A 141,051-nucleotide genomic window follows, 5' to 3' on the forward strand; every position below is an offset into this window, starting at 1 on the left:
GCTTATACTTATATATTTTATTTAATTTTTGACTCTATTTCTAATTTATAATAAGTACCATATATTATTGACTATACTAGAGTGTTAAGTATCATATTTTACCAATATATTACCCAAAAAATAATTGACGTTGAGTTGAGACGTGAATTTAATTTTGTCAATATCGTCCACTAAAATACAAGAATATTTTTTATGCTATACGTGCATAATTTCTTAGGAAAACTTAATGTATTTCTCTTTTGTATAAATTTTCTATTAATGTTAAAATTAAATACATTTTTAATGGATTCTCTGTTCTACCCTGTAGTGCCGGTATCGTAATAAGATTAACATATAACTCATCAGTTACATTCCTCAATGGCCGGCAAGATCATTTATTAAAAATTAAGATGAGACCTGCCTATCTACCTATAATAAATAGTATCCAGTAATCACGCTTAGATTAACTTAAAATTTAGATGTGTGTGTAGACTGAGAAGATGTCGATGGCCAATGGCCATAAGGGCCCAAGGGGCAGGGACAGGGATCTATCGGACCTTATATAACGTCTTGTGACGGCGCCAAGGAGCAGAGTCGTGACTTTTGTGATTAATCTAGCGTGTCAGGTGATTTTGGACAAAGAAACAACCAAAATGACAAGTCATTTACTGGTGAGTGGTTTTGTTTAAATAACTTTTTGAAAAAAAGTTTGATCTAAATTGCTTATGTTTAAAAAAATTGAAAATGGTCATGAGCACTTCGTTTTTATTATATTCTTTAGTAAAAATGTAAGTTTTCTTCTTCAGCGGTGCTATTCGGCGTCGAATAATCTATTTTAATATTTATTTGATACCTACTCACATCTTTAAATTTTTCCAATCTGCAATCATTTTTCTCACTTTTTTAATTGCCCTTTCTTTGTTTTGCCTAATTTATTTTATTCTATGCCCGTATATATTATATCCGTTTTTCCCTTGTAGTCTAAGGCAGGCCGCACATCAAAGAAACATGAAACGTAAATTACGTTTCATGGAAATAAACCACTGCTAAACAAATATATATCCGGCCATTTATGAGATTCTCCGAAAATAAAAATGTGTCATGAGCATGAATCACACTCGTTTCATTGATTGACTTTGAGATTTGTTTAGCAGTGTTTTCTTTTCATGAAACATGTTTTTCGTTTCATGTTTCATGTTTTTCGTTTCATGTTTCTTTGGTGTGCGGCTTGCCTAAGAGCTAGAGCCGAAAAATCATCGTCATAAGTAATATGGAGTTTTTCCTGTGAAATACGTCCTTTGTATATTGACAATTATGACCCCTTTTAGGCTGACACCTCAGTGGATATAGGAAGTAGCAATAAGGGATGAAAGGGGAACGTTAGTGTATTCTTTAAAGGTTTTCACCTCCTAATTTTGTTAAACCTCCATCGATTTGTATGAAAATTGGTGACTAGTTAGAACATACCTCAGGAAATAAAAATGATTTGGTGCCAACTTGCACTTTTACTCTGGGGGTGGATACCACTCCTTCTCGGGGGTGAAAACGATTTTATTAAAAATAACCCCACAAATCGATAGAGGGACAAATTATAAGTAAAATTTGTTATATCATGTTATTATTAAAATAAATCAATACTTTTTGAGTTATTAAAGATCAAAGATTTGTCTGTTTAAGAGCACATGCATTTAAGTTACGGATGATAAAAAGAACATATTAATTAATTGTTTGTTACTAAAATATTATTTTTATATTGTTTCGATATTATAAATTTAGCAAAGGTGTATTCGAATATGTCAAATGTACCCATTATTGGACACCCCCAGTTTCTGGACATATTCAGTTTACAGAAAAAAAAATTCAATTAAATATCGAAATAATATAAAAATAATATTTTACTAACATACAATTAATTAACATGTTCTTTTTATCATCTGTAACTTCACGCATATGCTCTTAAATAGACAAATCTTTGATCTTTAATAACTCAAAAAGTATTGATTTATTTTAACAACGTTCTACACCTTCGGCAAAGAATTAAGGATTTGAATGAAATTTTAGTATAGTTTATTCAAAAAACAAAGACTTGATTTTTTAAAAATTGTTTTACCGTGCCGTTTAATTACTATTAAGGGTCAAAATTAAGTTTTAACATGGGCTCTGATGGGAATTTTTAAAAAGTTAATAACTTTTGACCCAAATTTACGATTTCTAATTATTTGTGCTTAAATTAAAGGTTTTTTTTGTAAGGAATAACATATTAAAAAATGAGGATTGTTTACCGTACCATTTATTTTAAATTTATTTATTATAATTAATTGCGTAATTTATTCCGTAATTTCCGTAATTTATTATAATTTATTTTATAATGTATTCAATACTGAAACATATGATTTGAGTATTCTGCTATAAATGCATTGTTACCAACTTTCGCTTGCATATAAGTTTCCCCCCTTTCCTCTGAGAGGCATACCCCGCAACGAAGGTGTAGAACGTCGTTAATAACATGATATAACAAATTTTACTTATAATTTGTCCCTCTATCAATTTGTGGGGTTATTTTTAATAAAATAGTTTTCACCCGCAGGAAGGGGTGGTATTCACCACCAGGGTAAAAGTGCAAGTGGCACCAAATCAGTTTTGTTTCTTGAGGTATGCTCTAACTAGTCACCAATTTTCATGCAAATCGATGGAGGTTTAACAAAATAGGAGGTGAAAACCTTTAATGACTGCACTAACTTTCCACTTTCATCCCTTATTGCTACTTCCTGGATCAACTGAGGTGTCAGCCTGAATGGGGTCATAATTGTCAATATACAATGGACACATTTCACAGAAAAAACTCCATATTACTTATGACGATGATTTTTCGGCTCTAGCTCTCCGTCTGTTGGTCTGTTTTTTGTATCCTTTTTACTTGTATTATCTTCTAGATTAATTTTTGTTTGGTTCTTCCTCATTAGATATACCTACAAGCCGAACTGTGTGATATCAATTTTTTTCTAGTAGAGATTCTTAAATTATCTTTTGTCTAATTTTCATTATTTCTGTAATTAGTGTCATTTTTTGTTTTCCCTTTTTGTGTCTGTAATATTAATGTTTCACTTGCAGTAAGAGACTGGACAAGTATTGTGTTATAAACTCTAAGTTAACTTATTTTTCTTTCTTTCCAAATTGTTGTACATATTATAAATTAGTTGTTTTCTTTCTTCTTTTTTGCTTTTCCCAAGTCTATTTTTCAGTAGGTTGGAATCATTGGGTTGGACTATCTCTAATTTTCTCTTTGAATTTTATTCTTTTATTCTGTGTTTTGCTTTACTATTTATTATCTTTAGTGTAGGAAACAAAGGTTGAACCTTGCAAAATGGACACAAGTCCGGTTCTATTTTTTTTCTGGTATATCAAGGGGTGCTTATTATAAGACTAACTTTTTCTGAAAAAATTTCGCCCCGGAACCTCCCTTTTCACCCCTTTAAAGGGGGTAATTTGTGGTTTTTGCAGAACGTAGCCCTTCCTATAACTTTTACAAAAAATTTCTTTTACAGAAATATGAAGAGAACTATATTTTCTACGATTTATTTCCAACACCATCTCTCTATCATCCACCGTTTAGCGGGGGTGGCGCCCTAAAGTTGACAAGTTTTTAAAAAAGATGTTTTTAAAAAATATATATTTTTCCCTAACTGTAACGGAAATTAAGAAGAAATCCTGCGGTAAATATTCACAAATAATTAACTGATTTTTTGGTATAGGTCTTACTTAAGGGTAATTGCACTTTTTTTAAGTACAGGGTGTTACATTTTAAAAAACCTCTTTTTATACCATCTGAACCGTTTATGCTAGAGTAAAAGGACTTTCAGCGATTACCCATGTACTGGTGCTATTTACAAATTTGTATAATACACCCCCATTTTTCCCCGGAACCACCAAAAAAAAAAAAGAATTAATAAATAAATTGATTTTCTTGGAATCCTTCACACACAATGCCCTTTATTAATATGCTTCATATATCATTTTGTGGACGTTATTATTACCCATGCATGGACACCAAAAGCAATTTCCTAGTGCAACCCCTGTAGCAAAAGAAAATAAATAAAATGGGGGGTTGAAATTTTTTTTTTGTTTTTTGCTTTTTGATCCATATGGGCATATGCTTCATCAATAGTGCTTTCCACCCCTATCCTTGAAAATATACTGCAGAAACTACCCCTATCCCTTGGCGAGCATGTTTTTACGATTTTCTCATTACCTATGTATTTTTTTTAAACAAAACTTATACAAGGTTAAAGACCACCATTTACTCTAAAAATTATGTCCTATTCATTTTTTCGTATAAGCAACCGTTACGGCACAGTGGCGCCGTAAACCTAATATATGCTTTGGCGGGCTCCAGTTTTTGTTTTTTTTTTCGTTATCTGTTCGTTTTATTGATAATGTACTTATGCAAAATAAAACAACACAGTGTAACCTACAAATTATGACTTATGCACATTTTACATTCTTTGCTCCCCAAAGCCACAGCGGTGGCCCAAAATAAATTTTTGCGTATTTTCGCCACCTATATGCATTTTATTGCATTAATGCTACCTAAACAGCACAATATTTACCCTTAGGTGGTCGCTACGCAGTGGCGGAACCAGGGAGGGGTGATGGGGGTGATCACCTCCCCCCTCCTCTCAAACCAAATGATATTATATTCAAAGATTATAAAAATATTCATTTATTTTTATAGAAATTTAACCAATTGGCACCCCCCCTCTTAACGATGCTGGATCCGCCACTGTCAAAAGTCATTCTTATAAAAATAATATTAATATAAGTATTTCTATAAAAATAAATGAATATTTGTATAATCTTCAAATATAATATCACTTGGTTTGAGAGGGGTGGGGGTGATCGCCCCCATCACCCCTCCCTGGATCCGTCACTGCTTAGCGACCACTTAGGGGTGAATATTGTGCTATTAAGGTAGCATTAACGCAATAAAATGCGTGTAGGTGGCGAAAATATGAAAAAAATTATTTTGGGCCACCACTGTAGCTTTGGGGAGCAAAGAATGTAAAATGTGCATAGGTCATGATTTGTAGGTTACACTGTGTTGTTTTATTTTACATAAGTACTTTATCAATAAAACAAAGAGATGACGAAAAAATAAACAAAAACTGGAGCTCGTCAAAACATATATGAGGTTTACGGCGCCACTGTGCCGTAACGGTTGCGTATACGAAAAAAATGAATAGGACCTAATTTTTAGAGTAAATAGTGGTCTTTAACCTTGTGTAAGTTTTGTTTAAAAAAAAATGAAAAGGTAATGAGAAAATCGTAAAAACATGCTGGATAAGGTATAGGGGTAGTTTCTGCAGTATATTTTCAAGGATAGGAGTGGTTTGCGCAGGGATGTTGCAATAGCCATATATATTTTTGAGAAGCACTATTGATGAAGCATATGCCCATATGGATCAAAAAGCAAAAAACAAAAAAAAATTTCAACCCCGTTTTATTTATTGTTTTTGGCTACAGGGGTTGCACTAGGAAATCGCTTTTAGTGTCCATGCATGGGTAATAATAACTTGCACAAAATGATATATGAAGCATATTAATGAAGGACATTGTGTGTGAAGGATTCCAAGAAAATCACTTTATTTATTAATTGTTCTTTTCTTTTGGGTGGTTTCGGGGAAAAAATGGGGGTGCATTATACAAATTTGTAAATAACACCAGTACATGGGTAATCGCTGAAAGTCTTTTTACTCTAGCATAAACGGTTCAGATGGTATAAAAAGGGGTTTTTTAAAATGTAACACCCTGTAATTAAAAAAAGGGCAATTACCCTTAAGTGAAACCTATACCAAAAAATCAATCATCTATTTGTGAATAATCTCCGCAGCATTTCTTTTTAATTTCCGTTACAGTTAGGGAAAAATATATTTTTTTTAAAAACATCTTTTTTAAAAACTTGTCAACTTTGGGGCGCCACCCTTGCTAAACGGTGAATGATAGAGAGATGCTGTCGTAAATAAATCGTAGAAAATATAGTCCTCTTCATATTTCTATAAAAGAAATTTTTTGTAAAAGGTACAGGAAGGGCTACGTTCTGCAAAAACCATAAATTACCCCCTTTAAAGGGGTGAAAAGGGGGGTTCCGGGGCGAAATTTTTTCAGAAAAAGTTAGTCTTATAATAAGCACCCCTTGATATGCCAGAAAAAAAATAAAACCGGACTTGTGTCCATTTTGCAAGGTTCAACCTCTGTTTCCTACACTACTTGTTTTTCTCTTAGTTTTTTTTCATATTCAACTTTTCCCTCTCTTTACTCCAAATTCTTTAGTTTTCAGCCTCTTTTGTTAAAAGAATTGGGTCGTCTGCATTTATGAATGCGTCTAATCGGTTCCTTTCTATTGCCTATATAATTATCTAGTTTTTTGTAAAAAAATTTTCGTCTTTTATCGATATTCTTTCCATTATTATCATAAATAGCTAGATTGTTGCTCTATACCATTTTGTTTATACCATGTTATCTTGTTGTTAATTTCTTCTTCTTCTTCTTCTTTTTCTTCTTCTTCTTCTTCTTATTGTTATGTAAACATGACTGTCTGTTTTTTTAATATGCCTCCAGTAAGTTGTCGTTCCATCGTTTTTGTGGTTTTCCCACTGACCGTCTTCCTATTGGGGAACCGTCTCTCGCCGTCCTTACTATCCTATTTGTTGTAATTCAGCTTATGTGATCGTTTCATTCTACTCTTTTCTTTCTTACCCAGTTATTAATGTGGCTGATCTTGCATCTTCGTCGTATATCTGCATTTCTAGCTCTGTCCCATGTTGTCTTACCATCGATTTTTCGAAGGGTTATCATCTCTAGCATTTCTAGCATTCTTTTGGTTCTATCTGTATCAGGTCGTGTTTCTGCGGCATATGTCATTGTTGGTCTGATGACTGTTTCGTAAATTCTACCTTTCATTGTTTTTCCGATATTTTAATTTCTCCATATTGTTTCATTCAGGCAACCTGCGGCTCTGTTTGCTCTTGATCACTTGATTCACTTGAGCTTTTCAATACTTCTGTTTCGAGCTTTCCGTAGCTAGATAGTGTGATGCCTAGATATTTAAACTCCATTACTTTTACAATTATACAACCCTCCAGCTCTGATTTACATCTTAGTAGATCTCCTGCTATATCCATGCATTTTGTCATTTTTATTGGGAAATTAACATGTTCAATTTTCTAGCGGGTATATTAAATTGGTGCAGCATCGTCTAATAGCAAATTGCTATTGCTACAATTTTAATACAATTGCTACAATTTTAAATTGTTTTTCCCCCATTTGGCAACCTTTGTTAATTATAGCTTGTTCTTCTTCTATTTTATTTTCTAGTATATGCCCAAGTCTTTATTTCACTATCCTTTATAGTTGTTTCTATGTTGTTTTATACAATATATTGTGATTTTATGTACTAAGTAAGTTATTTAGCTCGTTGATTTGTCGTATTAATATAGTTTTTCTCAGCATTTTTTCTATACTTTGTTTTTTTTTCTGATATTTCTTAGGTTTAACCAAGCCACATATTTATAGCGTTGGAGGTATAGGTTGGTATACCTAATTTGTTGTTTTATGTTGTCTAAGTTATCTCTTGTCTCTTATGTTGTCATTTGTTTTTTTTTGTTTCCTTATTTCTTTGGTGTTTTTTTGTTTACTTCTATTTTATTATATTCGTTTTTGGGTCCTTCTATATATATTTTTATGAACATTTCTTCCATTAATAGTCTATATTCTATTCCTAATTCCACTTCTTCTGGTTTGTTTGTTCAGGATTTTTCACATGATATGGTTCAGGTCGCATAATAGAGATTAGTGTTAATTTTGTCGTACGTACGACCTTCTTTTTGGATTCACTGATTTCTAATATTTGGATATGACATTGATTGTCACTGTCATATCCCCTAGTGAATATGCATATATATCCCTTATCCGTGCACTGTCATATATATATCCATTAGTGAATTCACTAAGCCCCCTACTGTTTAACATAATGTTGGATGCAATAATAGAACAAATGAAGAAAAATAGAGGGTACAAATTGGGCAATAGAGAGATAAAAAAAAATCTGTTACGCTGATGACACCGTGTTAGTAGCGGAGTGCGAAGACGACCTACAAAGATTATTGCACGAGTTCAACATTAACGCAAAAGAAATGAATATGAAACCCCAAATGCCCAAAAAACAAAAAGCTTAGTAAGTGACAAAGAACCAATAAGATGCAAATTGGAGTTATACAATCAAATTATACAACAAGTAATGACTTTCAAATATCTGGAAATTAATCTATCAGTCGACAACAATGTCGAAGAAGAGGTAAAAGACCAAATAATTAAAGCCAGTAGAACGGCCCGATGCCTAAACGACACAATTTGGAAAAACAAACACCTAAGATTGGAAACAAAGGCCCGAATATATAAGTCAGTTATTAGGCCAGTTGACTTACACGGCCGAAACAAGACCAGGTACTAGCAAAACACGAAGACATCTGGAAACCAACGAAATGAAGATCTTAAGAAGGATTGCTGGAAAAGGACTACAGGATACGGTAAGAAGTGAGGAAATCAGACGCATATGTGGGGTAGACAATATAAATACCTGGGTAAAGAACAGAAAAGAAGAGTGGAATGAGCATATAAGCAGAATGTCTGAATCAAGGATAGTAAGAATAGCCAGGGACAAGTCACCCTTAGGCAGGAGAAGTATAGGACGCTCAGGGAAAAGATGGAATGACAACCTAGGGGCAGAATGAAAAGCACCGTTGAAGAAAAACAGGCAGTACTCCCTATATAAAAGAAGAAGAAGAAGAAGAAGAAGAAGAAGAAGAAGAAGAAGAAGAAGAAGAAGAAGAAGAAGAAGAAGAAGAAGAAGAAGATAGTGATTCTTTTCGCTACTTTTGTCGTTTTGTTATCTTGGCTAGTTCCCCCATTTAGTGTATATTTTGTATGTTGTAATATAGTTTTTCATCTATAATTATCGTTTAGTAGTACGTTTTTCTTCTTTTTTGTCTTTCGTGCAGGTATTGCCGCCGTGTTCACACATTCTAAAAACTATTTTAATCCACCTGTTTTGGTCTTGGGTCCATTTTATTTCCAGGAATCGGCACGGAATGCTGCCAGACTATACCTAATCAACCAAAGTTTGACAGCTTTTTGCACTATCGCTTAGGTAACACTTTTTCTTCCGTGCTAGGGGCTGCACTATTTTTTCCAATAGATATCTTAAAAATATGTTATCATACAATAATTGCACATCCTAATTTTCTTACTCTCTAACATGTGTTTCTTCCAAATATATTCAATTGTCTTAATTATAAATATACAGCAGTAATTCAGTTTGCCCACTGTCTTCAGGCCTATCGTGTAGATGGCTTGCCTTGACTTTGCTTGCTTGTTTTTCCTTTAGTGTAATTCTATAATGGTTTTTTTCACCTATGTCTTTAGTTTCGCACTATAATATTTACAATACTTGAATAATACATTTCAGCCAAATTATGGAATATTTAATCTTTATACCAAGTAATGCATAAAACTAAATAACACAATCAATATTCTGAAATTATGTTCTTCTTTTTATATCACGATAATAAAAACATAATATTTACAGGCACTTTTCGTTACCATTATATTTGCCAGCTCCTGCACATCGGCGTTTTTCCTTGGATGGGGAGGAACCAAACAAGAGTAAGTTTGTTAAACGTTTGTAAGTTTTGTTAAAACGTGTTCTAGATACTCTGAAATCGCATTCAATTGTTCAACTGTCTTTAAATTTTTGTTTGGAAATGCTTGTAACAATATTTATTTCGCTCAACATCAGCCCTGATCAAAATTAATTGTCTTTAACAGGAAAAATAATAGACGAAACGGACAAACTAAAAACTAGAACAAACTAAATATGTACTAACAGTATAGCAGCAAAATAGGCCAGGAACCAAAGCTTTTCACCTCGTAATTTTTACAGAATGGATCGATTTGCTTGAAAATTTGGGAATAAGTGGTGGATAGTCCAAGGATCAAAATCTATATGATTCCGAAAGGCGCTTTTACCATGGTGGTGGTTGCCACCCCATCTCGGGGGTGGAAATTTTTTATTATATTTTGACTGCAAAAGTTGATAAAAATATTCATTATGAGCAAAAAATGTTCTATAAATTTTTTTGATAAAATTAATAGTTTTTGATTTATTTGCTATCGAAAGTGTTAGTTTTGTATAGAAAAAATCAATGTTTTTCGATATACTCATTTACGACTCACTCAATTTTTGCCGTAGAAAAAATTTTTTGAAACCAAGTTCTTGAAAATTAAATAACCTACAATTTTATATTAAAACATTTTTTCGTATCTCTGATGCTAATCTTTCTATTCTGAAGAAAAAGCCAAACCACAAAACTACAAACTTTTACCAAAACACTTTTACCAAACTACAAAAATTCGTTATTCGCTTTTAACTCCAGTTTTTTTAAAACTAATCAATCTAAGCCAGTCAAACTTTTACAATCTATTAGTAATATAAAAATAAATAAGAATCAATAAGTTCAATGACTAAAACCACCGCTAACTTACATCATTATGCTTCCAATTGGATTTATCCTTTTTTTTTTTTCAAAAAAATATATTGATTTTTTAACCGTAACTTTTTTACTTTTTATCTTAGAAAGTTTGGTAAAAAATAATTTTGTAGTTTTTTACAAGATCTATAAGCCTATTATTAAATATTCTTTAAATGCTCAATAGCAAAAAGAAGTGACTTTGAAAGGGTTGGTAAAGGTGGTTTAAGCATGTTATTACAAGATTTAATTGTCAATAGCTCACTCAATTTCTGCCGTAGAAAAAATTTTTGCAAATCAGGTTCTTGAGAATTAAATAAGCTAAAATTTAATATTTAAATATTTTTTAACATCTCTGATGCTAAACTTGCTATTCTGAAGAAAATGCCATTTTTTCCAAACTTCAAAAATTCGTTATTCGCTTTTAACTCAATTTTTTTAAAAACTAATTATTTTAAGCCCGTCAAACTTCTAGAACCTATTAATATTACATAAATAAAAAAGACCAAATAAGATCAATGACTAATTTTAATTAGAGTGGTGATTAGGGGGTTGCTTGCGATCACTTTTCCGCTGAAAAAAATAGGGACTGACATTATTTTTATTGCAAGTCACTTAATTTTTGAGCTAGAGACTTTTTTTATTTCTGAAGATAGATATTTTTAAGTATTTTAAATTAGTTTGAACAAGTTGTCTTCGAAAAATGCATAGTTTTCCGCATTTTGACTTTGAAACTACAATATTTAGCATTTGACGAAGAAGAGCCAACATATAATAAAGTATAGCTCGATTATTATTGGTCTTAAAGAAAATTTAAAAAAACGGTTTTGTTTATTTTTTCAACAGGTCCATTTTTGTTAATTAAAGTTGTTTTGATAAAAAGAAAACTTTTGGAGTTATTAGCAGAAAACTTATTAAAACATTGATTTTTTCTATATAAAACTAACACTTTCGATAGCGAATAAATCGATAACTATCAATTTTATAAAAAAAATTTATAGAAGGTTTTTTGCTTAGAATGAATTTTTTACCAACCTTTGTGACTAAAATATAATGAAAAATTTCCACCCCATAGATGGGGTGGCAACCACCCCCATGGTAAGAGCGCCTTTCGGCATGATATAGATTTTGATCCTTGGACTATCCACAACTTATTCTCAAATTTTCAAGCAAATCGGTCCATTCTGTAAAAATTGCGAGGTTTTGTCCTATTTTAAGCTTCATTACTTGGACTAAAACTATGAAAAAGAATTTTAAATGAAAATCAAAACGAGGGAGAGAACAAAATTTCACCAACAAACGGACATACGGAGGAAATATGTAAATGCAGAAGAATTGATAGAAACTTTAATGAATATTAAAATTAAAAAAACCGCTGGTAGGGATAATATAGATACAGAAAGGAAAAATAAACATAGTACTCAAGTTATTTAATAATGCATAGAGAGAACGAAAAAATACCTGTATAATGGGAACAAAATCTCATAAACTCAATACATAAAAAAGTAATAACTATTTATATTAGTAGGAGTAAAGATTATAGAATAAAGATAATAAACCCTTTAATTTTATAAAGTATATAGTACATTACAAACTTAATTAATATATTTATCAACAACTGTTATATAGACTATTTTTCTTAAACAAATATCTTTTGGTCATTTTAGGCACCCAGAAAAAGCCTACTACTACCTTAGAAACAGCGTGCCACATTCGATACAGCATCATTCCCTAGATGCCTCTCGTCGGCCGATGCAAATACCATCTGATCACATTTTCCCCTTATATAACGTCCAAGACATTCAATTGGTACCTTGTCTGTGTCCTGTGAACAAAAACTATCAGTATGAAGACATTCCACAAGAAAATGTTTATGTGCATCCGGTTTCGAAAAGATCTCCGCAAAAAAACTAATTTTAGGTTAATTCTTTCAAGATTTTTTCAGTAATTTTTATGCTGTGTATCTGTATATAAATGGTTTAAGTAAATATACAACCAACATTTGACAGATTTATTTATTTCAGTATACCTATTTGTTTTATTTTCAACAGTTTTTTTACATTACATTTACATTTACATGCGAGCATTTTGAAGAATGTATTTTCCTTTACGGGTAGGCGCAAAATCTTGGTCCAATGCTAGTTAAATGCATTCATCTTTTTTCGAATCCCGAGAAAACTAATAAGTATTTTTTTAAAATTTAAACGCAGGATGAAAGACTACATTATTACCGAGTACCGAAAATCCCTGAACAGTTCTATGTTTATTTTAATAAGGTACAGGGGCGAAAAAAAAAGAGGAAATTTAGTGTGGGTTTTAATTTCAAATATTTCATTGAAAAGAAACTTTTTGTTTATTCTAAGTGACTTTTGGCCCTCGGTTAAGAAACATTTTTTCTAACAATGATATCTTATTATCCTCTGATTATAAAACCCGTTCATATTTTTTTTCTGGGCACATTTCTTATATTTTAATATTTCATAGGAGAAATAACAAACGATAGAGCTTTTTCCCATTTTTAATTACAGATCTTTGGTGAGAATTCTGTCAAATATAAATCCTCTATAACTACACAGGCAACGAAATATTTAAAAATAGAAAAAATTACTGGAAAAATAACATGTAAGCAAAGAAAGATTTTTTTATTCATTTCAATATTGAGAAAAAACTACGCATTGCAAATGAAAGTTTTTTAACAGACGACTTTCTTGAAAATACTCTTAAGTCTTTAAAATGAGTTATTGCAAATTAAACCCGAAAGTCAGCATTTTGTACACACAATATGTAAAACACATTTCTCAATGTGATTTTTTATGTAGTTACTCTATATGCAAAAGATGAGCCCGATCGGCCAAGTAGTTTTTAAACAATTATATTAATTTGTTTATCCAATTTGAGAAATAAGCAATACACACAATCTAACAGGTTGTAAAAAACACATCTTTAAAAAAATTTGTACTACCCATAGAACTGGAGATATATTTTTTTAATTCAGAACATTAAAAGCTTTAATATGGGCAGTATGTCAATGAAGTTTCAGTTTTTCATTTAAAATTTAATCTTTAAAATGAGTATAAAAATCTGAATAATTTCTCTCATTACACCACAAGAAATTTTTCTACACTCAGACGGTATTACTTCTTTGTTGTAAAAATATTTGACATGTTTCGCAAAACTGCGAAAAAAAAATAGGAAAATACATGAACGATTTTGGGGTTTTTCAAATCCGGTAAATCATGATGCTGTTGAGATATCGGCTCATATTTTGTTACAAATGAATCATAAAATTAAGTTTTTTGGTCTATTCGCTGTGTGAAAGTACTTGGAGGGGATACGAGAAACGATCGTGCGCGTATAGCGGACAAATCTTGCAACTTTTCTTAACATAATATATTTCTTAAATAGTTCATATTGTTAATTGAAATTGTCAAATTGACCTATATTTCGTACCTACTGTCATTGAAGAAAATGGGATTTCGCAAATGATGTGTCATGAATTGTTGCTCCACATATGCAAGTATTAAAGTGAATTTAATTAATGGTATTTTGCTTGTAGTACAATGTTTACGTTTTAATAACATAACCTCAATCTTACTTTTTCTTCTTATTCTTTTTTGGGCTATGGCCATGACAATTATCCAGTAACCAGGACTAATATAATTGGCCAATATAATTAAAAGTGCTAAAAATGTTGCCAAGCTATGAAACCAGGTGTCGCTTTTCCGAACTTGCACGGTCCCAATAAGTTGTGAACAAATTCCCGTATATTCAAATGGGAAATAAGCCACAATTCTACCTAAAAATGATTTTATTAACGTTTCGACGCCCAAGTCGGGTGTCGTTGTCAAAATACAAAATAATACTAAATAAACAAAAATGTTGTTGCTTAGTAAAAAATTCTTCTAATATTTTATTTAATCTGACTCATTTATATCGGCAATTCAGACACGTATTATACATTTTAAAGTAGACGACTTTAAAATGATATTGTTAATATTGATGAGTTGCGTTCCTGGGACGACTTTACTAAAAGATAGTTCATTCGATTACATGAAATCAATCCCAACTCAAGAATATCCGCCACAAAAAATCATAGCATGTGATCTGTCTTTAAAAAGACAACTAAATGCAACGGTGACACTGAAATTCTCGCGTTAGAGATTCCATAGTAAATCACGAGGGAAAAACAGAGAGGTTTCAGTGGAGAGATTCAAGTATAGTCCTAAAAGACACAGATAGTAAAAAGAGAGAAATCAAAGAAGCGGCTCTAATTATGCTATATGAAACCAATTGTGTCGCAAATTCCTCGGTAGAATGCAGTAGGATGTGGTTACCCATATTAAAGGAGGAAGTCAATAGAAAGAAAATACCACGATTAGTAAGTAAATAACATATTGAATTAGTACATATTTAGTATTTTAGTATTATTTAAAATTTAAAATATCAAGTCAGAATTTGGTATTAGTTTTGAGAGTAAACTAAATGTAAACCCAAATACTTACGATGTCGGGATAGTATCACGAGGTTTTTCCTGATTTTCCCTCGTGATTTACTATGGAATCTCTAACGCGAGAATTTCAGTGCCACCGTTGCATTTGGTTGTCTTTTTAAAGACAGATCACATGCTATGATTTTTTGTGGCGGATATTCTTGAGTTGGGATTGATTTCTTGTAATCGAATGAACTATCTTTTAGTAAAGTCGTCCCAGGAACGCAACTCATCAATATTGGCAATATCATTTTAAAGTCGTCTACTTTAAAATGTAAAATACGTGTCTGAATTGCCGATATAAATGAGTCAGATTAAATAAATTATTAGAAGAATTTTTTACTAAGCAACAACATTTTTGTTTATTTAGTATTATTTTGTATTTTGACAACGACACCCGACTTGGGCGTCGAAACGTTAATAAAATCATTTTTAGGTAAAATTGTGGCTTATTTCCCATTTGAATATACTTGATTATAATAATGTCACAAGAAAATAGCTTCAGAACAACATTAACAAATTCCAGATAATGAAACTACCGGCAATTACACAAAAAAGTTTATTATAAACTCTAACAATAATATCTTACAAAAAAGCAACACTTAAACAATATGATAAACACTTAGACTATCACAATTGAAATTTCATATTCGAACTCATTCCAGTAAATTTAAATAATAACCAAAAATATCTTTACAAATGATAATGTAAAAGTAGAAGACGGAAAAAAACAAAAAAAAAACATAGAATATCTGAGAGAACCAGAAAAAAATAAAGACAATATAACCACTTGAAGGCTCTTTCACCAAATTTGCAAATGTGTCAATATATTTTCAAAAATAAATGTTTTACAAGATGATTCTGTGGTTTTCTTTTTTTATAGCGTTAAAAACTGCTCCATAATGGAATCTACGAACTTACAAAAAAAATTATTGTGGTAAGTAAATTTTGGAGCCCTTCCCTTAGATTTACTGACAAATTTGTCAAATCTGAAGATGGTCAATAAAGAATCCTTTCAATAATTATATCGTAAAATGTAATAATGAAGACTTGAAATTAATATCAGAAATATCATAAAAAGAAAGGTAGAATGTACCTTTAATAAAAGGATTATATCAAAAAGCGAGAATGGAAAGAGAGTAACAAGAAAATTATCATTTATAAAAAGTCAACAATGAAAACTCTTCAATGTTTTACTTTTAAGGAAAGACATCTTTAGATTAAAATTGATTCGGGGCTACCACCATCGGCTGACCATGGTTTCTGCTTTTTAGCGTCTTCAGAGGCACCTGTGGTGTATCCCGAAGCGTTTTGCTTTTAGTTTGGCGACCTCAGCAGTTTTCCATATTACTTATATATAGAAAATCTATAGGTTTTGAAAAAAAAATCATACTGGAATGTTACCCCATAATTAAAGCTTGCAAAAAATTATCTTATCTAAATTTCAACTGTGAAATTTCTTCAGTGCCAATGGAATGGTTTTCCCCCATGGCTGTGAGGCTCTTCGTGACCTTTTGTATGATGATGGATGGTTTTATAGACGGTATGTGTGTGTTTGACGGTGTGAATGTGTTCTGGGATTTTGAATACTACGTGATGGTGGCCACCATGTCTGAAATAAAGGAAATAAACTTTTACAAACGTAAACTAATGAAATCTGATTTAAATTCATACGAAAAACAAGACAATTATATCATTCAAATCTTAACAGTAAAACAGTTTTTAGCAGTTTTTTTTAACAGTTAAAATCTCAACAGTTTTCAAAGAACAGTAAAAGTTCTGCTGTTTGTAATAGATCTCTCAGTAGCTTTCGATACATTCTGGCAAGAAGGAATGATTTACTTAGGAAATTATTAGAAATAGGCACCCCCAGAAAACTCAAAAATGGTATACCACAAGGATCAGTACTCGCACGATTGGTGGCAAAGTATAGTCTTTACATGGCAGACATGCCAACAACATCAACAAAGTTTGGCTATGCGGATGACTAGGCTTTTCTAATACAAACAAAATCCCTAGGAAAAACTAAAGAGATTCTGATGGAATAACTAGAAGTTATGCAAAAATGGAGACTTTGACTTAATACCTCTAAACATATGACATGTGACATTGAATGATCTCTGGAGTAATCAAAACCAAACCAACCCACTGTCTACCAATGCTGAGCGACATTCCACCACCACACCTTCATCTTGATCTGACCAAAGAATATCTATAAAAATATCCTTAATAACAGGGCACTTCCGATACACATCTATATAATATAAGATGCAACCAGAAGGCAACTGCTCTCCAGAAAATCTCCCATACAAAGCGCAGACACAACCGAAGGCAGAGGGTTCGACATGATCCCCAAATGGACCCATGAATGCTCGAAAGCTCAACCAAATATACTTATACCGCCTTGTCTCGACAATCTGGAAGATGTCATCTGAACTGATACAGCTGAACCATTGAAGAGACACAGGGAAAGGAGATTTGCAGTAAGAAGAAGAAAAAGACTAAAGAATAGTGGATTCCGAGCAGTAAATGAATCCATAATTTCTCGCTCAATATTCCATAAAATCTACTTACTAAATTTAGAATTGATTTTTTTAATGAGTTTGTATCAATGTCAAAAAGAAATAGAAATGAAGTAGTAAATAAGATAAATAAAAAAGAAAATTATACAGAATTGCAAATTAGAAAATATAAAAACCAGCAGACTGGATGATGAGCAATTATATTAAAAGTTTTCCAAAGACAATGTTTATATTATAAAGACAAACCTGTACGTTTTCAGCAGATCTTTTTTTTTAACTATTAACACTTTAGTATTAAAAATGCCATTTTTTCGATTTTTTACTTTATCTTTTAAACCATAAAAAAGGTTTAAAATGGCGATTGCTAAAAGTGGTAAAATTAATTTTTTTACTTCTAAAACAGCAAAAGAAGTCAAAACCGTTAATTCACAAATAATATAGTGTAATTAAACTAGTAATAATATAGAAAATAATCAACCTATTAGAAAGTTGTTTATTGTGGTCCTTGAATACCTTCAGATCTTAAACTTATCAATATGTAGGTTTAAAAAAGTGAAAAAAAAATTTTACTGCGCAAAATCCTTCTGAAAAATTACAAATAGGTACTTTGATTTATAAATCATTTAGAATAACTTACGCTATTGCTCGTAAATAATACCTATTTTTTTTATATTCGAAAAGCTGATAATTTTCATAAAAATTAAAAAAAAATGTAATTAGTTTTATTTTAAAATTAAAGACTTTGAGTTTTTATAATACAATAAAAGATTAATTAAAATATAATAAAAAAATATTTTTTTTCAAATTAATTAATTAATTAATAATAAATAAAAAAGAATGAACTTTTTAACTTTTTAAAGCTTTTTTATGTTTTAAAAGATAAAGCTTTGTAATTTTACCTTATATATTAGGGTTTTTAACAATATGCAAAAAATAGAAAAAATCGCATTTTAACATTAATTTTTTTAAAAAAGACGAAATCTCTGCAGAAAACATATAGGTTTTCTTTATATAGGTCCATAATAACTAAAAAAAATTTCGAATACCTGGATGTGTCACAGTTCCGAAGAAGGTCTATTTTTTACTTATTTCTATGTACTGTATATCCATTATAATATAATATGATATAGTTTTAAAGTACAACATTACTATTTATAAAATATGTATGATAGCACTCACCCTCCGCCATTAACTCCAAAAACTGAAGCCAAAGCTAGGAGACACCAAAGGAACTAAAACAGAAAAAAATAAACTTTTTTTACAAAAAATCACCATGCACGTTTAACCCCATTACCCAAGCTCTTGCAGACATTCTTGAAGTAGTTCTAGACAGAAAGCAAGACTCTTGTAATTGTATCAAATTTGATTACGGCTGCTTTTATAGCGATAGGGGTTTCCCATTCTTGCGTGGTCTAAACGCAACATTAAATCTATCACATATCGACAAAAAATGAACTTTCTCCAAACTAATCAACATTAATTATATAATAAAGAACAAATGAGCACCCGGTGTATTATTAAGGACTGATTTTTGTTTCCTCGGATGTATTATTACTTTGTAATTGATTCAACGCGCTTAAATAAATCGCTCGATTATTCAGTAACAACTAGGAGGATGGCATAACGTCGATTACTCTATAATTACATTAAGGAGTAGCTGCATAGTGACAACTATGTAAGAAATAAGCGATACGTACCTATATAGGTACACTGATATACAAAATATTTACCAGATTAAATAACAATGGCGGACATATAATGTCCGGTCTATAGCGTCCTGCGCCTTTCGTTAGGAGGCGCAGGATGACCTTAAGTCCTTATGAACAAGATCACGTACATCATCAATATGGACTCAGAAGACAAAGCTTATGATCATCAGCAAAGAAGAAGATAACAGAAGGTCAACTCTACGTCAACCAAACCCCTGCAGAAAGAGTTGAGCACTACAACTACCTCGACACCATAATAAATGAAGAATGGACCAACCACCAAGGGATTAAAGCACGTACTGGAAAAGCTAGATCCACCTTCAACCAGATGGCTGCCTTCTTTAAGACCCACAACCTCCCTCTTGGCATAAAAGTAAGAACTACGATGCTGCGTCTTTTCTGTCCTTTTTTATGGTATTGAATTGTGGAACTTGAACGAAGATATGTGAAGAAAATGAGAAACATTTGGAGAACTATATCGCAGAATTCTTAAAATCACATAGATTGACCGGGCCACAAATGAGAAGGCCCTCAGAAGAATGAAGAAGAACCGAAAGGTATTGACCACCGTCAAATCAAAGTTAGAATAATTCTTACACATAATGCGAAATGGATCCAGTTATGTCCTTCTATAAGCCATCCTGCAAGGAAAAATATTTGGAAAGCGAGGTCCAGGAAGAAGAAGAACATCCTGGTTAAAAAACCTCAGAACCTGATTCAACACAACATCTATGCAGCTATTCCGCGCTGCTGTAGATAAGATAAATGATGATCGCCAACATTCGTCACGAATAGGCACATCAAGAAGAAGAAGCGCCGGTTCCCAGTCTCCATTCACGTCCATCAGTCCAGTGTCCAGGTTGTAGATCTCTTTGATATTGCCTGTTGGCCTCCATCAAGCCATGTTGTTTTTGGTGTTTTTCTTGTATTTTGCTCAGATGACTTCCAATCCAATATTAACTTCGGTAGTCCTTGGTCTACCATTATGTATTGTTATGATCTGCTTCTTATTAATTTTATATTAATTATTATTTATTTGATTAATTATTTAATTGTCGCAAATCATACATAAAAAATGAATAAACAAATCTCAGGGTGCCTTTTTATAATATTAAAAAATGTCTAAATTGTCTTACGTTATACTTATCTTCTCTCGTGGTTTCAGTATCTCTTAGTTGATCCTAATCGGGATAAAATAGGAAAAAGAAATAAAGCAAAAATATAAAACAAACATACAGAATTATCTTTTATTTATCAAAATCAATACTCTAAAAATCTATCAAACCTAAAACCTGTGGACACAGATGTCCAAATGAAATTTTTACCACTTAAATTTATTATAGTTAAAAAAAACAATTTATCGGTTTGTTCCCGATGACTTTGGTAAAACAAACTAAACAAAACAAATTTATGTATTCGCAAGATTAGCTATACTTCCTATTTACTTTTAGAAATATTGGAATTTTAATTTATATGCTTTTTACTCAAAATTTTAGTTTCCGAACATAAAAATATCTTTCACATAAGTTGACTGACCTTTTGCTTCACTCACTCTGATGTCTTCTCGTGACCCAAAACAGCTCTCCCTCGTTGACTATGTTAAAGGCTACTCATCAAAGCCCTCTCCGTTCTCCAGCTTCAAAACTATCAGCATACCAGCACCAATTCTCCAACGAGCCAAAGCCTCTTTTGACCAGTACTCGATTCACACAAACTCCAAAAATTCTCTGCTCTCCTTCTCACAATAATACAGAACCAAAGAGGTATTTCGTCTCAATTTGATCTGTCTCTCGTTCCACTTTTCAGCACTATTCTCCGCTATCAAACAACCACTGGTACTTGCTAACTACTTATCCACGGAAACGTCGAACTGCTCCTCAGCGATGCCAAAAACATAATGCCTTCTTTTTCAAATTCACTCAACATTCAAACCACTTTTCCCCTTCCAAATTGCCAAGAATCCTAAACATTTCTCTTTTCCATTCGACAAACAAACAGTCATTTTCAAAATTATTCCGACCCTCCTAATTACTTTCAGGGAACCCTACAACATTTACTCGGGTTGAAACAAAGGTATTAAAATTCCAAACTTTCTTTTAAACCATTTTCCTAGAAAATGATAATTACCTCTACCTATAGATTCTATAGTTCCCGTAATAAACAATCTTTTTCCATTTTAAAACTAAATACATCGTCCTTTTCACTTTAATTATTCACAAAAGTCTTTAATGGTTCATCGGAAAGCTCATTAAAAGAGAAATCTACTTACATCCAAACTAAATTCTAATAAATATTTACAGATCAATATACAGGGTGTATCAAATTTATGTGCCCGCGTTATTTAAAAAAAATTTAATTTAATTTTCATTTTGCCTTTGATTGATAAATTGAAAACACAATACTATATAAATATCCGTTCCAAATAAGGTGTCTTTCCTGTATTTCTTCTATAATGGTGGTTGTTCTGTCCATAATTTGTCTTATTCTTTCATTTTTTACATGTATCATTTTAGACATACCTGATGATGTGCGCAAAAAAATTCAAAAGAAGGAGTTTGTGTTCCCTTGTTTTGGCTAGTTGCCATATTTCACGCCCATAAAGTACAAATCTTTTAAAAACACTGTTATATAGTCTTTTTTCTGTTTTTTTGTTAACCCCTATTTTTTGGGTTTTGGTTTTAAAATTCGTTTAATTCTAATGTACCTAGTGTACGAATGAAGAAGAAGATGGATTATTGTTGAATAATTTGCATTGTTTTTTTTTATTTAAGTTTCTTTCCTTTAATGGTTTCAGAACATCGTCAAGGTTTACACTATCAAAGGCTCGTGAAAGGACAATGAAATACATGAAGGCAACTTTGTTATATGCAATAGCTTTTTTGGTTGGTTTTCTGATAAAAATATTGTATTTATAGTTAACCTATTGCTTCGGAATCTTTGCTGTTTTTTCTTGATGCCTCTCTATGACGCTTTTTCTGCCACAATTTTTGTAAATAGCTTTGAGGCTGTGCTTGATAAGCTGATCCATCTAATTTTGTGGATCCGATTTTTCTCCATTATTAAAGACAGTTTTACTTTGTTTCCACTATTCTGGTACCTTTGTCGTTTTAAATATCTTATATAGAGTCAGTATTTCATTCGTTAATGTGTTCCATTATCAATACTATGCAGCTGATTTTCTATGAGCTACAAAAATGTTTTATATAATTTTTTTAGTTAGATGCATTGTTTTTAAGATATTCGTAAAAAACCGTTTGAAAAGGTGTTATATTTCAATGAAAATGGCCAATTTTCAACCAGGAATAACTCAAAAAGTATTGAGTTTTCGAAAAAAAATTATAGAACAGTTTTTGCTTAGTATTAGGTTCTCTAGCAACTTCCGTAGTTATTTAAGCAAAAAAATTTCCACCCCCGGGAACCGCCCCCCAAGACAAAAGCACACATCGGCATACGGTAGACTTTGTTTCTTGGTCTATTCCCTACTTACTGTGAAAATATCACGTAAATCGATATAGTAGGATGGAATTCGGAGCCACATACCCTCATTGACTGCCCTACCGCTTATCTAGATAAAATTCCAACAGAATTCTCCATTCTTAGTACCTGCTCAAATATGAGTAAAATAAAATAGATGAATGAGAATAGATGAATAGAAATAGATGAATAAAATAGATGAATAAAATAAATGAAGTAGAAACCTGGGTCAGCCAATAGTGGTGGCCCCCCAAATCGAATTAAATCTAAAGCTGTCTTTCCTCATTTCATTTTACTCATATTTCAGTACTAAGGCTGCAGAATTCCGTTGGAATTTTATCTAGATGTATTATATATTGTATATCGTATATTGTAGATTTATTTATTTATTTTATTTATTTATTTATAGTAAATACAAATGACCTGGCCTCTTGAGACTAACCCAGGTCGTTTCCTGATGGGATTACAGTAGTTGATACATATAATTTTTATTTAACCAATTTTCTAATTTAATTTAACTAATTAATAATGGCTCTAATCTATTACTAATTCTGAAAATTATAAATTATAAATAATTCTAATAAATAATTTTAATAAACAATTCTAATAAACAATTCTAAACAATTTTAATAAACAAAATATAATTTTTAATTTAATTTTTTTTAATTTTTTTTTTTTTTTGTGAAAATAATTTTAATAGTGCTTCCAGTTCTCATTCTCAGATGAGAAATGCCAGCACTATTAATCTAAAAATAGTCAGAAATAATTGTAAGTGTAGATCTATTTGACTTGTATAATAATCCCAATGGTATTTCGGTAAGCTTTAGACCCTTAGCCGAAAATATCCATTGAGTTTTAAAATTTCAAGTTTTTAGCTATTTTTATTTTATTAATAATTTTTTATTTTTTATTTATTTTATTTTATTTTATTTTATATTTAATATTAATTTTAAATTTTTTATTATATAAATATTTATTTAGTTAGGTTAAATATTTATTTCAATCCATATTTTTATATATAATTTAATTTTTTATTTTATAATTTTTTATTTAATTTCAAATAGATTGGATATTTATTTGATTTCTTCTTCGTCTGATATTATATAATTCTAATTGATTATTTGATATTATGTCCGCTAAATTATTTAATGTATTTTATAATTCTTTACTTTGTATTATGTTTTCTATATTTATGCCAACAAGGTATCTTCTCCTTATTTGTAATTCATGTGTATTTGTTTGGCTTCCGCAATTAAATAATATAATATGTGTTCTGGTGTGCCTATTTCTCTACATTTACAGTATTCATCATCTTTTAAATTAAATCTATGCAGGTATGTAATGTAGGGTACGGACCGTGCCCTGTAAGGAAATGTATTAATCCTTTTTTGGGTTAAAATAATTTGGTATATTATTTAAATTTGGAATAAAATTATAGAGACGTCTTGCTTTAGGGGAATTATCCCATTCGTTTTGGCATTTTCTATATAATATTTCTTCTAATTCTCTTTTTGTTCATTGTTCTTATTTCCATTCCCATTAATTGTATTATTTTTTTATAATTTTCTTTTCTTTGCCAATATCTACATGCACGTTTTTGTGCTTCCAAGTGCATGGGCATTACACCAGTCAAGACTGTTAAAGCTGTTGTTGCTGTAGTACTGAAGGCTCCTCTGATTCTAACAAGGAAACCTCTTTGTGCTTTATTTAGTTTTTTAATATTTTTATTATTTGTTAGTCTGTGTGCCCATACACTTGCACCGTACCCTACAATTGAGGCAAGTATCCTACTCAGGTATGCGCGCATATGCTGGAACGGAATTCTATACTCCATTTGTGCTTGGCTTGCAATGCAATGCATGACTTTCGCTGCCTTCTCACAGACGCTATTTATATGGTTTGTAAAGAGTCTTGGTTCATCGATTATGATACCAAGATATCTATTTGTTTTTGTTCTTTTTATTGCTTTTCCTCTTATTTGTATACTTGGATTTCTTTCAAGTTTTCCTTTTATAAGGCTATACGTTGTTTTTGTTTCTGATATAGTTAGTTTAACTTTTTTCATCCATTCATTTATATTTTCAAGTACTCTATTTGATTTTATTTCTAGTTCTCTTCTTGATTTAGCATCTATGATAAGCAGCAAATCATCCGCATACGCTATGCTCCCCAGAACTTCAGGATCCACAGCTAACCGTTCCAGCAGTTCTTCTAACATTATGTCCCAAAAAATAGGTCCACATAATGAACCTTGTGGACAACCTTTAGTTATATGTCTCGTTTTTTTATCCATTGGATAACTTAAGCTGGCATATCGGTCTTGACAACAGTTTCTGAACTTCCGTACAAGTCCACCATAAATTGTCAAAAGCTCCAGAAACATCTATTAAGATCATGCATCAATACATACTTTTTTGTGCTCTCTTCAATTATATTAAAAACTTTATTAATAGCATCTTCTGTTGATTTTCCATCCCTAAAGCCACATTGATTTGGATGAAGTCCAGTTACGTGTCTTATTTGAGTTAGTCTTTTATATTGTAGATTCTCGCATTGTCCGCTATTTATCGGCCTGTGTCTTTATAAATTTGTAAAAAGCTCAGAGAATAGATAGTCACCAAGCATTCTGCAGGCCGACCTATAGAGAATTCTCTCTATCTTTACAAGTTTTTTCTTAACATTGTTATAATTTTCGTTAGATCAATTTCATTTTTGATAATTTTGATGCGCACTATATATTTTTGCATTTCATAATCTCAGAGCTCTTTTATTAATTTAATATGCATGAGAATGCCAAACAAGGAACTGGAAGTAGATTAGTGTTTCGCTCGTCTAAATGATCTAACAGAACAGAACAGACGAGTGAATTATATAATTTAGTTTTTTAACCCGATACTTTCGCCTGCTGTTATTATTCGAGAATCACAGAACCGATAAGCTTAAGCTTTATATCTCGAGTTTTTAGTGAATTTAGCACATCAGTTTGAACTGAATATGTCGACAGCCGAGGGGCCCACTCAGTATATGAAGTAGATTATTTTTTATAGGAAGTTAAAAAGCGTGAATTGTAAATTGTGGACAAGAATCCGTGTTATCCGACCAATTAAGCTAGTTTAGAAAATAAAATATTTATAAAAACTTTCAAAAAGAAAAAAATAGCTATCTGCAAATCTCTTTTTCTTCCAGTATCTATCCTCAATGGACATCGGTGATAATTCCAACTGAAATAAATTTAGTCAGTCAAAAGAGGCAGGAACTGAAATTCGAATTGTTATCCTCTGCGCTTTTTAAGATGGAAATACAAAGCAGAACAGAGTGGTGAATGAGTCGACAAGGGGATCTATAATTATTGCATCCACGACGTGTCGTTCACAGTGATAACAATCTTTAGTGAACTAGTTCATTTTATACCCCCAAAAGTGAATACAAATAAAATTAAAGTAAAGATAATTCAGATTTTTTGATTAGAAAACAGAGCCTCTACTATGTGCGTATACGTATTTCAGCTTTAACTTAGCCTCACCGGAGCACCCTGTAGAGGCACTAGAGCTGTAAACAAATAAAGGGCCTAGCCGGTTAAGATGATGAACAATGCCCCCAACTCGATTCGAATTCCATATAGGTCACTATTTAGCACATATAGAGAAACTCACTTTCTGAAATGTTTAGCCCCCTAGGTGGTCACGTGACCCACCTAGAGCCTAATTAGGCTTTTTATATTTTTATTTTTTATCTCAGTTGCATCGAGAGCTATCGAAAAACTTTAAATAAAAAAGTTGTAGGTTTCAAAAAGTTCTATCCGAAATTTTTTTTTTATTTTTGGCGGGAAATATAAATTTTAGAACGATTTTAAAATTTTAAATGAGTGTAAAAACATAACAAAGACATTCGTGCTCACGAAAAAATATATTTTATACAGGATGTTTCAAAAAGATAACACCGTCACTAGGATGGGTAAAAACTGAACAATAATTGGAGTTTGCTAAATAAAAAATTTTTGTAATGCCATCCATTTTCAAGATACAGGGCGTTGAAGAAAACAAAATTTTACACATTTTTTACCATTTTGCCGAAACTACTGGTAACATTTTAATAAAATTTGGCGGGATTTAAGAGGTAGTTATTGTTTATTTTTAGACATACAATTAAGAATTTTATATTATCATTGGCGCGCATACGGGTAATGGTCAGAATTTTTTTAAGAAAGAAACATAGTACGCCACTGGCATATATCAAATTAACAATCATTTTTGAATTCCTCGTCCAATTTATGATAAAAAATATTTTCCCTTTTTTTCATACAACGCGCCGTTTTCACGCAAAAAAATAAAATATCTTAACACTTCCAAAGTATTCGAATTAAGTTTTTATATGGATGTACGAGTATATTTTATACTCGTACATCCCATAGGTAGAGTTGTACCTACATAGATGTATAAAAAATTACACAGAAGTTTGAATACTTTGTAAGGGTTAAGATGTTTTATTTTTGCATAAAAATGGCGCGTCGCATGAAAAAAATGAGAAGATAGACTTTTTGTCACAAATTGAACGAGAAATTCAAAAATGATTGTTAATTTGAAATATGTCAGTGGCGTACTATCTTTTTTCTTTAAAAAGTTCAGACCATTACCCGTAAGCGCGCCAATGATGAATATAGAATTCTTAGTTGTACGTCAAAAAATTGCACAATAACTATCGGAATACAATAATTATACAAAATCGGAAAAAATGTGTAAAGTTGTGTTTTTACTTCAAAGCTCTGTATCTTGAAAATGGATGGAATTACGAAAAATTTTTATTAAACAAACTCCAATTATTTTCAGTTTTTTACCTATCCTAGTGACGGTATTACCTGTTTTGAACACCATGTATAAATTGTATCAAAAAGCGAAAAAAAAAAGTGAAAAAATGCGGTTTTTTATTTTTAAAAGTACGTTTCACCAATTTTAAAAATCTGGAAAAATTCAGGGTGAAATATTATGCAAAAATACATGCTATATATATTTTTTTGTGAGAACGAATATCTTAGTTATTTTTTTATACTCATAAAATTTTGAAATCGTTCTTAAATTTAAATTTCCCGCCAAAAATAAAAAAAAATTAGGATAGAACTTTTTGAAACCTACGACTTTTTTATTTAAAGTTTTTCGATAGCTCTCGATGCGGCTGAAATAAAAAATAAAAACATAAAAAGCCTAATTTAGCTCTAGGTGGGTCACGTGACCACCTATAGGGGCTAAAAATTTCAGAAAGTGAGTTTCTCTATATCTGCTAAACAGTGACCTATATGGAATTCGAATCGAGTTGGGGGCATTTTTATCATCTTACCCGGCTAGGCCCTTTGTTTACAGCTATTTTGAGTAGCTCTACTGATATTTTCACTGTTCTTTTCTTCCTTTTGATTTACCTTGCGTTATAAAGACCCTTAAGCTCGCGGGGTACATGAGCGGAATCCAATCTAACCTAGGTCATATTATTTTAGCACACAAATAATTTTCCACCCCTAAATGGGAGCGATTTCGTTGGCTTAATACTCGAGCTAGCAGAATAAAAAAACTGTTTTTGAAATACCAGTGTTTTTTTTTTTTTTTTGAAAAATGGCTTTGGCAGAGCCAATTAGCCAGACTTGTTTGTGATTGATTGCAGATTCATAGTCATAAATTTCTTATAAACATAAGTACATTCTACAATATTATTTTTATAGATACATTGGTACATTGTGTAGCTTTTTTTATTTTGTTTTTTTTTAATTATTTTACTGTTTTTTTAATATATATTTTAATTTGTGCGAAACACTTCTTTTTTTATGTTTGTTTCTCTTTTTTTTTTCTTTTTTTTATGTTTGTTTCTATTTTTTTTTCTTTTTTTTTATGTTTGTTTCTATTCTTTTTTCTTTTTTTTTATTTATTATTTTTTTGTTATTATTTTATTATGTGTTTTTTTTTATATATTTTTTTTTAATTTTTTCAAACCACATTAACAAATTATGCCTATTATATTACGTTTACAACTTGTATTTACATAATTTAACATGTTTATAAATGAGATGAAGAATTTCCATATCATTTGTAAATATTAAAGTATTAAGGTTTATTGGGAAAAAACATTTTAAATCTTTTAATTCCTTATAAAAGCCGTTTATGTTATTTATGTTTAAATGACATTCTAATATGACATGTGTTAGATCTCCCATTTTGCCACAAGTACAATTGGGAGTATCTGACAAGCCGATTCTATGCATGTAATATGGCGTAAGAGCATGATTGGCTCTCAGCCGATTAATGGTCTTTATAAAATGTCTGTTATATTCTGCGTAAAACCATCTTTTTGAGAATATCCTAGGGTTACAATGAGCAAAATTTGAGCCAGTATTACATTCTCTGTAATGCAATTGCCAATTATTTTTAAGTTTTTGTCTGCTAAAAGTATCAATATCTGAAGCTGGAATTAAATTTTTGTTTATTTTTTCTCCGATTACATAAGCTGATTTAGCAAAATTGTCAACTATTTCATTGCCTTTTATTCCCGAATGACCCTTAATCCAAGCAATTGTTACATTTACTCCTAATTGTGTAATTTCAAACAGAGTTTTAAGTATATTCAATTCAATGTGGTTTATGTGTTTGACTGTTTGAATGTTACTTAATCTGTCCACCACGCTTTTACTGTCAGTAAATATAACATAATTGCTAGTTGGATTCAGTAGTACATACTGAACAGCAAACATTACTGCTATCATTTCTGCTGTGTATATTGAGCATTCAATAGGTAGGCTATATTGATGATGGTAATTTTTATTTTCGTGGAATACTGCACAGCCCGTTCCATTTGCGTCTTTTGACCCATCGGTAAATATGTACTGAAAATTTGACCATTTTTCTCTAATAAGTATATCAAACATATTTGGCGGTAAATGTGAGTTTAAATAACATGTTTTAACCTTGTTAGAAAATAATGTTTTTGTCATGGCACTGTAGTAAGGCGGAATTTGGCTTTTATAGATAACTTCACTGTACTTTACCGTACTTAGATAACTTTCTACCAAAGGTATAGATTTTTTAGTTCTCCAGTACCTATGAGTGAGGTCTAAAACTGATAGCTCATGTAGATCTTGAAGGTATTTACATTTTTTGGACAGAATTCGAGTTGTAAATTTATCACTGAGAAATTGGCGGCGTAAATGCAATGGAGGTTCCACTGCTTCATTTTCCATTATTTGGACTGGAGTGGATTTTAAATAACCTAGGCATAATCTTAAGCATTTATTTTTTTGAATTTCAAGTTTATTTAGAAGTGTATTGGTCGCTGATCCAAATAAATGACAGCTATAGTCGAGAATGGGTCTGATCATGTTACGGTAAAACATCAAAGCAATATTTGGGTCTGCTCCCCAATTTGTTTTACAGAAAGCTCTTAAAATATTTATTGAGTTTTCTGATTTTTTAACAATATGATGAATGTGATCTTTCCAAGACAATTTCCTGTCTAGATAGGTACCAAGATACTTAACACAGCTTTTAATGGGAAAATTAAATTTTCCAACGTTAAGATTACCTTGTGGAACTCTACGCTTTTTTGTAAAGTAACACACCTCAGTTTTTGTGTCAGAAATTGATAATCCTACTTCTTCGTAGCACTGATTTACGATTTCTAATGCGACTTTTAAATTATCCTCACATCTACTTAACAATTTTCCTTCTGTATATAAAACAACATCATCAGCATATTGAAGAATTTTTGTATTGTTGGGTATACTAACTTCAAGATCTATGTTGTACAGTATGTATAAAATCGGGCTTAAAATACTCCCCTGTGGCAATCCAATATTAGTTAGTCGAGGATATGAAAATTCATCATTATTAATTTTTAAATAAGTTAATCTGTTGGAATATAAAGATTTTAAAAAGAGAGCAAATGAATTAGGGATTCCAATATACAACATTTTTTTGTAAAGAATGTCTAAATTAACATTATCAAAAGCAGCGGAAATGTCAAGGAACGCAGCTGCTGTAGACTTATTTCTTGTAAAGTTAAGTTGAATTGACGTAACTAGAGCTGCAGTTGCATCTTGAGTAGACCTAGACTTGCGAAAACCATATTGGGATCTTGGAAGTATACCATCGTGTTCTAACCAATGTTCAAATCTATTTTTAATTATTCTTTCGAATGTTTTTAAAAGACATGAAGACAAGGAGATAGGTCGGTAAGAATTTGGAGCACGGTCTGGTTTGCCAGGTTTTTTAATAGGAATTATCAGGTATTCTTTCCAACTATTTGGTACTGGTATCTTATTTGTCCAAATATTGTTGAAAATGTTTAGTAGTGAAATTTTATGTTCGATCGGTAAGTTGTACAACAGCGAATATGACACATTGTCTATACCTGGAGAAGTATTATTTCTTTGTTCAAGGGCTCGATGCAATTCCCGTAGATGAAAATTTTCGTCAAAATTGTGGTTTTGTCTGGATACTGTTTGAATATCTTCTTGTACGGTGTCGTCATTTGGAACCCATGCCGGAGCAATTTTTCTGTGGAAATCTTGCAACCATGTATCTTCTGGATCAATAGGTACTCTGTTGGCTTGTTTGCGGTTTTTAAAACAATTAACTTTTCGCCAGACATCTTTTAATGGTGTTCTTGAGTTTAGTCTTTCGCAAAAATCAATCCAATTCTTCTTTTTTTTCTGTTTGAAGATTTTCTTTGCAACAGCGTCAAGTCGTTTATACTCTATTAAATTTTGGAGCGTTGGATTCTGTTTATAATTAATGAACGCATGTTTTCTACTTTCAGCTGCTAGTTGACACTGATTATTCCACCATGGTTTTGGAATATGGCTTCTGTTTTTTTCGTTAATGGAGGAATATTTTGGAATAGCGATGTTGGCTGCCTGGTTTCTATGTGTTAACAATTCTTCGTAGATTAATGGAACTTCCATTGCTTCCAAAGTACTGGCATAAGTCATCCAATTGGCTCTGCTAAGGTTCCATATTCTATGTTTTCTACTGGATGTGGCTTCTGTTGCGGAGAAACTTTGTGATGAAATAATGATTGGCACATGGTCAGATCCATGAGGATCTAGTAGGGTATTCCAATGGAAATAAGAAGCAATATCTCGGGAACAAATGGTTAAGTCTACAGCAGAAGGTTTTTTGGAAATAGCGAGAGTGGGAGACCCATCGTTTAAATATTCTAAATTACAATATTCTATAGCATCTAGAAGATCTTTACCTAATCTATCATCAACTTCGCAACCCCACGCCAAATTGTGTGCGTTAAAATCGCCTTCTATTATAAATGGTTTTGATATATTTTCTAAAAAATTTATCCATTGTTGAATTGAAACTTTATTATTGGGTTCATTATATAAAGAAATTATATGTAAAGGTTTTCTGAAAGGTGAAATTTTAATGGAAATACACTTATATGTAAACGAATACGTATTTGGAAAAATTATTTCTTCACATTTTATGTTAGATTTCAAAAGGATGGCACATCCGCCATATCCATCAGGGCGGTCAGCTCGAAAACAATTAAATTCTTTAAAATTATAATATTTTCCCGGTTTGAACCAGGTTTCAGATAATAGAGCTATACTGATGTCGTTCTGATGGAGTAAATATTCTAAATTATGTTTATTAGCAACTGCCGAACGACAGTTCCATTGTAATATGTTTATTTTAGTTAGGCCTGCGATTTGATGTTAGATTTTGGTTAAAATGGTTACTAATTAACTGAATTACATCAGATTTTGAAATATTAAAATTATTATTTTGTTTAATTGAATTAACAATTGTAAGAACTGATTCTAAAATGACATTTATTACAGAAGAATCTAACTCTTCTGACTATGAATCTGCAACGTTTAAGTTTTGTTGATAGAATTGACTTTTAACTATTCCCTCAGAATGTTTTGGAGGGGAAACTACAGATATTATTTCTTTTCTGGCTATATCAGTTGGGTCTGGACTATTTGGCTTTTGCCTTTTATTTGGCCTACTGGTGTTGGTGTGAGGAATAAATATAAATTTAGCAAAGTTATTTCCTTGGGTAGAAGTAGAAGGTTGTGAATTTTGTGAAAAATTTGTATCATTGTTTGTTATATTTGACCTAAGAATACTAGCATATGAATTCTTTGGTATATTTTTATTTGCATCGTAAAAATTAACGTTTGTTAAACCCATCGTCTCTTTTATTAACTTTTGTCGTGTGAATTCTGGACACGCGCTTAAATTCGTAGTCAAGTGATTCCCCTTACAGCTGAAACATACTTGTGTGAACTCAACTTTTGTACAATTTTTAGAATTATGAGATTCTTGGCATCTATTGCATCTTGGCTGACTCCTACACTGACTGCCTAGGTGGCCGTACCTAAGACAGTTGAAACATAACAGAACTTTCTGTTTATACACTTCAATTTCTTTAATAACCTTATTTATGACTACATATTTAGGTAACGTTTGCGATTTAAAGGTCACAATACAAGATTTAGTAGGGACATATTCGACAATTTTTTCCTCATTAACAATTTTCTCTAATTTACGCGTAATTCTTTTAACGTTTGCAATTTCAAATATACAATGACTATCATACTGTTTTATTTTACTTTTTATATACTCTTCAGAGAAATCTATGTCTATGTCTCTAATAACTCCCTGTCTGTGTAAAATAAATTTTGGAATATATAGATCCAAATTATTTGATCTAAAAATTTCCAGAGATTTGTTTTTAATAAGATTATTTGCAGTTTTATAGTCTTTGCATTTGACTCTAATCCTATTTCGGCCGATGGCATCTATACTGGAAATCATATTGTCTGCTTCAGGAAAGTTAGACAAAATAATTTCACCAATTTTCAAAGAATTTAATTTACCTTTAAAATCATTAGCACTGTTTTCGATGTAAATGTGATATGGTCCCAGGTCATTACTATTAAATAAAAATGCTTGCCTTACCTCTTTTAAGTTCTGTTTTGTTTCATTATTAACATTCATATTCGTTGTATTTGGATCATTTGGATACTGGTTGTTGTTGTTTTTGGTTGTCAAATTTATTGGAATGGGAGTACTTACAGAAAGTTCCATTTGTTCGGCATCATTTTGACTATCGAATATAATAGTTTTTCTGGGCGGTGGATCAGGAGGCCTACCTCCGCTATTGACACTCATATTGCAGTTGTAGGCGCTTCAGCAAACGATATTGCAGTCGTAAAAAATTCAAATTAAATTAAGACAATGGGGGTTATCTGTAGTCTCAATGATCGTTGTACCGAAGGTACGACCGATTTCTATGATTACTACTATAAAAATGTAGAAAAAACGTCGAAAACTAATATTTTTTAAAGAGCAATTTAAAAGATCGGTTTTCACTTTTGTACCACAGTGTTCTGCTAGGCTTTTACGAATTTATTACCACCCTAGTAATTTTTCACTCCTCAACTACCCCTCGTGGGAAGTCAATAATTCTGTTAGTTTAAATTTACGGTGGAAAACAATATTTGTTTACAAATTCACTGTACTCTACATAGTAAGAAATAAATAAAGTAAGTAAGTAGTAAGTAATAAATGAAATAAGAAAGTGTTCTGGTAAGTTTTTACTAAACTTTCACCACCCTGAGAATTTTCCCTCCCTAAATCAATATTATTTGGAAACGTTGCGCTAGCTTAATATTTAAGCCAGCAGAATTTTTTCGTGTTAAATTTAAACTAATAGAAATATTGCCCCAGCAGGGGGTAGTTGAAGGGTGAAAAATTATTAGGCTGGTAATAAATTTGTAAAAACGTAGCAGAACTCTGTGATATTTCAAAAATACTTTTTATTTAATTTTGCTGGCTTGAATATTAAGCCAGTGGCAACGTTTCTAAACAAGATTGATTTAGGGGTAGAAATTTATTTTTGTGGTCAAAGATAGTAAAAACTTTCTTATTTAAGTTATAAGGACATTACATTTTAATTATAAAAAAAGATTTTTTCGCGTAAAATTTTAACTTGCAACAATTTTAAATTGACTTCCCATAAGACGAGGTTGAGGGGTGAAACATGACTAGGGCGGAAATAAATTGGTAAAAACCTAGCAGAACACTGTGGTATTGCACAAATAATTTTTTTTTTTTTCACGTGAATATTAAGCTAGCGGGATCGTTCCCATTAAGGATGGTTTAGGGTTGAAAAATTATTACGGTATTATAAATTATTGAAAAATGGGTGGAAAATATGCCGTAGGTTGGATTGGATTGAATTGGATTCTGCTAATGTATCTCCAAAAATCTCCAATTTAAGATTTGGTGATGACACTACACTTATAGCAGCAAATGAGCAAGAAATGTTAGATCTTCTGCGAAGAGTTGAGTACGAAAGCAATAAAGTTGGTCTGAAAATCAATAAAGCTAAGACAAAAATAATGGTGGTCGACAGATTTGACACTATTCAACTGACTAACATATTACAGGAATACCAGATAGTAAACACCTTTGTCTATCTCGGGTCTAGTATAACTAACGATGGTAACTGTGAAACAGAAGTTCGGAGACGTATTGGTATGGCAAAAATGCGATGAGTCGCCTAACTAAAGTTTGGAAAGACAGATCTATCTCTCAAAATATCAAGATGAGACTGGTGAATGCCCTTGTATTCTCAATATATCTATACGGAGCAGAGACTTGGACTCTTCGCGCATGCGAGCGCCAAAAAATTGATGCCTTTGAGATGTGGTGCTGGAGAAGAACGCTGCGCATACCTTGGACAGCTCATAGGACAAACGTTTCCATTCTAAACCAACTCAATATTAAAAAAAGGCTGTCCACAATATGTCTGCAACGAATTCTGCAATTCTTTGGTCACGTGGTTCGAAGAGGTGACGACAGTTTGGAGAGATTAATTGTTTCTGGAAACGTTCCGGGGAGAAGATCAAGAGGACGATCACCGACTAGATGGTCTGACCAAATAAAGCATTCAGCTGGAAACTTATTCTGCGAAGATCTTAGAGCAGCTGAAGATAGAGACCAATGGAGAAACATTGTTAGGAATATTGGAAGAAATCACGATCCTCAGTAATGGGGAAACGACAGGAGAGTGAGAATGTATCCCCGCTAGCTTAAAGTTTCTTGCATCATAACCAGAATAATCTAATAGATACTTATTGTTTCCCACCCCTCCTCTTCCTCTGTGTTTTTTTTATAAATATGTAGTGGTAATATATGTAATTTGTTTGACTGCCTCTGTCCAATTATCTATCTCCTATGCATGTTGTTTTGCTTCGTAGAGTAAGTAACCAGTTATGTTCTTTATTATTGGTCCGACCACCATGCCAGAGATCTTCCTCTAAATCTTTTGCCGTGAGAAAGCCAACGTCGAGTCGGTGCAGCTAAATTCTTCGTATAGGGCTTTTCAACAATTCTAATTTGTTTCGAGCTTCTGTCATATGTCGTATAATCCGTGTATGTTTGCTTGCTTGGTTATTGGCCTTGCTTTATGCAATTTGGCCAGCTCGATCAGGTCCCTAAGAATTACCATATCATAGGAACAACCGGCCCTAAGAATTACCATATCTTCATTATTTTCTGACTAATATTATTGCAAAAAAGGTCTCTGGATAAACAAATTAAATAACTTTTAAACTAAATGATGGATCGATCTGAAATTTTAAGGGACTTATTCGGGACCGCAACACCCAACTTTGGGCCCAGTAACAAATATTTAGGTTGATTTTTTTACAATAGATATAAACAATTTACGATTTTGCCTAATTTTGCAGTTTTCGAAGCAACAAATCAATTTTACAACTTTTAGAAACCATCATATTAAAGCTTGTTTTATGTTTTAAAATATGAATAAAGTTTTGTAATTTTATCTCAAATATGAAGTTTTTAATGGAAAGCAAAAAATCGAAAAAATGGCATTGCTTGCTTGCTTGCTTGGTTATTGGCCTTGCTTTATGCAATTTGGCCAGCTCGATCAGGTTGGCGGTTACGACGTTGACTGGCTCATGACCATGTCGGGCCCACCGAATATGTCTACTTCTTGATTTTTTGAAGTAAATTGGCTATGGTGATAACTTTGATTAAATATTTACTTTTTGTACAAGGTACAATAACAAACACAATCTATTAGTAATAAGCATGAATTAGAAATAAGTTGTAGCTAGTTGAGCATTATAATTTTATTCTGTTTATGCTAATAAACAGAATAATTGCTCTGATTGATTCTTCATTTACGTTATGTAAAATTGAATATATTGTTATCGGGGTTGGAAGTCCTTTATTGGCGAAAAAATTGTAGATATCCCAGTTTGGAATGGAGTTAATAGGGCATTCAAAAAATATGTGAGTGATTAAGATTTTCTCTGGACCCACATTCGCAATAGGGATTGTCTGTCAGGTTCATCCTATGCAAGTTTTCTTTTGTTAGACAGTGCCCTGTACGTAATCTAATAATTGTAGTGATGTGTCTTCGATCTATGAATGGACGAATGGCAAACCATTTATTTTTAGGAAAGGTAGGTTGTACTTTTCGGTATTGATAGTCTTTGATACTGATTAGGTTGTTCCATTTATTTCTGAAATCATCATACACTTTAGATTTAATGTCAGTATATATGTCTTGGACATCGAGGGGCATGGCCATTGGTATGTTCAAATTTCTTCCTATATTAGCTAGAGTGTCAGCTTCTTCGTTACCCGGGATATTTGAATGTTCTGGTATCAATGCTAATCTGATGTCAAAGCCATTTTCAGTTGCATGAACTATAAGTCTTTTTGTTTCAATAGGCCAAAACTCTGATATATTTTTGACTGTACAACTGCTGATTTGTTCAATTGCACTGCTGGAATCCTAAAAAATAATTATTCTGAATAAGTTTTTCCTAAGTGCTAATTTAATTGCCTCATAGATTCCTATAATCTCCGCCTTACATATGAAGAGGTGATTTGGTAACTTTGAGCTATATTTGATGTTGATATCTGGTATACTGATTCCAAACCCTGTTGTAAGATCTTTCTTCGATGCATCAGTGAATATAAAGGTATGGGTTGCTTTATATTTTTCTGTGTTTATAAAAAATTGTTCTTTGATCATGGGATCATTTTTTTTAGATTCAGTGGGACTGTCTTCACTATACTACACAGTGTATTATAAGAGACTTCATAGCAAGGGATGTTGTTTGACTTATAAATGTCCTTGAGATATGGCATGAATTCAGCTAAACCTGCTATCAAATAGGGCGTATTGTCATCTCTCCAAAAGGCTGGTCTATTTATTAATATTCTTCTGGTATTTGAAATTAATTTGGTTAGAGGGTGGTTTCTAACACATATAATTTTCTTCAAGAACCCTATGGTTAATAGTTTCCTTCTTTGTTCTGGTTCTAGTAAGTTTGCCTCTGCTAATAGTGCTGCATGTGGAGTTGACTTCATACAACCAAGAGCTATTTTAACACCTTCAAAAAGATTGAATCCAGTTTATTTAGGATTGATTTATTGGCTGGTTTTATAAAGAGTCCACCGAAGTCTAAGTGGGATCTCACAAGTCCCTGAAATGCCATCAAAAGGGTGCACGGGTCAGCTCCCCACTATACTCTGCTTGTGGCTCTTAGTACATTGAGAGATTTTTTTGCTTTTGTGATATTATTTGTTATGTGTGTATCCCATTTGAGGTGTTGCTGGAATGTTATTCCAAGGTATTTCACTTGTGGTTTATAATTAATTTGATGTCCATTAATTTGGATAACAGGTGGGGTGTTTCTCCTGTGTCCCTTTGTGCACCATATTGCCTCACACTTTTCCAGTAAAAGGGATAACCCATGACCTATTAGGAATTCTTGTATATTATTAAGTGCTATGTTGATGTTTTGTCCCATATATTCTACATTTACGCCTTTTATGAAGACAACTAGGTCATCTCCATATCCCATTATTTTACATCTCCCCAAGGGAGTATTAAACAAATCAGCTATATATATGTTAAATAGAATTGTGCTTAAGAGTGAACCTTGTGGAAGGCCCTTGGTTGCAGTTATTGGTCCAATGAATCCGTGTTTAATATTAATATATACATGACAGAAGCTCGAAACAAATGAGAATCGTTGAAAAGCCCTATTTAAATGGGCCTGTCCAAAGTGCACCAGCGCGCTGACAACTAAATACGAATGATAATTCGCACACCGACTCGGCACTGGCTGTGTCTGACTCGGAAACCAGCATGCACTATGGACACGCCCTTAGGGTACTTTAATGCTTGCATATTCATCTAAGGGTACGTCCAAGATGCACGCTGGTTTTCGGCAGCCAGCGCCAAGTGGTGTGAGAATAACTCTTTACTCTTTGTATTTAGTTAACTAAAGTTAACTAAAGTTCAGATAGCATGTAAACTTGTGGCAAGTTTGATTCTTCTTTGATTTTTCATTGCTGCGTCAAATATGACGAGGCAAGTTTGTGACAAGTTTGCTGCAATATTGTTATGACAAAGATGATTATTCAAGTTTGTAGCAACTTTGCTTCAAGCTTAGCTTTGCACAGCCCGCTTCGATTCGTTTTTCGTTCGGCGCCCCGACTGATGTCCCGCCCAAGACAACGAAAATGTTGCCACCCGGAGGGAAATTTCTGTGTTTGCGAGAATTTTCAACATACAATTGAAAAAGTTATCTCAAAAGGGAATTTTTGCTCCAATCCAAATTGCACAATATTTAAAAAAATCAAAATATTTGAAAATATTTCAACATATTTTCGCAGATTTTGTAAATAGGAGCGAATTTTTTCATAAAAGTGAGAATTTTTAAGGTAAGTTGAGGGAAAAAGCTTACTTGATGGCTGGCAACACGGGAAAAATAATCTGCTAGCGTTCGCGGCGATAGTTTGTTGTTGTGGTTATGTTGATATTTTTCTTCAAGTTTTTTACAACTTAAATTTTCCGTACAATTCTCCGAGACTATTACCTTAATTATTATTACTAAGCCGAAGGCTATTTTCTTCATTGTTAATAGACCAAACTGCATGCTTACTGCATTACAGATTAGTACCTACTCATTTTGCTCTGGTCAACTCTGGTAGCATTGAGGTAGAGGTAAGTCTTTTTATGTTTTTTTTGTAGCTTCTAACTGTAGTCACATACTATTTAAAATAAATTATATATTATAAAATAGATATAATAAATAAATGTTAGGTTTTATTGTAAAATTGTTACTTTCAACATCTTTTTACCTCTTTTAATAACATAGATTAATTCTGTTCACACAGCAAGAGTTTTTAACAATTTCTATTTGTTTCAGAGCTGATAGACAAAGCCAAGCATCGGAATCTGAAGCTAGGGTGTTTAATGTAAGTTCTAATGAATAATTTTATACAATAGATTGTATTTTAGTCGAGTGATTAATAAATAGTTATATAAAATGGTATTGTATTTTTTATTCACATTGTTTTATTCAAATTGTGGCTAGTATCTCAAAAAAAACCTTAAGCAAGTTAGTATCAAGTTTGAAAAAACAAACTTCATGCAACAAAACAAAAACAAACCTTCAGAAAGTTTGTTATATCAAGTTTGTATCAAGTTTGAAAAAACAAACTTCATGCAAGTTTGTCACACACCAACTAGCAAGTTTGATTTAACCTTGCTGCAAATTTGCAAAGTTGACATGGCAAACCTGCAGCAAGCTTTCATGTTTGATGTATCAAACTTGTTGCAAGTTTGAAACAAGTTTATGTTGTTATCTGGCGGCGCGCAGGTGCACTTTGGACAGGCCCGGTTAAATACGAAGGATTAGTGTTGGGCTACACATATCCGCTGGTTTTCGGAGACAACCAGCACCAAGTCGGTGTCAGAATAAGTGTTGGGCGTTGGGCCACACATATCCGCACGGAGTCCGCAGCGCGTCCGAGCCAGCATGGCTGGCCAATAGCAAGCTGTCTCTGCAAGTCTGACCAATGGCCATGATTGCTCGGACGCGGTGAGGACTCGGTCCGGATATGTGTAGCCCAACACTAATCCTTCGTATTTAACCGGGCATGTCCAAAGTGCACCTGCGCGCTGACAACTAAATACAAAGAGTAAAGAGTTATTCTCACACCGACTTGGCGCTGGCTGTCGAAAACCAGCGTGCATCTTGGACGTACCCTTAGATGAATATGCAAGCATTAAAGTCAACGGAATTATTAATGTCAACAATCTCAGATGCGCAGAGTGGCGCAGATAACACGGTACTAATTGCTTCCAATAAAAACTAGTTGCAACATCTTATAAACATTGTGATCGAAACATGTGATGAATATGGGCTGAAACTTAATACATACTTCTAAGACAAAACTTATGGCTGTCAACAAATAGAGTTATAACCAAATGAACATCAATGAACGGAGTATGAGTCTTAAGATGCCATCCTATTATTGTTGCTTATAATATAATATAAAGCATCACCTTTATCTGAGTATATCCGCTTACCTACAGCATCTTAAATGATCAGGTCTTGTATTTAGGATGAAGGATTTAAAAGAGTCTGCCAAAAGAACTGTTTTCTTCAAGAGTAAGCAGAGGAAGATACCTATTGGAAGGCCGAGAAAACGATGAGAGGATGTTGTGATGAGGACGCAAGAAATCTTTTTGGCAGTTGATCATGTAGGAGAATGGCTACAGGCCATATAATGAACGGAGAAGTTTGCTGAAGAAGGCCAGGGCTTGAATTGGGCTGTAGAGCGATTGGATTGATAGGTTGTTGCTTGTTGCTCCACCTTATTACATTTCCCCAAACATTTGACGCATATAATCTGTTCACTGTAGATTAATGGATTGAATATAATGGGGAATATTATAATTATATCCTTCTCGAACTCCAGATTTCAATTTGGAGCCTTTCGAAACCACGTTATTAACTATTACATTAGCAAACCGAGAAAGGGGAAACAAAAATGGCATTCGGAAAGATAGAACACACGACAGGGATGTCAAGGCTTCATAAAAGACCATTTCAAAAGACCCTCAGATAAGTAGGTATTCCCTCACACCAAAGGGAGTCCTTCAAAAAGAGAATGAAGAAACTCTGAAAGACTGAAAGTACTTTTCCTTGCATAGGTACCCTTCCCATTCCAGAACCTAAAACAAAACTGAGACCTATCAGCACACTGGACTGGATACCGGATACCATAGCTTATTCTAGTGAAAACTAGTGTGTGGTACCTATATGTGGTATGGTAAATGAAATGGTAAATCACATAGAGAAATAAAAACATGTTTTTATTTCTCTATGGGTAAATCAGGACAATGTCAAATCATTAGAAGCTGTAGCTCGGCCATAGATATAACAGAATAGATTAGGCCAGTTCGAAAAATAGCGTAACGCGGAACAGTTCGGGTCGGTGGTCTATCTATCTCTCTCTACCGGCGCTTAGCTTTCTCTCTCTAGCATATGATGGCCGCCGCCTGTGTGTCACTGTCGTTCCGTTATAGGGCTTTTCATCGATTGTCATTTGTTTCGAGCTTCTGTCAAATGTTGTATAATCTGTGTATAATATACACGGATTATACGACATATGACAGAAGCTCGAAACAAATGACTGTGAATGAAAAGCCCTATTCCCACCTCTTGGTAGATACGCTCACACTCGCACGACAGACAAAGATAGCTAGACCACCGTACTTTATATCGGCGTTACACCCCGATGCATTGAGTGGCATATGACTAGCCTGATCTATTTTCTTTACATATCTCTGAGCTCGGCCCAGTGTAGCTTCAGAATCAGATTTAAAACAGTTCAGTTGTATCGATCTGACTTACAAAATATTTTAAATCCGGCCCTGAAATTTGTTTATTTTGGCTTATGAACAAACGGATATTTTTTAGATGTGACCGCATAGTTTTTACTCACTCAGTTTCTATCCTTGTCTTATACATTTATTAGTCAATAAAAACTACAACGCGATCGAACATAGCTGATCACTTTCCATCTCATTACAATCTTCCGCCAAACGAACGAACAAAATTTGACGTCCGTCGTCTGTTGACAACTTGCTTTAAATGTCATTTGCAGATGTAGCAAAAGTTAAGTTGTAAATAAGTATATTAAATAAATATATTATGATCGGTAAGTCATATTCTTCATTTCATATTTAACTTGATATATTTTGATACAGGATAACAAACTCAATTTATTGAAAATTATTAAATTTTAAAGGCAAGGTAGATTCAATTAAATGGTGACGATTACCTAAATATTGCAAAAGATTGTTAATTATTCTTTATTGTTCTAATACACAAGTTACAGACGGTTTTCTCTTGGCTTATATTATCTCAATGAAGCTCACTTAAGGTGAAATCCTGTTGATTTCGTGTTTATTACAACAATACAAATACAATACAAAGAGGATGTTATAACAGTAAAATATTGTGTATTATGGATGAGATTACTGTCATTTAGATGGATTCCATTTAGGACACTACTAAATTCAACCAAAAAAGATTACAAGTCAGGCTTAGTGTAATGTTTTATGTACAAAATATAATTCTACTATCATTAATTTTTAACATTAATATTCTGTTCCATATGTGACAATTTTTTGCTAAATATTTCAACAAAATAGAGAAATGTGTTCTTTAATGTGTTAATATTTTTATTTTAAGATCCAGGTATTTCATCTGAATGTGGTTAATGTACCCTTGTGCCACTAGTGTAAAAGGATGGCCACTAACGGCGATAATGGAGGAGGCAGTAATGGTATGTAACTGAGTTACTTATTTTGGATACATATATTTGTTAATAGCTGTGTTAGAATATACACTGTTATATAGGAGAAACTATATTTAATACATAATGTTTAGACCCCCATTATCTGTGCTTCATGGGAACGGACGTTGTGTGGTTAATTAAAAGGCATGGATAACTTGAACATAATATATTTGTAATATATGTTCACGTGTACTTACATACATACATAGACCTACCATAAAGAGACAACAGAAAAAAAAATCTAAGGTCAAACTAACTTTTAAAATTACATACAAACATACATAACAGAATAAAAAACAGATTTCTATTTTTTATATAAATAATCTTCCACACTAAATAAGAAAAATAACAAATATGTAGGTATGTAAATTAACTTTATATTTGCAAAAAAAGTATGTTACTTTCGACTTGTTTAAAAGTCTTCTATTTTTTTAAATCGTTTGACATATCCAGTGCTAGTTCAAACTTTCGGTAAGAATTGAAGGTTTTCTTTGCTCAAAATAGCTTAATAGAACATGGTTATTTATTCTATTAATTGTCAGTTTAATCAACTTCTTCAAACTCATCTGCATTGCGCACTAATGCAGTCATTTCAGCCATGGTAGCTTCTTTATCATCTTATTCCATGAACCTTTCATATTCATCTAGCGTCATTATTTTGTAAACAGGTCTTTTATAAGTATTTTTTTTTACTCCACTCCATGCATTTGCCACTGTAAAAATTGCATCTTTCATGGTGAACAATTTCCAACAACTTCATCAAATCAACTTACAGATTGGTAAGATTTGTATGGTATAATGACACATTTGGTAAGATTTGATCATTTATTCTGTTTTTCTGATGTAAAGTAAGTTTCCCTTTATGTAAACGCTTATTGTTATCATTAGTGGGTGCTATTTTAGGTACAGTCAAACCTGCTTATTGGAATAGCCGTAGTGCCAAGCCAAAGTATTCCTATAACAATGATATTCTAATAACCAATCATCGGTGGCTGGTAGAAACATTTCTGGACCTCAAATTTCTATTGCTTAAACCGGGATATTCCTATAACCTGTATTCTAATAAGTGGGTTCTACTGTATCATGGTCCAAGAGCTGTGAGACATTTTTGAGTAGGTATTTTAGGCAACCTGAAATTTTTTCAGGTGATTCTTCCATGATAGCCTAATACAAAAATGCCGGTCTGGCTGGAGGGTAGCAGTTATTTTCCCTAAAAATCCCCCTCAAAGTTAAAAAAAAAGGGTAAACATTGTTATTACAAAAAATATCATTAACGTGACTTTAAAGTAAATTTAAATATTCAAATATAAAGAAAATATACAGGCCAGGCGATTTGAGGGCAATTTTAACTGTGCAAGATACTTGCATGGGCGCCCCAGGATTATTTTCAGGGGGTGCATCTGAATTTCAAAAGATTTCATCTGGATCTGTACATACTATTAACGAGTATAAAATATACAACTATACATGCATAGCTATGTACATTCCTTCCGAACAGGGAGGTGCAATTGTTATTTTGACAGGGTATTTTTTAATATTAAAAATAAATATTCTAAAAAAGACAGGTTATTTTTGGTGAAATTTTCCAACTGCCAGGTGATTAAACAAATTACGCGTGCATGTGAATGAAAAGGGCTATAGGTAATTCTGCAACACCTAACGGAAATGGATGGATACTAACAGATTTTGCCAAGGAATTAAAAAATATAAAATTTAAGCAGAGTTTTGTAAAAATTTTAATTAAACATTGGTCTACAGATGAGATGGTGCCTTTTATTTGTAATTTATTAATAAATTTAAATTATGATTTATGTGATTCGTATGTTGTAAATAATGATGGTATAGAAATGTCGATTGACGATAACATGACCTGCGAAAATCACGAAGAAGCTGACACAAGATAGTTCATCATGTATGTAAGCTTAATAAATTAGTAAAGACCAATGTTTTTAATAAAAATTCTGATATAGATGTTTTAATAATTATGCTTGGAAACATGGATCATCTCCAAAGTGACGATCTGGATCATGGATCATCTCCAAAGTGACAAGATTTTTATGGAGTATGGTACTGGAAATTCTAAAAGGTACATAAATATAACGAAGCTACATACGGAATTAGAGCCATCTTTATGTACGAGTTCGCCTGCTTTCCATGCATTAACCGGATGGGATTATATTTCGTCTTTTTTCCAAAAGGGCCAGATAAGACCGTTTAAAATATTAAAAAAAATTAATTGATCACAAAGCACAATTAATTTAGTTTATAATTTTATGCTTTTCCACCTATATATTGTACAGAACAGGAAAAGGCTGTTTCCTTGACTGCTGCTTTGCGAGGTGATGCTGCAGATATATTAAGATCAATTCCTAAGGGTCAAGAAAATTGTTACCAGACCTTGTTCACTCGTCTAGAAAAACGCTATGGAGATGCCCATCTACAACAAGTATACAAAGCACAACTGCGAAGTAGAAGTCAACGAGCAAGTGAGAATCTGCAAGAATTTGAAGCAGATGTGGCTCGTGTGGTGCGGTTGGCTTATCCAGAGGTGCCAGACAGCGTTTTAGAAGAAATTGCAGTAGATACCTTCGTCAATGGGCTGAAAGATAATGAACTACAGAAAGCTTTACGACTAGCAAGGCCGAAAGTTTTAGATGAAGCACTTGCTATTGCCTTGGAACACGAAGCAGCTAGCCAAGCTTCACGAAACAATCGAGTAATAACCGTGGAAAAAGGCGATAAGAGAAAAGATGAACGTTTGGTGGAAATGGTACGGAGGGTGATTCGTGACACGATGCCGAAGAGACGCATGAAGAGGGCTGGAAGAGTTGGTTCAAATACAGATGCTTCCTCGATACGGCCATGCAGTGAAAGTTGTAATCACCGGCTTAAAGTAGATGAACAGCTTTGCCCTGTGAGACGAACTACCGTCGTTAATGAGCAATGGCAGCCACAACAGTTACAAGAAGCCCAAGAAGACGATCCATGTATAAAAAGAGTATTGGATTGGATGCGTCGAGGTGAGAGACCTAGTTGGCAAAACATTAGTGCATGTAGTCCGGAAGTCAAGGCCTACTGGAGCCAATGGAATTGCCTGATACTAAAAGATGATCTTCTGTACAGAACCTTTGAGAACGATGATGGTACAGAATCTAAGCTTCAGTTGATTGTACCTAAAAGTAAAGTGTCAGAAGTATTGCGTCAGTTGCATGACGGTACATCAGGTGGACACTTTGGTATTACGAAGACTCTGCAAAAGGTTCGAGAACGGTTCTATTGGGTGAACTGTAAAGATGATGTAAGAAGATGGTGCCAGAAATGTGAACTGTGTGCATCCGGTAATGGTCCAGTTGGTAAAAAGAGAGCACCCATGAGACAGTACAATGTTGGCAGTCCTATGGAAAGAGTAGCAATCGACATTGCAGGTCCATTTCCAGAAACTGATGCTGGAAATAAATACATCCTGGTAGCCATGGATTATTTTACGAAATGGACCGAGGCCTATGCATTACCAAATCAAGAAGCTGCTACCGTTGCAGAGGTACTTGTTAAAGAATTCTTCAGCCGATTTGGTGTTCCCTTGGAGATCCACTCCGACCAAGGGCGAAACTTTGAGTCAGCTCTTTTCCAAAACGTTTGTAAATTGATTGGTGCCAATAAGACCAGAACAACACCCCTGCATCCTCAATCAGATGGAATGGTCGAGAGGATGAACCGAACGATGGGTAAACACTTGTCCAAAGTTGTATCTGAACATCAGCGAGATTGGGACCAACACATTCATTTATTCCTGATGGCCTACCGCTCGGCCGTGAATGAAACTACAGGTCAAACACCAACCTGCCTGATGTTGGGTCGTGAAGTTCGTTTGCCCTGCGACCTAGAGTTTGGCTGCAGACCTTCCGAGGAATATGTTGCAGGCGAAGAATACGTAGACCGCCTGAAGTTACGAATGAACAACATTCATGAACTTGCCCGACAACACATCCAGATAGCCAGTGACAGAATGAAAGATCAATATGATTCTCGATGCAAGAATAGAAGCTTCGAAGTAGGTGATCTTGTCTGGCTTTATAATCCACAACGTCGTCGCGGCTTGTGTCCTAAACTGCAAAGACAATGGGAAGGTCCGTATGAAGTTAAGAAGAAAATAAATGACGTAATATACAGAATTAAGAAGTTGCCAAACGGTAAACCAAAAGTTATTCACATAAATCGTCTTGCACCATATGCTGGCTCAAATGAAACAGAAGAAGCCCGAGTCCTCCAACAGGAGATGAAAGACGCCGCACAGCCAAGTTTTAATCAATTTATGTCAAATTACGCAGCGAGAAAGAGTGCTAGATTCGGCGTGACCACAGAAGTTCAGCAAGATCTGTTTGGTGTTCCAGAAAACGTCTCTCTAGCCCACTGTGTTGCCCAAGACCTCGAGATGACCAAAGGAATCTCGTCCGTATTCAATAGAAAGTTCGGCCGCCTGGACGAGTTAAGAAATCAACAACCTAAAATTGGAAGAGTACTGCGATTGGAAGATGGTCCTCGATCTTTGCTGTATATGGTGACCAGGAAGTCTTATACGGACACGCCAAGCTACGAGAACATATGGCGTGCTCTAACTAATTTGAAGAAAATCGTCTGTAATTATGACATCAAAGATTTGGCTTTACCAAAAATAGGCCATGCAGTAGAAAATCTGGATTGGAAGATTGTGAGAAACATGCTTGAGGTGGTCTTCAGAGAAACTGGCGTACGAATTACTGTGTGTTGCATGAACCCGAAGATGTCATACCCTTCAAAGACAGTAGACTGTTACTTCTTTTCTAGGGGTGTATGCAGAGCTGGAGAATCCTGTAGATTCCGCCATCCTGGGCCATCTAGAGTTGCTGATCGGGACGCTCAGATCTTAAGAGGGGAGCAGTGTAACAAAATAATTATTGACCTACCCTCGTATACCAGCTCCCGTCTCCGGACAGACAGAACACTATCGATGTTTCGAGATACGCCGATGCAGCGCCGATGACGTGCAAGCGGTCACATGGACATAGCTGGAGATATATAGATATTTCTGGAATATCTGTATCGCATATATAAATAGGACATATTTGTAAATAGAGTTAGTCTTAAGCTAAAGTTTGTAAAGTAAACTTGTATAAATAAAAATAAAGTCGTATATAAATTACGAACCGCTGGTTTTATTGTAATTAGAAGTAATTACACAGTAAATAACCGCTACAATATTTATAATAATAAATTTGTCTTTTTCTATCATATTTGCAAAATCTATTGTATAGTACGTATTATTTTCATTTAATTAATAAAAAGTTACTTAAGAAACTAAAATATAATAATTACTCTAACGTTTTGAGGCACAACAACATGGGTATCGCCAGGTCACGTGATTTTCTCGAGCGAACGGACTCGCTTAGCTACAATAGAGGACACAAACAGCTATTGGTATACACTCTTTCTCACACTGCTGCTTACCTATAGAGCTTTTCATTTACATGCACGCGTAATTTGTTAATCACCTGGCAGTTGAAAAATTTCACAAAAAAAACCTGTCTTTTTTAGAATATTTATTTTTAATATTAAACAATACCCTGTCAAAATAACAATTGCACCTCCCTGTCCGGAAGGAATGTACATAGGTATGCACGTATAGTTGTATATTTTATACTCGTTAATAGTATGTACAGATTCAGATGAAATCTTCTGAAGTTCAGATGCACCCCCTGAAAATAATTGTTGCGCCCATGCCAGTATCTTGCAGAGTTGAACTAGCCCTCAAATCGCCTGGCCTGTTTATTTTCTTTATATTTGAATATTTAAATTTACTTTAAAGTCACGTCAATGATATTTTTTGTAATAACAATGTTTACCTTTTTTTTTAATTTGGGGGGGATTTCTACCCCCCTCCGCTACCCTCCGGCCGGAAAATAACCGCTACCCTCCAGCCAGACCGGCATTTTTGTATTAGGCTATCATGGAAGAGTCACCTGAAAAAATTTCAGCTTGCCTAAAATACCTACTCAAAAATGTCTCACAGCTCTTATGCTAATTAGGTAAACAAGACTATGAAAATTCAGAATTAAATTTACACATTTTTGAAATTAACAAATTTCATATAAAGTTGTCAAAAACTGGTATTTAATTTCATGCTAATTGTTTCTATTTTGTTGTGTCTTAACCTTTTTAGGACGGTACCTATTTTCCCTTTCAGTGCCACACATACAGCAGTATTTAGTGTGCATTGTGGACGAACGGCACATATACTTATCGGTCAGAATAATAAATTAACGACTTGTAATAAATATTTATTCGTTAAAGACATACAAATTTTTTTTATTTTAAAGAATGTTTTACACATATCTCATATTGAACAACTTTGAAAAAAACAATTTTCTCAATTTTTTTTACTTCTTCTGACAGTTCTGACTGTCAATTACCCACGTTATATTATTTACTTAAAATATCCAATGATCGAAGGAATTATTACATTGCCATTTCAGGTACTTTGTCGAGAAATTTTCCTACAAGAGAATATGATGCCTTAAAACATCAGATCGAGAAAACGAACAATGAACTGAGTACATCGAGAAGAAGGTGTGATCTTGCTCTTAGTGTAAGTATTTGATATTAAGACTATGGGTACATAATTCGCAAATATTTTACGTGTATCCCTACTTTATCTGTCTTTACACGGCAAATTACGTGTAGTAAAATTCACACTGGTATGGATATGTAAACATTACTAGAATGTCATTCTACTTGAAAATGTCATCATTAATTTAAAGAGATGGCTTTTGAATGTTTTTGGATAACTGTTATTTTTATAATTGCAAATTATTAATTCAGTTAAAAAATGTGATAATTTTTTCACTAACTATGTAGTCAGTGATTGTAATAATTTATTTGTACAACAAAAACTAATACTCAATCGAGAAAAGAGGAAAAGTGTTAAAGTGATTTTTTAATAATATATTGTTATGGAACGCTTACAATTTTGAACATCTTTAACAACAAAATACTTGGATCACAGAATATATTATTATCCTGATGTATTCTCTGCTTGGATCTTCCACAAATAATGCACAATAAATAACTTTTTATTAAGTTCAAGTATTAAATCAATTATTTATCAAATACACTATATATCAATAATATTTAATCAATAACTTAAAATATTCCCGATGCAATGTCAAATATTTAAAATTATCGTGATTGTCACTGATTGTCAGTGTCTGACTGACAATATATGCTGACAATATTATATTCGGCTGAGTGCGTTGTAAGACAGAGATAGATTTGGAAAATATTACCACGGCGTTGTATTCATTTTGTTCGAATCCTGAAAAAAACAATAAATATTTTTGAAAAATTTAAACGCAGAATGAAAGACTAAATTATTATCGAGGGCCGAAAGTCCCTTAGAATAAATAAAAAGTTTATTTTGAGTGAGATATTTGAAATTAAAAATCACACTAAATTTTTTCTTAGATTTTCACCCCTGTAACTTATTAAAATAAACATTATAGAAGTTCTCAGGGACTTTCGGCCCTCGCTAATAACGTAATCTTTCATTCTGCGTTTAAATTTTTCAAAAATACTTATTAGATTTCTCAGGATTCGAAAAAAATGAATCCCCATTTGAATAGCATTGCAGCCGAAAATACGTATCGATCCTCTTAAGTAAAAGGTAGTATCTGTAAAATAAAGGTAATATTGTTTATTATTTAATATTTCTGATATTTTTATAGAAAAAGTTTATTTATTTATTTATTTATTTATTTATTAAAAGCATCCATTTACAGTTTTAACATTTTTTTTTTTAATAAAGCTACAGCTTAACAATAAATGTTTAAAATATCAAACAGCTCTGAGTAATAAACTATAACAAATTTTAATACAGCTACCAAGGACAGACTAGGATTGACATGTAAAAGAGATCACTTATTATAAGATGCACTTTAATTGTTTTTTAAATAAACTAATTTTGGAGTCAAAAATATCTATTTGTCTTGGCAGACTATTGGCATTCCGGACCAATCGTGTAGAGTTGGAAAAATGAAAGAATATGCTTGAACGATCACATCAATCACATATTTTGTATTAGCTGTTTTTTTTTTTCATAAATAACAAGCGAGAGAGATAGATTATTAATAATCTGAATAATATGTGATTGATGTGATCGTTCATGGGTATTCTTTCATTTTTCCGACTGTAGTTGGTTCATTTATACTATAATTACTGTCGTGAAATGGCACTGAAAAAGTTTCCGATTGTCTGTTGCTTCTACAAGGAACGTAAGGATTAATAAGGGATAACAATTGAGGAAAATCTACAATAGCATTAATGACTTTGTGTAGGAAACATAAATCTAACAATGTCCTCCTTGACTCAAGTGTTGGTAAATTAAGACTATCTCTTACCCACTGATAGTCATATTCCTTATATATAGTCATATATCCTTAAACTTTATTTTGGACTCGTTCAGTTTGTTCAATGTAACAGTTGTATGATGGGGACCATACAACTGATTCAAACTCTAGAATGGTCCTAATGAGACCACAATAAAGTCTTCTAAAAGTGAATAAAGACAGGTCTACAGATGTACGTTGGATAAATCCTAATAGTTTCATCGCCCTGTTTGTTACTTGAGTGATGTGGCTTGAGAATGACAGTTTGGTATCTAACCAATTAGCCGAGTTATAATCAATTTCCGATGAATATGTGTCCACACGAAAATGTAATATGTAATGACTTTAGTATATTCCAAGTAACAAAATGCATGATATTTTAATGATGGAGACTTAATAAAAGACTTTTCCAAGTTTTTTTTTATTTCTTTCTAAAAGTTATTTTGTTTAAGCTCCTCAAAATAGTTTAAGTTTTGCAGTGACCTCATCGTTTGTTGCAAAACTGGGTCATCGGAGCCATATTGTAAAGTTAAAAACAATAAATAGTCACATGGGGCTAAATCTGGTGAATATTTTGTCTTATTATTCAGATTCATATTCAAATGGTATAATTTCGCCCATGAAAGGAACTGACCTGTTTCGCAGCATCCATTTCATAGTCTTGATGAACAAGAAGTTTTTTCGAGACAAACCAGGACTTTTTTCCTGAAATCTGCATCAAAACAGTCAAATATTGCCTGATGGTTCGTGTCAATTATTATTGTATACTTTTTCAGGTAGTAAACGTGAACTCATACCGCAAAAAACAGTCACTATCAGCTATATTAGATTGTCTTGGCTTTCTTAGATAGTTCTCCTCCATTTTAAACTTCACTGTTAACTGTTTCTAACTCCGCCATGTAGAAATGGACCCATGTTTCAACAGTCATGCAGTGACGAAAAGCCCTTGTCCAATCGGCCCTCTTTGGACATTTTTTCTGACTTGTACCTTCCTCTCGCCTGATTACATGCCTTATCCATCTAAGGTGTGCTACCTTAATTGATTTTACATCAGGTTTCTCGAAACTTATACAGGGTGTCCCGAAAAGATTGGTCATAAATTCTACCACAGATTCTGGGGTCAAAAATAGTTTGATTGAACCTCACTTACCTATATACAATAGTGCACACAAAAAAAGTTACAGCCCTTTGAAGTTACAAAATTAAAATCGATTTTTTTTCATATATCGAAAACTCTTAGAGATTTTTTATTGAAAATGGACATGTGCTATTCTTATGGCAGCAACATCTTAAATAAATATTAAAGTGAAATTTGTGCACCGCATAAAAATTTTATGGGGGTTTTGTTCCCTTAAACCCCCCAAACTTCTGTTTACGTTCCAATTAAATTATTATTGTGACACCATTAATGAAACACAATGTTTTTAAAACTTTTTTGCCTCCTGGTACTTTTTCGATAAGCTACTGTTTATCGAGATATTTTGAATATTTGTCGAATCCACCACATATTTGTATATGGTTAAGTACGATTATAGAGACCTGTTAATAATCTGAAAATTTATTTATAATTTACATATTTAGGTATATTTTGAAAAAGAAGCCACATCTCGATAAAAGGTGACTTATCAAAAAAAGACTGAGGCAAAAAAGTTTTAAAAACACTGTGTTTAACTAATGGTACCAAAATAATAGTTCAATTGGAACGTACACAAACATTTGGAGGGTTTAAAGGAACAAAAACCCCATAAATTTTCTATGTAAATATATTAAAAAATAAGCCGCATCTCTATAAAAACTGGCTTATCGAAAAAATACTAAGAGGCAAAAAAGTTTTAAAAACGTTTTGATTAACTAATGGTACCACAATAATGAATTAATTGGAACGTACACAAAAGTTTGGGGGGGGGGGGGTTTAAGGGAACAAAACCCCCATAAAATTTTAATGGGGTGGACAAATTTCACTATATTTTTTTGTAAGATGTTCCTGCCATAAGAATGATACATGTCCATTTTCAATAAAAAATCTCTAATAGTTTTCGATACATTGAAAAAAATCGATTTTCATTTTGTAACTTCAAAGGCTGTAACTTTTTTTATGAGCACATTTTTACTAAGGTAAGTTAGGTTCAATCGAACTATTTTTGACCCCACAATGTGTGGTATAATTTATGACCAATCTTTTCGGGACACCCTGTATATAACTTGTTTTATTCCTTCATTTATTCTTCTTAGGATTTCTCGCACAAATCGTTTAAGCTGAGAGTTCTTGATCCTTCTGTATAAGTGACCACATTTCTGTTCCATATGTTAGCACTGGTCTAATAATATTTGTAAGAAATTTGCGCTATATAGCACGTTATATAGCACGCTATATAGCACGTTAGCTAACGTTTCACGTTAAGAATAGAACATTGCAGAGATAGCCCCATGTATTTCTTATGAACGATAGAAGCGCGCCGATGCCACGGCGTTCCGATTAGAATGAATTGTATATCGGCAGTCGAGTAGCCACCCGTGCCCGAGAGGTTTGGCAATATCGGTCTCCATAAGCGTAACATTCTATTCTTAACATGAAACAAAGTATAGTTTTTACTATTGTGAAATTTTTTCACTCTGTTGCTTCTCCTAATTATATAGTTTTATCATTTTTCACAGGATCTAGATTATTACCGAGAACAACATAGAGCTGTGATGAATCAACTGGAAGTATCCTCGCAAGACTCAGCTTCTCTTCGTACCAAATACGCAGAATTGTTAAACGAAAACAAGCAGCTACAAGTCGAGAATCAAAGGCTCTGCAAAGAGCTCGCCGAGAGAAATGGCAACGCTACCGAAAGCCTTTTCATGTCCCACTCTCAGGCGCTCTCGAAGTTGGAGATCGCCCAAGATGAGAACAGCCGCCTGGTCAAGCAGTGTGAAGTTTTCGGTCAAGAGAGGGCGCAGGCCCAAAGAGACATTGCCGGTTTGAAACAACAGTTGGTGAAGATCTGTAAGGATTATGCGAAGTATCGGGAAGCCCATCAGAAGCTGCAGCAACAGTATGACGAAGCTGTTAATGTTACTATCAAAGCTAATAAGGACATCAAAAGACTTACCGAGGAAAGGAACGCTACTACTGCCGAATATACTCTAGTTATGAGTGAAAGGTAAGTTGTAACATAGACTTTACTAAGTAACAAGACATTTACTCAACACACACTATACATTACACTATAATCTGGTTGCGATTGGCCGAATGATAAATATCTATGCCATTAACGACGTTCTACACCTTCGGCAAAGAATTAAGGAATTGCATGAAATTTTAGTATGTTATAGTTTACTTCAAAAAACTAAGACTTGATTTTTTAAAAATTGTTTTACCGTACCGTTTAATTACTATTAAGGGTCAAAATTAAGTTTTAACATGGGCTCTTATGGGAATTTTTAAAAAGTTAATAATTTTTGACCCAAATTTACGATTTTTAATTATTTGTGCTTAATTTAAAGGTTTTTTTGTAAGGAATAACATATTAATAAATGAGGATTGTTTATCGTACCATTTATTTTTAATTTATTATAATTAATTCCGTAATTTATGCCGTAATTTCCGTAATTTATTATAATTTATTTTTATAAAGTATTCAATACTGAAACATATGATTTGAGTATTCTGCTATAAATGCATTGTTACCAACTTTCGCTTGCATATAAGTTTCCCCCCTTTCCTCTGAGAGGCATACCCCGCAACGAAGGTGTAGAACGTCGTTAAGAGCAGCTAAGGTCCAAAAATTGAATTTTTTAATTTTTTTTGGTTTTGATTGAAAATTATTCTCTGAAATCTTCTCTTTCCAACGATGTACAGTCGGAAAAATGGAAGAATACCCATGAACGATCATATCAAGCACATATTTTGGATTTGCTGCCTTTTTCTATAAATAACAAACGAGAGTGATAGATTATTAAGTGTTGTCTACTGAGCAAAAACGTTATCCAAAATATACGCAGTTACATGTTTATAATTGACAGAGTGAGACAGCGATACAATTGTTCAAGGTAGTTATATTAATTTAGTAGAAAATTTAAACTCACACTTGACTATTTCTGTACTTCTAATGTCATTTTTAGAAAAACATTCAACATCAGCAGAGATAATGATTGTATAAACTACTATTCGAGTAATCGTGCTGGTTAACTATAATCTGACAGATTCAGTTTCTGTCACTCTGACAGTGAAACTGGGTTAGGTTCGGTAGAGTTCATAAATTTTAATAATCAGTCGTATTTACTTGAATAAACTCAGTTCTTTTAAAAGCTATTTTCATATTATATTGTATTTTTGGTTTGGTAAGTATTTATTTAATTGAAATAAGTCAATAAAATTTGTAAGTAATCATCTGTCAATATGGATAACTTCTGTCTATAAGTTTGCCAAACTTGTACATATTACTCTGACTTTTCAATCATAGTGTAAAAAAAAATTACAAATTAGTATATTTTTACGAATGTACATTTATTTGCAGATAATGTCTGGAAAATTATCTGAATTCATTAAGTTTACTTTCATTTAAGTCACTTAATGCAGCTGACATAAACGACATTTTTTAAATTCCTGTTACTATTTACGTCCGGCAACTTTAACATGGAGATATTCACAATAATACTAAATTAGCTTACTCATTATTTTTGTATTATTAATCTATATCAAGTAATTAATTACGGTAGTAAAAGTAACATTTATTACCAATAAATATATAGGTATTATCAGAAAAAGAATAACATCACAAACATTTTTTGACACATTTACGTAGCGAAAAATCGTACGGTGGGGTAGTAGTCACATCCGTTTTTATACAGTATTAACTTAGTTTAGACGTTATTTTGACTAGAAATTTTTGATTTGATTCGTACGCATATCATCGATGACGCATGGGTATTGTTTCATTTTTCCGACTGTATCACACATAGTAGATATATCCATGGTTACAAAAGTATTTGTTTTTTGAACGTCTGCACTCAACTTACCGTGTACCGGTAGCTTCATAGCCTATTAGAGCGTTTTATATTTTTGCGATTTTTCGAATACTAGGTTTCTAACTTTTGATGTCAATATCTCTGGATCCTTAGATGATGGTAATAGTCCAAATTTTTATACTGGTTGCAGATATAGATAATATCAAGTTCCTGGTAAAGTTTTATTGAAAAAGGTACAAAAACAGAAAAGGTTTTTTTTGTAAAGGTATTTTAAAATTTTTTTAAATAAATGTTTTTTTCACTTACAAAACTGTACAAAAATCTACGCGGAATTAAACAATATATCTAGTTTGAAAATAAAAAATAAATTAGGTCGGGTTTCAGTGGTACAACCCCCTCTGTGGCGCAGTGATAAGAGCGCCTACCTTTGAAACGAAAGGTCGGGAGTTCGAATCCTACCAGGGGCAGAAATTTTTCATTTATTATAAATTAATAAATGAAAAATAGTTTCTGTCCTTGTGGGATCGGTACTCACCGGAGGGACCGCAGACGTTCGGAAACAATTAGGGTCTCTTTGCAAAGACAATGACGTTGACTTTGCAAAGTAACAAGACACTTACTCAACACACACACTACACATTACTCCCCTGACTTAGTGATAAGTTATACAATTACGTGGCTAAAGGTTCTAGTTCTAAACCAAAGCCAAAATCAGAAAAAAAAAATCAATGAATAGTTATTCGTCGAATAAAAATTATTAGACGTTTATATTTTTATTTTTTTTTAATATAATTTTTATAAGAGTATTTTTTCGAAGAGTAAGTATTTATTTGTGAAATAAATAAAATAAGTCTTATTTGACGTTAGTAAAAGGGAGAAATGTCAGTTTATTGGTCGAATAAGTTTATTTATAGAATAAATTACTATTTGTCGTTGGTAAAACCGACCATAAGTGCTTTGGTTACAGAGATATGTGACGTAATGTTAACATTGTCGTTAAATATGACTTCGGGTGCCCTTAAAACAAAAAAGTCTGTCTGTATAACGTTATGATATTTTTTTTATAAATGATATACAATAGTTTCTGAAAATAGTGAATGATAGAGATTATTTCATTCATAGGAGATTCTGACCAATAGAAAGCTACAGAAATAAAAATTAAACTGATAATTTTTGATAATTTCCCGTCGTCAAGTATATTACGTCAGATGCCCTTCATTGCTATGAAAAGATACATTCAGTGACATTAATGACAATTAATGTTTTAAAAATTATAAAAGTGATGACTTTCATCCGTCAAATATTTATAAAAACTTTGTGTTTAATTGTACTAATTTGTACTTACATAAATAAATTACAATAAAATTTTGGTTTTGAACAGTTTTATTCATGAAATAATCGCAACAAATTGCACTCGATCTCTAAAATTAATATAGAATTTTAGAGCTCTTGTGCAATTACTACTGAAAATTTTGGGTGTAGCTTTTCATTTGAAACTGTGTTTTAACTCATTAGCTTCATGTCCCGATAGCTGGCTTCAAAACATAATATTTTTTCCTTCTGTTATATTTTTATACAGTGAGTCTGCGTAACTTGGAACCATACGGGAAACTTTTTTATTATCAATTTTACTAAAAAAGTTATTCTTCATAAAGTGCTCTGCTTGGTCTAAAAACTAAGATTCAATCATCAGATATCAAATTTTATCAACAGTATACGAGCTATGTCAAAAAATATGAATTTCGCTCAAGAGGAAAGTACCTTTATATTTCACAATATCGAAAATTGTTATTAAGAAAAGTTGTTTTAAATAAAAATTATGTTATAATATGCAATTACATTCTTCTAATTATTGAAAAAATTTTTTTTCAAATTACAGATACCCTACATCATTTTTATTACGATAACTTAGTTATTATTAATTTTACAAAAAAAAAGTTATAGGTCTGGATCCCGCGTATGAAAAAAAAGTTGATTAATAGCAAGCTGAAAATTTGTTAATAGCTTAAGGGTGTCTAGTCGGATAAACTTTGATATATGGGAACACGGGAACAGGGGCAGTTTTAACCCGCGAGTAGTCGCGCGGTGAGATAGAATCTCAATTTTTATCCTTTTTCGCGATAACTTGATGAAAAATTTTGCAATTTTGAAAAAATTTCGTAAGTGCCTCGAGGAAGGGTGTAGTAATGCGTAGGAATTTTTTTTCTTCCTCTTCTTTTTGTGGAATTTATGGCTTTGAGGAGAGCCAATTAGCTTTAACCCGCGAGTAGTCGCGCCGTTAGATAGAATCTCACATTTAATCCTTTTTCGTAATACAGTAAAACCTGTCAGTAACGGCCACTAAAAATGAAAGATCTATTGGCCGATATAGAAAGGTGGCCGCTATTGCCAGTTTTTGTAGTCTACATATAATTGGTTTGAGAAATTTTTAAACTGGCCGTTAGGACAGGTGGCCGATGTTGGCAGGTGGCCGTTAACACAGGTTTTACTGTACAGTAAAATTTGTCAGTAACGGCCACTAAAAATGAAAGAACTATTGACCGATATAGAAAGGTGGACTGTATTGCCAGTATAAATAGTAAAATATAAAAATTTGTTTTAAATTCGTATTTTGAGATAGAATCTCACACGCGACTATCGACGTTACAGAAGTGAGCGCGACTACTCCCGGGTTAATTGTGGAACAGGTTAAAAATTTGGAACGGTCAGACCACGAAAGCGGCACATGTATTTTGTCCGAAAGAACAGACTTAAACTCTCCGAACAAAGATTAAACTCTCATGCAAAAATCAGACTGCTATTTATTACCAAATGGGCGTTTTAATGAGTGGAACATATAGAATATGTCAAATGACAGGAATTATGACAGGTGGTAAATATCAGTCTGATTTTTGCATGAGAGTTTAATCTCTGTTCGGAGAGTTTAAGTCTGTTCTGTCGGACAAAATAAATGTGCCGTTTTCGTGGTCTGACCGTTCCAAATTTTTAACCTGCTCCACAATTAAAACTGTCCCTGTTCCAGTGTTCCCATATATCAAAGTTTATCCGACTAGACACCCTTAAGCTATTAACAAATTTTCAGCTTGCTATTAATCAACTTTTTTTCATACGCGGGATCCAGACCTATTATTCTTTATAAAAAGGTCTCATAGGCCAATAACTAAGATGTAATTAAAAGATATCCAATTTTATTAATTTTATACGAGGTCTGTCAAAAAATATGTTCGCTCAGGAGTACATAACGTTTATTTTTCAATTAGAAGGATGTAATTGCATATCGAAACACACTTTAAAATTCCAAACAACTTTTTATAATAACAGTTTTTAATATTGTGAAAAATAAAGGTTCTTTCCTCTGCAGCGAAATTCATATTTTTTGACATACCTTGTATATTCAGGTTGTATACTCAATCTCAGGTTTTAGACCATGCAGAGCACTTTATGGAGAATGCCTTCTTTTCGTAAAATTGATAATAAAAAAGTTTCCTACATGGTTCCAAATTACGCAGACACACTGTATATTTTATGAAAAACACCTTGTATAGTCTGCATTAATATTATTTATCGATCGTATATTTTATGAAACACCTTGTATAGTCTGCATTAATATTTATTATTATTATTATTTATCGATCATATTTTTGTCAATATTAATTACCCATTTTCCTAAAATCACTTAAAAACTCATTGTAATTTTTAGCAATTTGTAGCGATAGCTAATATGTACAGGTACACTTTCACTTATTTAGTAAAATTCATTAATAGTAATGATACTAATGATTTTTAAATAACTAGCAGCAGAATAAAAAATATTGTACCTAAAAAATCATTGAAGGACTTTAGTTTGAAAGAGGACTTTAGTTTCAAATATCTTACATTTTACGTAGAATATAATAATTTCAAAATGGACTTATACTCTCTAAATTCGTGGGGAAAGATTAGAATAAAAATGTATGTTGGACAAAACGTTCTGCTATTCAAGTTATCATGATCAATCAGCCAATCGCGTGCTCTGCTGGACATAGGAGTACCTCAGTTCTTTCCAGTGTTCTCTACATAACTTTGGGAAATAAGATTTCGTTCGGGACTGTAACAATTCCAGGTATCTGATTTTCTTTTAGTTATTATAGGCCTATATAAAGAGAACTTATACGTAACATAAAAAGCATTAAAATGGCGAAAGCTCAAAGTTGTAAAATTAATTTGTTACTTCGTATACTGCAAAATAAGGCAAAATGGTTAATTGTTTATAACTATTGTAAAAATCAAAATAGATATTTGTTATTCGGTCCAAAGTTGTGTATTGTGGTCCTTAACAAACTATCAAAATTTCAGATTGATCCATCAATAATTTTGAAAGTTATTCACTTTATTTATCCCAAAGACTTTTTTGCAATAACATTAGTCAGAAACTAAGGGAAATACGGTAACTCTGCGCATACCAAATGGAGTTAAGCTATCAATATTGTATCAAAAATAGTGAAAAATTATTTTACAACGCAAAACCCTTCTGCAAAATTACGGTAACTTTTATAACTTTTAAACTATTGCTCGGAAATAAAATCTTTTTTCATATTTGAAAAGCTGATCATTTTTACACATATTTGAAAAAAAAAATAAAAAGTTATTCTGGGACGATTAGATAAACAGTAGGAATTATTTTTTTATTTCCCAACTAATTTGTTTATAATAATTAAAAAAGTAATTGTTTCATTTTAAAGATAAAGACTTAAGGTACGTAATTTGCAAATATTTTACGGCTATCCCTACTTTTTCTGTCTTTACACGGCAAATTATGTGTAGTAAAATTCTCACTGGTATGGATATTATGTAAACTTTACTTGACAATGTCATCATTAACTTTAAAGATGGCTTTTAAATGTTCTTGGATAACTGTTACTTCTATAATGAATTGCCTTAATTATTAATTCAGTTAATTAATATGATAATTTTTTCACTAACTATGTATTCAGTGATTGTAATAATTTATCTACTGTACAACAAAAACTAATAATCAATCGAGAAAAAAAGAGGAAAAGTGATAAAGTGATTTTTTAATAATATTTGTTACTATGAATCGCTTACAATTTTGAACATCTTTAACAACAAAATACTTGGATCACTGAATATATCCTGGTGTATTCTCTGCTTGGATCTTCCATAAATAATAAACAATAAATAACATTTTATTAAGTTCACGTCTTAAATCAATTATTTATCAAAAATACAGTATCAATATTATTTAATCAACAACTCAAAATAATCCCGATGCCATGTCAAATATTTAAAATTGTCACTGTCTGACTGACAATATGCTGACAATATTGTATTCGACTGAGTGCGTTGTATGACAAAGATAGGTTTGGAAAATATTACCACGGACATTGTGTTCATTTTTTTTTCGAATCCTAAAAAAACCAATAAATATTTTTGAAAAATTTAAACGCAACGAAGTCCCTTAGAATTAATAAAAAGTTTATTTTGAATTAGATATTTGAAATTAAAAATATGTAACACTAAATTTTATCTTAGTTTTTCACCCCTGTAACTTATTAAAATAAACATTATAGAAGTTCTCAGGGACTTTCGGCCCTCGCTAATAACGTAATCTTTCATTCTGCTTTTAAATTTTTCAAAAATACTTATTAGTTTTCTCAGGATTCGAAGAAAATTAATCTCATTTGAATAGCATTGGAGCAGAAACTACGTACCCATCCCCTTAAAGATTTATTATACAGTAAACGATTGATTACAATATAATTAAAACTTCGAAATTTTTTGGGAAACATGTATTTTTTTACTGTCTAAACAAATACACTGTTATTTATTAATAATATTAAAACATTGCATATTTATCGGCTATTTATAACTATCAGCTTTTTGAATATGAAAAAATATTTCGTCTATGAGTAATAGCTTAAAAGTTATTCTAATTGTTAATACTTTAAAAATAACAGTAATTTTGCAAAAGTATTTTAGGGTATAAAAATAATTGTTTTAACCTTTTTTGATACGTATTGATAGTTTAAAATGTAAACTATGTTTGTATGCTTAGATTTACCACATCTTCATTATTTTCTGACTAATGTTATTGCAAAAAAGGTCTCTGGATAAACAAATTGAATAACTTTTAAACTAATTGATTGATCGATCCGAAATTTTAAGGGGCTTGTTCGGGACCACAACACCCAACTTTGGGCCCAATAACAAATATCTAGGTTGATTTTTTTACAACAGATATACGCTATGAGCTCGTAGGTAGGGGGGATAATTAAAAATTTGCGAGCGCCAGTAGTGACAAATCTGTAAGCTTTTAGTGGAAATTTGACATAAATGTTAAATTGATTAATTTAAAACATTGACATTAAAAACATTAATAGGAAATAATATTAGTTGGTCAAAGCTGTGGTGTATATTTTTACCTTAAATATACTTACGTTTTAAATACTGAATTTAAGTTTTTTTCTCTTCAAGTGCCATCTTCATTCCGAAGGTTGGCGATCATCAGGGCTATACGTATTTTCGAAACTGCTGACCGAAACGCTTGAATGTTCTTTTTACTGATCACCATAAATTTAGTTTTCTTTCTATTGATCTTCAGTCCAAATCGGTTGCCAGTTGTATTTACTCTATTTAGCATCATCTGTAAATATTCGATGTTATCGGCCAGTATAAATGTCAGTGTGTTTAATTGTTGCAATTTATAAACAATATTTTGGCAATGGACATTAATTTAGCTGACACAGGTAAAACCTTTGTTCTTTTTGTCGTGTGGGCTATGACTATGACCCAATTCATATTGCCAACAAGAGATAATACATTTTAAATTAATTCTCAAGAATCATTTCAACCAGGCCAGAGGTGCCTTTAACTTCATTCACTAGAATCAATATGTAGCATCAAATAGAGTCTTCAACTAAATCGCGTACAAGCCAAATCAGTACTCAACGTTCTCCCGGGGTAAATACCCTAGTGTATGTCTTTACAAATAAATTCTCTAAAGTGCTATTGGTGTTTTAATAATCTGAAGAACATCCTCCACTGAGCCACGGCAAATTAGACACTCTGCTCCATAAGTTTGTACGAGCAAACACTGTTCGGTATTTTATGTCATGTGTTTGATTGTCTCTGCTTATTTTGATCTCGTTTCCCAGATATTTATCAATGTCTGTTTGTTGTATGGTCTTATTGTCAATAGTTTTATTTCCGCTCATTGCTAGATTTGTCATAAGTTTAGTTTTCTCAAAGTTTATCCTGCTGTTATTAATCCTGCTCTCTAAGACAGAGTTTTAAGCGAATGTATCATAGAAACAGTATCTTGTAAGTTGTCTGCACTCAATACAGCGTCATCTGCAAACCTCAGATGATTTAATCTTTCTCCATCTATATTGACGTCATATCTTGCGATTGAGTATACTTAAATATTGACCATAGACCTACCGTGAATGATTTTGGTGAAATATCGTCTCCTTATCTCACTCCTCGATATAAGCTGAATTTTTCTGTATTTTCGTGTAGTATAGGTACTTGATGTAGCGTTCCCATAGATGTTTTTGATTAGTAACGTATACCTGTAATCTATTCGGTTTTGCTTTAGTACTTCCAATACTGTTTCAAATGCAACGTAATCAAAAGGTTCCTCGTAATCTACAAATGCAAGAACCAATGGTATGTTGTACGCGATGCATTTTTGTGCATGGTTATTTGTGCCATACCCTGCTCTGTAGAGTTTGTAAAAATATGTGAAGAGGCTGATGGGTCTTAGCCCGATCAAGGAACAATCTGATCCCCAAAAAAAATAAAGGCAGGATGAAAATTTGGGAATAGGTAGTTGAAATTGTCTATTATTATATATGAAAAAAGTTTACAATTCTACATCCCCTCGATTTTACAAAAATGGAAGGGAATACCCCCCTCTCGAAGGTGAAAAATATACATTCAAAATAAGTCCGGAATTGGATAAAATGACTAATTCTAAGCAACTTTTGTTCTATATAGTTTTTTCCCTAAGTCAATAGTTTTCGAATTATTTGCAAGTGAATATGTTCATTTTTAACAGAAAAAAAACATGTTTTTGGACGGTTTTTCGGAGATAACTCAAAAAGTAAGTATTTGAGCGAAAAAAAAAAATATTCTTAGCAAAAATCAAAAATATAGCTTATAAAAAACTGAACAAAATAGTGTATGCTTGAGGTCTGGAGACCCAGTAGAAGCAGAGTTGTAGCTAATGAAAAGCAGGTTCTTCTTCATCAAATTCCAAATCGAATATTTCAATGTGAAATAACCCAAAAACGGAGCACTTTTCGGGGAAAATTCATTTCAACTTTTTTAAAGTGTTTAAGAAAAGGTTTATTTTTGTTTTTTAAAAAACTTGTAACATTAAAAGTAAGTGAGTTATGCGTTATGCTCAAAATATTGTTGGTCCCTTTTATTTTTTGGTAAAAAATCGCGAAAATCACCCTCTAATTAACATCACAAATAAATTTTATCATTACCACTTCACAAGTTACTTTGCTTATGTATTACAGTGGAACCTGTTTAATTCGAACTTCCATAATTCGAAATCTTCTTTAAGAGGATCGGTACGTATTTTCGGCTGCAATGCTAATCAAATGGGGATTCATTTTTTTCAAATCCTGAGAAAACTAATAAGTACTTTTGAAAAATTTAAACGCAGAATGAAAGATTACGTTATTAGCGAGGGCCGAAAGTCCCTGAGAACTTCTATAATGTTTATTTTAATAAGTTACAGGGGTGAAAAACTAAGAGAAAATTTAGTGTGATTTTTAATTTCAAATATATCATTCAAAATAAACTTTTTATTTATTCTAAGGGACTTTCGGCCCTCGGTAATAATTTAGTCTTTCATTCTGCGTTTAAATTTTTCAAAAATATTTATTGGTTTTTTCAGGATTCGAAAAAAATGAACACAATGCCGTGGTAATATTTTCCAAATCTATCTTTGTCTTACAACGCACTCAGCCGAATATAATATTGTCAGCATATATTGTCAGTCAGACACTGACAATCAGTGACAATTTTAAATATTTGACATTGCATCGGGAATATGTTGAGTTATTGATTAAATATTATTGATATATAGTGTATTTGATAAATAATTGATTTAAGACGTGAACTTAATAAAAAGTTATTTATTGTGTATTATTTGTGGAAGATCCAAGCAGAGAATACATCAGGATAATATATTCTGTGATCCAAGTATTTTCTTGTTAAAGATGTTCAAAATTGTAAGCGTTCCATAACAATATATTATTAAAAAATCACTTTAACACTTTTCCTCTTTTCTCGATTGAGTATTAGTCTTTGTTGTACAAATAAATTATTACAATCACTGAATACATAGTTAGTGAAAAAATTATCACATTTATTAACTGAATTAATAATTTGCAATTATAAAAATAACAGTTATCCAAGAACGTTCAAAACCCATCTCTTTAAATTAATGATGACATTTTCAAGTGGAATGACATTCTAGTAATGTTTACATATCCATACCAGTGTGAATTTTACTACACGTAATTTGCCGTGTAAAGACAAAAAAAGTAGGGATACACGTAAAATATTTGCGAATTATGTACCCATAGCCTTAATTCGAATTTTTATTCTGGTCCCTAGCATTTCCTATATAAGTAATGGTAAAAGGTCGTGAATAATTCGAATTATATTTTGGATAATTCGAACTTTTCTGCTATCTTTTCTGAATATCTTATAATCTTTTGTCATTACTAAGAAGCTAAATTCTAAAAAGCAGCTAAAAATTTTTTAGGATCGCTTTGGAAAAAAATAAAGTCGGTCTTTTTTATAGCTTGCAAATGGTATTTTTGGCCGAATTTTATTAGCCCATTTTTTAGGTTGACAAAACTCGGGCAAGAATAGGAACAAAAACATCTCCAAGCGATAAAAATGACCAACTACTGTTTATTTGCTGACCAAATATTGATATTTATCATTTGCAGATGTTTTTGTAGGTAATCCTTGTTTTGTAGATTATTTTTTAATTCGAATTTTTGGATAATTCGAATTTTTTTAACGGTCCCCTGAGATTCGAATTATCCAAGTTTCACTGTATTTATATGATCTGTAAGTTTCATCGGTTCAAAGTGAAAAAGTTGTAGTCAAATTTGCTTGAACGAGTAACTAATCATGAGTTTAGGCAAATTTTGAACAGCTATAGCATAACCAATTTTTGTCTAACAAGAAAAAAAATAAGCAAAAATATTCAGAAAAGCAAAACGTACATTTTAACACTCTTTAAGATTTTTGGTATTACTAATAATTTTTAAGTTAATTCTATGAACAATGATTCCATTTTTTTTCAAAATTAAGATAAATGTTTTATTTTAAACCCATTTTTTTTTTCAAAAATGAGCACTTTGAACCAATGAAACTTAAAGATAATATAAACAATACATAAGTAAACTAACTTGTGAAGCGGTAACGTTTAATTTTATTTGGGGAGCTAATTAGGGGGTGATTTTCGCGATTTTTGTACCAATAAATAAAAGGGACCAATAATATTTTGAGCGTACCTAACTTATTTTTAATGTAAGAAGTTTTTTTTTTAAACAAAAATATACCTTTTTTTAACACTTTAAAAAAGTTGTAATTAATTTTCCCCGAAAAGTGCTCTGTTTTTTGGTTATTTCACATTGAAATATTCGATTTGGAATTTGACGAAGAGGAACCTACTTTTCATTAGCTACAACTCTGCTTCTAATGGGTCTGCAGACCTCACGCGTACACCATTTTTTTCAATTTTTTATAAGCTATATTTTTACTAAGAATATTTTTCTCGCCAGAATACTTACTTTCTGAGTTATCTGCGAAAAACCGTCCTAAACATGTTTTTTTTTTTGTTGAAAAAATGAACATATTCACTCGCAAATGACTCGAAAAGTATTGACTTGGTGAAAAAACTCTATAGAACAAAAGTTGCTTAGAATTAGTAATTTTATCCAATTTCGGGCCTAGTTTGAACGTAGGTATATTTTTTCACTCCAATTTTCCAATTTTTGTAAAATGGAGGTAATGTAGAATTGTAAACTTTTTCTTATATAATAATAGATAATTTCAACTACCTATTCCCAAATTTTCATCCTTCCTTTATTTTTTTGGAGGTTTTCGTAAAATTTTGTATTCCCTGATCGGGCTATCTATAATTTTCTTACTTTTGTAATATCACCTTTTTTGTGTAACAAGACTATCATTGCAATGCAAGTAATCTTAGAAAAATGGCACAAAAATATATTTAATATTTTGTTTTAGGGACACGGTGCACAAGGAAATGGAGAAACTCAGCGACGACTTGACACAGTCCGTCAAAAAGATAAAACTCCTAGACGTAGCCAACAAGGAATTGCAGGAGGAAAAAAGGAATCTCACATATCAACTAGAATCTCTCCGACGCGAAATAGCCAGTGCTCTACACGAACGGGATAAAGCCATCAAAGATTGCAACGATCTCCGTGAGAAATTCGGTGAGTTCAGCGTCACGTCAGAAAATGGAATGTTGATGCTGGGAGACCAGACGAAGATATCTCGTGGGCGCTTGATAGACAGCTTGGGCGCCATCGGTGATGGCCAAGGCTGCAAGGAACACTTGCGCGAGAACGTACATTCGATCAATCAAAGACGGTTGGACAACTTAGATCAGGCCAACCAGGAGTTAGAAAATCTCAGGAAGAGTTTGGACAAGGCTCAAACCGAACTTTCCGAGGCTGTCCAGGAGGCAGAGGTGTCCAAAGGTCGTCGTGATTGGGCATTTAGGTATGTTATATTTTTACCAGGGTTCTCTTTTTAGTTTTGCATATAGTCATAAAGACAAAAAATATATAGACTTAAAGTATTTTATTGATTTCCAAAACATGTCCCATCAAGATCGATGCACTTTTTCATGCGTTCAAACCAATTGGTAAAACAGTTATACCGGTCTTCAGTTGACACCTGCAAAGTCGCTATTTTAAAGTTATTGATGGCTTCTTCTTGCGACTGGAACTCACGCATTGAATTCTTGATCTTTGGAAACGTGAAGAAGTCGTTGGGACTTAGGTCGGGGTTATATGCTGGATGGTTTAACAATTTTATGGTTTGAAGCTCCAAAAACTTTATTGTTTTTTGGACAGTTTGAGTACTTGCATTTTCATGATGTATGATGATTCGCCGTTATATGTTGCTTTGTCGGAGTTTCGCGGTAAGTTCTAGTAGACAAACGGTTATATACCAATCGGAAGTAACCGTTCTTCGATCTTCTAAAACAATTGTTGGCACATGACCAGATTTTGACATAAAAGTTGCTTTTTTCTTTGACACACTTCGAGAACGGATCACTTTTGTTGGTTTTTCCTCATCGTGAAACACCCACACAGTGGATTGGCGTTTACTTTCCGGTTGGTAGGTATAAATCCAAGATTCATCACCACTAACAATACTATAAAATATTTTTGAGCTTCCTTTGTTGAACCATTCCAATGTTTTTCGACACCAATTTTTTACTCTTCTGTGAGCAAATGGTGGAATCCAACGACAAACCAACTTCGTAATACCCCGTTCTTCATGTAGGATCTTTTGGATCGAGGTCTTTGAAATGCCCAAGGATGCCTCTATCTTCCGGTATATTATACGGCGGTCATACTTAATTAGCTGACGAACCGCATCACTGTTTTGCTGTCTGACTGATGTTTTGGCTGGACCAGGGGTCGTATTTTCGAATTCAATTGAATATTTTCTCTTACGAGTTAACTCGAATGAAAAATTTCGTATACGAACGTGAATGTGTATTTTTGAACGTCCTTCGAAATGTTGTACGTATACGAGAAGAATTTGAATCGGCAACACTGCAAATTCGAATAACATTGAACTTATTTGTCATCTAAAGAGTCACAATGTTGCCATACTTTTTTTGTCTATTTCTTGTATAATTTCAATCAATGGTATAATCGCAGTATTAAAAACAAATAATGTTATATTTGTTATATATTATACTGGGGTATAATGTACAAGAATAAGATTGTATAAGGACGTTTAATATATAAAGATAACGACTTATAGTCTGAACAAATTATAAAAAAATTCCATTTTTGGGAAAAGTTATTTAGCAATTATTTTAAGTGTAATCGAATCTTAAGATTGCATAGGTATATTAGTAATATCGACTTGCAAAGTCCGCAGAAAGTGTGCTATTTTGTTTAATATTATTTTTGTATCCAGTATTTGTGTGTGTGTGGAGAGAAAGAGATGGCATTAGACAAAGCGTCTTTTTGCCACAGAATTTTGTTATAGATATGTTTAAATTTTTATCTTAGAATCATTTATAAACTTGATTAAGATATTAAATATAGATTTGTCAGAATAAGATAAAAGATTGCTGATGCTAACTGGAAGGCTAATGTTAAGGTTAATTAAACCTAAATATAAGTTTTGAGTCTGATCCCTATGATTAAGACAATCCAAGAATACATGGTTCAGATCCCCGATGGACTCATAGTTACACGGACAGAAGGGAGTTTCATAGATTCCAATCCTATGTAGATGCTCTGGAAAAGATCCAGTATTTACACTGATATTTTACTATTTACTTTACAAAACTTTACTTCAAAGCTATTTTTTAAATGCACCTTTATGTAATGTGATAGTACTAGATCCAATGCTAAAATGCATACATAAAGTTAGATTAGGTTATATTTTCAAGACATAATCGTACAACATGTTCTTTCTTTCTATTAAAGAATTATTTAAACCAGCCATTGAAAATAAATTTCAATGTAAAAATATTGTATACAACAACACAATTAACACTATTATCGGCTAAAACTATCATGACAACTGAAATGACATTGAAATGACAATAATTCGTATGACAATAAATAACAATAATTCGTATACGACCATCACGATTCGAATGGTTCATACCATTCGAGTCGTCGTATACGAAAAAATTCGTACACGAAGTATTCCAAAAAACAAGACAACGGATTTCAAGCGAAATTTTTCTAATTTCGTATGCGAAATAGGATCATCCTATTTTCGAATTCATTCGAGCATATTTCGCTCAAAATCCAGTTTCTTATATTTTCGAATACTTCGTATACAAATTTTTTCGTATACGATTACTCGAATGGGTATGAACCATTCGAATTTGGATGTTCGTATACGAATTGTTTTGTTGTTTGAATATTTTTACATTGAACTTTCTCTTCAATGGCCTGGTTTAAAATATTTTTTTAATAGAAAGAAAAGACATACTGTACGATAATGCATTGAATATATAACCTAACCTAACTTTATGTAGGACTGGATGTAGCATTGGATCTAAGCTTGACATATGACACCGTTGCCATATCCTCAATTTTTCATACTATCCAATTATATAAAGTTATTTTAAAAATAGTTTTGAAACACCAAAAAAGTAAAGTTTTGGAAGTTAAATAGTAAAATATCAGTGTAAATTCTCAAATTTTTTCATACTATCACATTTCATAAAGGTGCATTTAAAAAATCGTTTGAAACACCAAAAAACTAGTAAAATATCAGTGGATACAAAAACAATAATAAACAGAATGGTGGACTTTGCAAACCGATATTACTAATATTATGCAAGCTTAAGATTCGATTCCAGCTAATATTTTATCTATTTTATATATCTATTTTATATATATTTTATCACACAATAGTGTGATTATACCATTGATTGAAATTATACAAGAAATAAACAAGAAAGTATGGCAACGCTGTGACTCTTCAGACGAAGGATAAGCCCAATTTTGTTCGAATTTGCAGTGTTGCCGGTGCAAATTCTTCTTGTATACGTATAACATTTCGAAGGAAGTTCAAAAATACATATTCAATTCGTATACGAAATTTTTCATTCGAGTTAACTAGTATGCGAACAAATTCGATTGAATTCGAAAATACTACCCCTGGTCTGGATTCGTCGCTGAAACTGGAGCGACCACGTTGAAATTCGCAATACCAGCGGGAAATGGTGGACTATGTGATGCTTCATTCCCAAACACCGAAACCATTTTATTGAGACATTGTTGTTAGTTTAGGATAATCTTCTTCAAAAGTTGTAAAAATTGTTGCTCGAAAATGTTCTCGGTTAAGATCCACCGACTTTCTAATTTCACTATATCTACACGACTTGTTGTATCGCAATGAAACTCTGGATTTATGACAACAAAAGATTGAGGTTACAGTTGTGTCGGATGGTTTTATTGGTGGCGCCCTCTAAGCGGCTATATGCAGAACTAAAAAGACAAACCTCGTAACATTTTCCATTTTCTCTATATTTTATTCAATGTTTTCAGCGAGAGGGACAAAATCTTCCTCGAACGTGAAAGTATTCGAACGCTCTGTGATAATATGCGCAAGGAAAGAGATAGAGCTGTCTCTGAACTTGCTGAATCTCTACGTGAATCTGACGCCGTTAAAAAACAGCGGAACGAACTGGTAAAGGAGGCGAAAGCTCTAAGGGAAACGGTGGAGATGCATCTCGAGAGGGAGAGATTAAACGGCTACGATTATTTGCAAGATTATTCAAGACCACACACCGAAGTCGTGGAACTAGAACTTACGGCAGCTGATGAGGAAGGTTTGGAGTTTGCCAGTGGAAGAGAATTTTCAGGTAATTTCTACTAATATAACACTTATTCTCTAGCTTTTCCTTTTGTTGCTTTTCTCAATACTTACACTTGAGTCCATGGTTCTTTATCCATGCGTCATCATTTAAAGCATACGAAGTAAGTCGGAAATTTACTCCACGCAACAGCAAGTGACAGTAAGTGGCTACTGCCCCGACCACGGATTATATTATAAAATTTTCAATTTGTTAAGAAATCGAATAACAAAATGTTAAGAAAACCTGAGGCTATAGTTAGGTTTTAATTTCAGTATTTTATAAATGCTAGAATAGTCCTCAGAGTGATGCGAACTTTGATAAAAAGACACAGTTTGATTCGTACACCCTGTATACAATGGCAGTTTGACTGTCTAGCAACAATATTATTACAGCGATATTGTCAATAAATAAGGCTATAACGTGGTAAAAAAATCACTTAAATCGAACAACAGGTTTAGGAAATTCGAAACTTCAAATATGACCAAATTTTTAGTGGATCGATTTTTTTGCACCGCAGAGTATTAAATATAATATTAATCACATGCCAATTATAATTAATATTCAAATGATATATCTTTAATATCGTATAAGTATCTTTCATAGTACCTATCTATGAATCATTTAAAAATAATAAAACCCACAGATTTTCAAATCAAGATGTTTTGGACTTCTGGAATATTCTATTTAGACGGACTTTAAGTTCGTCTGCTTAAAATCGGCAACACTGAGCTGCAAGGTTCCATAAGTTTTATATTGGGATATGCTGCCCACACTGCAAAGTGACTGCGGAACGCAGAATAGCGGAGTGATTGCCGCCCTCTTTGGGCTCTTCCGATTCATTTGTCGCGGTGAATCAATCCGCATTAACATTTTAGTTTTACAACTGGTTGTGTGATTTGGCAACTTCTACAATTTTTCTCCATTCGTTCCTGTTTTTGCTTGTGGTTGCCCATTCTCTAACTCCCATGTTCTTAATTTCCTCGACTATCTGGTTTTTGGTCTTTCTCGTGGTCTACCTGATACAGGTCTCCATTTAGTAATTTTCTTGATAACGGCTTCTGGATTTCTCCTTTCTATATTATGTCCCATCCATCTGAGTCTCTGTGCCTTGATAAATCTGACGATGTCTTCTCCTTTCCAAAGTTCTCTTACTTCATGGTTCATGAGTTTTCTAAATTCATTATTACCTAAGTTTAGCGGGCCTACTATCCTCCTAATTACACATAGTTTCAAAAGTTATGCATCACCCCTTGTATTCACGATGTTTACGCTTTTATAAAGCCGTATCTTTATCACATATTTAATGCGCCTTTTTTATAAAAAATATACCATTTTTGGTTTTTTATTTTATTGGATTACCCATTTAATTGACCTGGTTTTGCCAAGGTGTAAATATTAAAAAATTTATTTTGGTGAAATTTTTGAAAACGTGATTAAAAATGAATCGTACTTTAATTTCTGAGTTGGACCGTATAAGAATTATCGATTTAGTTGAAGAAGGCCATTAACAGCGGTTCGTGGATAAAAGAGTGGGTGTTTCTCAGAGTGACGTCTGACGGATATGAAATAGGTTCCTGGAGACAAACTCGATCCGGAATAGAGCTCGGTCTGGTAGACCCCGAGTTATCAATGATCGACAGAATAGATATATCAGAATTTCCATCCGTAGAAATTCTTCGATGTCTGTACCAGCCCTCCAAAAAGAATTCAGGCATGCTACAGGTGTCAGAGTATCGTTGTCTACAATAAGAAGAAGAATTTTAGCCTCAGGTTTGAGGAGTCGTCGACCAATAAGGGTTCCTCAGCTACAACCTAGACATGTTTTGGATTGCCTACAGTGGGCTCAAGAACACAGAGCTCCCAACTGTTTTGGAATTTTGCCCTTTTTTCAGACGAGACCAGAATCTGTTTAAATAGAGATAACCGGCGAATTTGTATGTGGCGAGAGCCAGCAAGAGTTGCACAACTAGCCACACACGAATTCGCCGGTTATCACTATTTAAACAGATTCTGGTCTCGTCTAAAAAAGCGCAAAATTCCAAAATTGTTGGGGGAGCTGTATGTGTTCTTGAGCCCACTGTAGGCGGTCCAAAACATGTCTAGGTTGTAGCTGAGGAACTCTTATTGGTCAACGACTTCTCAAACCTGACTCTTAAATTCTTCTTCTTATTGTAGCCAACGACACTCTGACTCCTGTAGCATGCCTGAATTCTCTTTGGAGGGCTGGTAAAGACACAGAAGAATTTCTACAGATGGAAATTCTGATATATCTATTCTGTCGATCATTTGTAACTCGGGGTCTACCAGACCGAGCTCTATTCCGTATCGAGTTCCGTATTTCAGCATCATATGTGATTACTGGTCTAATTGCTGCTCTGTAAATTTGCAGCTTAGTATTCTGAGTAAGCTTCTTATCTTTGAGGAAATTGTTGTTTTTCCAGTAGGTTCTGTTTCCTGCCTGGATTCTTTCATTGATTACTATGCTTCTATCATATAGTTCCATTGACTGAGACCCCAAGATATTTAAAGTGTTCTACCTTTTCAATCTCATATTCACCAATATTTAAACTTGCCATATTAACTGGATTTTTTCTTGCGAATAGTAGGTATTTTGTTTTGTTTTGATTTACTAGTAAATCAAATTTATTTATATGTTCAATCAAATATTTTCTTTTTGTCATTTCTTTCACTTTTGCGAAAACTTAAACAAAACCATTCCTTAACTGTGTGAATGAGGTTAACTTTGTATGTAAATTAATGGCAAAATCAAATACACTCACAAAATTTCAAATTCGGATATAAAATTAGTTGTGAAAAAAGCTGTTTGTGTAATATAAATAACTTCTAAATGCCAAATAGGGCAAAAAACATAAAAAAATCCAACAAACTGACAGCCACAAGTAAACAGATACGACACAGATTGTACTTAAAATCTGAAAATGTCCCCAAGCAACTTTTTTGTACCTATCTTGTATTTTTCGATGTACGAGTCTAAAAATAAGATGTGCCTACTTAATAACAGTCGGTAGCTAGTTTGTCTTTAATTTCATGCGTGGAAGACAATGATGCTATATAAAAAGTATGTGTTTTATCTCGCCAGGTATTAAAGACGCACGGATAAAGAACCATGGACTCAACTGTATCTTCTAGCTTTTCCTTTTGTTGCTTTTTTCAGTACTTATGTTTATTTGCTTTATTATTGCAATTGTTATCTTTTGTGAAGGTGATGGATACGTATATGTAGCCTCAGTGGCTTCAGGCTCATCCGCCGAGGGCAAACTTTTCCAGCACGACCGAATCCTCAAAGTAAACGACATCGATTGCAGTCAAGGTTCTCTGCGTATGGTGACAGAAGCTATTAGGTCCAGTATGCCTCTGGCTAGAGTCTTGGTCAAACGGAACCGGTGCCTTAGGAACGAAGTGAACAATGACCAGGTCACCAAATGGATCCATACTGCCAGATTGGTGCCAGGCTGCCATGGTTTGTCACTCAAAATGGGAGTGTATATCAATAGGATAAGCGAAGGAAGTTTGGCTGCGAGAGATAAGAGTTTGACGGTGGGAGACAGAGTTCTCAGGGTAAGTGTCTTATCTTCTTCTTAGTTGTTAACCTGATTCAGGTATACCATGAATCTATTAGCTGATTTTTCCAATGTTCCTCCATATCTCCTTATCTTCTGTCATTCTAGTACATTCTGATAATGGAGTACCAATAGTAGCAACAATATTGTCTGAGTATCATGTGGGAGATGTACCTCGACTTCTTTTGTCTTCCTCCTTTCCCTGGATGTTATTTCAAGACCATTTTTTCGAAGCACGTGTAAAATAGCATATTATTTTTCTGATATTTGAATCTTTTCTTTATATTTAGCTTTTTTAGTACAGATTCATTTGTTGTTCTGGTCACCCATGGTATTCTCATCACTCTGTGTCCAGCAGTCTCAAATACATCTATAATCTTTTTATCTTTCTCCATAAGGGTCTAGCATTCCGATGCATAAGTGAAAACTGGAAGCCAGACTTCTACCAGTCCTATTTTTGTAACGATAGGTATTTCATGGTTTTTCTATTGTTCTGTGGTACGTTTAAACTTTGTTCCGTAGTACCACGTCCGGTAAAGAAACCTGCTTGTCCCTCCGCAGGACTTCAGGAAGTAAAAAGGGTTTTATCCTCTCTAGAATTGTGTAAAATTATCTTATTGTAGAGCAATTATGCGATATTTGCTACATTAAATCTTTCGCTCCCTTTTTATGTATGGGGATATATAGTGATTTTGTCCAATCTTCAGGCCATTTACCTCTGTCCCACACTCATACTCACACTCATAAATTTGATATATTTTATTATATCCACGCCATCGTCATCTAGGACCCAAATCATTTCAATAGATGTGTTATCTGGACCAGCAGCTTTATGACTTTTTTGCCTCATAATTGCTGCTTTAACTTCACTTTTGAGTATGTCAGGTTCCGTCACAAAACGGGTATCTTCTTGTTGATGGGGCGTCTGTGCTTTCCTCCATCATCAATCGTCCACAATATTCTTTCCACCTGTGTAAAATATCTTTTTTAGGAGTGAGTAGATTTCCGTTATCATCTTTGATAGCAAAATGGTTTGGTGTAAAGGAACGAAATCTGCTTTTTTTTAAAACATGTCTCTGTTCTCACAGCTCTTTTGGTTTTATGCCCTATTTCCATACATATTTGAGATTTCAGCGCTTTATAGGCTTCTTTATCGTTGTCATTGTTCAGTTCTGTGGCTTTTAAGCACTTCCTCTCCTGTATTTTAGTCCATGTGTAGTCTTCTTCTTCTTTTAGTAGGACTATGTCCTGTTTCTTCTGTTACAGTCTCTGCTGCGTTCCGGAGCTTCAACTCTCGTACCATCGTTTTTGGGTCTTCCTTTGGGTCGCTTGGTGTTGGGCCTCTGTGTCTTCGCCCATTTCGCCATATGTTCAGGGTCCATCCGATCTACGTTGTGTCTCCACATGCGTCGTTGTGCTCTTGTCCATCTCACTATGTCTTGAAGACCTAGATCTCTCAAGGTGTCTTCGTTTCGTATTCTATCTCTGAGTATGATACCTCTTAAGGATCTTAGGGTTTTTATCTCTGTTGTTCTCATGTGTAGTCTGCTATTCATTATTTGCTTCTTTCTTCTCTGTCACTCGTAATATTTTTCGCTTCATGATGCAATATGGAATTTGTTTTTGTCCATATGTTGTTTAATGACTATTCTGGTTTTAATGATTGTTTGTGGTCACACCACTTCTGCATTTGTATCTTATATAATTCTAATATATTTATAAACTTGCTGTATACTCCTTCTCAGCGGCATCTTTCATGGCGTCACAAGTGACAGAAAATAAGGTAGGTCCATGATATATACACATTTATAATATTTATTCCAGTTGTTGATAGATGGCGCTATAATCAGAAAAGAAGATTTAGGTATTTACTCATTATTTACCTATATTACATAATATCTATAAGACTATAATTTAAAGTTCTTCTCAGTCTCTCAGTGGGTCATTAATGATGTAATATATGATTTTAAGAATTTAGAGAATCATAGCATGACATTTTAGTTAAATCTGACAGTTGTCAGAATTGTAATCGTAATTTGGTATAAAAACAAATCAATTGTGTTTATTTCATTTATAAAAAGGAACGTTCTTTGATTTGTATAGTCTTATAAATTGTTCAGATTATAGTCGTATAGATAATACATAAATCATTTTTTGTTCGATTATAGCGCCATCTATCAACAACTAGAATAAATGTTATAAATGACTTTAATCACGGACGTACCTCTTTTCCTGTCACTTTCAACTTAATGCGTTAGAAAGAAATCGAAAAACTGTGACGCACTGAAAGTTGCCTCTGAGAAGGAGCATAGCTTTAAGTTAAATGTATGGCCTCTATTATACATTACATTACATGGATGTTTTGTAGATAAATGACAAATCAATGGACGATATAGAAAGCACCCATGAAGCAATGCAAATTTTGAACAGCGACTCTGGTGACGTCATCAACATAACAACGTTGAAGATGAGCTATCCGGAATGTCCCAACGTTTTTACGCCTGTTAGGAGACACAAAAAAGAGAACCGCAGCTCCCAGACAGAGGATTGGATGTTGCAGGATTATAAAGAGAAAAACCATAGTGGTGCTTGGCTAAAGGTAAGACGGTCTAAGATGGTTCTATGTCTATCTTCACCCATTCAACCAGAGTGTTTAGTCCTTTATATTCTTTTGATCACCTCCTTATACAATATCCACATAACACAATAAAAACATTTTAGTTTTATTTAAGGTTTATAAAGGTTTTATTGTGGTAAATAAGAATATAATGGTTTTAAAGTTGCCTTGTAGATATACTGCCAGAACTTTAAAACTGTTTAGCATTTGTCACTACTTTTAAAGTATCTAATAAGAGTATCCAATAAGACTAATTAGTCTTTATTTTATTTATTAGACTTTATAAATAAATTAGTCTTAATAGATAATTTGTCTTATTGTAGTTTTAAAATGGTTTATTCTCAGTTCACTTTACAACTAATCAGTTTTATGAAGAACTTCCGGACTGTTTGGTTTTATTAGATGCTACCTTCTTGTTATCTTTTAGTTTTATTGCAGTTTTAAAGATTCTCCTAATATTACTAATAAAACCTATTATTAAAACTACTTGATTTTAAGACTATTATGTCAGTAAACATATGCCTTAAAACCAAACGTTCTTAGCTGAATCAATTTTGTTATCGTAAAGACTAAACTATGCTTCTTGTTAGAAACAATAAAACTAAACTCATCCCCTCTTCTTTCATGTCCAAAATGGTCGGCCATTTGTTTTAGAGCGAAACAGTGCTGTAGTGTGTTGTAAAAAGTGAAAGTACAGTTAGTATGGAAGAAATAAGTCGCAAGTACTTAAATATAAACGAACTGGTCATTTTAAAAGAAAAATACAACACACTACGTAGTGTATAGCACTAGGACGCCTCGATTTTAGGTTAGATTCACATTAAAACCGAGTGGCATTATTGACACTAACTAAACGGTTTTAATTTCAAGGCAACCTTGCTTTTATGTAGAATATACGCTCTTGGAAAGATATAAAATAAAACCATTTGATCTTAACAATTCTCTGTCGATAGACCAAATAGTCTTACTTGGATTTTGGCCATATTGCTTTCTAGAGATGCTGAAAGCCATAATATATTACAATATAAGGCTTACATAAAAATTATAAATAAGCGTCTTAAAGACATAAATTCGATTTATTTTAACATTAAAACATTAAAATTGTAGTTAAAGGTTCTTTTTTTTTCAAATTAATATTTTTTAGATTAAAATTTTTTTATTATTTTTATTTTTTAATCGCCAAAAGTCAGAAATTTGAGTGCGCGTGAGTTATTTAGACCTATTTTTGTTAACATTATCAATAAAGTTGGGTGCGCAAGTGTTTTTCTACCTTGACAGTCCGAAATAACCAAGTACTTTTTATTATTTTATGGTTACAAATGCAGTGTTTACCTATCATAAAACATGTAAAAATTTGTTGGCCTATATGGAGTATATGGGTTTAAAGAATCATTTAATATCGTAAATTGTCTTTAAAAGTCTCCATTTAAGAAACCTTTTTAAGTTTGCTATAAAACTGCCTGCACTTAAAGTGTCTTCTAACATGGTTTTAGAAGCACTTTCACACCAGCTTTAAAACCATTTGCTTAAGAAAACAAAGTTTTAAGAAGGTTTTTATTTTTGGTTTTATTGACCTCTTTCAGAGTGGGCCCTTTTATGCTGAAAACGGTTTTATTGCAACCTTAAGGTTAACTTAAAAACCAAATGGTTTTAATTTTAGTTTTATTCTACAGTTTTAAAGCATCTTTAAAAGACTTAATAAACCCTTTCGGTGCTACTTGGGTAACCTTCTTAATTCCTATAAGACAATGATCTCGTCTGTTTTATTTCTACGTGTATTTTAATTATTAGGAAAAATTGGATATGATGCGAGGCCCTTGGCGACATTCTAAAGAAGACAAGAAGAAATACAGAAACAGTTCACCTAATCCTATAGATTATGGACACGAGCAAGCCATAGCAGAACTGGATTTAGTCCTGGATAGTTACCACCATGGTACAGTCAAGAGATCTGCAAGTAAGTACTAGAGATGTCCTTTTTTATCTTGTCTTACTTATCTTTCGATTGTTTCAGTTACAAAAAAGCACTTTCCGCAAACGAAAGAAGAAAAGAACAACGGAGGCACCTGGCCAAAAGCGAGAGCAGCTCCGATCATCACTCAGAACGGAGGAACAGTCGTGACGAGGACTAAAGAGAGACCACCACTGTCGCTGCTAGCGCCAAAAAGTAATCACCAGTTGCAGGAAACGTACAACTATCGAAACTCGACTCCTGTGCCTCTATCTCTTGTTTCTCCTACTCCGATTCAGCCGAACTACGCGAGGCATTCTGTATACAAGAGCGTCGATAACTCTCACCATTTTGGTATGGTGACTGACTCGTTTGAGAGGTTGAGGTCTGCGAATAATAGGCTGAGCGTTAATGTCAATTCTGATAATAGTTTGGATTTTCCCGTACATCGGTTTGTGGACAAAGAAGTTATGACGTACTGCAAGAAAAATAATAGATCAGGTATGTATTTTTCACTCCGTCTAATAATCCACAAGTATATGTAACTGATTTGTTTTTAAAACATGAGGAGTAAATTAAAGACAGATTCACGACCAAGAAAGTCACTAGAAAAGCCACCAAATACATCTTCTTTTTTTGTTTGATCATATCGGCCTTCGACGGTAATCCATAAATATTATATTATACTAATACGTCGCTAAAGAGTTCTAAAACAACTGTTTTTTATATAAAAGCAGACCAAAAATCTAAAAATTAAAGGAATGACGCAGAAAACACCGAAAATCGCCGATATAATTTAATTAACCTATAAAATGCCAATAGAGTCAAAATTTCATAAATGTCAATATTGTCAAAATTTCATAACAGTGGAGTAAACTTGCCGAGGTTGGGCCAATTACAAACAAGCATTGCTGCGCGGTAGATTTGAGTTACTCCTCCTGGTTTAAAAGAAGTGTATAGTGCTTTGAACGTCGCCATGCGACGGGGTTCAATCATTTATCATCTACTGTCACTCCGCCCAATTTTTTCTAACTTTCTCCCATTTTATAGTATATAATTCCTATTTTTTTACTCTCTAATTTTTCTAACTCCTTCAAATTTTTTGTGACTGTAACTTCCCGTGACTGTAATTTTTCCGGACTATCTTCTACTACTAGTAGCGTTCGTGCCGAGTAAAAGTATTCCTATAACCGGGATATTCTAATAACCGATCATTCGTAGCTAGTAGAAACGTTTCGGGACCTCAAATTTCTATTCTTTAAAGCGGGATATTCCTATAACCGGTATTCTAATAAGCGGATTTGACTGTATCTCTTGTTTCCCTTTAATTTTTCCTGGCTCCCTCTAATTTTTCCATATTCGCTCTAATTTTTCATAATTTTCTAATTACCTATATTTTTTCCTCATCAATTCTCCTTGTGATGAACTATCAAAATTTTTATTAAATATTATAAAATCTTTGCAAATAATAATGACAAATTTATAAAAAATACACAACATTTTAAACAAATTATCAAATATTGAATTTAATCCAAATAATATTTTAGTAAGTTTTGACATAAACAGTTTATTTACAAATGTGCCATTAGATAAAACTTTAAACATAATCAAAACGAAATTAGAGAATGATAATAGATTGACAACTAGGACAAGACTAAATGTATCAGCTATAATGGAGTTATTGACATTATGTACTAATAATACCTATTTTCAACTAAATAATGAATTCTATAAACAAAATTTTGGTCTAGCAATGGGCTCTTCTTTATCTCCATTATCTCCATATTTTTATGGAGGATTTCGAAACTAATATCATTTCTAAACAAAATTAAAACCCACAGTATGGTGGAGATATGTAGATGATGTGTTTTCCATATGGCCTCATAGATGAGAATTGTTGGATACATTCCTAAATATTATAAACGATCAAGAAGAGACAATAAAATTTACAATGGAAAAGGAATATAATAACACATTGCCTTTCCTGGATGTTTTAGTCTCAAAGAAGGATACTGGATATGAGACTCAAGTGTATAGAAAACCAACACACACACAAATATCTCAATTACAAATCAAATCACAACATCAACGTTAAAAAGGGAATCATTAAATCTTTATTTGATGGAGCCAAAATTACTTGTTCTAATGAAAATTCATTTTTAGAAGAAAAACAATTGTTAACATCTGTTTTGTTAAAAAATGATTATCCTTTAACGTTTATAAATAAGGAATTGTCAAGATTGGATCGAATGGAACAGAACAACTTGGAACGGGATCCTACAACATTCACAAGAAATAATACCGAGGAAAGTATCAATACCATATATTATATAAAAGGACTATCCGAGAAACTGAAAACAATAGGAAATAAATTCAACATTTCAACAACATTCAAAACAACAAACACATTGAGATCTATTCTATCTAAAACTAAACCTAACAATGAACAAGAAAAAACAAATAATTGTATTTATAAAATACCTTGTGAATGCGAACAATTTTATTTGGGTGAAACATCAAGACCATTAAACGTTAGAATAAGTGAACATCAGTCTTATACTAAAAATAGAGAATTTGATAGATCTTAAATATGTCAACACGCATGGGATAATGAACATAGAGTTCAGTGGAGAGATTCAAGTATAGTCCTGAAAGAAACAGATTGTAAGAAGAGAAAAATCAAAGAAGCGGCTCTAATTATGCAAAATGAAACCAATTGTGTCGCAAATTCCTCGGTAGAACGCAGTAGGATGTGGTTACCCCCTACTGAAAGAGGAAGTCAATAGAAAGAAAATACCACGATTAGTAAGTCAATAACATATCGAGTTAGTACATACATTTTTTATATTTTAGTATTACATAAGTATCTATGTATTATTCGTATTATTTATAATTTAAACAACATATATATTGTATATTAAAGTCAGAATTTGGTATTAGTTTTGAGAGTAAACTAAATATAAGACCAAATACTTACGATGTCGGGATAGTATCACGAGGTTTTTTTTTCTGGTTTTGCCTCTTGATTTACTATGGAATCTCTAACGCGAGAATTTTACTGTCACCGTTGCATTTGGTTGTCTTTTTAAAGACAGATCACATGCTATGATTTTTTTGTGGCGGATATTCTTGGGTTGGGGTTGATTTCATGTAATCGAATGAACTATCTTTCAGTAAAGTCGTCCCAGGAACGCAACTCATAAATATTGACAATATCATTTTAAAGTCTTCTACTTTAAAATGTATAATATATGTCTGAATTGCCGATATAAATGGGTCAGATTAAATAAATTATTAGAAGAATTTTTTACTAAGCAACAACATTTTGGGTTAATTCGGTAGTATTTTGTATTTTGACAACGACACCCGATTTGGGCGTCGAAACGTTAATAAAATTATTTTTTTCAATTTAATTGGGGCTTATTTCCCATCTAAATAGTTAATTATAAAAAATGCCACAAGGAAATAGCTTCAGAACAACATTAAATTTCTTTTAAATATTAAAACTTTTTGTTATCTTGTAGTTCCCAAATACGGATCCGACTCAGAGCGCGAGAGCCTCACCGGAGGCCATCCAGAGATGAATCACTCCCATTCGAGGGGCCACAGTCAACTGTTCGTATCGCCGAGGTTTCATTACCCGTACCAGCCGCATCACATCCACCAACTCAACCAATCGCGAGAGAGTTTCAGCTTCGAGCCATTTCATCACGTCCACAGTCCATCAGCAGATGTCGCCACTTCTCGCAGGCAGCCGGATTTACTGGAATCGGGGGGAACGTTTCCGAGGAAGAACCAAAGAATACGTGTCCCCTCAAATCCTAGTGTGACGAGTAAAGTAAGTCGTATTATTCATTAAATGTATAAATAGGATAAAAAATTATGAATTATTTGCAAATTTAAAGTCTGATTTAGACTACAACATAATGCCCGATTTCACCAACGATACCTAAATATTTAAGAATTACCTAAGTGGGTTTAGGTACTTCCTAACTCTAAAACGGATTTCACCATACGATAAGAATTGCCTAAACCGCTTAATGGTAGGGGAGCAAAGTATGCTAAATGTGCAGTCACTCGAGCGCTTTGGGGACCTATCGGGTTGTGATTATTAGGTCCTAAAACCAAAAAAAGTTAAGTAAAATTTTCCCTTTTAGCGGGCGCTTGCCATTTTTTAATTTAATTTTTCATTTCCATTAATCGTTTTTTCCGAATATAGCGCCATCTATCCATAATTCGAAAAAATGTTTCGAATAAAAGTTGCTTATTTTTATGCAGAGAATTTAAATCTGCAATAAAAAATGGGGGCTCCCATTTAAGATTTTAAAGTAACCCCCACCCCACCTCCGTGGGGGGTCGCGTTTGGTACCATTCGATATATTTTTCAAAAATATTAAATAAGTGTATTTTGCAGTTTTTCGATCTGATGTTTATTTTGCTAAATATCGCGGGATTTGTATTTAAAATTTAAAATTTACCCCCTACCCCTCTCTGCAAGGGGTCGTGTTTGGTATATATCGATAGATTTTTGAAAAATATTGAACGTGTAGTTTTTAGTTTTTCGATCTGACGTTCATTTCGCGAAATATTCGCCTTTTTCTTGTGAAACTTTGTGACTCACCAATTCCCTTACGCCCCGCTCAAATCGTCAGATTTTTTAAATATACACTGTTTTGCATGTACTTAACTTACCTTATCTTAATCTGACAATTTCGAGTATTTTTAAGGATAGATTTTTTTTTTCGGGCCCCCCTAAACGAACTCCCCTGTGTTAAGAGCCAATATATGGCAGAGGTTCATCTGCAGGGTACCACGTTTCTCCCCATATGATAATCTGACGCGCTCGAGTAACTGCAAAAATCCCCGCTTGGGCTCCCCTACCATAAGCATTACCTTACGTTAGGATACGGATTTCGATCTCCCTAAACTTTAGGTATTACTTATCGTTGACAGTCAGGTTATATTTTTACAATTTTGACTAATGTACTTGTGACGTTTGTCAATAATTTGCTTCTTACCTTAATTTTTCTGTTATTCTGTAATATTAGGTATATTAGTTGTAATTTTGTATTTTCTTTTATATGATTAATATAATATATGTGTTGGAAAATATAGAAAATCCTTTGGAGTTTTTTACAGCTCTGTTGACAAAATTATGTAGTCTACCTACTGTACCTACTACGTAACAAACTAGTGTTGTGTTTCAAAAACCCATTCATGATATAACTAAAAGTGTGTCATTAAAAAATTAATAATAAAAAGCAATTTTCAACATATTATTTATTTTAAAATTATTTCATTATTGACAATTCAACTAACTTCAATTTCTCGTCATCTGTGAAATTTACAACTCTTTTCTTTTTCTCTATTTCACTGTACATATACAAATAACATACAAGACTATATTTTTATTATATAAAAACTTAATGCACAAATAACCAACTACTAAATAAAATAACTATAACAGTACAAAACTGAATAAAACCAAATTGGCAAACAAACAATAATGACAAATAATCGAAAAAGTAAGGAAATGTCATCTTATTCTTCTTTTTATTTATCAAAAATAGGTCAAACGTACCCTAGGTGATACCTAGGAAAGCATTTCCTAGATAAGCAGTTCTTTTAGTTGTGAAATGCGATTGTTCCTAAGTATTGACTTAAGAAGTTCCTATCGATAAGAATTACTTAATAAGGCAACTGTTTAGGTATCGTTGGTGAAATCGGGCAAAAATGATATAAGAAAATAGTATTGGGACCGTGCAAGTTCGGCAAAGCGACCTCTATTTCTACGCTCTGTACTTTTATTCGCACTTTTAATTATATTGGCCAATTATATTAGTCCTGGTTGCTGGATAATTGTCAAGACCATAGTCCAAAAAAATAATAAGAAGAAAAAATAAGATGCAGGTTATGTTATGCAAACGTAAACAATTGTATGTAGTAAATAAAATTAGTTATTAAAATGCAGTACTGCAAGCAAAATACAATTAATTAAATTTACCTTTATATAATAATTGCATATCATATCAATATTGTGGAGCAATATATAATTTTTCTGCTTCAATGACAGAAGGTATGAAATATACGTCAATTTGACAATTTCAGTTGACAATATGAATTATTTAAGATAGTTGCAATATTTCTCCGCGACTCGCGCACGGTCGTTTCTCGTTTCCCTTCCAAGTACCTGCACACCGCGAATACTAAGTTTTGTCACAATGTAAAACAGGAAACAAAATCTGTTAAGGGGATGGGTACGTATTTTCGGCTGCAACGCTATTCAATTGAGGATTCATTTTTTTCGAATCCTGAGAAAACTAATAAGTATTTTTGAAAAATTTGAACGTAGAATGAAAGATTACGTTATTAGTGAGGGCCGAAAGTCCCTGAGAACAAGTATTTTTTGTATCTCCGGATCAACTCTATTAATTTTGATCTTTCTTTTTTTAATTTGTATGTAATTGTTACGTACATATAAATTGTTATTGTTATAAATTTATTAATTAATAATCAATATAATTTGTTTAAACGATTCTTGGAAAAATATTTTTTTACAAAAATCTAGATAACAGAAAAAGTTAAAGTACACTTTAATAAATAAATTATTTTTATTAGATAATTATTTCCGACGCTCTTATAGGGCATAAGGACAACGAGAAGAAGAAAATGATAATTATTTATTGAAGATAAATTATTTATTAAAGTATACCTTAACTTTTTCTATGATTAATAATGATAATATGATTAAAAACATGGATTTTTGGGAAAAATTATTTTTTCAAAAATTGTTTAAACAAATTAGACTGATTATTAATTAATTAATATCAAATTGCAAATAGACAAATTGCATATTTGTAATGTACAGAAAAATTGCATACAAATTAAAAAAAGAAAGATCAAAATATTTTCAGTAGATCCCGAGATATAGAAAATGAGAGTAGTTTTAAGTTGCCTTTTTTATTTTTTAAACTCGTGCATTTGTCGGCTCCCAGCTCCCCATTTACTTAACACGACTAGTAACCAATTGAACTACATCTTTAAAAATTCGTGCCAAATACCAACTTTTCGAATATGTAAAATGATTTTTTCTTCGGACAATATTTTTAAAGTTATTCTAAATGTTTATAAACTACAAAATTTCACAAATTTGGCATTAGGATCTTTGACTATATTAGATAATTTTTTATTTTTTTTTTAGTACATTTTGATAGTATCCCTTTTCTACTTTCATTTGGCATACGCAGAATTGCCCTATCTTCATTATTAAACGCTTTTATTTAGTTCAATAGATTGCGTCAAATCTTTGGATGTTAATTTGACTACCTTTTCTTCCATGCAAATGAATGAAAATTTGCAGACATATGCATTCGCGGTGACAATACACGAATAGACAACAAAAAATTTTTGTTTATGTTTATTAATTGTTTAAATAAAAAAAAACGATTTTAATGGAAAAAGGCCTAAATTCTCTTGTTTTTTACAATGTAGAAACTTGAAACTTTTACGGATGGTAGCTAATGATATAACCTATACATAATTTCACTTTTTACGTTAATTGTTTACGTCAGCGGTTCTCAATCTTTTTGGGGCATGTACCACTAAATACTTTTTATTATTTTTGGTACCACCTAACTGAAATACATATCTAACTAGGTGATCTAATTAACTATAATAGTGGTGCTGATTTTGGCTGTTTTTGCGTTTTGTGTACCACCTCAAAAAATGAAATGTACCACCAGTGGTACATGTACCACAGATTGAGAACCGCTGGTTTACGTTATGCGTCATAAATAAACAATAAAGTTTTAAATTTTGAACACTCATATATTTGTTTATACTTACAGTGCGATGCAAATGAAAGGAATAAATTCGTTATTTCGTAAAAAGGCCACTCTAAGGAAAAATCCCGAAAGAGGTCGATTATTATTTTAAAATTACGATATTTTGACATATATGTCATACTAGTGACGTCATCCATCTGGGCGCGATGACGTAATCGATGATTTTTTTAAACGAGAATAGGGGACATGCGATAGCTCATTTGAAAGGTCATTCAATTCTTTATTTAGTAATATAAAAATCTATATAATTATTTGTACAGGGTGTCCAAAAATAATTTTTTTACTAAATTATTTGACAAAAAAGAAGAATGTATGTAATTTATTATTAAACACTTTTCTTTAGTTCAATCGTTTGTGTCAAATGTTTAGACGTTAATTTGACTGCCTTTTCTTCAATGAAAATGAATGAAAATTTGCAGACATGCATTCGCAGGAACAATACACGAATAGTCAATAAAATTTTTTTTATGTTTATTAATTGTTTAAATAAAAAAACACGATTTTAATGGAAAATGCTTAAATTCCCTTGTTTTTTTACAATGAAGTAACTTGAAAGTTTTATAGATTGTAGCTAGTTATATGAACTATACATCATTTCACTTTTTACGTTAATTGTTTACATTATGCTTCATAAATAAAAAAATTTTAGGAAACGCTTTTCTTTAGTTACGAGTGACTAAAGTTAAAAATATGATAAAAAAATCAACTAAAAAGCAAAAAATAAAAAAAAATTCAAACACATTCGTTAAAGAAAAGCGTGGGGCGAAAACCGTATATTCGATGAAGATGCGCCCCACCCTTTTCTTTAACGAATGTGTTTGATTTTTTTTTTATTTTTTGCTTTTTAGTTGATTTTTTTATCATATTTTTAACTTTAGTCACTCGTAACTAAAGAAAAACGTTTCCTAAAAATTTTTTTTTTATATTTTTTTATTTTCTGTCTCATGTTATTGCAAAATAAAGGTCCCTAGGATAAACAAATAGAATATCTTTTAAACTAATTAATGGATCGGTCTCAAATTTTGAGTTTGTTAAGTACTCCAATACTCAACTTTGGGTGAAACACTAAAGTTCTAAAGTAGTTTTAGTAAAAGTTATTAACAAATAACGATTTTCACTTATTTTGCAGTTTGCGTAGCAACAAATTAACTTTTTAAATTTCAAAAATCGGCATTTTGAAGGCTTTTCAATGTTCTAAAAAATTTAATTTTGTAATTTTATGTCAACTATTTAGCTTCTGAATGGAGTGCAAAAAATCGAAAAAATCGCAATTTTTGCACTGACCTGTTAATAATTAAAAAACGGACGCGAACTCTAGGCAGGAAACAGGTAGGTTTTCTTCCTATAGGTCTACAATAACTAAAAAAGTAGTCAGCTACCTGGATCTTTGAGTGTCCCGAACATGGTCTATTTCTACCTTATTTCCCTGGAGTAACTTAAACGACTAAGCACTGGTTAGATTCAAACAACTTAATTCTTTCTGAAAAAAAAATCTGAAGTGTGTATTTTTACTAAAAAAAGGGACATAACTCAAGTACAGTTACAACTGGGACCATATCTTCTTCCAATCAAAAATTGTGTTAAATACCTTGGACTCTATTTAGACAGAAAATTACTGTGGAAAGATACCATCCATCATGCAATAAAAAAAACCGAGAACGCTATGAATATTTTGAGAGCATTCTGCCATACCAAATGGGGAGCAGATCCAAATACCGCTTTACTGTTCTATAAAACAATGGTTAGAAGTATATTAGACTATGGCAGTCACCTATATGGAACAGCAGCACATACTCACCGAAACAAAATAGAGACCCAGAAAAACACAAGTTTGAGAATATGTCTTGGTTATCTTAAATCTACCCCAATAAATATTATAGAAGTCGAATCTGTAGAACCTCCACTATCTTTCAGAAGGCAGCTAATTAGTCATAAATTTATGGCTAAAGCCATATCCAAAGAAGCCAGCTATCTTCGTAACGTTCACGACCTCACTGTCCTAGTTCTCACCCATCCATATTGGCACTCAAAAGCTACTCCACTCCTAGTAAACAGCTATACCACACTGGCACAAATCTCTAACTCCCTGTCTATCAACAAAACTATACCTATCTACACCGAACCTCCCCATGTTTTCTTTTCAAAACATATAAAAACATACTACCTGGACCCAAAAGAAAACTTTCTAGAAACCATTAATGGAAGATGGCCTGAACACCAATACATATATACTGACGGATCCAAGTTGAATGGAAAAGTAGGCTGTGCCTTTTATGACGCAAACTCTTCCCAATATTACAAGTTCAAGCTACCAGATGAGTGTTCCATATATACCGCCGAAACAATTGCCATAGCAAATGCATTTAGATACGTCCAGTCGAGAAACACACAGAATCATGTTATATTCACTGACAGTAAAAGTGCAGTTGACCGAATAACAAACTTGAAATCATCGAAAAACCTTACTAACATAGAGGCAGAAATGTTAAAACTGAACTTTGAAGCAACAAAACAAAGGAAAACAATAACTGTAGTGTGGATTAAAGGGCACTCAGGAATAAAAGGTAATGATGCAGTGGATAAACTAGCCAAATCAGCCACTGACACAGGCTACCATCTAACCACCAATATTGTTCCATATACAGATCTTACCTCCAAGTTTACTTCACATTAAAACAATTGTGGCAGCAAGAATATAATTCATCAGTCACAGGGCTTAACTATGTCGGCCACCAAAATAACATACCATTGAAAAGCTGGTTTCATGAATTAACCAAACGAAACTTCATTGTTACAATAAACAGAATAAGATCTAATCATGCTATGACTCCTTTGTACAAATATAAAATAGGACTGGATGAAAACCCATATTGTCCATGCGGAGAAGTTGGTGATATGAACCATGTAATCCTAGAATGTTCAAGAAATAAGAAGAGCATTGAATCATTTTTCGAAGAAATGGTAAATCTCAAATTCTGTTTGCCAACCAGTCTAAATTGTATAATTTTTAGTAATAATATTAACTTATATCAATGTTTGTATAATCATTTAATTCGTTGCAAAATGAAATTGTAAAAAACTAACACCATTGTAAGCAATTCTGCGATACAAAATATTATTGTAAGTGTGTTCACGAAAAAATTAACATAAAAAAAATAATTAAAAAAAAAAAGTTAAAAAAAAGTAAAATAATGATAAACAAATAAAAAAAAACAAAAAAAAAACAATGAAAAAAAAAAGGAAATAAAACTAAACAAAAGACTACATAAATAAAGCATTAAAAAAAACAAAAATATAATTAAAAAAAATAAAAAAAATATACATATAAAAATGCACTAAACAGAAACACACACATTTTACTAACACAATAACATTTATCCTAGGGTGTGAGAATTTGAAAAATCAATTTATTTATATTGGATCAAAAAAAATGCTCCATTTATATTTCATAAATAAAAAATAAGTCTGGCTAATTGGTTCATGCCAAAGCCAATTATAAAAAAAAAAAAAAAAAAAAAAAAAAAAAAAAAAAAAAAAACTTAAACGGAGATCATTTAACTTTTTAGGTGAGTACTGGAAGCATCGAAAGAGGCAGCTCAGAGAGAGGCAGTCCCATGCCCATATTTCACGTCGAAGTCCTCAGCAGTCCCGGAGACCACTCCGGCGCTTCGACCGCGAACCCAAAGGATTACTGCCGCTGGGGCCACAAGCCCGTCCCGGGGGAGCTTCGTCGAGTCCACATCGACAAATCGAACGAGCCGCTCGGGATCCAGATCAACTGTCCCGAAACGGGAGGGATCTTCGTGTCCACGGTGAGCGAAAACAGCTTGGCGAGCAGAGTGGGCCTTCAAATAGGCGATCAGCTGTTGGAGGTGTGTGGGATTAACATGAGGAACGCAACTTATAACTTGGCAGCGAATGTTCTACGGCAGTGCGGCAACTCGATCACGATGTTGGTTCAGTATAGTCCCGATAAATACCACGAACTTGGAGGTGATACTGGAACTTGTTCAGGTGAGATGTCTTTTATTTAATTAGTACATCTTCTTCTTTAGCCCATTTCTGTCCAACTTTCGACATAGGCCTTCTCCAAATCTTTCCATATCTGTCTTAGTCCAGGAACCGAAGCATTTCACCTCGCAATTTTTACAGAATGGATCGATTTGCTTGAAAATTTGAGAATAAGTAGTGGATAGTTCAAGGATCAAAATCTATATGATGCCGAAAGGCGCTTTTACCATGGGGTCGGTTGCCACCCCATCTTAGGGGTGGAAATTTTTTATTATATTTTGACTGCAAAAGTTGATAAAAACATTCATTCTAAGCAAAAAATGTTCTATACATTTTTCTGATAAAATTAATACTTTTTGATTTATTCGCTATCGAAAGTGTTGGGTTTATATAGAAAAAATCAATGTTTTTCGATATACATAAATACTCATTTACCATTCACTCAATTTTTGCCGTAGAAACAATTTTTTCAAAACAATTTCTTGGGAATTAAATAACCTACAATTTCATATAAAAACATTTTTTCGTATATCTGATGCTAATCTTTCTATTTTGAAGAAAATGGCATTTTTTACCAAACTACAAAAAGTCGTTATTAGCTTTTAACTCTAGTTTTTTAAAAACTAATCATTCTAAGCCAGTCAAACTTTTAAAATCTATTAATAATACATAAATAAAGAAGAATTAATAAGGCCAATGACTAAAAGCAAAGCTAACTTACATTATTATGCTTCCAATTGGATTTCTTTTTTTTTTTGAAAAAAATATATTGATTTTTTAACCGTAACCTTTTTAATTTTTATCTTAGAAAGTTTGTTAAAAAATAATTTTGTAGGTTTTTACAAGACCTATAAGACTATTAATACCAAATCCTTTTAAAATCCTCAGTCGCAAAAAGTGGTGACTCTGAAAGGGTTGGTAAATGTGATTTTTGCATGTTATTACAAGTTTTAATTGTCAATAGCTCACTCAATTTTTACCGCAGAGAAAATTTTTGCAAACCACGTTCTTGGGAATTAAATAAGCTACAATTTTATGTTTAAATATTTTTTTGTATCTCTGATGATAATCTTTATATTCTGAAGAAAAGGGAATTTTTTACCAAACTTCAAAAATTCGATATTTGCTTTTGACTCCATTTTTTAAAAAACTAAGCATTCTAAAGCCAGTTAAACTTCTAGAACCTATTAATAATACATAAGTAAAGAAGACGAAATAAGGTTAATGACTAATTTTAACCAGGGTGGTGATTAGGGGTTTGCTTTCGATCACTTTTTCGCTGAAAAATATAGGGTCTGAAATTGTTTTCATTCTAAGCCACCTAATTTTTGAGCTAAAGACTTTCTTTTTATTTCTGAAGATAGATATTTTTAAATACTTCAAATTAGTTTAAACAAGTGATCCTCGAAAAGTGCATAGTTTTCCCGTCTTTTGACTTTGAAACTACAATATTTAGCATTTGCCGAAGAAGAGCTAACATATAATAAAGTATAGCTCGATTACTTTTGATCTTAAAGAAAATTTAAAAAAACGGTTTTGTTGATTTTTTCAAAAGGTACATTTTTCTTAAGCAAAGTTGTTTTGATAAAACAAAAACTTTTTGAGTTATTTGCAGAAAACTGATTAAAAACATTAATTTTTTTAATATAAAACTAACACTTTCGATAGCGAATAAATAGAAAACTATTAATTTTATCAAAAAAATGTATACAACATTTTTTGCTTAGAATGAATGTTTTTACCAACTTTTGCGGTCAAAATATAAAAAATTTCACCCCCGCGATGGGGTGGCAACCACCCCCATGGTAAAAGCGCCTTTCGGCATCATATAGATTTTGATCCTTGGACTATCCACTACTTATTCTCAAATTTTCAAGCAAATCGATCCATTCTGTAAAAATTGCGAGGTTTTCTCCTATTTTAAGCTTCATTACTTGGACTATCTGTCGTTGGCTGCGCTTTTCCAGTGAGTTCCTGCAGTTTTTACAGTATCGTCCTTCCATCGCATCTGAGGTCTTCGTCTTCTTCCTGTCCACTGTCTCCAGTTTTGTATTTCAGCATTCCATCTTTTATTTTTAAACCTGCTATACAGGGTGATTGATTAGTGGGGTAAAGCTCCGTAGATCCGTTATAGTAATGGATAGCGATAAAAGTTATTAACAAAAATTGTAGCCACCTTCGAGCTTCACATTACAAAATTAGTTAGAATGTTACAGGGTGTTCGATAACACAGTGGCAGACCAAATTATGTTTTGTTAAATGGAACACCCTATATTTTATTTTATATTCGAAATCCTTAGTCCATTCTTTCACGGTTTTTGCTCTAAATTTTAAAGAACCACTTGGATTGACATGAAATTTGGCATATGTATAGCTTACATGTCAAAGAAAAAAAGTGATATTGTGCCGATGTGTGCTTTTGCCCTGGGGGTGACTTTCACCCACTCTTGGGGGTGAAAAAATACAGGGTGTCCCGAAAAGATTGGTCATAAATTATACCACAGATTCTAGGGTCAAAAATAAGTTGATTTAACCTCACTTACCTATATACAATAGTGCACACAAAAAAAGTTACAGCCCTTTGAAGTTATAAAATTAAAATTAATTTTTTTTCATATATCGAACACTATTAGACATTTTTTATTGGAAATTAACATGTGGCATTATTATGGCAGCATCATCTTTAAAAAAAATTAAAATGAAATTTGTGCACCCCATTAAAATTTTGTGGGGGTTTTGTTCCCTTAAACCCCCCCAAACTTTTGTGCACGTTCCAATTAAATTATTATTGTGGCATCATTAGTTAAACACAATGTTTTTAAAACTTTTTTGACTCTTAGTCATTCTTCGATAAGCCAGTGTTTATTGAGATATTTTAAATATTTGTCGAATCCACCACATATTTGTATATGTTAAGTACGATTATACAGTCCTGTTAATAATTTGAAAATTTATTTATAATCTACATGTTTAGGTATATTTTGAAAAAGAAGCCACATCTCGATAAAAGGTGACTTGTCAAAAAAAGACTAAGAGGCAAAAAAGTTTTAAAAACACTGTGTTTAACTAATGGTACCATAACAATAGTTTAATTGTAACGTGCACAAACATCTGGGGGTTTAAAGGAACAAAACCCCCATAAAAATTTTATGTAAACATATTATAAAAGAAGCCGCATCTCGATGAAAACTGTCTTATCGAAAAAATACCAAGAGGCAAAAAAGTTTTAAAAACGTTGTGTTTAACTAATGGTACCACAACAATGAATTATTTGAAACGTACAAAAAAGTTTGGGGGGGTTAAAGGGAACAAAACCCCCATAAAATTTTTATGGGGTGGACAAATTTCACTATAATTTTGTTTTAAGATGTTCCTGCCATAAAAGTGATACACGTCCATTTTCAATAAAAAATCTGTAATAGTTTTCGATATATTGAAAAAAATCGATTTTCATTTTGTAACTTCAAAGGGCTGTAACTTTTTTTATGAGCACATTTGTACTAAGGTAAGTTAGGTTAAATCGAACTATTCTTGGCCCCAGAATGTGTGGTATAATTTATGACCAATCTTTTCGGGACACCCTGTATATGTCCAAAATAAGTCCGGAAATGGGTAAACTGACTAATTTTAAGTAACTTTTGTTCTATAGAGCTTTTTCGTTAAGTCAACACTTTTCGAGTTATTTGCAAGTGAATATGTTCATTTTTCAACAAAATAACCACATTTTTAGTCGGTTTTTCGCAAATGACTCAAAAAGTAAGTATTTTGTCGAAAAAAAAAACGTTCTTAGCAAAATATAGCTTATAAAAAAGTAAAAAAAAATGGTGTACGCGTTAGGTCTCTGGATCTCGTAGAACCAGAGTTATAGCCAATGAAAAATAGATTCATATTCCCCAAATTTCAAATAGAATATTTCGACGTAAAATATTCAAAAAATTAAGCACTTTTTGGGGAAAACCCATTATAACTTTTTTAAAGTGTTTAAAAAAAGCTTTATTTCTGTTTTTATAAAAAGTTTCTAGCATTAAATTTAAGCAAGTTACGCTCAAAATAAAGTTGGTCCCTTCTGTTTTTGCAAAAAAAAATCGGGAAGACCACCTCCTAATTAGCAACTTAAATGAAATTAATCGTTACCGCTCCACAAATTATTTTACTTATGTTGTGTTTATATGATATGTAAGATTCATCAATTCAAAGTGTTTATTTTTGAAAAAATTTGGTTTCAAAATAAAATTTTTAAAAATTTAAATTTTAAAAAATATTCTTTTTTTTCAAAATAACTTAACCCTTAAACGCCCAACCTTTTTTAGGTTCCATGTACGCCCAAGGGTGGGTAAAAAATGTCCACCTCGAAAATAGCTAATATATTTATTGAGAGTTGTTGAAAATGGATTAAACTTACGGATCTTATGCTTAATAAACACAGCATCTTGTAAAATATTAATATAAACAATTTACAAACCTTACAACAAAATTTACAATGTACATCAAAATTAACATACCAGTAAAAGCCAGTAATTCAAATTTGTCAATTTTCTCCACATTCTTCCTTTCAGCCTCCTCATTGGCGGATAATTATGTCGATTATGTAATTATACGTCTATAATTATATGGATTATGTTCCTACCAACGAGAAATTATATAGAAACCTTTAGTAACAAGTTTTACCAAGGGTGTACTTTTTATGCCCACCCATATTTAACTCAAGTTATTACTTTTATTTTCAAAAATGTCGGTAGAAACAATTTAATATTCGATAAAATAAATAAATATTTTTTTGTCTTTTTAACAATAAATAATTTTTGGAAAATTTTTAAACACGTAATAAATATGTTGCAAGGGAATACGCATTAGGTGGACATTTTTTACCCACCCTTGGGCGTTTAAGGGTTAAAAATTGTTAGAGATACCAAAAATCTCGAAAAACAAAAAAAAGTCAGATTTGTTTTTCTGAATATCATGTATTTTTTTATTTTTCTGTTAGACAAAAATTGATTAAGATTTGGTGTTTCTAAATTTTCATACATTCGTGATCAGTGACTCGTTCAACCCCTTTTAACTACAGCCCTTTCAATAATAAGGACTTTGAACCGATGAAACTTACAGATCATATAAACAATATATACACGAGTCAAGAAACTTGTGATGTAACGATTAAGTTCATTTAAGATACTAATTAGGGGGTGATTTTCTCGATTTTTTTACCAAAACCAAAAGGGACTAACTTTATTTTGAGCGTAACTTGTTTAATTTTGATGCTAGAAATTTTTTTTATAAAACAAAAATGAAGCTTTTTTTAAACATTTTAAATAAGTTTAATGAGTTTTCCCCGAAATGTGCTTCATTTTTGGTTATTTCACGTTAAAGTATTCCATTTGGAATTTGACGAATATGAACCTATATTTCATTAGCTATAACTCTGCTTCTACTCTGATCGACGGACAAGGGTGTTCTTCGATGACAGTGTCATCGCAAGGCAGGTGTGGCATACAATGCGTTGATCCGTTGCGACGTCGCAACGCAACGCACTAATGGGACCTCGCCCCTGCGTTGTTACGTTGCAACGTCGCAACGCACTAACGGGTACACATCCATAAAACAAGCGGACCAGACGTAGCACTTCAATACTCTTTAGACGTGTGGTCAATGACAGACGTCTACTATACAATACAGAACTCTAGTTAATAAAGCTTTTTCGTGCCAGTTCTATTCTGGTCGAAATTTCCTTGTCACTTTCAACTCTGCAGTTAATCCAGCTACCCAGATGTCTAAAGTGTTCCACCCTTTCCAGGATTAAACATCGGTGACATAACACATCCCTGTCCATAGGCGTAACCAGGGGGGGTTTTGGGGGTTGTAACCCCCCCATTGGGATGTACTTTGAGCTCCATACGCTTAACACCATAGCCCTCAGAGACCTTCCAGTAGTTGTAACCCCCCCCTTTCAGGTAGTTGTAACCCCCCCCCCCCTTAGGATCATCCTGGTTACGCCTATGTCCCTGTCCGACACCACGCTTAGTAGAAAGTTTAGCTGAAAGCTCTTAATCCACGTTAGTACAAGCGGTCTGATTGTAGTAAAGATTTTTGAGCAATCTAATGTAATACATGTACAGACCAACTAAGTCTAAGCATTGAAATAGTAATAGTTCAGAGAAATAAGGAAAAAAATATACTATTGGTGATACAACCCCCTCCAGGCCAAAACCAAATTTTTTGAGTAGTATAGACATCTATATTAATAACCTATACTATGTTTCCTGCAGCCGATTTTGATGGTATACATAGTTATAAACAAATAAAGATCAAAAAACGGTAAATGTTCGCTTTTTTCGTCTATTACCAAAAAGTTAAGCATTTTAAACAAATTTGAGAGTAAGAAACTCATAAATCGTATAAAACTTCAATAATATGGCATTCGCTGAATATGTCTTATCCTTATTGGTTGCTTAGAAAATTGCAAAATAAATCATAAATTTTGAGTTTTTATAAATATTCATCTTATGTAACAATTAACTTTGAACCTTCTTATTACACGGAATGCTGAGACTTCTGGTGCTTAAATCATACCCTAAATTTCAAAGCAATTGGTCAAATAGTTTAAAAGTTACTTAATTTGTTTATCCCAAATTATTTTCTTTTTGCAACACTATAAGTCAGAAAATGATGAAGTTACAGTAATACTTTGGATAGCTTATGAAAAAACAAGATTTACACTATTAATTTAATAAAAAAAAATGACAAAGAATAATTCTAAATGTTGCAAAATTATTTTGCAAGAACATGCGAATTAAAAAGGGGGCTAACTTCGTCCCTAATTGTCCTAGGACAATTGTTTTTCTTTCTAAATGTGTATAAAAATTCAGTCTTTCTAAATATGAAAAAGTAATTTTTCTACGGATAACGGTTAAACAGTTATTCGAATTGTTTATAAGTAAACAAAAAATCAACATGTTTTGCAAAATAATTTTACACTGTTTAAAATTACTTTTTGTCTTTTTTTTTAACTAAATTAATAGTATAAATGTTCTTCTTTCATAAACTGTCCGAAGTATTACTGTAATCTCATAATTTTCTGACTTATAGTGTTGCAAAAAAATGAATTTGGGATAAACAAATTAAATAACTTTTAAACTATTTGACCAATTGCTTTGAAATTTAAAATGTAATTTAAGCACATGAAGTCTCAGCATTCCATGTAATAAGAAGGTTCTAACTTAATTTTCGAATCGGGGGAGAAACTATTAACAACATCAGATATGCAGACGACACTGCGATCATGGCTGAAAATATCGAAGATCTTCAATTCCTTATAGATCGAGTCACTAGAGAATGCTCCAATAACGGACTTAACATAAATGCAACAAAGACAAAGTTACTTGTGGTTAGTAAACAAGACGTCGGCCCTATGCAACTAATTGTCAATGATGAATCAATAACAAAAGTTAACCATTTTAAATACCTAGGATGTTGGATAAACGAGACACTAAATCCGGATGAAGAAATTAAAACTCGTATAGAAATTGCAAGAGGAGCATTTATGAAACTTAGATCTATTCTGAGCAACTCTCAGCTGAACTTACAACTAAGAATCAAGTTCCTAAAATGTTATGTGTATCCTGTATTACTATATGGATGTGAAACCTGGATCATGAAGGTTAACATGATTAACAAATTAGAAGCCTTTGAGATGTGGTCGTATCGTAGAATGCTCAGAATATCTTGGGTTCAACGCATTTCAAACAGAGAAGTCTTAAACAGAGTAGGTCAAGGCGAAGGTGACTTAATGAAGATGATAAAAAAGAGAAAACTTCTGGGGCATATAATGAGAGGTAGCAGATACAGGATGCTGCAGTTAATACTCAATGGAAAGATCGACGGAAAAAGCGGAATTGGTCGAAAGAAATATTCATGGCTCCGAAACCTTCGTCAATAGGGCTTTTCATTCACAGTCATTTGTTTCGAGCTTCTGTCATGTGTCACATAATATTAATTTATCTACGTCATACGTTATTGATATATACCAATGATACAAACCAAAGACGTATGGCGTAGATATATTAATATTATGTGACACATGACAGAAGCTCGAAACAAATGACATTCGATGAAAAGCCCTATGGACTGGCTTATCAGCAGATCAATTGTTACATGCCGCACAAGATCGAGAACGATATCGGCAAATTGTTATGGAAGCTACCCACGCCTAAAAATTTGGGCACCGTACTTAAAGAAGAAGAAGAACTTAATTTTTATATAAGTTATGACCATTTATAAAATCTCAAAATTGATTACTTATTTTGCAATTTTCTAAGCAACAAATAAGGATAGACATATTCAGCGAACGCCATATTAAGTCTTTTATATGATTTATGAGTTTCTTATTCTCAGATTTGTTTAGAATGCTTCACTTTTTAGTAATAGACGAAAAAAGCGAAAATTTACCGTTTTTTGATCTTCATTTGTTTATAACTACATATGTATATCATCAAAATCATCTGCAGGAAACATATAGGTTATTATTATAGATGTCCATACTACTCAAAAAATTTGGTTTCGGACTGGAGGGAGAAGTGTCACGAGAAAAATCTTATTTCTCTGGACTATAATGTATGTGGTACTCTATCTAAATTTGAAACGTTTTAATAAAATATTGTCTAGGTTCGACTTCCGAATCGGAGGAAGAAGATGAAGAAGTGGACGGCGAAGCCACACCATGTAATTCACCGAAAGAAGTGCGCAAGAGCTCTTCTCTACAATTAAAACCCTCACAATTGATGGTTATACAGCGCCAAGCGCAAAACGTTTCCAACAATAGTAATTCTAGGTAAGTATTTAGCTGTTATTGTCCTGTTTTTCTTCGTGTAGTTGAAAAAGTATCGAAGTAAATTTTACTTTGCTACATGTGTAGTTCAAAAGTGTTACTTTTCTTTCAATTTTAGGGGCTCTTCTGAAGAACCAAGATACCTATGCATAGAAACGCTAAAAACGTCAAATCTGGGGATATCTTTAGTAGGTGGCAACGCTGCCGGCATATTTATTCACTCGGTTCAACCTGATTCGCTAGCGTATCACGCCGGTCTCAGAACCGGGGATCAGATACTCGAGTACAATGGTAGTGATCTCAGAGCAGCTACGGCGGAAGAAGCTGCTTACGAATTGGCCAAACCTGCCGACAAAGTCACCGTTCTTGCTCATTATCGTATTGACAGTAAGTATGTTAAGAAATTGACTATAGTACAGTCAAGTAAATCAAATAGAGGATTCAAAGATTTTTTCGTTCTTAAAAATAAAAACCTTTAAGAAAAATTCAAAATACCCTTAAACATGGCCGTCGTTTTAGATGTGACAACGCTGTCGAGCTGTCAAACAGAGGGCCTAATGATAAATACAGTGATGAGCGCGGTAATGGACATCCTAAGTCTTGACGTCACAAAATTGGGAGGAGCTTATATTTGACTGCAAACAATTTTGTTTATAATGTTAAACACTCATAAGGAATTTTTAATTTATTGTTTACGTGGTTTGTGTGACAAAATAAGACTTTTCATTTAGGTACTTAGTTAAAGAAACGTGTCAATTAAGAGATTTTTATTCGTTTTTACCCAGGTGAGTTAATTTAATGCAATGATTAGTACGTAAACAGTTTTGAGGTTATGTTTATTTTCACCCCCTAAGGAATTAAGACCACCTAAGCAAAAACGAATAAAAATCTCTTAATTAACACGTTTCTTAAAGGAAATATCTAAATGAAGTCTTATTTTGACATACAAAGCACATAAATGAAAAATTCCTTATGACCATTTAACGTTGCAAACAAAATTGTTTGGAGTCAATATAAGCTCCTCCCAATTTTGTGACATTTGTGACGTCAGACTTAGGCTGTCCATAACCGGCAAATAACGCAAAAGATGGAAAACATAATACAGTGTGAAATAAAAAGAGATGATCAACTATTTTCAATGGGAAGTTAGCCACAATTTTACCAAAAAAAATGATTTTATTAACGTTTCGACGCGTAAGTCGGGTGTCGTTGTCAGAATACAAAATAATACTAATATTAATGAGTATTATTTTGTATTTTGACAACGACACCCGACTTGGGCGTCGAAACGTTAATAAAATAATTTTTTTGATAAAATTGTGGCATATTTCCCATTGAAAATAGTTGATTATAGAGCAGAAGGTACAAGGTTCTTTCTGTGGTGGTGGATAGACTAATTTCAGGGCTTTCTTATGGAGTTTTTGGTTTAAAATTTTGTTAATTGTTTGTTCGTTATAGCTCTATCACATATACTGGCAAGATAACAACAAAAATAGCCAGATACGTAAAAAAGAAAGGAATAACACCAGCTTTCAGAACTAACAACAACTTAAGCAAATATATTAAGAACAATAAGAGCCGAAAGAGAAAACAGCTACAGAGTGGTGTTTACAAACTAACTCGTGGGGTCTGCCCGAAAACTTACACCGGTCAAACTGGCAGAACCTTTGACAAACGGATAGCAGAACACAAACGGGCTTTCAACAATAGAAAAACGGACACTTCTACATACGCACTTCACCTTCTAGATCATAATCATTCTTTTAATGAACAGTTTCAAATTCTGCATATTCAAAATAAAGGTCTTAAGCTATCTTTATTAGAATCTATGGAAATTAATCAATTGAAAAATACAGATATAATTCTGAATGACCAACTCGAGACAAACAGCTCCCCACTCCTCAACCTCTTCAGTTAAAGACTTTAAAAAGGCAAACCCATAGTAATCTAAATCACTTGAGAAAGGCACTCTACCGGAACAGCTGTAGTCACATAGTTGTAATAAATTTTGTGGAAGTATAGAAAACAAACGTTTTCAGTGTTTTATTGTTATATAAAATGAACTTCCATCAAGTAACGGTCGAATCCATCAATTATATAAATGTATAGGTTTCTATCGCTAAATTTCCCACCTCTACTAGTTTCATCTCTTTTTATCGAACAACTTAATACGTTTTCCATCATCACTGTATATAAACAAACGCACACAAGTGTTATAGGACCTCTAGCCGTGTTGCCAAATTTCAATGTTCTGGTCTTGTGTTACGGGGACTACGCCTCAAATATACTTACTTCTATATATGTATATTTACTTCTTTCTGTACTTAAAATTGTTAATGTTTTTCTAACCGTTGAAACTTTCTGTTCCTTTTAGAATACAACGAAATCAAAGACAAACCAGGAGACAGCCTTTATGTCAGGTGCGGTTTCGATCGCAGCGGTAACGAAATGACAGAACCACCTCAGCTGTCGTTCTCCAAAGACGAAGTTCTCTACGTCGACAACACGATGTTCAACGGAGTACCAGGTCAGTGGCGTGCCTGGAAATTGGACGGGGAGGGTCATCGGCAGCAATGTGGCGTGATCCCGAGCAAATACAAAGTCGAGGAGGAGTTACTGTTGAGACGAGGTGCTGGCGACCCTTCAGAAGGTAAGAGAAAGACAAAATCTTTATACATACAGGGTTGCGAAAAAGTCTGGCAACACGTTATTTTCTCGGAAACCGCTAGAACGATTTTTATAGATTTTGGTGGGTAAGGGTCTTTTAATGCGGCGGATATCATAGTGGTAATTACATTGTTGTCAAATCGTTCGTTTTTCTGGAAATCTACTGAAATTTCTTATTTCAAATGGAACACCCTGTATATTTTTAAGTTTTTGAATCCTTAAGGGATACTGATTATTTTTCATATGATATACCCTATACCTAAATGCCATAATTTTGGAGTTATCATTTATTAAAAAAAAATTTAAACAATTTATAAAAATCAATTTTTTCCCCGGGTAGACATTATTTTAGGTTCTTTAGATCATTAGGTACAAAAAGGGTATTTTGTAATTGTTCTCTAAAATTAATCGTTTTCGAGTTATAAACAATTTAAAACTGAAAAAAGGGGTTTTTTCTTTTCTTGAAAAAACTTTCAAGGTTCAAAAACACAAGTAAAAAAAATAATTTTTGAAATTACAAACTACTTAAATTCAAGATCAAACCTTCTTGAAACCCGATACCTATAAGAATTTTTGGCGCGTTTTAATTTAAAATATTGTTTTTTTAATTATTAATGAAGCGCATATGAGAGAACGGGCGATCGGGTTGCATTAACAACTAAAAAACAATATTTTAAAATGAAACAAGACCAAATTGCTTATCGGTAACTGATAAAATAAGGCTTAAAACTTGAATTTAGGCACTTCGTGGTTTCAAAAATAATATTTTTTACTTGTGTTTCTGAACCTAGAAAATCGTAATTTTTCGATTTTTTTCAGTTTTAAATTGTTTATAACTCGGAAACGATTAACTTTTTTGACCTTTTTAAAGACCTTTTTTGTTCACAATGATCCAGTGAACCTAAAATAATGTCTACTCGGGAAAAAATTGATTTTTATAAATTGTTTAAATTTTTTTTTTTTTAATAAATGTAGCAATAACTCCGAAATTATGGCATTTCCAGGAATTCCAAAACGCAAAAAATATACAGGGTGGTGTTCCGTTTGAAATAAGAACGCTCATTAGATTTTCAGAAAAACGGAAGATTTGACAACAATGTAATTACCACTATAATATAGGCCGTATTAAAAGGCCCTCACTCACCAAAATCCATAAAAATCGTTCTAGCAGTTTCCGAGAAATTACCGTGTTGCCAGACTTTCTCGCAACCCTGTATATGCGAGAAATGCTTGGGAGGTGTAGGATCGAATTAACAAAGCAACTACGCGAAAATATTATTCTTCATTTTTCTTTTATATTTTACGCATGGCGTGTCTTCTTTTACAGCTCGATCAACAGCTACAGCCCGTCGTAGTTTTTTCAGAAGGAAAAAACACCAAAGAGGTGGAAGTGGCAGTTCTGGTTTAAGTACTTCTAGAGATTCGAAGGAACTGGCCAGTTTTTGTAACCTTTCGCCTGGATGGTACTCTGATTCAGGTAAATTTCAATAGATAACAACTTATATAATCAAAAGACATTGTTTTTGTGCATTATTCTCTTCTTTTCTTCTGTGACCTCGCTGTTTTTTCCACCAACTTTGTTCATTGAATCAATATTCTTATTCTCTGTTTCCTTTTCTGTTGTTGTTGGCCTGTCTGTTTGTTTGTCCTTTTTGGGTGTCGCATAGAGAGGTGTTTTACATAAGTAGCTGGCCAAAACGAAAATTTAAAAAACTAGCGTTTTTTTAAAGGGGACATGATTAGACTAATCCTGCTAAATAAGATGCATTGAAATCTTATACTGGTATCAAACGGCACAATTAAAACTAGACAATTCTATATCCAAACCCATACATATAACAAGGGGTATTCGACGGGGATATGTGCTTTCCCCTCTTTTATTTAACATTTATTCGGAAGCGATATTTTAACAGTCTTTGGCAGATGTTGAGATGGGAATCAAAGTGAATAGAGAATTGATCAACAACATACGATATTCTGATGATGGTGTCTTAATTTGTAACAAAATAGTCGATCTTCAACAGCTTGTCACTATAATCGGAGAATAAGTAAGCCAATGTGATTACAGATTAATACCAAAAATAGCAAATTCATGATTATCTCCAGAAACTTGGATGCACTTGAAAACCCCACCATAACAGTGAATACCAAGTCCATTGAAAGAATGAGCAAAGGACATCGCACACATATTATGGAAAATATAATGTCACTCAAATTCAATAAAATGTATACGATTAGATTCGTTTTAATATAACGATCAATTCTTATCATTGCGCCAACTCTTAATTATGATTAACTACGGCGCAAATTGCAATTAAAGTTTATCGAAATCACATTTTTGGAGTCCATAAAATGTTAGTTTACAATCATTATTGCTCTGAGTGCTATTCATAACAGCTTAAATCCCGCTGGGCCTAAGCGGATTAGTGAAACTAATCCGCTGATTTATGGAGTACCGAAAATCTGGGTATTTTAAAATATTTTTTCTCTCTCTAACTTATGTACCTACCCATTTGATTTCAGATTTATTTATATCAATTTCTGCTCTTATTTTTGAAAATAGAGAGTTGGCGCAATGATAAGATTTGATCGTTAATTTAAAACGAATCTATTGGTATAAATTTTATTGAATTTGAGTGACATTATATTTTCCATAAGATGTGTGCGATGTCCTTTAAATACCTGGGCATCGGCAGGGAAGTAAAATGTCGCATTGGGCAAGCTCGACAAGCTTTGGTGAAATTGAGGAAGGTACTGACCTGTTCAGAGTTCGATCTTCAACTTACTAAGACTAAGGTTTACTAAGTGCTACGTATGGTCGGTGCTGATATATGGTGTAGAGGGCTGTACACTCAAAACGAGGGATATAAACAGATTAGAAGCTTTCGAAATGTGGCTTTATCGCCGTATGCTAAAGATATCATGGACGGCGAAAGTCGCAAATGTAGATGTCCTTAAGAGAATCAACCAAGAACGCCAACTTTTCGAAACCATCAAGAAAAGGAAAGTGGCATATCTGGATCACATCATGCGAAACGAAAAATAACCAGTTCCTTCAACTTATAATCGAGGATAAAATTGAAGGCAAGAGAGGAATAGGACTCAAGAAATTGTCCTGGCTCCGAAACATAAAGATAAGGATAATGGACAGGGATCAGCGACATCCAATCTCTGATACACGTTTCAAGAAACAGAGAGTTAATGGAAAATGTGATCGCTAACATCCATTAGTGGATTTACATCTGAAGAAGAAGAAGAAGAATCTTGTCCCTAAAGCAGGTAGTTCCAGATAACTTCCCATATAACAATTAGGTACCTGCTTTGGGGACAAAAATCAGCCCGGAATGCTAGTTTTTTGAATCACCTCTTCTCCAGCTTTTTATGTGACGTACCACTCTCTGTGTCGTCTACAACTTAAAAAAATTCTTAAGTAATGTGTATTTACAGGCTCGCTGCACGAGGACTTATCCCAATCGTCGTACCAACGCGTCGAACGACTACAATATCCAGAATTCCGTCCAGTGATCGTCCTAGGTCCTCTAGCTGAGTGTGTAGCCGACAAGTTGGTGCAAGACTTTCCAGATAAATTCAACAGAGCTTCATCAGAATCCAGACGGTGCCCTCAGAATCAGCTGGATAGAGAATTGGCGGAGGGGTTGATCTTAGAGTATCGCCGGCGAGGGTCTTGTTATGAGTGTATAACAATTTCCGCTGTGAGATCGGTAAGTTTTGTAATATTAAAACAGTGGAACCTCGATAACTCGGATTAATCGGGACCGAGCCCGATCCGGGTTATCGAAAATCCGGGTTAGCCGGAGAATATGGTAAAAATTAATAAAATACGGTATACTTACAGATAAACTCCGTTATAATTGAAATAACATGAAATATATATGCACAGTACACATCTAAATTATGTATAGTTGTATAGAGTATAGAGTATTGTTCATTTCTTGGTAAAAACTCAGTCAGTTTCGGTTGTGTCAATTTCGTCTGCCGGTTGCGTGTTGTTTGATCTCGCAGTCTCTTCAACATAACCGTTTCAGTCATGAATTTTTGTTGGCAAAGATAAAAATTTAAAACTTGAAAGGTTGAAATATATGATTTCTTTAAAGATTTATAAACAAGTTTCGCCCGTAAACATTATTATGCCTAGTACAATGTACAGCAGGAGTGGGCAAAAGCCTCGGGCCCTTTTGCTTACTTTATCCGTCGTGTTGAAAAATCCTGCAAGCAATTTATTATTACTATTATTTATTATGAGCAGTCAAATTTCTTTGTCCAAATGCTTAAAAATTATACTTATAGTATTTTTGTCAAAAAAAATTCTTAGTCCTCCGGCCCGGGAGACATTTTTAAAATTTTATTTTGGCCCAGGCTTAAAAGTATTAGCTCTGGATCCCGCGTATGAAAAAAAAGCTGTTTAATAGCAAGCTGAAAATTTGTTAATAGCTTAAGGGTGTCTAGTCGGACAAACATTGATATATAGGAACACTGGAACAGGGGAAGTTTTAATTGTGGAACAGGTTAAAAATTTGGAACGGTCAGATCACGAAAACGTCACATGTATTTTGTCCGACAGAGCTTCGAATTGATTTGTTACCCTTTCATTAAACTCTCTTGCAAAAATCAGGCTGCTATTTATCACCAAATGGAAATTATAATGAGTGGAACACGTAGAATATGTCAAATGACAGGAATTATGACAGGTGATAAATAGCAGTCTGATTTTTGCATTAGAGTTTAATGAAAGGGTAACAAATCAATTGGAAGTTCTGTCGGACAAAATACATGGGACGTTTTCGTGGTCTGACCGTTCCAAATTTTTAACCTGTTCCACAATTAAAACTTCCCCTGTTCCAGTGTTCCCATATATCAAAGTCTGTCCGACTAGACACCCTTAAGCTATTAACAAATTTTCAGCTTGCTATTAATCAACTTTTTTTTCATCGCGGGATCCAGACCTATATTTGCCCACCCCTGACGTACAGAGACGATGTTCGTTGAGATAATCACGGTGATTCAACGTAAAAATGGGAATGGTGACTGAAAAGGATAAGCAGTTCAGCCTGAGAGTTTCATTTTTAGCTTTATTAGCTTTGCACCGATTGTCCAAACTGTCTTTAATCATTTTGAAAAAAATTCTTCGATACCATATGATGCTGCAATTGTTTTTAAAGATTCGCCTTTATCAATCCTACCTAATGCTTTTAGTTTCTTTTCCATTGACACTACAACATTTTTACGTTTCGTTGCCATTACGTAGACAAAAAACACGCAAACACAAACCTATCTGAAGCACGATTACAGAACGAAAGAGAACAATACAACTGTACTACACACAATACGGTCACAATCGGAACGATGTTATGTTATTTAATAACAGTGGAGACTAAGACCGTTGTTTAAAAAAGAATGTTTTACATAGTCTTTTAGTCTTTTTTAAACAATGCTAAGACAGTTTGAAATAAATAAAGGAATACAGGTGCCTGTTGTTTCCGATAATCCGAGGCAATGGACGTCGCTCTGCCGCCGTGTGGCTTGAGTCATTTTTACTATCGTATAGTTCAAATTACACAAATACACATTATCTCTCAAATATTATATTTCTGATACGACATCTAGAAGCCATGTTTCCCCTCTTCTAGAATCTGAGAAGACACCTTTACCAGTGATTACCAGATATGGGAGAGCTGTAACAATCAACAAGCTTTCTTTATAGAAGGGGAGAAATGTTGTGTATAACGGAAACCACCTTGCGAGTCATGACATATGACGGAGGTCGCTTCTGAAAAGCGCAGTTAGTTTTTAGGTTAAGAATGTGTCTCTTGTGGTGTAAAATAAAAGTCAATTTTATCATATTACGCTATTTAATTCAATACATATCAGTCCCCATAACACTCGAGTAACTGCAAATTTAGCATACTTTCCTTCCCTACTATTAATTACATTTCGAGTGTTAATGGGGGAAGGTACATAACTTCAAGAATACTCTCTGAAAATTACCGGAAGTACAGCTTATTGAATATCCCACCTTCGACTCGCTTTGCAGCAGCTACGCGCCAGCGCGCTTGATCGTAGTGAGAAATGTTCAACAGCTGTTACCCTTCTCGTTTGTAAATTATTCCGCGGTTCAAAAACATATTTCGGTGTGCATCACTTTACGATTTGCTCGACAAAAAAGAAATTGAAAATAAAAGTTGTCCCAACCAAAAACTACGTGACCGATCCACCTAAAAGTTTGCATAGATTTTCTTTAGTCATTTCGTTAGATAAAAATTTAGAAAATCGGTAACTACACTGCCGAGCAAAAAATCGGGTCACTCGATGAATTATACACGTTTGATATCTCGAATTTCTTAAACCTGTTGTCCGATTTGAGGATTTTTTTAGTATGTTTATAGAGCCTTATTATTTAAGAATATCAATATAATAATATTGTTGCAAGACAGGTAAATGCCATTTTACACTGGCTGTAACGATCATACTGTGTTTTTTCCTTAAAGTTTGGAACACTCTGTGGAGTATTATAGCATAGATAAAATGTTGAAATTAAAACTCAATTGTAGCCTTAGGTTTTCTTAACATTTTCTTTTTTTGATTCATTTGCTTATGTTGGATAATAAAAAAGTTAGGTACTTTAACAACTAGCCATGTTCTTTCATCGATACAGGGTGTTTCTAAATAAGTGCGACAAACTTCAAGGGGTAATTCTGCATGAAAAAATAATGACCGTTTGATTTATAAACATGTCGTCGTCACGGCAAAAGTCACTAAGTCCAAAATAACAAATATGAGAAAACGAACGAATTTAGTGACTTCTGCCTGATAACAAAATGGTAATTTTGGACTTGTGCATATTCAGTGACTTAGGCAACCATCTCTACGTACTTTCTAGGACTTCGATATGTCTGCCAGACTATCAAAATTGATATTGTGAATCGATCAGGACACTTAACTCAATTTGAACAAGATTGGACTTAGTGAGTTTTGCCGTGACGGCGACGATATGTCCGCAAATGTTTCGTTTCCGAGATTCGGGATGTTGAATTTTTTTCTTGCAAACTGACGATTTATTTGTTGCTCCAAAACCGGTAACAATGCAAATAAAATTTGGTACGTTTTATAAGGTAGTTATTGCGCATTTTTTGACATACAATTAAGAATTTTATATTCACCATTGGCGTCCATACGGGTATAAACATTTTAGATACATCCCGTATGCACGCCAATGGTGAATATAAAATTCTTAATTGTATGTCAAAAATGCGCAATAACTACCTCTTAAAACCTACCAAATTTCATTTGAATAACTCAACCGATTTTAGAGCAACAAATAAACCTTCAGTTTGTAAGAAAAAATTCAACATTCTGACAACAAACATTCAACAAATTGATTGTTCCTATGATGTAATTATTCTAACTGAGACTTGGCTGACTGCTGATTTTCTAGACTCTGAACTTGGTATGGAGAGTTACATTGTGTACCGAAAAGATAGATCAAGTGAAACTAGCATCCACACTAGGGGTGGCGGTGTTTTGATTGCGGTCAGGAAGTCAATCTCGAGCGCCCTATTTGTAAGCAGCAGTAATATTGAACAGGTGTTTATTACTATTGGCAGTGGTCAGTCTATGGCAATATTTGGAACTGTCTATATTCCACCCAAAGCGGAACCAGCTGTATATACCGAATTCAGTGAAAGTGTTGATGAAGTTAGTGAGAAGTATCCAGCTTCCAAACTATTTTTGTTCGGAGACTTTAATCTGCCAAACATTATGTGGTCTAATGATGAACTGTCTTCCATTGTTACTTTTGGTCAATATTGTACTCCTAATGAAACTCAATCTGCTTGGATATTGTCAAATCTATGTAATTTTCACAATTTATTTCAAATCAACACAATATCCAATTCTCGTGGGGTTTTATTGGACTTGATATTTGCTAATGACAGTTCTATTCAAGTTATAGCTTCTGATGAGGAAATAGTTCCATTAGATAGGCATCATCCTGCCTTGAACATTGCCATAAAAGATTTTCTTTGTAGTAATGGCTGCTCAACAAACCTGAACAGCTCTTACTATTTGGATTTTAATAACACTGATTTTAATGCCTTGAATGATTACCTGTCTTGTGTTAACTGGGATCAAATTCTTGAAAATCAAAGTCTAGATAAAATGTTAAATACATTCTATGAAGTCATGTACTGTGCTTTTGAAATTTTTGTGCCAAAAAAAATAATGTCAACAAAAAAGTTTCCAAAATGGTTCTCACCAGAACTAAAGAAACTAGTAATTGAAAAGAAGTTATCACATTTAAAATTTAAAGTTAGTTCCTCTCTAAATGATTATAATGCATTCTCGAGCCTTAGAAGTAAATGTAAAGCTCTAACAAAAACTTGTCATAATAACTTTATAGAAAAAACTGAGAATTCCATTCATAATAACATTAAATCGTTTTGGTCATTCATAAATTCAAAACGAACGAGGACAGGTTTACCAAATGAAATGTCTTTGAACAATATCACGTATACAACTCCAAGTGATATTGCAAATGCTTTTGCATTATATTTCTCATCAGTTTATTCTGAGAAAGTAATCAGTAAACGTGTTTTACCTCCCACCACCAATATAACGATTAATTCATGTAATATTACAATATCTCAAGTATATGAAAGGATGATGACGTTAGATGTGAACAGAGGTGCTGGTCCTGACAAAATACCTCCTATAGTTTTGAAGAAATGCAGTTTTATTTTGGCCAGACCATTGTGGAAAATTTTTAATTCTTCATTGTATGCTGGTTACTTTCCTGATCCATGGAAATTAAGTTTTTTAACGCCAATACATAAAGCTGGTAGTAGATCTGACATTACAAATTATAGACCGATTTCTATATTAAGTACCATTCCTAAGTTATTTGAACGCTTAGTGTCCGACTGCCTCTCGGTATGTTTCAAATTGTTTCCAGTAGATGAGCAATATGGTTTTCAGAAACACAAATCACGGAATTAAATCTTCTTTGCTATTTGGATGCGTTGTCAAGTGCTTTGGAGGGTGGGTATCAAATTGATTCTATTTATACAGACTTCTCCAAGGCATTTGACAGTGTAAATCATAACATCCTATTGTCTAAATTAGAAGCTGCTGGAGTAGGAAACTGCTTGAATGGCTGGAAAGCTACCTAATAGGAAGGCGCCAAGCAGTAAGGATCCAGGATTGTCTATCTCAGGATGTAGTTGTCAGGTCTGGGGTCCCTCAGGGTTCACATCTGGGTCCGCTATTATTTATTATATTTATAAATGATATTGCAGATATAAACTGTGATAAGCTTTTGTTTGCGGATGATTTAAAAATCTTTTCGAAAATATCTAGTCCTGACGATTCCGAAAATCTGCAATTTCAATTAAATAAAATACAGAATTGGTGTAAAGAAAATGAAATGGAGCTAAATGTCAAAAAGTGTCATAAAATTAGTTTTTATCAAGGTAGAACGTGTATTCCGTTTGAATATAAACTTGATAACACACCACTAGATTGTGTTAATACAATAAGAGATCTTGGAATACTGTTTGACAAATCGCTAAAATTCGCAGATCATATTGATTCTATTATTTCAAAGGCTTTACAGATGCTTGGCTTCATGAAACGAAACTGCTATGATTTTAAAAATCCCAATACCCTGAAATTGTTATACTGTTCTCTTGTTAGACCTTACTTGGAATACTGTTGTAGTATTTGGTCACCTTACTATAATGTTTACGCAGAAAAAATTGAAAAGGTCCAAAACAAATTCCTTAGGTTTTTGGGATTTAAAATTAGAGCTATTACTGGGAGTAACAGGTTTTACAGTTATGACGAAATTAGAGCATTTATAAATATCAATACCCTGGAAGAACGTCGTTATCACCATGATTTGAAAATTCTATATAGTTTGTTAAATGGTACAGCAAATAGTCATTATTTATTGTCTAAGGTTGGTTTTAAAGTTCCTTCATACAGTACTCGAAATGCAGTCGAAACCACTTTTCATGTACCATTTCATCGATGTAATTATGGCCTCAATGAACCTATAACTAGAATGTTACGTCTAGCAAATCAAAATACGGAGAGGCTTAATTTTAGTTCCACACCCAACCAATTTATACGCGACTTACAACAAATTAATATTGCCTCTTAATTGTTTTGTTATGTCCACCTTTACCAGTCTGTTTCTAATTTGTTCTGTATGTAATTTATATTATTTATGTTCACTCTATTTTAACTATTATATTTTATGTGTTATATATATGACTTATATTTAGTATACTAAATTGTTCCAAAATTTGTAAACAATTGTAACTTTATTGGGCTTGTCCCGTGGAAATAAAAAAACAAAACAAAACAAAACATTTCGTATCTCGGAAACGAAGCATTTGTGGACATAACATGTTTATAAAGCAAACGGTCATTATTTTTGCATGCAGAATTATCCCTTAAAGTTTGTCGCACTTATTTAGAAACATCCTGTATTGATGAAAGAACATGGCTAGTTGTTAAAGTACCTAACTTTTTTATTATCCAACATAAGCAAATGAATCAAAAAAGAAATGTTAAGAAAGCATAAAGCTACAATTGAGTTTTAATTTCAATATATTTTATCTATGCTATAATATTCCACAGAGTGTTCCTAACTTTAAGGAAAAAACACAGTATGATTATTACAGCCGGTATAAAATGACATTTACTTGTCTAGCAATAATATTAATACATTGATATTCTTAAATCATAAGGCTTATAACATACTAAAAAAATCACTCAAATCGGATAACAGGTTTAGGAAATTCAAGACATCAAACGTGTTTAATTCATTGAGTGACCCGATTTCTTTGCTCGGCAGCGTAGATATCTAAGGGTGTAAACTATGCAATTACCGTAACTGTACATGTTTTTTTTTAGAAATTTTGCCAATGACAATGCATAGGAATTTTGTAACTAAATAGTAGGCAACCAGTTATACTCATATTGGTTAACTAGTTGCCTAACCGAAGTTTTTGTGATATATTTCGATGCCTTAGAAGCCAATCGGTGTAAGTCAATCAGTGTTTAAAATGAGATACTAAGATGTTTCTGACAATAGTTGCAGAAATATAAGTAGTTATTAAAAACAAATAAACTGTCTTTATTTATCATAATATGGGTAACATATTCATAAATACAAACAAGGAAATAATAATATTATTATACCGGGCGGTGAATTGTAAAACGGGCCATAGGAAACTCAATGTAAAATTCTAAACTGTTGAATTCCTGCTTCCCTAATTATTTTACATCAAAAGTCATGAGAGAATATTTGTAGAGGATTGAAATCTGTATTAAAATCAAAAGTTAAAATTGCCACACGAAGTGTGACAATGACAGTATTCACACCATTGACTGAATGAAAAATCTTTATTATTAATACTTTCTCCGTAACTGAGGGTATCTTATCAACTGTATTTGTTTTAAACAATAAATGATAAAATAAAAATATTGACGGTTCAAAAATTTGAAAATAATAACTTCGTTGTGACACATTATTGCATTGTGTGTGGCCTAATTTTGCGATGAGAAACTAAAAAATGTATTACATTTTTACAATATTTCGGAATATGTTTAATTCATAGAACAATTCTAACAGTTGTTTTCAATACAGATTTTAATCCTCTACAAATAGTTTCTCATGTCTTTTGATGTAAAATAATTAGGGAAGCAGGAATTCAACAGTTTAGAATTTTACATTGAGTTTCCTATGGCCCGTATTCAAATTCACCACCCGGTATATAATAATAAGTGTTATATCTCTTAAGTTATTTTTAGGGAGAATGTGACTTACACCGTTTGACTTCTGAGGCATCCATTTCACACACTAAAAAAATTCATACTGTGTGGTAAAATTCTTTTTGGTTTTTTAGGTGGCCCAGGCTCGCTTGCACTGCATGCTAGACGGTTCGATAACCATGGTGGAACGGCTCCATCGGCACCACATCTACCCTCTGGTGCTACTGATCAAATTCAAAAGCACCAAACAGATCCGCGAGGTTAAGGACGCGCGGTACAGCATCGACAAGTTGTCGGGGAAAGCCGCCAAGGAGATGTTCGAGCACGGGCATAAGCTGGAGTTGGAGTACCGACACCTGGTGACCGCTGTCGTGTCGGCGGGCGCTAACGTGGCTCATATTTGCGCCCAAGTCAAGGCTGCTATAGATGCTGAACACAGGAAGAGTCAATGGGTACCTACTGCTGCGCTGCATTAAGCTTTTTCTTCCTCGTAGCATGGAAATATATCAGTGAAAGGGTTCTGTAAAAGGTATAATTATATATCAATTGGAGATTTAAAGGTGAATTATAGATCGGCAGAAATATCTGGAACTGCCAAGGTCAGATGGATCAAAAATTATGGTTACGCGACGTTGCCAGATCAATCTGGTTTCAAAGATTTTTTTTTTAGTTGTTACCTGTTTCACATTAGAATTTCTTTCTGTTTCCTCCTGCGTAAATTTTAAAACATTGTGTGCAATTTCACGGGATTGTGTACTTATTGTCCTATTTTTCACGGCACTTGTAATAATGTTTATTAAAAAAACATTCAATGTATTCTAAATAAACAACTATTCGGCTATTGTATGCACAATGCATTTTAAATGGATGTTTACTCTTTGCACGTTCAACTGAAGTCCCCTCTACTTGATTTGCTACGTGTGTGACCTTCGCCGTTTCAGATAGTTGTGTACAATTGTAAAAAAGGAAGGAAAAGTAAAAAAATTATTTCTGATGAATTCTTGAAAGCCTTGAGGGCTTTAAAACAAGAAGAATTAGCTACTACAGTAATAATTAAACTTTTTGTCCAATTCATACATATATAGGGTGTCCCGGATAATAGTGCGTTCCTTAAAGGTGTAGGTAGAGGTCACCAACAAAAAACTCTTATAACATTGTTTTCTAAATGACCGTTTGACCAAAAAATTAAAATACATTTTGGTATGCAAATTAAAATCTGGCAACTACGCGAAGTACGAAAATTTAAACTTATGTCAGTTCCATGTTTAGTGAACAGATAGTTTGGAAGAATCCTGTTTAGTGTCAATGCCTAAAATGTTTTCGAATCGTGAGTCCCTTACCCATTATGTTATTATGTGGATTATTTATGGCAGATCACTAAATGGAGAGGCATACTATAATTATTATTTCTTTCTAAATGTTTTGCCTGTATTTCTCGTCGTATGAATGTATGTGTTCGTGAAAGTGGGTTACTTTGAACATTTATTAGGCATAATAATTATTTTCAAGAAAGTACAATTTAATTATTTTAATTCACAAGTAAAAAAAAATGCTGATACATTAGGCTTGTTCTAGCATCAGTTACTGATACATTAGGTTTGTTCTAGCATCAGTTTCAAACGGTTTGAAACCATCAGCGAATAGGGGACCAGCGCGAGTAGAGGGGATAGCACTGGTGACTGTATTATGTTCTCTCAGTCTCTCACTGACCAACTGTTTGCTGACGGTTTCTGACTAGTTTGACTGTTTGCTAGAACAAACCTAATATTTTGTGCATTTAAGTTACACTGTAAACTCCAATGTAATTCAGTTAAAGCCCTCAGCATTCAACACACTTAAAGCTTACTAAATACATGATACTAGTTCAATTAAAAAATGTTTTTTTATGTTGAAAGATGTATAATTCGCTTAAAATTATGCAATAGGTATTTCAATACATTTCAAATAGAATAATTTTAGTAAACAAATAGTAAATACATAAGTACTATGAATACTGTAAATCACAAACGAGTTCTTATTATCTGTTATTATTTCGTAGTGCGTACGATGTTGCCAGGTGATTTATTAAATACAGGTACATATATGGAAAACAATGTAATCTTTTTTTTGGAAACGGTTAACTTTAGAAAAAAATGGTATCGGACTTTTTGTTGTAAATTGTGTATTCTATCCATACCTTAAAGGAACGCACTATTTTCCGGGACACCCTGTATAAGAGGTATGTAATGAACTAGTTGTCCATTGATGTTGGTTTGAAACATCATCTTGTATTATATTTAAGGAATTCTTTGTTCAGGACGAATACTTCTGTTTAAATCTAGGTTTCTCCTTGATTATTATTCAATTGTGTGATAAAAATACGAAATATGAAAAATTTCTAATTTTGAGTTAAATTTAATTTGAAAATAGGGGGCTGACATATATTACAAATAATTTTTTCGTAATGAAAATCGAAAATTATACAACAGAGTTATGGTAGGGGAGCAAAGTATGCTAAATGTGCAGTCACTCGAGCGCTTTGGGGACCTATTGGGATGTGAAGAGTAGGTCTTAAAATCAAAAAAAGTTAAGTAAAGTTTTCCATTTTAGCGGGCGCTTGTCATTTTTTAATTTAATTTTCCATTTCCAACAATCGTTTTTTCCGATTATAACGCCATCTATCCATAATTCAAAAAAAAATTTCGAATAAAAGTTACTTATTTTTACGTAAGGAATCCAAGTCTGCAATAAAAAATGAGGGTTCCTATTTAAGATTTTAAAGTAGCCCCCCACCCCACCTCCGTAGGGGGTCGTGTTTGATGCCATTCGATAGATTTTTCAAAAATATTGAATAAGTGTATTTTACAGTTTTTCGATCTGATCTTCATTTCGCGAAATATCGCGGGATTCGTATTTAAAATATTAAATTTACCCCCACCCCTCTCCGTGGGAAGTCATGTTTGGTATCATTCGATAGATTTTTAAAAAATATTAAGCACATATTTTTTAGTTTTTCGATCTGTCATTCATTTCGCGAAATATTCGCTCTTTTCTTGTGAAATTTTGGGACCCACCCATTTCCTTATGCCCGGCTCAAATCGTCAGATTTTTTAAATATACACTCTTTTGCATGTGCTTAACTTACCTTATCTTAATCTGACAATTTCGAGTTTTTTTAAGGATAGATTTTTTTTTTCGAGCCCCCCTTTACGAACTCCCCTGTGTTAAGAGCCGATATATGGTAGAGGTACATCTGCAGGGTACCAGATTTCTCCCCATATGATAATCTGACGCGCTCGAGTAACTGCAAAAATCCCCGCTTGGGCTCCCCTACCATTACGTTGATTTTTACATTTTTTACAATAGATATATAGCATAGAAATAATTTAGTATATTATTCATCGAGCATATTATAATGATGGCTATTACTCGCGATGATGAAGTTTACGACACGAGCCGTAGGCGAGTGTCGTAATTCATCAGAGTGAGTCATAGCCATTACATGCGACTAGAATACTATACTTTTCCTACGATCTTTTATTTTAATTAGTAAAAAAATATAATCATCAACTACTCGAGATTAATATTGTAATTTACAAAAATAAATGTTGTTTACCAATAGTACGCGGCTGAATAATTGGTTGCCTACTATTAGCAAATATTGTCTTATGTCTTGTAAAAATACAACAAGAAATAGTCAATTCAAGTTCTCTTCGTTTCCGAAAAATTATAAGCACAAATTTGTACTTACTGTCAATGTAATATATTATAGGAAATGGCTATTATCGGTGGACGTATTTTAAAAAGTTATAATGTACATTTATATTTAACTATATATAATATAATATAACTGTATTTATGTTATAATATATTTAACACAATATAACTTTATAAAATAAACACAATATAAGTTATAAATTCCAATAAACACAACAATTGCGCTAATGTCACTGTCACTGAAAATTATAAACGTCAAAATTCATAGTAAACAAGGTATAAACGTAAAAAATATACTGACCCGTTGTTACAGTTAAAAATTGGTTAAAAAAGTTTCGAAATTAATTATTGATATAAATTACAATACTTATTGTATTAAATAAACAAGTTTAAGTAATTTCATTTGCGGTTTATATGCATACAACTAATATATTAAAAGTGGCATGCACCACTTGAACCTAACTTCAACCCGTGAGTAATGAACTATTACTCACGGGTAAAGTAATTGGCGGTATTATCTATTCAACAATAGTGAATAATGAGTATTTTATTAAACCGTCTTGGAAAATAGTTATTTGTATTGCTAACGTAGCTCTTGTTAACTAAATTGTTTATAATCCATGAAAGTTCCCTAAATTTCAAATCTAGGCAACCAGTTAAACATAAAATTTAACGATAATTTAACTGGTTACCTAACCAATGTTTTGTGATATTTTAATATACTCCCGTTGATATATAATCATTAATTAGTTGTATTGTAATTGTCAATCGTTGAAAACTTTAGTCGTCGTTGTTGTTCCTATACAAACAAGCAATAAATGTCATTTTAGATCAACTTTTTCACTTAGAACTTTTAGAATATTGTTATTTATAACTCTTTTGAAAATTGTCATCGTTTATACGTCTTTTGCGACTGGACTTTATACATCGTTCATCTTTTATAGGACTTTTATATCGTTAAGTATTAAGTGTCTTATGTACTACAATAGCCAAGATTTGTAATGTTTATTAAAATATGTCGTTGATATTAGCTGATAACTTTATTTTTTTATTATAATCTACGTGGTATTCCCTCGCGATTTGGAGGACGATCTTATGTACAGCCGGTTCCTAAAAAAACTGATACGACTCTTAGTAAGATTTGATCATGTTGAGCAGTGTATTTGATTGATCTGACATTATATTTATTATGACACACAAATAATAAAATAAACAAACAACAAACAACTGATTACATATTATATTAATTCATAAATTGTACTAATTATTAAGGTCTAAATGTTTATATTATTTTAAATCTATCTTAACTTTTATATTAACTATCTAAATGATAGTTTTTACATCAAATAGATCACATAATTATTGTAAACGTGGATTATACAACAAAACAAATTAATATTCAATTCAGCCCTGTAACTTATTAAAATAAATATTATAGAAGTTTTCAGGGACTTTCAGCCCTCGGTAATAATGTAGTCTTTCATTCTGAGTTTAAATTTTTCAAAAATATTTATTAGTTTTCTCAGGATTCGAAGAAAATGAATACAATTAAAATACATTGAGAATTTTGACATGCGTCACAATTTTGCATTAACTCAATGTAAAATTCTAAACTGTTAAATTCCAGCTTCCCTAATTATTTGACATCAAAAGACATTAGAAACTATTTGTAGAGGATTGAAATCTGTATTGAAAACAACTGTTAAAATTGGTCTACGTAATTAAACATATTCCAAAATTTTGTAAAAATGTAATACATTTCAGTTTTCAGCCCAAACTTAGGCCACACACAATGCAATAATGTTCACATTTTTGAACTGTCAATATTTTTATTTTATCATCTATTGTTTAAAAACAATACAGTTGATAAGATACTCTCAGTTGCGGAGAAAGTATTAATAATAAAGATTAATAATAAAGTCTAATAACCGTGGAACAGAATAAGCTATCTGACAAATTTTAAGATTTGGCAGTGACATTGACAGTATGTAAATATTAAGTATTTATCCTTCAAAATACACTGCTCAATTTTCTACAAAATACGCTTCAAGAGTCGTATCAGTTTTTTTTGGAACCAGGTGTACCTATACGCTTTATATGTGATTTCCAAAAACAGTAAATGATTTAAACTTTTACTATTGATTTTGCTCTAATGTATTAATATATTATTAGATATTTGCTATAAATACTGTATATGGTAGAAAATGTTTTGATATAATAAAAATAACATCTAGTTAAATAAAATTTAACGTGAAGTAAATCTCCCTGGTGTAGTTGGTATATTTAAAAAAAAATTAAAAATCCAAAAGGATTACCTTCAGAACGTTTTCGGACTTATTAGTCCATCATCAGTAAAATAGAAGTAGAAATACTTCTACTTCCTTAAATAACTGACAGACTAAATGTGGTTCAATGAAGATCTAATCACTTAAAAAAATATATCTTAATGTGATACAGTAGAGCATCATGTTGCTGGTAGTAATCCATTGGCATCCAATTTAGGCGAAATTCTTTTGCAAATTTTAATATGTAGTTGGAACATACATCTTAACCAGTGTTTGGCATTGTGGCTATTTAGCAAGGACAGGCAGTTCACTGATGATGGACTGATAAGTCCGAAAACGTTCTGAACGTAATCCTTTTGGATTTAAAAAAAAATTTAAATTTTTATTAAATATACCAACTACACCAGGGAGTTTTCTTCTTCTTCTTCAAGTGCCGTCTCCTAATCGGAGGTTGGATATCATCATCACTATCTTTACTCTATCCACCGCTGCTCTAAAGAGTTCTATAGAACTGCATCTAAACCAGTCCCTTAAATTCTTTAACCATGACACTCTCCTTCTTCCTATACTCCTTCCGCCTCTTATCTTTCCCTGTATTATCAGTCTTAGCATTTCATATCGCGGTCCCCTCATTACGTGTCCCAGATATTGTAACTTTCTTATTTTTATTGTGATTATTATTTCGCATTCTTTACCCATTTCTCGCAGTACTTCCGTGTTCGTTTTCCTCTGTGTCCATGCTATTCTAAGCATTCTTCTGTAACACCACATTTCAAATGACTGTAGCTTATTTATGTGTTCTTGCTTTAATGTCCAGCTTTCAAGTCCATATTGTAGTATCGAGAACACGTAGCATCTCAAAGCTCTTGCTCTCAGTTCTAAGCTAAGGTCTTTGTTGCAGAGAACTGTTTTCATTTTTACAAACGAATTTCTTGCTATTTTTATCTTAGCCTTTATTTCTGTTGTTTGATCATTATTGTCTGAAATCCAAGTTCCTAGGTATTTGTATTTATCAACCCTTTCTATCGGTACATTTCCCAAATGTATGCTTGTTTGTATGTTTGTTTTCTTAGTTATTGTCATGTATTTGGTCTTTTTTATATTCATTTTTAGTCCATATTCTTTACAGAAATTGTTTGTTTTGTTCAGTAGTAGTTGGAGTTGTTCAGCAGAGCTTGCTATAATCACGGTGTCATCTGCATATCTTATGTTGTTAATAGATCTTCCGTTAATTATTATTCCTTCACTTTGAGATAGCAATGCTTCTTCAAAAATTGCTTCACTATATGCATTAAAGAGTAATGGAGACATAATACATCCCTGCCGAACTCCTCTCCTGATTTCAATTTCTGGACTGGGTTCGTTATCTATTACAATTTGTGCTCTTTGATTCCAGTAAAGGTTTGTTATTATTCGTAAGTCCCTTTTGTCTATGTTTTTTGTCTTTAGAATTTGGACTAATTTTTCATGTCTTACTTTGTCAAAAGCCTTCTCAAAATCAACGTAACAAACATGCACATCCACATTCATGTCCATGCATCTTTGAGCTAACACATTAAAAGCAAATAACGCCTCTCTGGTTCCTAGTCCGTTTCTGAACCCAAACTGACTATCATCTATTCCTTCTTCTAGTTTTTTGTTTATACGACCATGTATTATTTTCAAGAATAATTTGAGAATGTGACTTATTAATGATATTGTTCTGTATTCACTGCAATCTTTAGCGTTTGTATTTTTAGGGATAGCACAAAAGGTTGAGAGTAACCATTGTTTTGGTATGTTTCCTGTTTTGTACACTGTGTTAAACAAGTCTACGATAATGTCTAAGGTTTCATCATTTATACATTTTAAGCTTTCTACTGGGATTTGGTCTGGACCTACTGCTTTACCATTTTTGCTGTTTTTTAATGCCGATTTAATTTCTTCTTTTAATATCTTCAAAACCGTATCATCTTCTACTTCGACTTCCATCTGCTCTGTTCTATTGTCTTTGAACAATTCATTTATGTATTCTGTCCATCTCTTTAATTTTTCGTTAGTACTCAACACAAGTTTCCCATCTGTATCTTTTAGTATTCCCGGTTTTCTCTTTCTGTTGATCTGCGTTAATTCCTTAATTTTTTTATGTGTGTTAAAATTATCATGTCTTTTCTGGTGTTCTTCTATTTCTGCGCATTGTTCTTTTAACCACTGTTCTTTAGCCTGTTTAATTTTGGATTTTATTTGTTTATCCACATTTTTGTACATCTGATTATCTTTGTTTTTATGCTGACGTCTTTCTTCCATTAAATCTAAGATTTCCTCCTTCATCCATTGTTTCTTTTTGTATCTGGTTGGTGTAAGAATTTCTTTTTGACATTTATCTAGTTCTGTCTTTATTAATAACCATTTTGTCTCTGTTTCATTATTTTGTTGGATTTGTTCTTTAACATTCATTAAACGGTTATTAATTTCATCTGTCAGGCGTTGTTTTATGAGTGGGTTTCTTAGTTTACTTGTATCGATTTTTACATCTGTTGTTCTGCGTTTTATTATTTTCATTTTGAGCCTAATTTTGGTCACTACTGGATTGTGATCTGATCCTATGTCGGCACCTGGATAGGTTTTTGAAGATATAATTGCGTTCTTGTATCTTTGTCTAATCAATACATAATCTATTTGGTTTCTTACAATTCTCCCTTCTTGATCTGCTGGTGACTTCCAGGTATATAGTCTTTTCTTTGGCATTTTAAACAATGTATTAGTTATGACAAAATTATTGTTTTGGCAAAATTCGATAAGCCTGTCACCTCTTTCGTTTCTGTTGCCCAGACCATATCCTCCTGTACATTCTTCTACTTTTTCGTCTCCAACCTTTGCGTTAAAATCTCCTATTATAATTGTAACATCCTGCGTTTTAATGGATTTTAAAATATTGTCTAGGTCTTCGTAGAAAGTTTCAATATCGCTCTCTGGTTTGTCCGCAGTCGGAGCATAAACTTGTATTATGTTTAATTTGGGTTTATTCTGATTTAATTGTAAGAGGATAATTCTGTTGGAGTATGGAATGAAATTTACTACAGCTTTATCCATGTGTTTGTTTAGTATTATCCCGACACCATATCTGTGTGAACCGTCTTGACTTCCTGAATAGTATATTGTTTTATTGTTGATTTTCATCTTTCCTGAGTCGGGCCATTGGACATCGCTGATTCCTAAAATGTCTACATTCAGCCTTTCCATTTCATTAACGGCATTATGTACTTTTCCAGCTTGATGTAGACTTCTAACATTCCACGTCGCTACTTTGCAAGGTTTTCGCATGTTGACGACCGGGGAGGCCTTGCAGTCTTGTGAGTTTCCTCCTCTGCCGGATCTTGTTTTCCGAGTTTCATGATCAGTAGAGTGTTTGGTTATGTTGTTAGTCATGATGATTAACTAGGGATGCTCTATGAGCCTTTAATGCATTGGTTTCCCGTTGCCTTATGCATCTCCACGCCGTTGACCCTGCCTGGTTCGTCCGCCTTTAGAAATGATTTCTCATTTCTAGGACAAGAAGGTGCCCTTCCACTTACCGACTCTTCCACCCGAAGCTGTTGGTCAGTAAGTGGGGGATTGCTTATACCGGCAATCACTCGGACGTCAGCGCCTCGTTTGTTATCTAGCAGGATGTACCGGATGATCATGATCGAGATCATCTCACGGGCAGGTGAGGTTGACATTTGAATAGGAGAGGCTATGTATTGCGCATCACTATCCCTTACATCCCCTATACATATAGTTATACTTCACGTTAAATTTTACATAAATATAGTTTAAATAGGTATAGAAAAACACAAGAAGTTTCTTGGGTGGAGAAGATTCGAAACTCCACAATAATAGTGTAGCCAGCCTAGAGACGTTAAATTAAATAAACAAAAAATATATATACAAACAGTGTAGCAATCCTAAGTTAACAGGTGCAAAATTTATGTAGGTCATAGGCATGATGTTCTTGGTGATACTTTTCGGGATGCCCCGGTAAGCTACGGTCTTCAGAGATTGAAAGAGGTGGGTTTTTAAAATAACATTTACTATTAAAAGATATTATTGGGCATCATTAATAAATCAAAATAAGAATACTGCAATGTGCCTGACCAAAATTAAAGAAAGTTACTTGCAATGTCGTTCCATCTGATATAGGTTGGTACTTACCATTACGGTCGTAAATTGTCTGTGCTTCTCTCCAACAATAAGGATAAGAGATGTAGTGTGCAAAAGAAAAATACTGATAAAAGTTATAACATAATAGTCGTTAATTTATAAAAAAAAATTAAAAAAGCAAAAATGAATTGAAAAGAATGAGTAAAAAGATAAAATTAAGTCCTTCACGAATATGATTGTTCAAAAGAAAGAATAAACAGTTTATTACGAGTACCTGGTGACCTGGGTCTGCATTGATGACTAGAGCTAACGTGGATCTGTTATAGCTCAGCTGGAACTTTACACACTTCAACACACAACCCCTTCAGCCCAACACTTTACATTTGTTTGATTTGGTCTAACGTTCTGTTTTACAAAATTTTATGATATTAGAATAAAATTTCAAAGATTTTGTTTTATTTTTACAAAAAGGTAACTGCTAATTATTGATTGTTATTGGAACGATGTAAACACTGTTCACTTGAACATAGCAAAATTTTGTTTTAAAAAAAATGAGTTTTTTATTTTATTATAAAGTTGGGAAACTCGCTCCCCGAACTTGTATTAATTTCTTCTTAAGAACAACATAACAAAACTGTTCCTTCTAATACACGGAAGTAGACACAAAACATACTATCGTGGTGTTCACTGTAACCAACACTAATCTCACTAAGAAAACAGACTAAAAAGATTGGAGTTCACTGCATCTGGTAACTCAACTTGTCTTACAGACAAAAACGAAAACTGTTTCGCGGACTAGACCAAGCGGTCCGCGACTCTACTCTGTCGTAGCTAGATCTTGACTGACTTCCCTCGTCCCAATTCAAGACAAGATTCCTCTCAAACACAGAAATTACACTCCCGTTCTGGCAATCACCAGAGAGTTATCCAATTAAAAGAAACCAAATATTTCTTCTACCAATAAAATAGCCAGGGTATGTTACTAAGTCACACCCCACTAAAAGCGTAGATCTTCTTTTGACCAATAAAAAAATACTCAATATTCGTAAGCAGTTTTTTTTTGGTTCACACCAAAATGTTAACTCAGCTCTGTCGACTTAACCTCGACTCAAAGACACTTGAAAATCTTATCGCTACTATGGAATGTATTTGTATAAACATTCTAGCTCTAAAGTAAACAGAATTCAGACTCATAAGACTCCTCATTGAAGAGATTATGACCAAAATCTTTTTGTAATCTGCCGCGATACGAACTTAAAAGATACATCATATATACAGACCGTGGCATATAAAAAAAGAATTTCGCGGTATTACACATGCGTTTAATTTATTCGTTACTACAAGATCGGACCTGATATATTTATACATATACATTGGGACCGTTACACTAGAACGTCTCGGCAAGACTACTGAGATTATAAAAAGCATCAAGAAGAGAAAGCTGGAGTATTTCGAACATATGAGAGGTCCCAAATATGTTGCGACAAAATATTTTGCAAGGAAAAATAGAATATTGAAGAACTTGCGAGATTGGTATAGTATTGATACAAGCGTACTATTTAGGGGCAGTGAATAAAATTAAGATAGCTATGGTCAGAACGAGAGCAATAAAGTTGGTCTGAAAATCAATAAAGCTAAGACAAAAATAATGGTGGTCGACAGATCCGACACTATTCAACTGACTAACATGTTACAAGAATACCAGATAGTAAACACATTTGTCTATCTCGGGTCTATGTAGTATAACTAACGATGGTAACTATGAAACACAAGTTCGGAGACGTATTGGTTGGCAAAAAATGCGATGAGTCGCCTAACTAAAGTTTGGAAAGACAGATCTATCTCCCAAAATATCAAGATGAGACTGGTGAATGCCCTTGTATTCTCAATATTTCTATACATGGCAGACTTGGACTCTTCGCGCACGCGAGCGCCAAAAAATTGATGCCTTTGAGATGTGGTGCTGGGGAAGCATGCTGCGCATACCCTGGACATCTAATAGGACAAACGTTTCCATTCAAAACCAACTCAATATTAAAAAAAGGCTGTCCACAATATGTCTGCAACGAATTCTGCAATTCTTTGGTCACGTGGTTCGCAGAGGTGACGACAGTTTGGAGAAATTAATTGTTTCTGGAAACGTTTCGGGGAGAAGATCAAGAGGACGATCACCAACTAGATGGTCCGACCAAATAAAGAATTCAGCTGGAAACTCATTCTGCGAAGCTCTTAGATCAACTAAAGATACAGACCAATGGAAAAAAATTGTTAGGAATATTGAAAGAAATCACGATCCTCAGTAATGGGGAAACGACAAGAGATGGTCAGAACCAAGGTTCTGAAAGGACATGGTACGTAAGAAGAAGAACGATGTTATGCGCAACCATATATTGAGGCATCTAAAAGCCAAGGGATATAAGTTTGAGATCATTACAGGAATAGATAGTCAATACCCATTTTAATGTTGTGGGCATAGATACAAGTGAATTTAAAAACCAGTAGTGACATCTATGGATATTTCGTGGGCGTACTGGGAAAATCCACTAACTCACAAAAGTAAAGTTTTGAGAAAACGCATTTAAACATTATTATACCTTATGGCTTACCTCTTAAAAATCAGGTACACTGGCTATTCAAGTTTTGGTACCTGGATATGATTTTGAAGGATGTTAACCACAGGTGGTGTGCACATACATGTACATAAAGATATTTGGAAAAACATTAGTTTATTCATGAGAACTTTAAAAAAAGATGTGAGTTAGTTGATTTTCTTTGTCTGTCAGTTAAGGTACCGATTTAAGCATTGTGGATGACGAATTTGGAGATACGGGGTTTTTCGTGTTAACATATTGATTTTTGTGGATTTAATGGTATTAATATGTCAAAATTGAAAAAAAAAATGGAGTTAGTGGGTTTTCCCAGTACGCCCACGATTTCACTTATATCCTGAAAATAGTTATTCATTTGGCAGCAATTGGATACGAGTACGCTTATATCCCTTGGCATCCAAACAAAGTGTTAGTTATATCGTTTGGCAACCAACTCTAAACTAAATCTATTGTCTATACCTATGTAGTGATTTTTGACTGTAGGAACTGAATCTCTTTTCGAAAATTTGAGCATAAAACCGAATCGTCGGGGAAAACCTCAAATATTACAAAATAATCTACCACGTGAACATAGAAAGCCATTATTAAAACAGGCAACATATGGCAATCTTATGGAATTAATGCAGTTTGTGCCTCCCATCCATCACAACTTCTACAGAAATTTGCCTTACCAACAACGGGAAAGACAACAAATCCCAGATCAAGTTACTCAGGATAATATTCAGGAAGAACCCGACGAACCAAATAACTGCTTTGAAAGCGATGATGACTAGTTAAGTTTATTTCTAGTGTGTTTCCTACTTTTACATTTTATATGGCAATTGTTCACTTTTTTTTACAAAAATTCGGTGTTTCGAATAATTAAATTTTATTTAAAAGAATAAAGGTACAAGTACAGTCCAAGTATTTAATTGGAAGACAATGGGTATAAGCAGGGGCGTGCGGTGAACTTTGAAACGGGGGAAGCAGTTTATAAAAAAATTGTAAAAACACCTATTTATAATGTAATTCAATTCTTCTATCTGAACGAAAGTCTCGGTCATCAAAAGTCCTATTTTCCATTAGTTGGCATATTTGATCTAAAATCTGATAGTATTTTAGACTATAATAGTCGGCGGTAGCACTATTGGACATCTCCAACATTATCAGTGCGTATGCGTTTCCTTTTAGGCTCAAAACTTCTTGCCATCATATTATTCCAACATTTTTCAAAGTCATCTCTCTCTTTTTGTTAATAACATCTTTAAATTCGCTAATTTTTTTTCCACAGAAACCAATCTCGTTTATCTTGCATTGCAATACATTAAATAAATTATCTGAGAATGTAATTATTTCTGAAAAAAGCAAAGTTAAAAATCTCCAAAAACCCTCTCGAGCTATATTTATGGTTTCTGTATCCCACTTTTCACATTTTCGCCATTCTCCAAAACCCTAATACATACATATATTTATATAAATATTTAGTATTTATAATATAAATAATTCTATTATATTTCTTTATATAAATACTTAAATAAAATCAATCTTCATAATTCCACAAATTCAGTCGACGAAGCCCGTCATTGTCAAATGCTGGTAAATCCCTTTTAAATTCACGAAAACAGCTCCTTGTATGCAGTTGACAAAATTGCTTATAAGCGAAAGATATGCCCGAAATTTGAACTCGCGCCACTCTACGTTAACCCCGGTGATTTTTACATGGGCTGAGGAGAAGCAAATTTGAAATCAGATTATCTGCCGACATGACTCCGAATACCAACATAGAAATACGATCATGGCCCTATGGGTCCGCGTACGGAACGAAAGCTAGATCATATGCAGCATCAGCATGCAGCGCTGCTTAAGAGTATTTCATTGCTTTGTTAGTATTTACTGTATGACAAAAATAGAGTAAAATACGTTTGTCTTTTCTTATTACTTACTGCTTGTATTACATAATTAAATATTCTCGTATGCAACTTGTTCAATTTTTTTTTTAGGTAATCTGTTACTCAGTTGATTCGGTATTACCAAGGGAAGCAATGCTTCCCTTGCTTCCATTGACCGCACGCCCCTGGGTATAAGTGCTGTTTCTTATTCTAAAATATCTTATAAAAGTTTTTTTCAATCTGATATAAATATACTATTACATAAAAGGTTTTAAAGTTAAAAAGACCATCCAATCACTAACTATTTTGACAAACAGGCGGTAGAATTTAGGAAAGGTGTTAAACTTAAACTTGATTTTCTCAAAAGTACCAAAAATGCACTTATGTATATCACTTGGCTTCTACACGCCTTATATGTATTTAGTTATACCGTAGACGATAGGTTATGTTCATTGCCCTTAACTAACCATTAACCAAAAGTGAGGTTAACAACATACTTCTGTCTCCGAACAGCTTTAATCTATTTTTTTATTTGCTCCAACCTATTTTTGGATGTATGAAAACGAAAGCATTTAACTCTATTATTTCTCCATCTAAGTAAACAACAACGACACAAGAACCGTGATAGGCATTTTTTTTAAATATAATGTACGTAAGACCGTCCTCCAATTCTAAAAATTACGCCACCATGCGGAGCACTGTAGATATATCATATCCTCTTTATACTACTACTATTATATTTTTAATTTAATTGCACATCCCTTATGTCAATCAATTGATAATGAAAATGCATGTGACAAAACTGAAAGAATATTTTTAAAGATATTCTTGTAAATTAATACAGTACTGCTAAAGATAAGTTCCAAATATCAGCGATGTATTTTGAAAGGGACTATCCCAGTTCACTTCTAAGTAAGAATAATACTTCAGCAACCAATAATCTAAGAGTTATAAAAAGAACGTCCAACGAAAAGTATTGTTCATATTTTTGAACTGCATTTACGATTGATCGTCTAAATGTAACAGAAGGTTTTTGTATGTAAATGTTCATGTTATTTATCGTTTGAGAGGCATTTTGAGTTATAATAGTGGATTGTCGATATGTGAACCGATATAAAAGATGGTACACCATCTTTACAATGTGTATAATGTGAGAACTTCATAATAAAGCAGGTATAGATTTATCTAGACTGGTGCTACACTTTTTAATGGAACTGAGTGGTGTACCACTACACCTTGCAAAGGAACGACTTAGTGTAGCACTTCTACACTTTTTTAGAACTAGTTCTACACCAGAAAACAAAAGAACAGACCTGATAAGTGTTTGTTTTTATAGTCCATAACCAAATTGAAACACATACAATATTAAATATATGGGACTGCTTAAAGACTCACTCTGCCTCTCTTTAAAAATCAAAAGGAACATTTAAAAGACACATACTAATTAAAGTACCATCCTTGTTTAAAGTGATTCTTACATTGATTTTTTAGTAAAATTGTGGCTTATTTCCCATAGAAAATACTTAATTATAAAAATGCCACAAGGAAATAGCTTCAGAACAACATTTGCCTAAAATCTTTGAAATTTAGTAAGAGTTACTCTACGAAGATGTTGCATCAATTCACAGTAAAGAAATTATAGGATAAGAAAAAATTTGATATATAGTAGTGTTATTTATTGAATATGACTTTTTATAAGTAGGGCATACTCTATTAATTTGTAACTGTGTGATATATGGATTGAAATATATTTCTAAATAAAGTTATTCAAAATTATTGGCTTTTTTATTGCACCTCTTGATGAAAAATCTATTTTGTAATCGGTGTGACATGCAATAGATTATAGATTATTGTTGTAAAAAACGAAGGTAAATTAAATTAACCTAGGGAAGGCTTCTCTAGTTTTCTTACTGAATACAAGAAACTTTTGAAATTGAAATAGCGTGTTGTTCATTGTATTTATTCCCATGGACTTGGTTTTACTAATAATGATTTTCAAATATATTGCATTGGCTTCAGTGGAAAGTGTTTCCAATTGGTCAGCCACATCTTGGAACCTTTGTTCTAATAGGCAGATATTGTCGGAGTATTCTAGATTACTTAGGCGTGTGATTAACATCCATTGTCCCTCTTGTGTTGGAGTCTAGTTTAGAGGGAACATAGTCTATAGCTATGTTAAAAAGAAACTGAGATGTTGATTATTTAAATCAAATGCTTATAAGAAAATATATCTTTATTATCATTTCTATTTATAAATACCTTCATACAAATCTTACACAGTAAGCAAAGATCATTTTAAATACTTAATAATTCTTTGTTGTGCCAAAAGTTGATCTCTGAAAAAAATATTAAATAATTAAGATTAAAAAAGTTTAAAATTTTACATTGACAATATAGTACAGGGGTGGCCAAACTGTGGCTCTCAATAAATGTACCTGAATTACTTTAAATTTTTGTATTAAATGTCTTAAATTACTGACAACAAATATAAATGACTAAGTGTAACATCGAACTTAGATAAGGAGACCCTGTATCACCACTGCTATTCAATTTGGCCTTGGAATATGTAATAAGTAAAATATTATCTGAGCTCACAGGAAGATTTACGAATCGATGATCTAAACCAGGGGTCGGCAACCTGCGGCCCGCGGGCTGCGTGCGCCCCTTTGCAAGTTTTTGCACGGACCGCCAAAGCACCAATCAAGGAAAAATCAACTGTTTTGTGGCTCTAAGTTTGTTGATTTGTCGTTTTCAAGATTTTTATGCAAAATATTGCAAAAATTAAAAATTCTTTAAAATGTGATATTTTAATAGCACTAGAAATTTACAACTAGAGTTATAGACCTTTGACCCACAGTTAAAAAAAATTATTAACCCCCTTATGAGACTTATTTTATTCAGTTTTTCATGTCGAGTCAGACAACTTTTCTAATACGTAAAATTTTTGGGAGGCCGTTTCATAAATATAAATTATAGAGGTTTCTAAACTTAGTGCGTCCGACAACTAAAGTAGAGTAGAGTAGAGTAGAGTAAATTTTTATTTGCATAAATTTTTAACATAATTGAGCAAATAACGTCACATGTACCTACCCTTAAAAATTTGTTGGAGAATATTACCAGTAAATTGTAAGTATTTTTATCAAACAATCCTGCAAAAAACATCATTATTTATGATGCATCATAGAGAGTCATAAAATTTATACCCTCACGGCTTATTTTTGCAGGATTGTTTGATCAAAATATTTACAATTAACTAGTAATATTGTCCGACAAATTTTTAAGGGTACTTAAGTTGTCGTGCACACCAAAGTTTAGAAACCTCTATATTTACGAAACGCCCTCTCCCAAAAATTTTCCGTATTAAAAAAGTTGTCTGACTCGACATGAATAACTGTATAAAAACAGTCTCATGAGGGAGGTAATCTAGGCCGTCCCAGAAAAAGATGGAAGGATCATGAAGAATTGAAGTATCCAGAAATAGAAAAGGCTGCTTGTAGATATATATTTGCATATTTGAAACAACAAATCCATCTGCACTGAGAAAAAAATTTAATACCTTTTTTACACTTTTTAAATAACTGTTTAATTGCGGCTCGTGAAAAATTTTAAATTTTGGACTATCAAGGAGCTTGGCCATCCCTGATATAGTATAACAAAGTTAACAAGAACAAAATGTGAAAAAACACTTGTAGAAAAGAATAATAAAAGGAAAAAAATGAAAAACAATTCATTATTCATACGGGAGGTGATCAATATTTCTATGCTATAGGTGTCACCAGGAAATTGATCCTGAAGCATGAAAAATAGGGAGAAAATTAGAGAGAAAAAACCAAGTACATGGCTGTCAAAAACAACACCTGACAATGAAAATAATATTACAATAGACAACTGTATACCATTAAATGTGGGGATGCCTTCACATGTCTGGGCACAGAAAAGGGTTAAAATAACTCTGTAAGTAGCCAAATTAATGTGCATATTTCCAGTGGGAATCATATATACAGTTCCCGGAGTGAACCATAGCCGATGAGGAACGCTGTTGTCGGTCCTACACCCACTTAAACTCTACACATAGAGGATTTCTCTCACCGGCCATGGTTCGCTCCAGGAACTGTACTATGCTACAGCTCAAGCACAACTCAAGACATTCAAAAGAAATGCTGAGGAAAGTATAAGGCAAGAGAAAGATGGCACATGGAGAATCAGAAGAAATTACAAGATTAATGAATTAAAAGAAGGGTGCAACAATATAAGACTTCTTAAAAGTCAAATCTTGTCATGGCTGGGGCAGTGACAGGAAATACTAAATAAACAAAGAAAATATTACAATGGAAGCTGATAGAAAGACAAAGAAAAGGAAGACTCAGGAGATGATTGGATGATTTTAAACACAACCTGAAAACTATGAATGTAAGACAATGGAGGAGAACGGCACAAGAGAGCAAGGGCGGATCCAGGACCGATTTTCGGGAGGGGCCATGAACTTTTTTTGGGGAGGGTATCAGGGGGTCTGGGGGTAATTTTTTAAAATTAAGGTTACAATGGTGAGTTTTCAGGCTGATGTGGTAATACGTCTGGTGGCTGAGCTATTGCGCCCTAAGTGCTGGATGTATAATAAAATACCATTCTCACTATCTAATTATATTTGAACTTCACAGTGTTCGTTTAAACAATTAAACAACGGTCTATATGTAAACAATAACTAAAGTATTATTGCTTCATCGTGACTAATCAATTGATCTGAATATCCCGTCACTTCTCTGGTTCGTTTATATACAAAACCAAATAATAACATAGATAAGTTCAATAGTGGTCAATGCCGATCATTTATGTATATTACTATAAACTATATTATATTTTATTTCATAGAATTTCTGTTCAATGCTAAGGGTTAACGTACCATGTTACAAGGCACTTTTCATACACTTTTGAGTGCCACAAAGACATTCAAAACTTATCCTTATTAAAGTCAGTACCAATTTCTACACATTTCTTTGGATCCAAGTGCAGTTCTTTCAACAAGTTTAATACTACTTTTCCCAATGGTTCTACTATTAGACCTTGTTTTTCCCTCTTTCTTGATTTTCATTTATTTTTATGTTCCCATAAGCATCAATGATCTTAACAAAGTTTTCACGAATGTTGTTATTGTGTATGTATCTCAAATTTAGTGAAAGCTCTTCCACATGGAATACGTCAGTCGTTTCGTCAAATAGGACAGAGTAATAATTTCCACTTTGAACCTGATTCATTATTTGTTCAATTATTTCTTCACTACAACATGTTATCAATTGATTGTGACTAGGCTGCTAATGTATGTTACTCGGGAAGATGCTGTGGATAGATGTTGTTTAAGAGCCTTACCTCCTGATGCGACTTTAAACCTTAACAATTCCCGTCATTGCTAGGTCCAGCATCTTGGTCCAGATGCAGAAGATCAACATCACGATGGCCTCTTAAAGAAATATTTTGTCGACCTAAGAAAACTATACTTCATCTAATTTACTAACCGTTGCAAGTCATCCGCGTCATAGCCTGTGACGCCACATGATACCAACACGAAATATTTAGGCGGTAGGTGTGTTCTTTTTTAGAATCACTTTGCCGGGTACACTGCAATTACAGCCACTAGACATATTTTATTATATACGCGTAGAAATAATATTTGAAGATTTCTATTAATGTTAACCTAAAGAAATACACAATAATATGTTTCATTTAATTTGTATAAATGGATTATAAAGCGTTTTTATGAAGCACATTTACTCGAATCACACTGTAACTGTAATCGAACGAAGGTGACATTTTAGAATAAATTGGTAACATTTATTTGACAGTTGCGGTGATGGCACTTCATATTTGTTTATATTCTTTACTATAAGTATCTGTTTTATTATATTTACTGTTTTTATTATTTACTTTAAAATAAAAACATCCTTTACTATAAAAATATAAATTTCACATAATTTTATCACGACTTGGAATAATCGAGGTACCTATCTGACAACTTTTTTAGTTGTTATTGTAGACATATACAAAGAAACCTACCGGCTTCATGTCAAGAGTTCGAAGCCGTTTTTTAATTATTAACAGTGCAGAACAAAAACGCTTGCACTGCAAATCTTAAAAGATTATAACTTAATTCTTGTTCTCTATTTCTTAAGTTTTTACTTATTTACATTGAATATTAATTTGTTTTGATGTATAATCCACGTTTACAATAATTATGTGATCTATTTGATTTAAAATGGATTCAGGATTTTTTTATACTTTGGCAACTATGTCAACTTAGATCTCTGGCGTAGATAATGACGTGCAACGGTAAGTAAATTAGATGGACTGTATATATACTCTACTATTGGTCGTAGTCTTTCTCTATTTTCTTGTATCTGTTTAGACCTCTGAGAGTATATCTGTTTAATGACTGACTTTTACGAGTATGATCACTTTAGAGAAAATTCAGGCCTATCTGAAAGCACTATTTGTGGTATGATGTTTTTTCATCGGTTTGTATGGCTCCGTCTTTGCCATGAGTTTGTCGAAAGATGTTAAAGGTTTCGTGACAAGGCTTTGGCTGTCATTGTCATCCCTTTATTGTGACCATATTGTTTATTAGAAAAATAATGCAATACTTGCAAAACAATCCCTTTTGAATGTGCAAAAGTACTAACCAACTCCTTTGTTCTTAGTGCTGATGACCCAAGTAACCCTTCATTTCTTGTTTATTCTTTGTGTGACCAGAATATGGAAATTGCTACGATTTTGATGGTTGCCAATGTCGTTTTAACAATTGGTACTTTGTAAAATTATCAACATATTGATTTACAAAACACCATACGTCATTATTGAAGCTTCTGTTACTGGTTTTGTTCAATTCTAGTCAAAAAGACATATTTATCCCCTGTTTTGTACATAATATGAAGGGTACAGGGAAAAAAGGAGGTATTGTCTTTGGTCATTCTTGAAGCTTCTGTTACTGGTTTTGTTCAATTCTAGTCAAAAAGACATATTTATCCCCTGTTTTGTACATAATATGAAGGGTACAGGGAAAAAAGGAGGTATGTCACTTTTGTTGAATTTTTCAGGAGAGCATTTTCAAAGTTATAAGACTAATATTATTGATATGTTTTGATCTTATTTTTTTTTCAAAATCATGTTTGAAAATTTACTCTGTGGGAACACACGAAAACAATGTGTTTTCACTTATTTCTGCATGATTCACAACTGACATTCCCCTTAATTAACTGGTAACAATGGGTGCGTTCGGACGACCATAGCGGCTGGCTGCCAGCAGAAATCGGCTGAGTGGTTGCATCCAGCTGTGATAGGGAAAGCTTAGTAAATCTCTCAGCGGCTGACTTCCAGCGGTGATGTCTGACAGCTACTGCTGGCTCAGCTGTCCAGCCGCTGTGGTCGTCGGAACGCACCCAATGTGATATTCCCCCTTCTTCTCCTGTATGGGTATTTTATTATTAGTATTATCTCATGACACAACCCATTTTTAACCAGTGTTATTTACATATAGTAAAGTAGAGAATATAACTTATCTAATGAATTAGTGACACTAATGAATAGTGACTCGTATATACCTAATATGCAGAAGATACCTACCATATTTATCATCATTGTTCTTCAACCTACAATACTTGTAGCACCTCTTAGAGACAAATACCCAGCCGTAATATCCATCGGTAGGTCTATAATTGTAGCATATTCATCCTTATTCGCGAACCTCAACCTTGTTTGTGGATCAGTGTATGGGGCAGGCAAACCAGAGAGATCAGAAAACTTCTCTGGTGGCTTAAACGAAGGTGGAGCGTTAATCGAGCCGTAATGGACGCAATCATCTGGCCATGGTAGAGCTTTCTCGGATGAAATTATTTGCTTCAAGCCTTTCCAAACATATTTCTTTTTGTTAGCTTTTATTATGTGAAAAGATGATGCTTTAAATATGGGTGTTTGCTCTGGTTTCGGCTCTTCTGTCATTGTAGCCATTTTAGATGTGTTTCACGTCGTTTAATCTTAACAATAATCAAAACACTTCATTTTTATTTTAACTAACAACTTTTAAAACATTTTTAAAACTTTTGAAACACATTATTGACTGATTGACATTCTGTCACTAGTGTCAGTGTCAATGTCATAAAATCACGTGAAACAAAGTTTTCCTGTTGCATAGGCAACCAATAATGAGCAATATTAATGTATATCTACAGTCGGAAAAATGAAAGAATACCCATGAACGAACATATAAAACACGCTGTATTTTCCTGTCATCGTGTCACAAAGAAAATTGTCCAGTGCAAATACATGTAACAATAATTATTACATGTACTTGCGCTGGCCAATTTTTTGTGTGACACGGTGACAGGAAAATACAGCGTGTTTTATATGTTCGTTCATGGGTATTCTTTCATTTTTCCTACTGTACATAAAACATTTCACTTTTAATTTATAGGTCTGGATCCCGCGTATGAAAAAAAAGTTGATTAATGGCAAGCTGAAAATTTGTTAATAGTTTAAGGGTGTCTAGTCAGATAAACTTTGATATATGGGAACACTGGAACAGGGGCAATTTTAATTGTGGAACAGGTTAAAAATTTGGAACCGTCACACCACGAAAACAGCACATTTATTTTGTCCGACAGAACAGACATGGGGCCGGTTGTTCGAACGCTAATCAACAATGATCATTATCAAATATTTAATTACTGTCACCAACTGTCAATGTCTACTTTGTTTGGGTTGCTGAAAACATAATTGATTACAATTATGAAATTACTTAATCAATTATGTTAATAATTGTTATGTTAATTGATTAACTAATCTCATAATTATAATCAATTATGTTTTCAGCAACCCAATAAAAGTTGACATTGGCAGTTTTGGTGACAGTAATTAAATATTTGATAGTGATCATTGTTGATTAGCGTTCGAACAACCGGCCCTTAAAACTCTCCGAACAGAGATTAAACTCTCATGCAAAAATCAGACTGCTATTTATCACCTGTCATAATTCGTGTCATTTGACATATTCTACATGTTCCACTCCTTAAAACGCCCATTTGGTGATAAATAGCAGTCTGATTTTTGCATGAGAGTTTAATGAAAGGGTAACAAATCAATTGGAAGTTCTGTTGAACAAAATACATGTGACGTTTTCGTGGTGTGACCGTTCCAAATTTTTAACCTGTTCCACAATTAAAACTGCCCCTGTTCCAGTGTTCCCATATATCAAAGTTTATCCGACTAGACACCCTTAAGCTATTAACAAATTTTGAGCTTGCTATTAATCAATTTTTTTTTCATACGCGGGATCCAGACCTAATTATTAACTAAATGAATAGTTAGTATCTAGTTACGGTTTGTAATTTGTCATCTTTCGTAGAAAAAAAAACTTACTAACATGAATCCACTTTCAATAAGTCAAAATCATCGTTTAGCTACTACACCTTTATATATAGTTGCCTTTAGTTTGCAATGAATGTTAAATATAAACATCAGCAATGTTTTAGGGCTTTTCATCGATTGTCATTTGTTTCGAGCTTCTGTCATATGTTGTATAATCTGTATCTAATTTTCTAATACTGTAATAGTATAATCTGTACCTAATTTTTCTATACACGGATTATACGACATATGACAGGAGCTCGAAACAAATGACTGCGTGAATGAAAAGCCCTATTAAGGTGATACAGTAGCGATCAACAGGTAGCAAAAACGCGTTCCAAGAATGCGGCTGTATTTTTGAATATTTTTTTCGAGATATTTCGCACACGTATTCGTAATATAATAAAGAATGGCGGTACAGAGCCCAATTTGAAAAATATATAAATATGTGGAAATTACTCTGTAATTAAATACAAGATTCTAGTCATCGGATAAAAAGTTTATTTGAAGAAAGTGTATTTTTTTGTTCTTCTTAATGGCGGTACAGGTTCGTTTTTTTAATATTGTATTTAATTAGAGAGTAATTTCCACATATTAATATATTTTTCAAATTGGGTTCTGTACCGCCATTATTTATTATACTACGAATACGTGTGCCAAATATCTCGAAAAAATATTCAAAATTACAGCCGCAATCTTGGAACGCGTTTTCGCTACCTGTTGATAACTAATGTTTCCTCTTAAACATTTTAAAGATATAACAACGATATAACGATATTTATCCATCAAAATATTTTGTTAGAAAGATAATGTTTATCGTACCCACAAAATAAATATTTCGCGGAAAAACTCATCAAAAAATCAATTAATTTTGCCCAGCGTGAATATTCATCCCGTCTTACTCGAGATGTACTCTGTACTCTTATCTGAACCACAACTATGACGCAAATATCGCCTACATATTTTTTGTTTTTACAATAAATCTTTGACATGACGAACTATTTGATATACAAGGTCAATTTTTTATTATGTTTTAATCAGCGTGATAAACTCTTTGATATATTACGTACAGGTCGAGACGAATTGAGTTTTTATTAGGCGATCGATATTTTGACTATCGTGATCGTGAGCTTTTTAGTACTATAAGTTGTTAATTTTTGTCATTTTTGAAATAAAGCAACATACCTATAGGTATAGGTAGATACCTACAATATAATGTGTATAGTTTTGTCATTCCATTAGAAGAATAAGCAATTGAATTTCGTCCTAGATCTTCACTCAAAGTGACCGGAACTAGAACCGGAAGTCGATATTTGAACTCTTCGAAA

The 141,051-nt window shown here is 32.9% G+C and overlaps 3 protein-coding genes across 4 annotated transcripts; 1 reads left to right on the forward strand and 2 right to left on the reverse strand.

Moving 5' to 3' along the window:
• Positions 1-37,063: 37,063 nt before the first annotated feature.
• On the reverse strand, positions 37,064-39,719 carry LOC126885602 (uncharacterized). Its single transcript, XM_050652205.1, has 2 exons — positions 39,549-39,719; positions 37,064-37,582 (listed from the first exon to the last, which is right to left on the reverse strand). The coding sequence occupies exons 1-2, from the start codon at positions 39,717-39,719 to the stop codon at positions 37,064-37,066; spliced, it is 690 nt and encodes a 229-aa protein (XP_050508162.1).
• Positions 39,720-42,707: 2,988 nt separating this feature from the next.
• On the forward strand, positions 42,708-120,487 carry LOC126884803 (disks large homolog 5). Of its 2 annotated transcripts, XM_050651043.1 has the most exons (18): positions 42,708-42,816; positions 43,353-43,446; positions 49,968-50,080; positions 54,531-55,021; positions 68,115-68,615; positions 72,155-72,471; positions 75,689-76,044; positions 78,415-78,645; positions 80,455-80,620; positions 80,678-81,115; positions 84,139-84,452; positions 92,025-92,472; positions 101,128-101,293; positions 101,409-101,677; positions 103,665-103,940; positions 105,285-105,434; positions 107,405-107,679; positions 115,888-120,487. In XM_050651043.1, the coding sequence occupies exons 2-18, from the start codon at positions 43,410-43,412 to the stop codon at positions 116,227-116,229; spliced, it is 4,890 nt and encodes a 1,629-aa protein (XP_050507000.1). In that variant the 5' UTR covers positions 42,708-42,816; positions 43,353-43,409; the 3' UTR covers positions 116,230-120,487. The 2 variants fall into 2 exon arrangements, with proteins under 2 accessions (XP_050507000.1, XP_050507001.1); XM_050651044.1 differs by lacking the exon at positions 105,285-105,434.
• A 12,061-nt stretch (positions 120,488-132,548) lies between these two features.
• Positions 132,549-138,464, reverse strand: LOC126884804 (INO80 complex subunit C). The gene is made up of 2 exons (XM_050651045.1): positions 137,945-138,464; positions 132,549-132,669 (listed from the first exon to the last, which is right to left on the reverse strand). The coding sequence occupies exon 1, from the start codon at positions 138,326-138,328 to the stop codon at positions 137,966-137,968; it is 363 nt and encodes a 120-aa protein (XP_050507002.1). The 5' UTR covers positions 138,329-138,464; the 3' UTR covers positions 132,549-132,669; positions 137,945-137,965.
• Positions 138,465-141,051: the final 2,587 nt, after the last annotated feature.

The sequence above is a fragment of the Diabrotica virgifera genome, chromosome 5 (genome assembly GCF_917563875.1).
Source record: "Diabrotica virgifera virgifera chromosome 5, PGI_DIABVI_V3a".
Lineage (NCBI taxonomy): Eukaryota > Metazoa > Arthropoda > Insecta > Coleoptera > Chrysomelidae > Diabrotica > Diabrotica virgifera.

Bases quoted from the DNA above. Each gene is read 5' to 3' on its own strand.
- LOC126885602 (XM_050652205.1), bottom strand. From the start codon at position 39,719: ATGAAGAAAATAGCCTTCGGCTTAGTAATAATAATTAAGGTAATAGTC. The intron at 37,583-39,548 runs GTAAGCTTTTTC...ATTATTTTTTAG, and splicing joins CCCGTGTTGCCAGCCATCAA to GATTCCAGCAGTGCAATTGA.
- LOC126884803 (XM_050651043.1), top strand. From the start codon at position 43,410: ATGGCCACTAACGGCGATAATGGAGGAGGCAGTAATG. The intron at 55,022-68,114 runs GTAAGTTGTAAC...ATTTTGTTTTAG, and splicing joins ACTCTAGTTATGAGTGAAAG to GGACACGGTGCACAAGGAAA. The intron at 92,473-101,127 runs GTGAGATGTCTT...AATATTGTCTAG, and splicing joins TGATACTGGAACTTGTTCAG to GTTCGACTTCCGAATCGGAG.
- LOC126884804 (XM_050651045.1), bottom strand. From the start codon at position 138,328: ATGGCTACAATGACAGAAGAGCCGAAACCAGAGCAAACACCCATATTT.